The sequence below is a fragment of the Sturnus vulgaris genome, chromosome 3 (assembly GCF_052056855.1).
Source record: "Sturnus vulgaris isolate bStuVul1 chromosome 3, bStuVul1.hap1, whole genome shotgun sequence".
NCBI classification, from domain to species: domain Eukaryota; kingdom Metazoa; phylum Chordata; class Aves; order Passeriformes; family Sturnidae; genus Sturnus; species Sturnus vulgaris.
In genome coordinates, this window is record NC_142245.1 from 105,506,513 (window position 1) to 105,650,691 (window position 144,179).

Below are 144,179 nucleotides of genomic sequence, written 5' to 3' on the forward strand. Positions count from 1 at the left end.
TTTGCCACATGAAGGAAACAGCTGTCCAGTCTCCTAAGGCACGGGTTCTCAGGCTTTGTTTAGAGGGAGAAGTGCACTGGTGGCACCAGCAGAAGTTTCTTCAGGCTGCTCTACTCTTTCCTCAATGTCCCTGCCCTCACCTCAGTCACCTGCAGCAGCCCCAGCTCTGTGTACAGGAGGAATCCAGCTGGCTCCTGCCTATGACTTCCAGAGGCAAGGCAGGTGAGATAGGTTTTGATGGTGGATTTTTTGAGGCTTGGGGGTTTGTGATTGTTTTTCTCTGCACACTATTTTCAAATGCATTGCATATCAGAGGGGTACCACAGTTTGGGGACCCCTGGCCTTGTGCCACATGTTAAGCATACCACTCTCTCCCACACAGGTTCTCAGGGGCCAGGAATGCTTTGATGGTTGGCTCAGACAAGTAGGGGTTCATGCTGAGGACATTTTTATACAACAGTGTCACGTGGCATTGGTTAAACTGGAACAGCTGTGCTCTGGGGTCCAGGATCTATCTAAATCCTAATCCTTATTTTTAAATCACACCTATTTATTCTTTGCTCTATGCCATTTTGAAGTAGGATTTTCTACTTTTAAAAGCACTTAATAGTTTATGGCTTTTTAAAGTTTAGTGATTTAGTGATTGCCCTTCCCTTGTTCCTATTTTAACTTCTCATTAGCACTTAGTTGTGTGTCCATGAGGACGCATACACAATCACATGTACATTTATACATGTGTGTGTGCACAAAGCAGAGTACATTGGTCCAAATCACCTTCTGTTATCATCTCAAAGAATGCTCCAGAAGGCTGCCCATCTGCTTTGCCATGCTAAAGGAGGAGAGTAATGAACTAGAGTCAATTAAAGAAAGCAAACCAAACCAACCAATCAAAAAATTACAACAACAGGATAAGAAAGTGGAAGGGTTTTTAACTGGTCTCTGTGTTCTTTGCACAGACTATTGGCTGAAAGAAATCCCACTGGTTCAGGAACATTTTATACTGTAATCTTCCTGAGCATCCAGCATTGTATTCAGTACATTTGGATCTTTCCTCCTCACCATTAATGGAATGACTTGCAAAGTTTTTAAATTTTTTTAATGCTTATACTTATTATTTTTCAATTTCTTTTTTCTTTTTTTCTTGTTCCCATATTGTTCTTTTGCCTAAACTGCTCATTCCCATCCTTGGTACTGTCCCATACCATGACCAGCATGCAGACAGCAAGTGAATGATCTGTCAGTCCGTGTTTTCCTGAGCTGGACAAACCGAATACCATTAGTTTAATGTTGAAAAAGACTCTGTTCTCCCACATAATGTTTTTTCCTCAGTTCTTTCCCAACATGAGTTAACCCTAGACCATGTAGGTGATGGTAAAAAAAGGGCTCACTAATTCTTTGTACAATGATACCCATGATGCCAACAATTCCCTCTACTTGCTGGAAATATTTGCTGGCTACTACATCCTGTATTGACTTATTTTTTCCGTTCTTCAGCTACATCACACATCATTATTCTAAAATTGACTAATTCACCTATCCTTTTCTTCCCCTTTTATTCTCAGGTTAGAGCAGAAATTCCTTTTGCTATCCCCTTCATGCCTGACCTTGTCATGTTGAAGTTGACCCCAAATGTTACTTGTCAGAATATTAATCTATCCTTCATACTCTAAACTGTCTAGGGTGCCTGAATTCCCAACAGCAAACGTAATTCTGTGTATTTCCTTCTATGTCAGACAGTATTTAGAAAGATGTCTCCAAAATGAGGTATTTTGTCTCTACTCTCTGCCTTGCAGAGCCTGCTGCTCCTTAGCTCATTCCTCACCACTTTACAATTCTTCCACTAATCCCTAGCTTCCTCCTTTTGATCATTCATTTTCTGTGTGGCACTGATAACTTGCTTTAGTGAAGTTCAATTATAAAAGATTGCCTTTGACTGAAAAAATCCTGCCATCAAAAAGCAAGGTATCTGATTAGTCAGGCACAATCTACTTTTGGTGAGTCTATTGTGTGCTATATATCATTATCCTACCTTTTAATTTCTCTATCCATCAGATCCTTTTGTAGGACCCTGCATACTGCTGAGGCTGCACCTTTTCCTCTTTCCTTAGTGAAGACACTGCATTTCATTTTCTGCAGTAAAACTGCTGTCCTCTAACTTGACAAACTTATTTAAAACATCAGGCTTGCAGTTTTATGACTAAACACTACCCTAGAATGCTAAGTAACTATTTAGTTTTTGAGCCTCTACCTCACCTCTTACATATTTAAAAGCTTGGGGTTTGTTTTTTGTTTTGCAGCTATCTTAAATGGAGCAAATTTCACCCTGCACCTTCATTCCACTACTCATTTTCATCAATATACATACTAGTCCTGATGAAGACTCAGATAAGGCATTTATGAAATGCCTAACATAGTTTTTCTTCTTAGCACCCCTGTAGAGTGGCCCTCTTTTTTCTCCTGTTCTCTATTTCAATTACAAGATTATACAGCCTTTTAGATTTGCTTTAGCTTCCTTTATAGGCTCTAATACAACCTGACAAAGTGAGAATTGTGAAAAGTTCTCCTTCTCTCATAGTTTGCCTTCTTTGACATTCAGTGCATTTACACCCTCCAGCTCATTTTTCCAGAACAAAGAAGGGGTCAAATTTTTCTGCCAGCCACATTCTTTGCATCTCACTTGTGAACAAGAGCAAATGTGATAATTGCTCCAGCATGGATGAAGGAGAAAGTCAGGAAGCACAGTGAACAGTTGTGTGACTCAGGAAAACCCAGGCCAACCTGTGCCAAAGTACAGAGGCAGAACCAGCCCTCCTGTAAATAATTCTCTCTTGATACAACAAAATTTCTCTCAAGTGCACACGGAGGATCAGACAAGTGTTGCACTTGCAAGGATTTTCACACAGGAATTTCCCACTTCCCTTAGCACTTCATTTTATTCCCTCCCTGCCGCCTCAACTTCACACATTATCACTAACTAGAAAAGGGAAGCAAAAGTCTTGGAAGCCCCAAAGGAAGTGAATTCACAGCTGGTACAGTCCTGCAATGCAAAACAACCAACTCTGGTATTACGTCTTTTTTACCTGGTCTAAGGGACTGGTGAAGTTGGCATGAAGTTAAAAAGCACTCTTCAACTGTATTTAGTTATGGAAACAAACTCTAAATTCAATCCTTTTGCCTGATCTCAAAACTTTCTGATTACCAGGATTCCTCCAAATGTTTTTGGTTGTTTTTCTTTTTTTTTTTTTAAACATAGCCCCCCATGGTTCCAGTGTAAGCAAATTCAAAACTTAAGTGGCCAGTTTACAGAACAAAAAGTAAATTTCTTGCAGTTCAAAACCTTACAAAAGAAAATAATTGTAAAGCTGCAGTAAGACCCACCCAGACAGACAGCAGTTTCCCTGTTTTGTGAAGGATATTTTCCTCTACTTCTGTGTTGCTCCATCTCCTCCCACCCAAGCCATAGCACCCCAGAGTAATTGATGTTGCACAGCAGAATACTGAGGACAGGCCTGCTCTGTTCTCCTTCCTTGGGGGTACAATCTCCAATTTGTCTTGGAAAGCAGATTTTAATGGAAGGCTTGGGGCTGCCCCCTGACAGTCCCCTCTGCTCTCAAACTCCTGAGGGCAGAAGACAAGGAGTAAGAGGAAGCTCTGTGGAAGATTTGCAACTTTTATCACCATTTGGGGATGGTGCCATTCTAAATAAAGAGAGGTCCCAAAATCAGAACCAGCATGAAATGTTGCAGGGCTCTGACAAAGCCATTTCATTCAATTCTCCACCGGAGCCCATTTGTATCCCACACCAGTGCCTCCAGCAAAAGCAGCTCACTGCAACCAGGACACCCAAGGAAGGCCACAATTTTACCTTCAAATGCTGAACTGAATCTCTGTGGCATTAGCCCCAAAAATCACAGTTCTGTAACCCAATTCCTCAAAGACCTAGGTGGTCTTTAAAACAGCATCTATTTTTTGAAGTATTATACACATCAGTGTTCACAGATAGATTGTGTCAGACACACTCTTGCCAAAATGCCATTTATTGCAGTATACCTTTACATGGCATACAGATAACCCAATGTTGCATCTCCTGTCAGAACTCATATTTCATTTGTACCACTTAAATAACACAGAATGTCATGTTTGTTTCACAAACTGTCAGTTAAGACTACCAAAATATACAGTTTTTTTCCTTTCCCCCTAACAAGGTTGTGAGGTACAACTGAATTTTACTACTTTATCTTCCTGTGCTTTACAAGAACCTTTTCATAGATAGACCTATCAAACATTTCTACATTCCTATACAAAGCAAAGAATTACAGCTGAAATTAACACCATCTGGTCATTGCATTAACCTATAAAAATTCATTCAGTAACAAAAAAAAAAAAACAAAAACAAAACAAACCCAAAACAAACAAAAAAAAAAACCAACTGAAAACAAAACAACCCTAAAAAACCATAATGGTTGTTGCAGCTTTACTTAAAAAAACAGCCAGCTACACATATGCACAAGTTCTCTGTGTGCATAATAAAGAAGAGTTTGGAATCAAGACATTTTGGGGTTTTTTTTCTTGTGTTTGCAGAGAAGGCACCAATTTTAGCTGCATGGCAGCTCAGGAGTGTTTTATACTTCATTTAAATTACACAGGTTTTTAAGTTTGTCTCTTGACGTGCAACATTTGTACCAACTGTTGCAATATTGTCCAATGCACTCGGATCATTCCCTCTGGCTCAACAGTACAAATATTTACATCAGTTGCAAACACTCCTCCACCCACCCCATACCTTCTGCACTGAGTGACGAGGAACTGAAGTGGCAAGAAGCTACCCAAAGGCAGAGCAGAAGTAAGGCTGGTACAGAACACCACACTCGTGTTCGATGGGTTTGAGACACTCTGGACAACTCCAGACCCCCAGTGGGGCCCCAGTGCCTGACATCTGACAGCACACTGAGCACACGCAGCTTCAGGCATCCAGACTTTGCTCAGGAGGTGCTTTTCTGCCCTTGCTAGACTGACATCCCTGGAGTGGCTTCTCTCCAAAGTGCAGGAACAGCTTCCAAGGAGCCGCTCCGGAGTAGCGAGAGTCAAGCACACCAACTGTTGTATCTGTTTAAGGCCACTACACTCAGCCTTCCCCAGGCTCATTTCAGAGGCTTCTCTACTCCTCGGCTGCAGTCATGACGTGGTGCTTCCCACCTCCCACCCTGTGTGCCATGGCACCCTGTGGCACAGAGATAGCCACGGTGGCCAGAGGTGCTACAACACGCCCCGGGTCACCTGGCACTGCACGGGATAAATCACCTGCAGAAGGACAGCCAACCTCGACTTGGCACCTAGGAAAGGGAATGTCTGAGATGAGACTGCTCAGAAAAATCTACTTCTTACCCACACCTTGAAAGAGAGAGAGGGTAGTGGGACAGCGCAACACTATTGGTAAAATTAACTCTCCGCTTAGTTTTGGGGTTTGCATTTTGCTAGCGTATGTATCAACTGCTTATGAGCTGGTTCTGAGTATGGGATAATGCTTCCAAAATATAAGTTATTTTAAACCACGTGACAGTCATTTGTTTACCCTGCCCCTCACACCTCCTTTCAGCAGAGATCAAGTTCAGCTTGGTGTTTCATAGGCATTAAGTGCTCCAAATACAGCTGTCAGAAAGAGCTAGAGGATAGCAGTGTACCAAATGTCTGCCCAGCACAGCCACTTGTTACACTCAAAACACATCTATGAGTTAAATAGGAAGGATCCCTGCTATACAGAATCTGAGCACTGATAATTGGTTATTTTTGCTAGCCCTTTCCCTAAATATCAAGAGTTTTATACACACAGTGCTCCCTTATCTTCTCCCACCGCCTGTCCCAGCAGTCTTTAGATAAACCAAAGTGAGTTTAGGAACTTGCAGTTCCAATTCTGTTTGAAAAAAAAAAAAAAAAAAAAAAGTTGTGCAAGAAAGCAGGGAATGGTTCAATGAATCCAGATCTACTTTGTAGTTACAAAATTTCCAATGGCAAAGTGGTAAGGGCAAATAACCCAATGATCATATGGCTTAAGTTTAATGCAAAGCACACTAGGAGGTCCACGTGCAGGGAGAGAAGAGTCCAAGAAAGATGAAATAAGAAGTGTCCTGAAGATCAGTGTTTATGCATAGAATTCCTCTTGTTTGTGTGGTTTTTGGTATCCTCCGTTAGACTGTTTTGGTTCATCCAGTGAATAGCTGCCTTCATCTTTCTTCTTCATTCTGTACAGCATAAATGCAACTAGAAACACTGCAAACACCAAGCCTACAAGTCCTCCAGCAATAACACCTGGAAGGGGAGAAAAAGACAGATTACTCTAGATGCCATACCAGATAGTGCTACTATAATTTTAAGTTCCAGACTGTTCCTTACCTGTCCCTGGCTTAATGACTTAAATTAATTTGTCCTTCTGTCCCCTCCCAAACCAAGCACCATTACCAAGCACCTGCTCAAATACAGCAGCCAGTCCTAGGGACATGGATCTCCACTGGGCCATGCTGCAAAGCACACAAGGCTATGGTGTTCAACCCTGGTAACTTGACTAAGGCAGCAACAGAGAAATTTTACTGTAATTTTTCAGAGGAGTGAAGGAAGAGGTTTAAATGAATTTGCAGATAAAGCAGCCACTGCTAGCTGCTGTTAGCAGACTAATATTTGCCCCTGTTTGGGTTCTGACAACACAGAATCATCACCCTCCTTTCAGAGGTCTAACATAAAAGGTTGGCTTCCTTGCTCAGAGATGTATTTGCACAGCTGCAGCTTCTGCTGCCTGAAGACTCCTACAAGAATCTGCTTCTAGCAACAAGAGATCCAAAATATCTGGTACCTCCAAGAACTTCTTTTCTATCCATAATTCCCGAGGCTCCTGCTGCTTTGGCATTCCTCTCAGAGTCAGCCAGTACTTCTGAGTTCTGGGTGGGGACAGAATCCTCCTCTTTAGTCAAGATGAAGTCTCCCTGTTGGGACATACAAGGCAGGTTATTCATGTTTCTCATCATGTCTGTTTCTGGAGACTTTCCCCATCTAAAACCCTCCACCAACCATAACCTACTAAACCAATCACTGTTTTTGACAAATTAACACCCATTCCCACCAAACCAACTTACTACATGCTACTAAAGGCATCTCCCTGGGAAGGGTGTCAGAACTGTTAATCCTCACCGGGTCTCCAGAGCCATCTTCAGAAACCTCCTCATGTGTAGGAACAACATCCTTGGGAGCTGTGGCTGCGGGGGTGACAGCGACATCTCCCTCACCATGGACAGTAGAGTGGGGCTCGGGTGTCTCCTTGGTGTCTGGCACAGCAGAGCTGGGCATTTTAGGTTCAAGCTCATGGACCACAGCAGAGGCTTCTGAAGGAGTCACATGAACCATGGAAGGAAAGTGAGCAGTGGGGCTTCTCACTGTTGTTGTGACTACATGGCTTGTTGGCTTCCCATCAGGTGAGCCCAGGATGGATACTTTGTCCTTCACAGCTACAACTGGTTCCTCTGTCACCAGATTACTAGTTGCAGAAGGAGATATTACTTCTTTTTCAGTTCTGCTCTCAGTCCCAGGAAATGGCTGTTCACTGAAATCCACTGCTGCTGCCAGTACTGAGGAATTAGTTGATTCTCCTGGGATTCTCCAGGTGCGAGACTGGTCAGTCAGGGGACCTGCAAAACAAACAAATAAATATCATCCTTGGCCACTTTAAATGCCTGTTAATAGTATCTTCAGGACACTGGTCTAAGGAGGATGCTTAACCTTCACAGTCAATTTTGATAGTAACAGCTGTTAAGTTTGTAATTCCTCATCTTTTTCAGTGGAATAAGGAAGGGACAGACCAATGTGCTATTCAACAATACTTCGTTAGTCATCTGCTTCTCCCCAGGGCAAAAATGTCTGTTTGTGGTGAGGTTGACAAGAGAAATCTGCTTTCAGTACACTGGCTCCTCAGGGTGGTTATCTGAGTCTTTTTCCATAAACACTTTTATTTGATTCAGAGCAGTCACACCTTCAGTCCCTACTATGTTTGGCACTGATTTCAGGGTCTTAATTTCTGCAGAGTTTAATCTAAAACACAAGCCTGTGGCTGGAAAGAAACAGAAGGATAGCATGCTTCAGCTTTCAATAGCTTGCTCTTTTCTCACTAGCATCCCCTCAACTTCAGCACTGAACACCAAGGGTCTCTCTCATGCAGTTTAGCAATCATTTTTATAGACTTTTTCCCCTACCCTAAATCCCCTTTATCACTTATAAAAACCTATGGCCTATGGGAACATGCACATCTGATGACAGACAAAAGTTTGCACTTGATACATGTTGGTAGGCTGTGCTTTACACACCTCAAACATTATCTCCTACCTGCTCATACGGGGCCTTGTTATGATCTCTCTTCCCCATGAGTGAAGAATCACTCCAGTTTCATAACATTCTGCACACAACATCTCACATTAGCAGTCACATGGAGTCTACCTCTGCTTCTGCTCCCTTTCAAGTCTTCTACAGCTCATTTTCTACTGATTGTTAGCATCTCAAGGAATACAAGATTAACAGATTAGACCCTTTCTCTGTTCCCAGCTCTCACATTCTGGGGCAGGGGTGTGTGTGTGGGTTCCTCTCTCTACCCCCCTTTCACTTGGGTGCTTACTGAGATCTCAGTTCCCACATCCTGGATGGATCAAGCACTACCAGCACAAGTGCTAAAAACTCACCTGCACCTGAACCTGAGAACATATCATCTTCATCACCAGATGAATCAAGGTCTTCAGGGGGAAGGTTCAGATTTGTAGTTTGCTTTAAAGAGAAGAGCAAAAAGATGTGTCAGTGATGAGACTGAAGAGATCGGGTTACTTGCACAGAGTCCTCCAGGGATTCCTAGAGGTCACACACTTTTTTTTCAGATTGCATTTTTTCACCTCCTCTCATTCCAGCTCCCCTCCCCAATAGTAGCTCTGGTTAATCTGTTTGGTGTTGGAAAGGTTGGTTGCTGTCTCCCTTCTCTGCACTGCTTACAGTCTGCAGTTGCTCTGAGAAAGAAGAAAGCAAGGAATCCATTCAGTGCTGCGTCCAGGCAATGCTCAGTCCTTACCAGCCTGTGTCACCTGCTGTTTGTGTCTTCTCTACCTACCAGCCACTCCATCTGCAAATCACTGTATTAATTCTAAGGAACAGGAGGGAAGGGGAGGCAAAGTAGTTTGTCTTTTTTCCAACTCAAATACTATTCACATATCTGACACTACAGCACCTGACTGGAAGGAGAATCAAAGTCCCTTTGTATTGAGTGTGGGCACTCAAGCCCAAGAATAAGAGATAGAAGCCAGCCTTCTCTGCTGGAGAATAAGCCCTGAGTTTTCTCCATTTAGACTCCAAGGAGTGCACCAACCAGCACTGAAATTCAGTTGCTGAAACAAGAGGCCAAACCCCTGTTCTGTGGCACTTGCTTGTCAGAGCATACAACACTTAAAGCTATTCAGGATCTCCAAAGATGACAACACTCTTTTAGTGTTTACTAATTTGCTAATTACAGAATGATTACTTCATGCATCTCATTGGCCTGTGCTGTATATACTTACTGCTCCTATCACTACAACATGCCTGACTCTCAGCTCATGACTAGCCTTAGGTTTATTTCTGCAGGGCTACCATTACCTAACCAGTCATTTTTCCCTTCTCACATTTCAAACCAAAGACCTGTAAGTCACTTCTTCCGAATTTCATCTTTTTGACATCCAAATACATTCCCTGTTTTCACAAATTTTGACTTCCATCCCATCCTCAAGTCATCTTTGTCACCCCTTTCCAGCACTGCCATCTGCAAGTTTAGACGTCATATTGAATCATCCAAGCTGTGGGATCCCTATGATCCCAAGAAGTGCAAAGTCTCATTTTATTATGTAAAAAAGGACATATATTCTTGCCAGCTTTGCAGCCAGGCCCACTGTATTTCTCTAACTTGCATTAACCTAGTGTCACTTAAAAAGGAATATAACATTCATCTTCATCCCAGGAAGAAGTTAGCCAGCACCAGTATATACTGTCAAAACAATCTAGCTCCATAGTTGTAACTTCATTACAATGGATGTGTTAACTGGTCCTATCTCCTTCTTATCTTAAGACAGCAGGTTATTCAGTTTTCTCTTCCATCCTTAATATGCTATCCATTCCCCACATTTCCACAGAACTAGTTTCCAAAGTAGTTAACTTAACTAGCCCATTAGATTCCACCTCTCTGAAGAGAAGTAACCAAGTTGCCACCAGCCTATTCATCCCCAAGATCTTACTCCTTCTAGGCAATTATTGTAGTTATATGATTTTTTTTTAAATAACAAGAAACTAGGAACAAAAATCTGTCATATAGACATAAATTTTTAAGCTCTTTTCTTCCCTACTGAAAATAAACCCCCAAAGCACTATTTCTTAAGCTTCTGCAAGCATATTTCTAGAGTGAATTGCCCTTCGATCTCTTGCTTAACTGCAAGTCATGAGGTAATTCTGATTTTTAGATTTGTCCCTGCTTGTTTGCACTGTGCTTTTGCACCCTTCCACAGAAAGTAGGTCAGATAAGTACTTCCAGTGTGTTTTCCTTCTTGTGTGGAAGGGTGGTGACTCACACAGGCTGATCTCACTACATTTCAAATATTAAAGAGTAGGAACTGTTGGTGCATAAAGAATAAAGAAAGAACTGCCAGGCTGCCCAAAGTCGGCTCCCTCGCGTGCCCTTTCCAGCACGTTCAGAAGATAAGTGAGGCCTTAGAAATTGCACAGTTTTTGTTGATAGGAGGTTGGGGACCATTTTTCTCCCTTACTTCTCACACCAGCAGTGGCAAGCACAGCCCTTTGTTCTTTCACCCAGCCTGGCTGAGTGCAAAAGGGGAAGGTGCTGCTAAAGGTGGGCGTTGCATTCTCCTCCCAGTGGGAAGACTTGCTTGAAGCAGCTAGGAGGCAAACTCTGCAGCTTTTTATTGAATCAAGGGACTGCCAATACAGCTTAAGATTGTGTCACCATGCACCTTCAGCTAGGATCAAGGCTACCTTTCTCCCAAATATTCAGGGGTAGCTCATACGGATTTCCAACAACACCTGGGCAGACTGATCATCTGCAGATCTCAACAATCCTCCTGAAAGGATCACAGACTGCCAAGAAATAAAATGGCAACTCTTGATCTTGACTACTGAGCCTGCACCTCTTCCCCTTGAAGGGTTAACCGGTGAGGCTTGTTCAGCTGTGCCACCTTTCCTTTGTCCTTAGGGAGTATGTCCAGCCACCCTACCCTTACACTCCCCTCAACCTGAGCTCTGAGCCTCTTCCCAGGCTGCTGCAAGCTCTGCTTCTCCACAGCCTTTCTTATGTACCCGTTTGATTCCTAGTTTGATTTCTGATCCGAGCAGGGAGAGTGAGGTTCTCCTCGGGGGTCAGATGCCCAGTGCAGCCCAGTCTAAACCAAGGGACACCCAGTGGTGTTCCAGTGCAGAGCTGTCCAGCACCCACCCTCCAAACACCACGGCAGACTCAGACCAGTCCGAGTGCCCTGAGGCTGGCTGCTGCACTTAAGAGAATAACAGAAAACATGAATCAGGATCAGTAGAGCCTGCTTTCTACACTTTTATATGAGAACTTAGGGAAGTTACATGTCCCAAAGGGCCATGTCCCCAGCTGCTCCTCTGGGCATTGTGGCACCTCCCTTTGACCAGGCAGTTTGAGGATTGGGATCTGAGAGGGACTTTCTTTAGCACAAATACTCAAGGGACAGCAAAGGATTATGCTCATGTGGATAGCAGTCAGAATACCCACAAAGTGCTGTAATTTCATGACATCATCCAATTTCATGACACACGACCATTAAGGAACATTTGCCCAATTTATGTAACTATATGGTTATATAAAGGCTACATTTCTTGCTCCATAAATTACAGTTTCAATGGGCATAAAAGATGGCAACTTCCCCACAAAATACAAGTACTGCAGAAAGGCCATGATTCTATAATGATCTGCTGCTGAAGGATTTCAGACACAGCAAAGTTAGAAAACACTGACTCAGGACAGCATTGGAAGGGACTGAACTAATTTGGGTTTGCATCAGGAAGACAGACCGTGCTGTTCAAACAACAAACACCTCATGGTCAAGTCTTTTCCATGACCTTTCATTGAAACTGACTTATACCAATGGGAAAGGATTTGATTAGCCAAGAGGATTAAGGGCACAGAACACTGGGTTATGCTATCATACAAAAGTGCTGAAAATAATTCCGGCTTGAAACAAGCTTACTCTGCCTTTCAGACAGTGGATCCTTTGAAGGATCTCTGATGGTATCTCATGTATTCTAGTCAAAAAACCTTTACATTCTTATCAAGCACCTAAAACATGTTGCTTTTTTACTATTTAACAAGCTTTTATGGCTTTGTTGGGGTTTTTTTAGCAGTTCAGACAACTGGTTGAAAATACTTGTCTAGTCCTTTTGATTTGCTGTCACTGAATTCAGTTGCATGTGAGGGGTAAAATTTTGAACCATATTTTTGATGTGCTTTGAGCAGTTCTCATTAACCAGTGGAAGACCCTCTTCCGCAAGGATCAAAGCAGCCTGGCTGGGGATACCCTGGGGTGACTGTTAGCTTCTGCTCTTGCTGAGCACTTCATTGTTGCAGAACAATAGTTATTCAGTTCTGCTGGGACAACCAGAAAGCTGCTTAGTGGCATCTTCAATTTAATCAACAATGGGCCAGGCTTTCACAACTCATTAGCAATATTATTGGATCCAGAAGGCTGACACAGTCCAGACTTTTTTTCTTTTTTAAAATATCATTTTTAACTATTCTTGAATCTTCATCTTGGTCAGAGTCTCAAAACATGAGTCTTTCTGGTTTATCCCATCAGCTGCTACAGAGCTCCCTCCTATTACAGCAGAGATCTGAAGCACATTCTCATGATGAGGGGGAGATTTGTAGTTGATTAGTTGATCTAACCCTGCCCCAACTAGGAACCACATTTATTTAATTTAATACATGCAAAAGGAAAGAGCTTTTCTCAAATTGCTCTTTGAGGTAAGCAAAACCACTGGCTTTGCCACAAGCTGCTACAAGCCCTTAACTAGATTAAGGATGATTTGTATCCAACTCTTATTAATCCAGTTAGTGATCTGCAGTGTCAAAAACACTTGAAATCCTCCATCATCTAAATAAAGCTGTAAAATTTGCACATTTATTTCTCCTAATAAATCCTTCTTACTCAGCTGAAAAAGAATGAACTGTAATGAGCTCTCCCACCTCAAACACCTCCCTAACCATCCTGCGAGAGTATTATAACTGCATGGGAAGGAAAACCAATGGTTTACTCTTGTTTAAGAGATATACAAGAGCAAGACAAGCATTTGCTCTGTAATTTGGCTACAATAGAGCATCTAGAAGAATACTTTCACAAGAATTTGAACAAATAATTCTTAAATAAACTCAAAACAGAAGGGTTTGTCTTTCACCTTTTCCTGCACACTAAAGAAATGCTATCTGAGGTACAGCAGCCTGAAGAGCTTCTAACCTGCAAGTAATATTGGTATTAGTGTGGGAGGAAGACAAAACCACCCGCTGAAGGAAACTTTGGCTTTGTGAAACCTTGATATTCTGCAGTTAATAGCCCATGCACAATTAACTCCAATCCTAGATGTTCATGGTCGAGAGACATGAACATAAACGGTTAAAGGGGAAAAAAATTAAAAAGAAAACCACCCAACAAACAAAAAAACCCCCAACATATAAAAACCACCAGCAACATCCTCATCTATCCCCTTATTATTACAGACATACAGACTCAGGAATTAAGTTGGCCATGCAGACCTTCTCTTTAAGTCAGCCATAAATTCTAGAATAACAGAAAGAGAGCTGATGCTTTTATATGGCAAGTCAAGAGTAAAGCTTGCATGCAAGCCTGCTACATCAGAACTCGGCAGCAGTGTGGCACCACCTGACCTAAATTCTCTTGCAGTTGTTTCTCCTGCTACTCCACTGCTCAAAAGAAGCCCTGGTGCTCCTTGGTGATCATGTAGGTTAATGAAAGATTTCTCTTCCTAGGGGAGCCAAAGATGCAGACTAACAGCACAGGCCAAAGACAGCTACAAACCACCCCACAAACAGTCCAGGGGCTGGACAGCCTAGATTTAAGCAGTATTTTATCCCTGGCTAGTATTCCAATCAAGGACTGCCTTGATGACAGGGGTGCTGGAACTATGTGATCTTTATGGTCCCTTCCAAACTAAACCCTTCTATGACTCTATAAACTAAGTCACCAGCACTTCTTACTTCCTAGTGCCCTCCATTTCAGATGGTGGTGTTCCCCTACACCCTCAACAACCTTTTGATGTGTATCAACAAACTTCAGCATCCCCACCCTTCCATCCATCAACCTGTGTCACCTGGAGCAAGGCTGGTTAGTGGCTCAGAGGGCTCTCTTTCCAAAGAGGAGCAAGTGGAAAGCAGAGGGTGCTCTTCCACTCAGCAAAGCAAGCACCATTTTAGCACAAAGGGGTAAGCAAGCCAGTTAATCTGGTTGCTTGTCTATCAGATCATTATTAGTGTAAAGAAATATGGAAAATCTTGGTTAATTGCATTACTGGCCTCCTATTTTTGCATGGTGACTTTGGAGAGGAACTATCTTTGAGGGAGAAGTCCTGGTTGTGTCTGAACTCCGTGATCATCACACAGTAGTTTCTTCTTGGCACTCAGCTCTAAAGGCAGCAAAACACCTTCCAGTAGCTGCTCAAAACAGAATGAGAGCTCTTAGGATCTATTCCACTATGGGCAGAACAAAACAGACTGTAGACTGCCCACTGCTCACTAGGCTTTGATCCTCCTTTTCTTCAAGCTGTAGGAGCATACCCTGATCCTTTGCACTGGCCAGGGAAGAGCATCCAGCTACTCCACAGGCAGAGCAGCCAGCGTCCCAATGCTTTCAGAGGCTCCACACTATTGCCCAATCAGCTTTACATTTTCTCCTTAGAGTGACAGGGCAGCTTTTTTAATTAAGTAGGGCAGAAACACAGTAATCAACATGCCAAGAGCAAAAACGAACCAGCCTGTTGCCATCAGGTTGAGTTTCACATTGTACAGCAGGGCCCTTTTAACTCCCACCTCCCACAAGAGCATGTCACTTCATGCTTCCTGGACCATCCCCTGCAAGTCTGTTTGTGCACTCTCATGGTGAACCAGACCAGGGAACTGGCCTTGTTAAACTAAACAAGGTGGGATGGGGGGGGGAGGGAAGCAAAGGGAAAAAAAAAACCAAACCAAAACAACAACAACAAAAACAACAAAACTACCAAACAAAAAACCCACCAAAAAAAACCAAACAAACAAACAAAAAAACCCCCCAAAAATCCCAAAAAAACAAAGAAAGCAAAAAGAGGATAAAATATCATGCAAAGAATTTTCCAGCAGGACCAGTTTCTCAATCCTACCCAGTGCATGAATGCACAAGTGTTTGTGTTGGCACAGGGCAGAGCGTGGCAGCCAAGGCTGCTCAGGCATTCACAGACTCCCAGCCTGCGTTCTGGGATGCTGACACTCACTCCCCAGCCCGCCGTGCATTATGGAAATGCACATCACCAGACTGCAGGCAACACACAAATCACAGGCTGACTCAGAGGCCACACAGGTTCATACAGAAACGAGCAAGGACAGGGGCTGGGGGGAGAGTTCTCTGCAGTGTTTGCTCACGATGGATGTTTGTTCCAAGGTCTGACAGCAGGGCTTCTGAGTCCTCCCAGCCCTCCTGGGAGTAGGCATACACAGTAGCAAAGGCTAGACGGAACAGAAGCAGTTCTGCTTTCATCCTGGGCCACCTGAACTTTACCGGAGGCCCAGTGCAATTGCCGTGTATTCCTGGACAAAGAGTACATTGGACATCCTTCGTCAGAGAGGGCTGGGCGAAGCTGAGTAGCTGTGTCCCAGAGGGCTGTGGATTCCTCAGCACATGGCAGCAGGGACAGCATCCCAGCTGTGCTCGGAGTCCTCTGTGCCAGCTCTGATGCAGGAGAGCTCAGCTGCCTCTCAGCCAGCTCCTCTAGAAGCCTACTCAGTCCCTCAGCAATACAGAGAGGCGAGTTACAGCCTGTGCTCCTGCTTTTCCACCTGGACAATGTATCAAACAATTACTGCACACTGCTTTCACTCACACCAACCTGCTCCCTCCAGCCAAGCAATGCAGCCCAGGCCAAAGACTGAATCTCACCGCAGATCAGCACAGACATGGCACACAACCCTGTATCAGTGACCCTATAGCCACAATGGGGTCCCTTTTGTCTCCCACGTTCAAGGCAGCCCGTGCTTTGAAGATGCAGTCGAATGAGAAAGCTCATTTTCCTGCAGCTAATCTCATGAGAAGCAGCCAGTTCAGTTTTATGTTATAAACCACTTTTCTTTAAAGATCCTTCCCTGCAGCTCTTTAACATACTTGATAGTTCAGGCATTTGTTTCTTGAGCTAGCACAAGCAAGCCACAGCCAATGTATAAGCTCAAAGGGTTGTGCAAAGTAGGTGCAGCTCACTGAGGCCATGCATTCCGGGAAATTAATTTCAATCTACTTAAACTGGCTTGAGAGATGAGCAGCGAGCTGCCTAAGTCAAGAACAGGCAAACCTAGCTTGTCTTAAAACCCTCTGACTGAAAGTCACCAGCACTTCTTACTTCCTAGTGTAGGAAAACCAGCAGAGAAGATTCATTCTTACAGCAACAGCCACTTCATCTGCTTGTTTAGAAAGGAATAGACCAAGAATTGCTTGGTTTCAGCAGTGGCTAGAGGTGAGCCACCAAGCCCTAAAACCTAACAAAGTAAGGCTAAAGAGGGAAGCACACTGCTAAGCAGAAAATCTTTATGAAATGGAAACCTATCCAGCAGAAGACTCCAGCAGCCCAAACCACATTACCCACACATACTGGTGACTACAGCACAGATAAATGTGATCCTCTTGCCAGCAGAAGAAATTAAAAGTGACAGTATCTAAATACCTGCTGCCTCTTCCTCCTGCTGTGGAGTTCAGGTGAGAAAGAGCAACTCACCTCACATAAGGCATCAGCAGCCACAGCCACTTTAAATAAGAGACTGGAGTTTGCAGTGCTGCCTCCAGCACATATAAACACACTGAGATTGTCTTCAGTGTTCTTTGCCAATTATTCCTAACCAACTGACCTGTGGTGGAGGCAAATTCCTTTCCTTGCCCCATCTCTTGACACCCACTCACCCTGTTGAGTGATCAGCACTGAGGATTGTCATTGCAGTTAAACTTGCTACAGACCCAGAGTTTCTGACAAGTGCAACAGTGGGCTGCAGATTGCCTGATGGCTTCTAAACAGCATGTGCAGGCTGGAGAAGCCATCTCCTTTCTACACACACCTCAAAACCACCCAGCTCCCAGTGAAGCAGACCATTGGCATTGGTATTACAGCCCTGAGGCTGGGTTTGAGGGGAGAGCTGCAAGTGCTGAGTGCCCCATTTGTTCTATCTGGGACTGGCTTCTCCCTGTGAGCTCCACATGGCCAGCATGGGGCTGTCAGCCACTTGCCAGGACACCGAGAGGCTCAGCCCTGCACCTGCAAAGGTGTGGCTATAGGAGAGCAAGATGTGGTCGGTGGCATCCCCAGTCTTCGGATTAGGGTGGTGGCACCCTGAGCATCACTGATGCCTCTCAGCAGCACCAGAACACGTGTGCCTCTCGCCTAGGGAAGCTGATTCCTGGAGACAAATGCTGTGCAATTCAGCTGGTGGTACTACCCATTTCAAATGAGCTCCATGCCAGCTTCTATGTGATGAGCAAACTACCACAAGCAGTGCTACAGCTGCACAAGTGCTCTGACCTGAGCAGATGTAGTCCCAAAAGTCAAAAACCACCTCATCACTATGCTACACAGTATTCTGAGGGGGAAAGAATCTGTTCTGCTTCACCTGAGGAAGGGAAGCCAACATGCAGCCAAGGAACAATTGTCAGACAAGAGTAAATGCAACAGCCTTCAGTGTCCAGACTCAGGGATAAGAAAAGACTCAGGCTCTTATGTCAGGAGTTTCCCTCTTTTCCACCCTGAAGTCCAGAATTACCCAATGTGAGATATGCCAAGCAGCCAGGAGACAAAGCTCTAAGATTTCTTGAAGGATCACAGAAGCATTTTCAGTCTATTACTGATACATATATGCTTCTAATTTGAGCAAATTGCTTGCAGTGCTATACTAAATTAGTGAAATCCAAGTTTCAGATAAAAATCTCTAGCGCACCAAACTAAGATCTTGTACTTAGGGCAGGACTTGTGGTTCCTAGCAGCTAGGATGTTGTTTAAACCTCAGCAGAAGGATGAACTTGCAACCCTGGAGTACCAAAGGTCTCAACTAAAGCCATTGGTAAACTTAAGTGAGACTACTTAAACTTACAAATACTTGGCCTTACAACAACAAAAAAGCAGACCAGGTGTTCCAGCGAGTTACACAGAGTTACAGTGGAACTGCCCAGGTAATGTTTTATAAGAGGATATATCCTACAGCAACCGGATATGCACAAGACAACAGAAGTTACCTTCTATTTGCTTACACTTCAGTGACAGAAACACCTGCCAGCTGCAAGGCCTGCTGCTATCAAACTCTGCTTTATCTTCCCAGCTGATCTGCTCACAGTCTAACTTACAGAACTCACATCAGCTTCTTCATATCATGACAACAGCCCAAGACAAGGCCTTCTTGATTGCTTTTGTGAAAATGCCACATTTTCTTCACAGGGCTGCACAATGAAGTCTCCAATGCATATGAAATTATTTTTTGCTAACAATCTGTATTTTCCATACACACATCCTAGACGTGTTCCCTTGGAATGCTGCATTTCACTATAAATCTCACATTCAACTTCTCGGCATCACCACCAGCCCTTTCAACCACAAGCCCCACTGAAGAGCTGATGGACCAGGGGACTGGAAGCACCCAGAAGGAGTTGCCTGGCTTGAACAAGCACCAATGCAGTTTCTCTCTCTCTGTGCACACCAGATGGCAAGACTAGGAACATCCCAAAACCTGATCCCTTGGTGCTGTTCTTTGTCAGTCTGGTACAGAAGACCTTGACTATTTGCAAAGGAGCTACAGAAGCGAAACTTAGGCAGCAAAAGGAGGTCAACAGTTGGTATTCCACAGCATCCTTCTGATTTGGTCACAGGTAAGCTCCAGCCAGTTCTAAGGGACTCTGTTCTTGCACAGCAGGGCTCACAGCACCAGTCTGTTAAGAATGAACTCATGAGTCTCAATCAACAGCCAGTGGCTGGACACAGACCATGCAGGCAGCTTTACATTTTGGGTTTGACCCAATACAAGGTAGTTCCTGTATCTTGGCAGGTCTTACACTAGCACACAGTGGACTCAATGATCCTTGTGGAGCTCCAAGTCAGTATATTCTATGACTCTTGGTTTTCTTTTTATATTTGTTTCTATGGCTCGCCATTGCCAGCTTAGATCTGATGAAATCAAGTCTCTCCCTACAGTATGAGGCATGTTATCATATTTGTTTTATCCACAGGATCTCAGTGTTGACTAAGCCAAGGTGGTTTATAATGCAGAAGTCATCCCTGCTAACAGATGCAGTTACACCACCATGACTAAGTCATTCACTGAAGGACTGAAACTCCTCCACTACATGCAGGAGGCACATCTGAGATCAGGAATACCCTGTCCCCCTATCCTTAGAGAAGAGTCTTCTCAAAGGCACACTTTCAGCATTACTCCCCTCCTTCCACAACAGTCCTAGCAGCTCCTGAAGAAAAGCATCATGCAAGTGTTTTGGGTGCTACTGGTCTCCTTGGAATAAGCAGCACTAGCTCAGATGGTCTTTGGGTACAGGCTGGACCACATTTCACTGAGTTATTCTAAGGTAGAACACAGTTCAGACTGCATGGATTCCCTTGGAGATGTGCTCACAACCACTGGAGCACATAGCCAGGGATCTACCCACAGGAAATGGCACAGATCAAGCTCACAGTGCTTCCTACTCGACACTAATGATCTCTGTGCTCAGGTTTACAAAAGCATTGCTATTCCTGCACATACTACAGAGCTCTAACAACAGTTGCTTACTGACAGCAGTTGCCCCATTCACAGTTAAGTTATGCAACACACACCTCACTGAGATTATGAGAACTGACTGGTGTGCTTCCATGCTGAGTCACAAGGGTGTTGAAGTATCATTTCAGTGATGAAGCACCACATGAAATCCTCCCATCAGAAACAGTCCTAAAAAAACCCTGCTGCTTCAATTGTGCTTCAGTCACCTATTGTTCCACTCATTTAATTAATGGATATCAGGCATTTTTTGACCAAACACCTACTGGATTAACTAACTCTGACCTAGTCACCCAGTCACACAGTTTCTATCACATCTGTACAGCCGAGCCCTGAACAAGGGACTGTTACAAGGGCAAGACAAATCAGAGTTTCCTTTTGATCTCAGCTGTTATCCAAGTCTCACCTGATGCTGTCATTTTTGGGTATACAGCTTGTTCACCTGTCTTCCCCATGGCCTTCTTCCAGAGCAGTCACCAAATCAAGCAAGGAGATTTGAGTGTAGTGGGAGATACTACCATGTTTGTGCACTCTGGATGCTCTCCTGCCTTGTATGGGCAATTGTAAGATTTTAAGATTTCGACACTCCTGTGTTTCGTCTATACTTTGAAGAGACAAGAGACACACACCACTAATGCCACTGCTGATAGACTGACAGGCACCATGACAAGTCAATAAAAAAGTGCTAAAATTGCAAGGCAAGATGAATGTTTTACTACCAAGTTACTCCTAGCACAGCATGTCCCCTAGTTCAAACCAGTTTCTGTCAAGAGGTAGCACCAGCATAGCCAAGATGTGACATAACAACAGATCAAACTTGTGAGAGACTGTTCAAACACCACTAAGTTGAAGATAGTTCATATATATATTAATAAACTTCTGGGTCTTCTCACTGGTTGCCAACTCTAGCCAGCACATTATCTCTCTAAATAAAGCAGAACACAAAATGCTGAAGGACCACTTTATTTGCCAAGTCTAAAAGCACAGGCTGAACCACTGGCATGTACCAGCACCATCACAACAACACTGAATGCTGTCTCAGGTGTGCAGTATTCACCTCATAATCCTCAACTGATGGATTACACAGGACTTCTCACACCACTGTACTTGCTCATCTCTCTGAAGTATCCAAAACAGGTTCTGTTTCCAACAGAAGAGTTGTGATCCTCTACTGTGAACTTTCACTTTCTTTTACTGGATACTGCAGTTTTCTCAACTTCATAATATTCTGGGCCTGCAGCCAGAGACCCACTGGCTACATCATACTAGTAAATTAATTAATATCAGAGAACATCCCCAGGCACTAGAACACAACCAATACCATCATACTATTAGAGTGATTTATGGCATAGTTTTGAGCCTTGCCAACCAGTATGCCCCCAAATAAGCACAGGAAGGTTCTCAGCAAGCAGTCTGGTGAGGGCAGGGGTATATTACAGAATAGGCCAGAAAATTAGATTTCCTACACAATTGACTCTAGCATTTAAGTTGGTCACAAGACACCTTGTGTCTAATGTGCTTCACTGTACCAGGTTTGTGTGGTAAGATTTTGATAGCAGGAGGACTACAGGAGTGGCTTCTCTAACAAGACAGAACTTCCTCCATGCCTGACAGAGACAGTGCCAGCCAGCCAGGACAGACCCACTGCTGGCCAAGGCTGAGACCATCAGGGACAGCAGCAGGGCCTCTGGGATAACACAGTCAAGAAGGGGAAACAAATTATTCCATGGGTGTAATTGCAGCCAGAGAAGAGATGAGTGAGAATATGTGAGAGCAGCAACCCTGCAGACCCCAAGGTCAGTGAAGAAGGAGGGCAGGAGGAGCTCCAGCCACCAGAGCAGAGATCCACCTGCAGCCTGGGGAAGATCCCCCAACAGAGCAGGGAGGCCATGACCCCATAGGAAGCCCATGCTGGAAGAAGCTCCTGGCAGGACCTGCAGCCCTCATTGAGAGAGGAGCCCACAGCAGACCAAGTTTGCTGGCAGGACCTGTGACCTGGGGGGACCCAAGCTGGAACAGCCTGCTCCCGAAGGACTGCACCGCATGGAAGGGATCCAGACTGGAGCAGTTGATTCAGATCTGCAGCCCATGAAAAGGACTCACACTGGAGAAGTTTGTGGAGGCTCTCTCTTGTGTAAGGGACCCCACACTGGAGTAGGGGAAGACTGTGGGGAATCCTCCCCTGAGGAGGAAGGAGCAGCAGAGACAACGTGTGATGAACTGACCACAGTCCCCATTCCCCATCCCCTTAACTCCTGGGGGGAAAAGTTGGAGAATCTGGATTAAAGTTAAGCCAAAAACGGAGGGAAAAACATGGACAAGGTATTTTTAAGATTTGGGTGTACTTCTCATTATCCTGCTCTGAGTTGATTGGTAATGAATTCAATTCATTTCCCCAAGCCAGGCCCGTTTTGCCTGTGATGGTCACTGCTGAGGAATCTCTCCCTGTCCTTATCTCAACCCACAAGTCTTTTGTTATATTTTTCTCTCCCTGCCCAGCTGAGAAGGGCAGTGACAGAACAATTTCAGTGGGCACCTGGTGCCCTGCCAGGGTCAACCCACCATTTATTTACAAGCACCAGTGTAGGAACGTTTGGTGAATCTTTTTAACCCCTTCTGGCTGCAAGCTTAGTGGGGGAGGGCACACTGAGCATTTAGCACGTTTGAGCTACGAGAATAATTACTTCTAATTATTCATAATCGCGTCTTCCAGCTTGTGTAGAAAGAAGCTCACCAGAGTTTCACAGCTCAGTGCAACTACAGATGCAGACTGGGGAACTTTCTGCAGGTTGAACAGACTTCAGAGGGAGCCGGTGCTGCTGCAGGATGAAGCCAGCAGCTTTCTTCTGCAGGCCATGAGTCAGGCGATGTGAGCACTCGATAGCACAGCACTCCTTGCCACTGCCCAGACATGCCAGAGTCAGCCTCTTTTGTTCTGTGCTTTGTTCACTGATGGGAAAGTAGTCACGATCTAGATGATTCCTCCGTTAGGACAGAAAGAGATTTAGAAGTCAAAGCTGTCTAGCTGCAGGCTGTTAGGCAAGTTTCGATGCAAGCCTCACCACCACTTTTGCACTGCATGTAGGTGCCACTCTCTCTGCTAGAGCCAGTGAGGTGGACAAATCTCATTTGTCCATCAAATCTGCTGGTGTGAGAGTCTCTATCACAGTTTCATAAGCAACAGAGCACAGCAAGTGAGTGAAGAACACTGTATATATTAGCATCTGTGTTAGATATGAATTCAAGCACGCTTTGTGGTTCCTCTAGTTTGGGCTTTTATCCATCAGCTTCCTGACTGAAGAAAGCCTGGACTATGTCCCTAAAGAAGATCCCTATTAGCTGGCCAATGGGATAACAGGTACTCTCCTCTGCAGATACTTTTACCAGAGATTGATGTTTTGGTAGATCAACAGGCTGCTCTGAGCTCTTGTGCTTGTGCAGAGCATAGGTATCAAATCTCCCAGATCACCCTGCTAGGGCCAGAGCACACAGCCTCCAAACTCTGCTGTCAGCTGGATAACAAGTAGCATATGACAGGTACAGAAGTGTCTCTCTGTAAATATATACATACCTATATTTCTATTTCTCCACTCTTCTGGTCTCAAAGCATAGAAAAAGGCAGCATGGGATCCTGTTCTGGGACAGGAAAGAGCCAGGTAGTCTCTTCCTACAGCAGTGCAGCTGCCAGCTCTGATCCCCAGAGAATACACAAAGGCTTCCTACCCACCAGCACAGCCACAGCAGCGCCACTGCTAGGACATGGAGCTTCACAAGAGCTCTCATCTGGAACTCGTTAGGTTAATCACCATTGCTCTCTAGAAAGCAGACTGGCTCCACTCACCCCTGCCCACCTCTGGCTTCAATCTACAGTCTGCTCCTCCAGTAATCCCTGTATGCAAGGGGCTGGACCAGAGCTGCTGCCTGGCTCTGACCAGGATGCATACAGCCACCAGCATTAGAAACTCATTAGCAAGAGCTTTCCTGTGTAATAGCACAGGACAATCATGGTCTGCAGTGCTGCCCAGAAAGCATTCAGCATGCTCCCCTTCCAAGTGGAATGGAGTTCAAGTTTCCTTACATTTAAAAGAGGCAGTAAGCTCCTCATCACGTGGCAGAGGCAGACAAAGAGCAATCCCCCATCCCCAGCCATGGTTTGTGTGTGCTCAGGTGATGGAGCCTGGGCACTCTGAGGAGCTGTTGTGTGAACTGGCTGTACTTTGCAGAAGGTTGGCTGACAGGACTGTGTGCCTGGGACTGCCCACAGCCAAAAATCAAGACTGTCAGCCTTTGCTTCTATGACTGGCAATCAAGACATTGACATTACTGCACAGGCAGTGTAGAAAAGCTACCCAGTGGAGTAGGACAACAAAGAGCTCCCATGCAAGGCAGGATATCCATGAGTATTTCAAGCTGGTTGGTAGGCAGTTTCCTATGTTATATCAGCACCCTTGATTTAGTCAGGAGTCGTTCTGCAAGAGCAATCCAGAAGACCTTTCAGTTATTAGAAAAGCCTGAACATCAAGACACAAAACTAGTGGACATTAAAGAGAACCATGTTGCAAAAACATGGACTATGGAGAAGATAGTTCTGCTAGAGAGCAGAGCAGCAAGACACAGAAGTGCAGCAGCAAGAGTTCTTCAACTGATAATACCCCAAGGAGTTTCTAACTAGAAGCCTAGCAGGGAAAGCCATGACTTACAACACCTCCATGACTCAGTTGTTACTGCAGCTCCAGTGACTCAACGGGAAGTTCTATTGCCAATTCCATCCAAATCCCACTAACACACTGGTTCCCATCCAGCAAAGCAAGCCTCACTGGTGAGACTGGTCTCAGCAGCAAGATACAAACATTACATTCGAGCATGGCAAGGTGCCCAAGCTAACAGACTCCATTGGACCCGTGCCGGTTCCACAAGACCCAGAACGCCGACTGCAGCCAAGCACTGCTTGAGAAACACAGAGCTTGGGAAACCACCACATTAGCAGATGTTGCCCCACAAGAGCTGCTTGTAGGAGGTCCAAATGTTATCTCACCTTGAGGTGAGGCTTCACAGAGCAGTAACTTTTCCATTAGCATCTCCACAGCCAACAGTTCACTATCCCAGGTTTCTAGCCAGGCCACACAGGGCTCATTGCTGTGGTACACCAGTAGCCAGCAGAGTAGCAGTTCAAGTGAAGTACATTCATCAGCCCTAACTCAGAGACTTAACACTCAGCATTCCAAAGGAGGCACCACATGCCTTCTGCATTTAAGAGTCTCATCTCAGCTCAGAAGTGAACCTATGAGAAACATCAGAAGTCCTTGCACTGTTGGTGAGAACAACTTCTCCACTGTAAGTTCACTGCCTATATCAAAGTCTAGGGAGTAACAAAAGCTCCTCACGTCTGATCCACAAATAAACAGTGTCTTTAAATATTACAGTGCTCTGATGCTTACTCAACAGTCCACAATCATCCCCCCAAATACAACCACTTATGTTTCTGCTCACTTCAGAATGCTGAGACAGGACCCAGCTATAATCCCTAATTTCTTCCACACCTTTTAGCAGAGCAAGACTACAGTTACACTGGAACAGGAGAGAGCTGCTGTTCTAGCCATTAGCTGATGCTCCCCACTGCTTTGCTAGTTCTCTTGGCAGGAGCAACACCTGTCCAGTCTGTTTGTTTATGGAGAGAGTTACCATAAATTTCCACAGATAGAAAGTCCATCACTGTGAGCTAAATCGCTCTCAGATAAAGGCACCAGAGTAAAGGTGTTTGTGCTACTCTTATAGGCAACTTGAGAGCTAGCCAAAAAAGCCCTGACAAAGCAACTCACCTTGGAGCTGACGTGCAGGGGCTGGTCAGATAATCATGCCTTGGCTCTAATGAGGGCTTAAGCACCCAGCATACACAGACACCTACATTTAGGTGCCTCAGAATCAGCTGAACACTGTCCTGAGGGACTAGTGCCATTTGAATACAGCAAGCCCATCAATCTCCAGCTGTCATGCCGTGCTGTATTAGATGTCTTCTACTCTTTATTATCTCAAAGCTATTAGGATGAAAACACTAACGCTGCAATGCTGAAGCACTGCAATTTTATAATTGGCAGGACCTACTCAGGTAAAGGCCCTATCTTCTCTCTCCTAAGAGCTCCCTCCTCCCTGTATGGAGGGCCTAAAATCCCAGCTCCTCAGACGCCAGAAACAAGTGTGGAATGTCCTTCTCAGGGGTATTAGTATGGTTCTTGGACACAGAAATAATTTCAAAGTTAGGACAAAATGCTGGTATACAGGCCACCTGGAGACATCTGAGTACAGGCAATGCAAAACACATACTTAAAATGGACCGATTTTGCTGCTAAAACAGCAGCCTACATTTCAGGTTTGTGCACTAACTTAATTTTAGAAGGCTTACAGGTTTCTTGCACTTGCTGTAACTTGTCTCAGGTTGTTAAGAGAGGATTGTTTGTTTCCAGAAATTTCAGAGTGCTGCCATTAAAAATGTTACCTCTTCTCACCACTTGAAACTAAGAGAAACCTGGAACAAAGACTACAAAACTGCACCAGAGCCCCCTTACACCATACAAACTCCAGCTCATCTGCCACTGCTCTACTCAGAGCTGACCAGATACAGTAGCCACCATTTCACCAGGAAGTGGCCACCAGCAAGTCAGCGTTCAGATGGAGAAGCTCTGTTTACAGTGCTAGATGAATATTGTGACACTGCTCTGTGCATACTATAGAAGAAAGTGTTGCCTCCTTATCCACTGCCTGCATGCTTAACAAGCAAGCTGGACTACCTAATTTCTTCTAATTAGTTTACGTTCAGATAGGAATGACATCACCCTTGGAAAAAAGTGGCCTGCTCTGCTAAGCTTGTGTCAACCACCAGCGTGCACCTACACCAGACCAAACAATCAGAACTCTCCTTCTCTCACCATATGGGCCGGATTGTCCACTGCCCTCCTGATGCAGGATGTGAATCTTGGCTCAGTTGCCTTCTGGCAGTGTTATACTGTGTAAAAGTTTCCAATTTAGAGAATAAGGTTAAACTGTTAAAATGGTAAGGCGTATCAGCCTTCTTATTTCAAGAAGTCCACGCCCCCATCATAACAACAGAAGGCAATTACTCTCATAAAGAGTGTTTCAAGTAATAAAGTGTCACCTTGAAGGACACCAGGAACCACCCCAATCATTCCTGCAGGTAAGAGTACTCAGGAAGAAAACGACTATTGTTTGGCCACTTTCTTGCTCCTGTATATTATTCCAATGACAATATACATAGGTGAGTCAACTTACACAACAAGAGCCAAGGGCCAAGCCATGTGCCAGCAGCAGTGGCATCCATCCCAATGATCAGACCACCATGAACCCAACACAACCATGGCAATGCCCACAGCCCTGCAGTCTGGCAGATTCAAAGTACTGTGTAAAGTCACTCTGTTTCTGTGTCCAACACAAGAGGTTTTCAGCCACTCAATGCAAGCGGGAAAGGTAGATTAGTCCCTATCACTGACATTTTGACATGGGGGAAAAAAGCCGTGTGATCACCAGAAGGGAAAGAGCCTCAGTGCTGAGTCACCCTGGAGAGCCCCGAGGACTTCTGCTCCTCCGTGTGCTCACCCTTGAAACCCTCTCGATCTGCAGTGCCACCCAGCCCGACTGTCTTGTAGGCACAGGAGAACTCCAGACAAGGATTTGCTTCACGTCCTTATCATTTCTAGTACGGAATATTTATCACAGGGCAATTTTATCCAAATACAGTACAGAGGCTGCAAATTAACTGGAGTTTTCCCACGTCATTAAGCAGAAGCTTACTCAGAAGTTGAGAGCAGAGCCCTCCTCCCATGGAATAGCGCTGCCTACACTCACATGTTTGTAATTTTTAGCCATCTCATAACGACTCACTGCCATGTGGGCTAGGAGGGTCCATGTCCAGAGCTACAGACAAAGTTCACAGACAGAACGGTACAGTAAAACCAGAGGTATTTCGAGCAGCTCAGATCCCACTGTGCACTTTGTTCTGCCACTCCTTATCTGACTGGTGCTGCAGCTCATCCCTAGGCAAGTTTTCAATCAATCATTTCAGATAAAAAAGAACCTGCCAGTTTTACTTCGATGGCCCTGCCTGCTAAAACTACCTCATGCTCCACTTTTTCCTCCTAACTCATCCAAAGGGGAAGACTCCACAACCAGTGCACACTCAGGTGTGGTGGGGGGAACATGGGAAGCAAAGAAGCTCGTCCCTCATCTCAGAAGCAAGGGATGGGACTGGGGCTTTGTGTCCCTCGAGAGGCGGCCACGAGGCCTCCTGCCCCGCACCCTCCGACGGCACACGGGGCTCGACGGCGCCCAGGCTGCCAGCACAGACCTGGAGCAGCGAGCACAGCGCTCCAGGGGCTGCGGAGCCGGGAAAGGCGCTGGCAGGCGGGGCGGGAGCAGGAGCAGGAGCAGAGCCATCATGCCCTGTCCGCGGATGACACCTGGCGGCTGCTGTGCCGCCGGGACCAGGGCCGGGGCTGCCCCGAGAGCTCCTCCGGGACACGGCAGCGGGACGAGCCTCGCCCCGCGGGGTCACCGCGCTCCGGGGAGCGGGGCCGGGTCCGAGCTCCGGCACCGGGGCGGCCGTGAGCCCAGCCGGGCAGCACCGGGACCTCTGTTTCCGCGGGCAGAAAGCGGAGTCCAGGCGTACCCTGCACGGGGCTGGGGCTCTGAGGCACAAAGGCGGCGGGGAGCCGCCGACCCGCGCTCCCCGGAGCACGGCAGGAGCGTCCCCTCTTCGGGAGTCACCGTGACTTCGGCGGCAGCCGAACCACAAAGGGCCACATGCCAGCGCTCTCCAGGACCCGCCGCTCACCGCCGGAGGGACGGCGGGAGCATCCTCCCCCCACCCCCCGGCCCTCCCGGCCACACCGCGGGGTCCCGCGGCCGGCGGGGGGTGCGGGGAGCGCGGCCTGCCCGCCCCGCGGGCCCCGGGGCGGAGCCGCCGGCAGGTCGGGAGCCGCCGCGGCGGGTCTGGTTTGAATTAAGGCAGCCGGGGCAGCCGGGCTGGAGCCCGCCGCCAGCACAAAGGCCACCGCAGCCCTCCACCCCGGGCAGGGCTGGGCACCGCTGCGCTCCCCTGCGGGAACCCATCGAAGCGGGGAGCCGGGCGGTCCCCCCAGCCCGGCCCGGCCCGGCCCAGCCCAGCCTGCCCCGGTGGTCCCAGCCCCGCACCGCACCGGGCCCCGCCGCCCCACGTGCGCCGCGCCCGCCCCGCTCCGCTCAGCTCACCGGGACAGCAGCCTGGAAGCAAAGGGCCACCAGCCACACGGCCACCACGTTTATCATCCTTCCTCCTCGCCGGGCCTCGGGAGCGCGCAGCTTGCCCCTGCTTCCCGCCGTCTCCAACGCCGCTCTTGCTCCGCTCCTCTTAGAATTGTTTGAAGTAGCTGCGGGTTCGCTCCCTTTTTGTGGTTTCTCTTTTTTTTTTTTTTTTCCTTTTAATTTCCCTCCTTTTTCCCCTCCGCACGCAGCCGAACCAGCCTCCCAGCAGCGCTCTGCGATGGCGAGGAGTTGAACTCTGTCTTTTAATGAACCCACTGCAACAACCTTCACCTTACGGCCACCCCCCGGCCGGCCCCGCCTCCGCCCCGCTCCCCTCCCCTCGGCTCGGCTCGGCTCGGCTTAGCCCGGCTCCCCGGCCCGGCCTGGCCCGGCCCTGCCCTGCCCTGCCTTGCCGTGCCCCGCCGCCCGGCCCCGTTTCCTGCCGCCCTACCTGCGCCGGTGCCCCCTCCCCAGCCGCTCTCCCCCGCTCCTCCGCCTCCGCCGCTTCCCTTCCACTGCATTCCCAGATTTCCTCTCTGGCAGAGCCATTGCTCCCGCCGAGCTTCCTTCCCTCTCGCTAAAAATAATAATTCTAAATAATAATAATAAAAATAATAATGATGATACTGTTAGAAGCCCTCCCTTCCCGTTTCACTGTGGGAAAAGCCCGGGCGCGCTCGGCCGTCTCCCCCCGGCGCCGCTCCGGAGAGAGGGGCGGGAGCGCTCCCCGGTGGCCCCGCACCCGGGGCAACCCTCCGAGCTCCCGGTCACCTCCAGAAAATACGTGTTTAGGGAGTGAGGTGTCTTCCCTCCTGCCCGCGGGTCCCCGGGGTCGGCCCCATAGCCTCTGCCTTCGTGCACACGTTTTCCTGCCGCTCGGAACAGGATTTCTGGCAGCGTAAAATGCTGCGAGAGGTTTGTGGCAAAAAATTCCGCTTTGAAAGAAGCGCCCTCCTGCAACTCGTCCTATTTTTTTTTTTCTGGAGTTAAAAGCGACTTCAGTGCTGCTGTGGCTTGGTCTTCGCACGTCCCACCGAGGATGGCAAAAATGAGGCAACAACCATCCAGCGAAAACACAGCGCGGAACGAATTGTATCACCCTTCCACAGGGTCAGGGCTGGAGTTCCTGTTCCAGTCCATTCATTTGTCTTGTTTTATTTTCGCCGCTTGTGCCAGCACATGTTGAAATGTTTGCTATAAACAATGCAGCTGAATGTGTGTGCAAATGTTATTAAAAAAAAAAAAAAAAAAAAAAAGGCAGTTTTTAGGAATTTTTACAGCTGCTGGAAGCTGTAGCAGCACACACACTGGCCACATGGCCATGGGCACAGCATGGCCATGGGGCAGCTGGATGGATGAGGGATGTGGTTAAGGCTGCAGCCATTGGGCCCTGCTGCCCTGGAGCTGCTTGGGAGAGGGGGTAACCAAAAAAGAGCCTTAACTGCTGTTTCTGGGTTGCTCTGGAGGCTCTCAGTGGGTGTTGGTCAATCTGTGCCAGACCCAAGATCCCTTCCCACAGCTGTGGCCTGAAGGCTTTATAGACCTAATTGGATATTCAATGTGGCTAAAACTGTTGAGATTTTATCACGTCTTTAATTAGCTTTCTTTCTCTCTCTCTCTCTCTCTCTCTCTCTCTCTCTTAAATTACTCATGCAGCTCCTACCACCCCACTCCGCCTTTCCCTCACATGAGCTGTGGCCACCATGTTCTTCTTTCTGACGTGTCTTGAACCTGGTGCAACCAGAGCTTTGGACATGAGACTTTTGGGTCAGGACTTGGGTCAGAGGTGCTTGATGCTGGGGCCTGCAGAGCACAAGCTGAAAATGTCACCCAGACTTGGTGGGCAGGTGGTGACATCCATCTGTATGGTCATCACAGGGAATCAGGAAATGCATGCCAGGCACAGCCAGCCTTCTCAGCAGATTTTGGGTCAGTTTGGCCAAGGCTGCATCTGGTGGACCCTGGCAGCACAGAGGAGAGAAGGAACACTTCCACAGCACTCCTTGGAGCAGTGGTGAGGCACTGCTGGGGTTGAGTGCCTCATGGGTTTCATGCCAGCTTGGGCCTGTGTGCGTCTTCGATCAAATGGGGCTGTGGTGCTTCTTGTTGGATTGGCCAGAAAACATTTAGAGCTTGATCAGGATGTTCTGGTCGGGATCTGTGAATGGGGTGAGAGAAGAACAATGCAGCGTTTGGGAGCCAAGCGTTTTCAGTGACATTCCCGTGCCCTCTGCTTGATCATTGAAGCATGTTAAGTATTGTGGTTTCAGTCAAAAGAACTCCATGCTGAAAAGCCAGATGAGACTTGTATGGAGAGGAGTTTCTTGGCAGCCTAGAGCTCAGGGGATCATAGGAGTTGGTTGCCTGTGCCCAGTACAGTGGAGCTGTGGGGATTTCCCAGAATTGGATCAAGGGCTTCCAGCAGTGTAGCCCAATTGAACTCAGTCTCCTTGGGGAAAAGGAGCTGGTTTGAACTGTGTGCTGCCATGGGAAGAGGGGAAACACAGCCACGAGAGGAATCCAGCCCACTGCTTCCGCTGCCACCAGAGGCGAGCAGGAGCAGGGACGGCAGCTGTTGATTTTGGGCAACCACCACCCTTCTGCACTGGGTCCTGGAGCAGAAGCCATCGTCCCCTACCCCTGATGAATGTGAGTATCACACAGCAGCAGGAGCTGCCTGCCTGGCTTTCCAGGTGTCAGACCCACCACAGCAGTGTGTGAGGATGTGCCACTGTCACTCTGTGCCCCTCAGCAGCAGTGCAGCCCACAGAGCAGATGACTCCTGAAACCTGGTGCCATGTGTCCTTAAAGGGTTTATTAATGGACTGTGACCAGGTGGGGTAGGGTTAGAAAAACGGCTAGATTCTGCTCTGAGTTCCTTAACAAGAGCTAGATTGTACTTGTGGCATCAAGCTGTACAGACTCACACATCACATCTCAATGATTTCATCAGCTAGTTTAAGTATGCTACAGCCTGACATCCTGGGATGGAGAAGAGAAATATAGTCCCTAACGCAGAGTGGGAGGTTAGAGTATGTGCAAATATTGAGATTGCTCTAAGTGTCCAGGCTGCCCACCTTCTGGGGTTGACAGCTCACTGCTCACATGTGCTCTTTCTGGTTGGCTCCAGGTAGTATATATAACCATATATAATATATATAGTTATAGTTGGCTTCTGAGGTGATGATTGCCACTTTCTCTTTTGTTGCTTTTGTGACAGAGAAAAAAGTCTGTTTTTTCCCCTATGTGGTAGCTCGGTTGGCTAAAGGGGATTTTTAAGAACAGGAAAGCCACAACTCTTGTGTTTCACTTCTGAGGTATGACGTGTAGGCAAGGCTTTAAGTGAAACCCTGAATTTCTGTGATGATTGCTGAACAGGACAGAGAGGAAGGAGGGTGCCTCTGGACACATGGAGCAGTAACAGGATATTAAATAAATTTAGTTAAATGCATTCAGATTCAGTCTGCCCTAGAAACTTCTCGGAATGAGGCAGGAGATGCACCCAAAAAAAAGGGATCTGGGAAGGGCAAAACACTGTCACTGACAGTCCCTTCTACATCAGGGTTTTTCCCATGGATGGTGCCTCAGAATGGTGAGCTGGCAACAAGAAGCTTTGATCAGTGAGCTAAAACCTGCAGATGGAAGAGGGATTGTTCTGACAGGAGTAGGTTAGGACAGTGTGGCTGGTGGCCTACTTGGAGACTGTGTAGACCAGGAAGATTTTGCAAAGTTTCATTTGCTGCTAGCCTGAGGTTTTCTTCTTCTTCCCCTTTCAAGTTCCTCAGGCCAGTGTCTCTATTATCCGTGGCCCACACCACATTATTCTAACTCCATGCAGTAACAAAGGAACAACCTGCCCACTCATTAAACCAATGCAAGCATTAAGAACGAGTCTGAAGAGGAAGCAAGCTGGACCTTCAGCCTCAGATTACCAAGAGCTTGTCTGCCAGCGTGCAACATTTGGCATCCAGCCATTGTGCTGCTCATCTTCTGGGTCCCTAGACACAGGCCTCCCCTATTTATGAGGCCATTTCTCTTTGTTCATTCTGGTGGCACCAAAGACACTTTTCCTAACTCTTGCATGCCTTGGCAAATCCTGTGCGGTTTGGTTTGGAGGTCCTTTTGCACTGGTGTAGAAATAATTGATTCTGACCCTTTCACATGCAGCTGTGACTTGCAGCAGGATCACCTGAACGCACCCAGTTTGCTTGCACAGTGATATCTGATTTTGCTTGTTCTGTCCGGCCACCTTTGCAGTGAGTCAGACATCTCTGAGTAACTCCATCTGCCTCCTGGCTTTCACTCCCAGGAAGTGAGACCAAAGGAGACTCCCCTGTGGCCCACCCTAAGGTGTGGAATGTGAAGTTAGCCTGAGGCAGAGTCTGCTCTGAGCTCCTTTCTTCTCCCCAGTGTAATGCTCTGATGGAAAGGATGGCCTTGGTTACTTGGACAAGAATAAGCCTTCTTGTAAACAGTCGGAGGTTGGGGTTTTTTTCCACTTAAACAATGCAAAGTGTAATGATCCAAGTGTCAGGGTAGCTGTAGTGTTGGCCTTTTAGTTGCCAACTGAATCAACATGGCTGTCTCTCCCAAGAGTTTGGTGACCTTTTTTCTTTTTCCTCTATCCTCTTTCCCTGTGTTCTGCTAGGGAGAACTTCTGTGTGGACACTGAAAACTGTATATAAATATGTCTGTGCCACTAACCAAATAATTCTTGACCTAATTAAGCAGAGCTTCCTTTGGCAAAAGCTCAGCTGGCAGTGGCATGCCACTTTTGTGATAGTTTTCATAAACAGCTGTAATAAAAGCAGCTGCATTACTTTGATGCTGCATGTGAGGGCCTGGTAGGATCCTGCATGCTCATTACAGAGAGCCTCAGAGCTGGATTTTGGGGGATGGTGCTCGAAAACCTGCAGAGGGGTTTCCCATTAGCCTGAAGTTACACGGGTGCTGCCCACAAGAAAAGACTGACTCGCTCTCTCTTAATGAGGCCTTTTCCTGTAGTACTGGATGCTGCTTTCACTCTTCAACAATTTTGGCCCACCACTTTCACAGCTTGTGGACTAGGCAGGTATTTCTGAAAGCACTCACCTGAATAACCACTTTTTTTGTTGTTCTTTCCCTTGCCCAGGGAGGTGCTCTGCTGCCTTTCTGTGATGCACTTACCCCGTGGTCAGCTCAGGGCAGCTCAGTCAGGGTGACTCATGCTGGCTTGCAGTGCATGATCCCTCGACCTCCGTGACCCCAAATAATTTCAGCACAGAATGGGATTTGCCCTGGCATGAAAATGAGCATGGAGAGAAGGGTATCACGATTCCCAGGAACATACAGGCAGGTGACTGCTGGGAGCTTTGGAGAAAAGGCAAGCAGCAGGGAAGACAGGGCTACCCTGTTTCCACAGCAGTCCCTGCTTGGTACCTGCTGCTTTGCCCTCTGGCAGCTGCCCTGCTCCTCCAGGGGAGGTTTCCATGGATCCTGTGGTCCCCCTGGGGACAGCAGCTTTCTTCAGTGCATTCAGTGGGGAAGTGCTGAGAAGTTTTGCAGATTGCCTGAGTTGCAAACCCTGTGACCATGAGAGAAGACCCTGCACAGCTGCTTGCACCCTGCAAAATAGGAACTGTGATACTTGGTGCCTTTCTAGTACCTCAATAAGTGGTATGGCAATAAAATATGTGTATTTTTAATCCTACAGCTGGCTCTGGCAGTGTCACAGAGACACATTATTTGCCTGGGAGAGATGGAGACTCCAGACTGAATGAGATGCAATCTCTTGTCAAAGGCATCTTGTATTTTCTCTGTATTCCTTTATTGTCCTGATCTGTGATAGAGGTTTATGCTTTATCTTATGATGAGTTATGCCTGGATAACTTGCACAAAACTTGAATAAAAGTTTTCCTTGTGGAATGTGGTCCCTGTTCCTCTCTGACCATACCCGAAATACAACATACCCTTGAAGTCAGCTAGCAGTGTTTGCACAAACTAGAGCTGTACTGCTGATTAAGAAGTTCCAAATGAAGGAGAAAATGGAAGTATTTTAACCAAAATACAGAAGTATTCAGTCCACATGAAACATGTTACCATGTTAAGTTTCAAGAGTGTCACCTTTAAACAGCCAAGTGTCTTGAGTTAGGTGTTTCTGCTACATGGAGAATTTGAGTAAGCACGTCTAACTCCAGGAATTCTGCCAAAGCAGGTTTAATACTCCTACGTATGCAAAAAAGCTGGTCTTGGGAGAAGCAGATGCTGCAGCAGAGCAGTTGTGAGAGCAGGGCTAGGCTGCACCAGAGATTTTAGTTCTATTTCAGTAACAGCTGCTTAGAACAGGCATTTGGGACATTGTAAAAATACTGGGTTTTTTATGTATTCATCTAGCTGAGGTGATCTGGGCCCCAGACTGGCTGAGGGGCTTTGAGGAATGATGGCTCTGGGGTCAGCCACAGGTTTTACCATTTCCTCTTGATACCAGTCGTGACTATGCCGTGAAATTGATACGAGATAATGTACAGGTTTTCTTCCTGATTAACCAAACGGATGCATCTTGCTGCAATTATCATCCTTCATTTAGCATTTCAAGGCCACTTACCCCCTTCCGCAGACATTGAGGGCTCAGTGCAGTCACTCCTGGCCAAACCCTGCAGGCAGTGCAAGGGCACCCAGCCCTGGCTGTCAGAGCACTGATTCACCCACGATCCCACCCATCCTGTCTCACCCCTCACCCTGGCCCTTCTCAGGCATTCATCAGGAGAACTTTCCCCAGCTCCTGGGAGTGGGGATGCCCCTGCCCCAGGTGGGTTGGTGCTACCAAATGCAGCTGCAGGGGTGCTGCAGGTGTGGCACAGGTGTGCTGCAGGGGTGCTGAAGGGGTGGGGCTGAAGCAGAGACCAAGCTGTGCTCCAGTGTCAGCACCTTCCTGGTGGTGAACCACCTCCACAGGAGCATCTGCCCCGGTGGGAGGCAGGCACAGGGCCAGAGGGAGGAGGGCAGGGGCACAGCCGGGCACATACATGGATGAGGAGCTGGAGAGAAGAAGGGGAACAAGGGCTGTAACCCTGCTTGGACAGTGCGAGGTTCCTGCACTGCTGTCTATGGGGAAGAGAAAGCTGTGGGTTTACCATGGGTTTAAGCTTAGTGTGGCATGTGTGCCTGATGCCTGCTCCACTTCGGCAGGGTGAACACAGATATATTTTAACTGCTTCATATTTTATGCTGTTTTGTTTCTTTTGTTTCAGTTTGATTTCTTTTTATGTGACTGTGAAATTAGCTATACTTCACAGGGAGGCCTGGAATGAAGGTTTTGCAATGCATAAAATGTCTTTTTACTATTATTACTATGTTATGTACTTTTTAAAAACACCATTTGGTTTTCAAGGTGCTCCTTCTACCTTCCTCTCCTCTTCTCCCATTATTTGTAATCCAAAGGGTCTTTCTGGTTTATTGCACTGTGGTTACAGTAGTTTTGTGCATGTGTGTGGATGGATGTAGGTACTTGATTTTGTCACCTCTTATCCCATCCCATTCTTCAGTATAAAGTTGTTCTCACTCCCACCCCCAACAAACCCTGTGGGCCTAGTCTGCCTTCTCTTCCCTCCCTTCCCTTCCTCTCCCTTTTAACCATTGATTTATAAAATGTTGCTTTCTGGTACCTGCTAGCTGAAGAGACCCTCTGTGTCTGTTAAGGTGTTCAGTGCCATCTAGGACATTCTGCTGGAATAGAAGGTTTGACTGAGGCAAGGTCCTAGGGAAATGTTTCCTTGCCCTGCCCAAGTGTCCTGGATGCTCTACGTTCCCTCCAATGGCACCAGATCCCTAAGTATGCAACAAGATCTGTTCCCAGTGTATGAGTCTGCCTGGAAGTGTCCACATTTAAACAGAAGTGGTTTAAACTGAGATGGTATTTCCCCCATAGCCTCACTGCATGGCCTTTGTGGGGGTATCCCTTCTCACTGGGGGCCGTGCAGCACTTCACACTTCACAGAAATGTGTGTGTCACCTTGAGCACTCTGATCAGACCTCTGGGCTTTTGGTTCCCTGCACGTGGAAGGGGTGGCACATGGGGTAGGGCTGCATGATAGACACTTTCCCAGCAGGATGTGAACTTGTATGTGAACTGAGATGAATAATCAAACCCTCAGTTCTCATGAGACACATGATGTTGCAAGGAAACAGGAGACATCATGTGAATTTTTGAATACTTGAGATGGTGAGTTTTCATACAAAAAGGCTTTTTAAGAGCCAAATGGCCCAGTTGAAAGAGATCAGTGTATAGCTTGGACCTCTGATAGGGTTGAACTCTGCTCCACTCATCCCATTCCTCCATGCAAGGGATTGGAATTGACTCTGTGGTTTTCACTGAGTTTGCCCATCCTCAGCTCCTCAGCCCAGCTTCAGCCCTCTGATTCTTGTTTATTGAGTAATTGCTCTGATTGTTGTACCAGCCTCTGGATCCAGTTCGCACACAGGGGTGGAGCAAGGAACAGCATCTAGGCAGACTCACCAAACCTGAGCCCAGGCAACGGGGCTGAATCCTGCTCCACACTCCAGCCTGTATGAGCAGATGGCTTCCCAAAACCTCTCTTGAACTGATCCTGTGCAGGGAGGAATGGAAATACTTTCTCATGCTGCATTTTAGCTCTCTTAGAGAAAGGGAGATAAAAATTATACAGGGGAGGAAAGAGAGGTCTTCTTTCCCACTGGAGAACATCTAATTTTTGATCCTCCAGTTTAGACAAGGAATAAGGTGCCTATATTTGGGAGAAGATAATATAGCTGTGAAATGTGCTGTCATCATCTCCCTTACTAGCCAGGCTGGCTAGTGCTTTCTGCCAACACTGGTGTGTTTCTGCCACTACCTGTACGTGTACCCTTGCCATAACACTTCCCTTCTTAGTTTCCATTAGCCCTCAGTAAGCAGTTGTATGTCTTTGGGGGTCTTTACTTTGGGACCTGACACCTGCAGCTGTCAGCCTACCCCCAAGACTGAGGAAAGCCCTTTGACACGAGCAGCAGTGGCCTTGCAGCTTGAGAAGGCACAGCCAACATCACCTGTAAGGAGAGGGATCTCAGCAGGCTCGGCCAATTCCTCCCCAGTCCCCAGCAGTGACATTCCTCGGCAGCAGTCAGGTACTGGGGCAGTTCTGTGCTGCTGTAGGTACGATCTGGATCCAGTCCTCGGAGTGAGTGTTTGTGAAACTGAAGCGTGTGAACCTGTCCTGTGATCAGCAGACAAGCAGGCAGCCTTCCCCACAGCCTCCACCTCCTGAGCGCTGCTGTGCTGGGGAAGGGCTGCCTCGCTCCCTGAGGCTGGGCTGGGAAAAGATCCAGCAGCCAGGCTGAGGAAGGGCTGTGGTGCTGTGTGGCTGCCAGGAAATCTGAACCCTCCAGGCAGGTCTGAAGCTCAAATGAAGCTCATTAGGGCTCAGCTATATAAGGGGTTTCTCCTGTCTGATGGTATTGTATACGAGCTGTACACCTGCAATGTGCCCTGGCTCTTGTTTGCAGATCTGGGGAGTTTAGGCTTGGGTAGGCACTGTGCAAGCAGAAGAGGAAGAGCCAGACAGCCTCCTGTGCCCAGAGTACTGATGCTGGTGAAAAGGTGAACGTTTTATTCCAATGTTGCTTCTTATTAATTAAAAGGAAGAGGGTCTTTAGAATAGGTCTTCCTGCATTTCAGCTGCTTTTTATAAAGCCTCTGGAAAGTCTCCAGTCTGATAATGATGGGGGAATGCTGCTCCCAAGATGTATTTTGCATTAAGTGAGTCTGGGAGAATCGAGGTGGAGACAAGGATCTCAGGTGCAGAACCTACCAACTCCCACTTGCATGCTTTAGGAGTCATGCTCCATCTTGTGCTCTTTGTGATGCAATGAATGGTTCAAGCTGTGCTGAAAGCCCAGCCCAAATTCAGGAGTAGAAAGTAAACCCGCCCAGCTCCTTGCGGTTAGGAAAACGCCTGTGAAGTGAGGGAGGTGGGTTCAAAACCCTGAGGCTGGTAATGGAAACTAATTCAAGCATCTCGTTTGCTGGGCAAGCTCCCTTACCACAGAGCGAGCCTGCAGAGGGAGCAAGCTCCATCCAACAGAGGAAACGCTCGTGCACCACCTCACTGAGGAGCACCAGCAGCTCAGTTAAATCCCTAAGCTTGGTCTTCCCCACCCCTCCCTGCCTCCATGAAGGGTAGTCGCTCCCCCACCCCACAGCCTCTGTGTTCTGACACTTAACGTGTGATGTTGGGATCTGGTTCATTTTCCTGGCTAAAGCAATTACCTCCTTTCCTGCACCAGCTCAGGAAAGCCCATGTCCTGTATCGGATCTGGAGTACTATCAACACTGGATCCTTCCATCCTTTCCAAGTGTGGCTCTCTGTGACAATAGTGCTGGTTTTTAACCCCTTCTGATGTTGGAGTTGGGAAAGCCTGGGCTGCTCTGCTGCACAGGAGAGCAAACACTTTACAGACAATCTCTGATTGTCTCTTCCTGGGTGGCAGGGTCTGCACTTGCCAAGTTCACTCACACCTCCTTAGTCCAACATCAGGAACCAAGCAGACCCAAGAGGGATATATCCCTGACAGGAAGCAAGCTTCCTCATTCCCAAGCCAAGAGGTGCTTGAATCAGCATCCTTTGGGCACAGATAGTGCCTGTGTACCTGAAACCATTTGGGCTGAGTAAAGCACTGCCTGTAGCTCATCACAACATCGGTGTTGCCCACAGATTAATGACTTCAGGTGGTACTGGCAGCTTGGTACGATGTGAACTGCTGTGTTAACAAACCAACAGCCACTCCAGCCCAGCCTGGGCTGCGACAGCTCAGCTCAGACAGCTCATGGTGTTCCCCTTTCCTTCCTCAAGCAGCAGCAGAGAACTGTGTCACCACGAGGGCAGGATCTGCAGCTCTCAGGACAAGTGATGCTCAGGCACCACTCCATGCAGAATTCCGCACCCGAGCGCTGCGGCAGCCCTGACTGCAGGGATAATGTGCTGCTCTGTAGTTTGCCCTGAATATTCCCACCAGGTACAGGACTTACATGCAATCTGCGGTTTCAATGACCAGTTGCTAGATATTAAAATGATTTTGCATTCTCTGAGCTCTACTTCCCCAAATGACACGGTGGGAGTTGTTGTCACCCCACTGTTAACCCACTTTCCAAGTTACTGGAATGCTGAGCATCAAACATTCTTGTGGAGCCCAACCCCACTGCTGTGCTACTATGCCGTGGTGAGCCATAGGCATCTCTTCAAATGCATGTTCCTTAGAGAAGAGAGAACAGTGACTAATTTAGTTTCTGAATTTGTATCAGCACTTTAAAACGTCTAAACAATATGACCCCAAAACTTCAATTTTCTCCGTGCTCTGATGGAAAAGTCAGAGATGGAGGGATAGGCATTATGACTGTTCTAGCCACAGGGGCCCCTTAGGTGAGTTATTTCCCACCAGGCTCATTTCCTGTGCTGTCAGTCCACTTCACTCCACACCTTCAGCTAAAAATGGTGTTTTGAAAAACCTCCTGGGCAGTAATAGAATGAGTGTGGATCCAAGGATGCCACAGAGGGCTAAACAATTTCTTCTCTCATTTGAAAGCTAACCCTCTCAAATGCTCCAGAACTCATGCTGGATCCAGGGATATACGAAGAAACTGTCACCAGGCTGTAGCCTTAACTACTCGTCAGTAAAGACGTATAAAACAGGAAGGTTTAGCTGCTCAAAACTACCCTCTGAAAATGTAATGATCTAATTCAGAATTCTTCAATAATTGCCCAATTCCCATCAGAACAAGTGAGCAAGCACCTTCCCAAAGCTGAGCTCCGCAGACAGCAAGTCCCATAACTGAGAATATGGCTGGTTTCCTACAGGAAAAACGCAAGACCAGATATATTTCACACAGTGTTATTCACACATTTTCATTTTGATTTTTACAGTATATACATGTGAACATTACATTATTCAATACGAGCCACCTGGAGTCAAACCTAATCAAACTGGTCCGTAAACAATCTATATCAAAAAGCAATACTTGAGCAAAAAGTCTAGTGGTTCTACCCAAACCCTAAAATAGTTGAATGGAAATCCAGTGATTTTCATGTTCCTGGATAGAATTTGTGCACAAATGACCTCAGGAGAGCAAGTGGAAGATTATACTCAAGATATTGAAAGCACCAAGGATGACAGTTACAGGACTGTTTAAATTCAACCATGGCATGAGTGCTGCAGGGACAAAGTACAGGGACATGAAGAGTTTCTGCCTGGACATCCCGAAAGCCTGATGTACTGTCTTAGGTGTTGAAGAAAAGACTTCTATGTGGATTATAACACACAGCACAGGTACACAGGGTAAAGATAAAGATAGTCACTGAGGAGAATTGATGCGCCCAAGGAAGTGGCTCAGAAGTCATCCTTTGGGTGACTAGGGGAAAGCTCTGGCTCCAGTGACAGGGCTGGTACCTCTGGGGAGGAATTTTGTGAACTGCCATGCAAAAACTACTTGGCAATTAGAATTGTGCTTACTCAAAATAACGAGGCCTACTACTTCACTTCATGCAGGCACTGGAAGTAGGCCAGAAGAAACTTTCCCATTTGCCTATTAAGGAGTTATCACTACCATTAGAAACGCAGCGCCTCAGATCTCTGCTTCAGTAACAGTTATGTAACCCTGGTATCAACAGTAACATGACAGAATTCCTCATACAAGTTTATACCACTACTATTTTCTTTCTCATGATCACACCCCTACCAAAACAGCCTTTTATTTGATCAATGCTCAAGACGTTGTTTCCAAACTACCACGTTGATCAAAACTTAGGTCAAGCCATCCAAACGAACATTTTACACAAAATACTTACTTCAACAACATACAAAGCACTTTCTTTATCTTTCAGAAACTGAATATACAAAGTAAGCTTTTTCCAAAATATTTCCATAGGCAAAGGATTAAAAAGGATTTTAATTATACACATATGGTCACAATTCTGCCTTAAAAAGATCATTGGGAAATGTACATAAGGCCGCTTGTATATGTACATCATCTTTATGTTACTGTTACAATGTCATATGTCCAGAGAAAAAAATCGACAGTATCATACATATTTGCTTTACGCTGCGAGAAGGCTATTCAAAAATACAGTACTCTTCTGTACAAAAAATTCATGCCACATTTATTAAGATGGAAGAAGCATTGGTTTCTGCAATAACCAAGTATTTCAGTCCACTTCTTACTATGCTTATTTATCCTGATTTAAAATTTGAACAGATTGATTTCCCAAAGTGTCCATATGAACAGATTCAACAGCTATGTTATAAACAAAACATAATGTTTCTCACAATAGATAAAAAGAAAGCCAGTTCATATTTTTGAAACCATATAAAGATAGAATTTTAAAAAAATCACTCTTGATTTGCTGAAATAAATTTACATTATACAACACTATATGCCAGGGGGAAAGGAGGGAATGGGGATATGAATATACACTAAAATGCAAATTTTTGTCCCAAAAAGGAGTAAAACAAATTACATTTACAGCATGAAGGTTTACAAATGTACATCTGTACAACCAAGGTAAGCATCACTACTAAATTAGCAAGGCTTTGTAATAAACATCGAAACGAGAGATTTGTTTTCAAACTGTAAACTTACACCTATTAACTACACGTATACAATGCATATATTTATAGGAAGCAAAAAGCTATCTGAATATTTAATCAATCATGCTTAAATGTTGAGCTATCGAGTTTACTTTTCAGTGGCCCCTTCTCTTTATCATTACCTATTTTTCGCATCTACAGTGAGAAAGCAAAATAAATGCTCAACACTTTCAAATCCTTACAATTCTATATGCAAAATAAAAAAATACATATCTCTACTCTTCCTGCGTTGTAAAACTGACTGTAAAGTTAATACAGGGTTCAATCCTTTTCCAACAGAGTACTTTGCTGAATGGAAGTACCCACCATCATTTTAATCCCTCTACCTTGTACAACAATTAAATATATAAGTATATACAGCACTTTATTTTTAATACATCGCTAGAGAAAACCTTAGGGCATGATTTAAAAAAACCTGTATCCACAGCAAGTGCCAAAAACTTGTCTTTTAAAGTTTCCATCATTTTGTTCTTCCCTACTTTAATTTGCTGTGCCCTGTTTGTTATTTGGATAGGATGTTGTGAACCACCAAAATACAACTTAACTTTTCAACATGTTAAATAATGTTTATGCAGTTGATCAATTTTAATCTGGTATAAAAGACTTCACACAAAAGGGAAAAATAAGGATTAATTCTATATACAACTCTATAAACCTGTTGTGCTATGATGCTGGGTAGACCTACCAGATTGCAAGCCAGTGTATTAAAAGAATACTGTACTTTTTCCCTTTAAAAACTATTTCAGTGACTTTACAAGGTAAAAATTTACAAAATATGTGACAGCTATTTTGATACAATTACATCATATACAGGCATTCTGTGCTTTGCCAGCCATCCAATCTGATAGGTCTCCGGATCAGGGCTGGAAATATTTTTCTTATTTTTTTAACAATTCACTCCCCAAAAATATACACAAGAATAAAAATTTTACAAATGGATGAACAAAGTCAATAAATAGATTTAAAAAAATCAGAACATTTAGAGTTAAGTTGTAGGTTTTGATAATTCACAATTTAATTTTTCTTCCATTTCTCTTTGTCTTTTACAGCATCCCATTTGGTGGTCCACCAATTGGCCCCAGATCAGCACTGTTCTTCAGGTAATACTTTTCCAGCTTGGCCAGAATGTGTTTGCCATAGGTGTATTTACGCAGAGTTGTGATGTGGGGTCGAATCTGTAATAAGAAACATGTTTGTTTTTTTTTAACATCCACACTTTTAAGCAGAGGTGACTACACTTTGAAAAAATTATGCAAAAAGATGCCAGAAGCCAGTATTACAAAATGCTGGAAGTTTCTGGAAAGATGTAAAACTAGTGATTTTGACTCATCAAACAACTGATATTCCTGTTGCAGGAAAAGGGAGGCAGTACTTTGTGGAAGAGCCCTGTTGGTGACTGGGAGAAGTAGAGCTTCTGCAGGAATATCCTGGGCCCTGTGTTAAATAGCCTCGGGCCATTATGGCAACAGCACATTTCCCCATGTCTGGATATTCTTAAGTAGAAGTGTGCCTGTATGCTAGGAAGTATGGCAATCTCTTTTGGGGGAACTGCAGAGTGGATTTATACCCACAACCAGGAAATAAAAAGAGAAACCCATAATTTTTCAGTTATATTAGTAGTGATGACAGATACTACACTTTGCTGTTTAAAGTATTTTCACATAAAAAGCTGGCACAAAGGCAGGAGATGAAACCCAACTATTGAAACTTTCCTTTTTTAGCTCAGTGCTCAGAAAATGGAATGTTTTCTGCTTTACCAAGCTCTGCTGAGTGTCACAGCTATAGATGAAGTTCTAGATGACAGAAGCGTTGAGTTTTACATCTGCAGCGAAAGGTGCTCTGGCAGAGCAGCTCACACAGACATGTTTTGGAATCACTCCAAGAATGCACACACGTACCTTGTGCATTATGATCTTCCTCTGGGCGGGCTCGGCCATGTCAATCATCTTCTGCACGACGTAGTTGGCGTACTGGTCCTTCATCATGGTGTATAAGGCACTGTGAGGGCCGTCGTTCTGGCAGCACACCTCGTCGATCAGCAGCGCTCGCTCGGCGCGCGACGCGTGAGTCACGCACTTTTCTACCACGTTGCTGAAAAACAAGGCAGCTCTGATGGGACTGGAGGTGTAATGTTCTTTCAGGTAACCATTATCAATTTGTCTGGAAGTTTATAAGTTCTTCAGGGTTCTTAATGCCAGTAAACAGCATATTGCAAACCATCAATTCCTCATTTCCAAATCTCCAGTCTAATAACTGAGGAAGTCACAGGATTATATATCCCTATTATTTCACCCATGTGAAAAGGTTATGTTCTGATTATTTTGTAGGAGAGACTTCTCCACTGAACCTACATAGGTATACTGGACTTCAGGCTACAGATGTGTTCTAGCACATCTATTTTGGTTGTTGACACAACAGAGAATGTCAGATATGAAGATTTTGAATAAATGCACTTTTCAGGAGCATGACTACATCAGTGATTCCATCAAATATTATTTTGTAGACCTTCCAGTTGATTTCAGAAGCTGGGAAGGCCATCAAAGCTTGTAACACAGCAAAATGATCCCAGTCCTAAATTTGTGCTTTGGAATTTAAGCAAGTTAGAGGGTTATGAAGCATTCCGTTCAGGCAAAGAAAAATAAAATTCAAATAAACTAGTTTGCTAGCAACTTTTAAAACTAATGCCCCCATAATGTCAGTGCATTTCTACTTCATTTTGATGACTAGTCTCACTAAATCACCTAGAATGAATTTGGAGGTGCATTTTTCCTTCACAGAAGGCACATAATCCGTATTTTAGTAATAAGCATGAAAGGAGGAGTTTTAGGTTCAAATACAGAACAGTTCATGCCTCCTACAGCAGTCTTTCAGACTTCTAAGGCAGAAAATCTTTGTCAGACTGAACTATCACTTTTTAGAGCTAGCCTTGTTATACTTGCAAATTGCTAGGCTGGATTGAGGGTCAGCAAGTCCCAGCTTACTGTCATCAGCACATCACTCAAATTCCAGCAGAACTTTTCACCTGGCTCTGGGCATCTTCACATGAAAACTTGGAACCTGGTCCCTGCACTTGCACAAAGTGAACAAAAGCTATCCCATAAACCCTCATAACCTCCTTTGTTTTGCTACAGAACATTTACCTCTTCCCTTCCCCAAACCTAGTATAAAATATCACTATCATTCATCTCTATAAAAATATGGAATTTCAGGAGGTAAGATAAACAAGAAAAAAAATTGTACCCCTTTTATAACACAAGAAAAAAATCCAGTATTACAACTTTACAAGCTTTATGAATCTTTAGGATATGAAAGTTGTGCAATACCTGGCAAATTTGTGCTGACTCAGAGCTAGAACTTTTCCTCTTATTTCTGAAACAATTTTGCTTTTGTCTTCAGGACGACCATGCTCCAGTACATGTTGAATAACGTAATTTCCATATTGATCCTGAAAATAAGATTACTTCAATTTTCTTCTGTGTTCATACTAAGTAGTAAATACAGACCCTTTTGTACATGAGCATGAAGTATGAAATGACTATTTGCATGGATATAAGGAAAATAGAACATTGGCAACATTACAGAAGCAAAGTGATGCAAGAAATACTTTATCAAGAATTACTTAATGGACCACAAATTTTACATGAAAAATGTAAATAATCTGCAAAACCAGTGCTTTGCTAGAGTATCTTTTATCCTCTTAATGAAAGAAGTCCTCAAATTTAAAATCATACTTTAACAGCTGTTATATTCCCCTGAACACCAAGCTACAATCAAAAGTGTAAGAAAAAGGCTTTTTATATCTTCTTTGCCTCCCAACTTCCAAATTCATTTTCATTAAAACTATGGAAGGAAAGAAAAACAAAAAATCAATGTCTACAAAACTAAAAAGAGGCAAATGCATTTAAACTAGGATACAGGAGTAAATTATGGTAACAACAAAAACATCTAACGTGCATAAAAAAATGAGCATACATGTACTAACCTGCACTAGCTGTTCTGTGTGCTGATGCAGTTCCTCTAAGATTGGCAAAGTCTGCTCAGCAGTGCAGTGCTCCAGAATACGCTGAATTACTCTACAACCATATGGATGAGTTGAAAGCACAAATACCTTGAAAACAGGATTGCAAACTGAAGTTAAACCAACTGAAGCTCACACCTATTACAATATTGCTGCATTCAAAATGGAACTGAAGTTAAACCAACTACTATTAAAAAAAGTTTTGCCTGCCATGACCAGAATTCCATTTCCAGCAAAGATAAGAAAAAGATGAAAAAGCAGGTTTTTGTGTATCAAGGACTCCAGAAAACGTACAACTAAGAACCCAAGTGTTCCTTACAATGTTTCTAGCCTACATAGCTGGAAGTATGACCCTTAGTTAAACACTGTTCAACTTCTCAGCTTTCCTTTTTACTTTATTTTCAAATTTTAAGACTTTGACACTTATAAAAAGGAATTCAGTAACAGTGGCTGACTTTCACCAATTTCATGTTCTAGCATATACAATAAGCTCCCAGTTTCAGATACAAAGTTTGTGAATAACTACTCAAAACATACAGCCAACTCTTGCTTATCCCTTCTGCTTGCTTCTCCTGAAGCTACATTTGTGATTTGGGGATTAATTCCAAAAATTTCAGTGTTGATCAGGACTGAACATAGAATTTTGTATGATTAGGCATCAACTCAGATGAGAAGGAGAAAATGGTAAGTAATATCAAATAAGTGTGCCATTTTTCATTTGCCATTTCAGGTTAGCTACTATTTTCTATATATAATTACTTGGTGCTTAGGATGAATGTTCAGTAAATAAAAAAAGTCACGCTTGAGTCAAGGGGCTCTATTTACAGATTAAAAAATGCATTTCATGTACCTCATACACACTTTTTGGTGTAAAAACACTGAACTCTAGAAGCTCTGGTATGCAATTTAGTACTATGGATAACAATAATTCAGGTACTGCTGCTGTGTAAAATGAGAAAGATATTGTAGATTTTATTAGGAAATACATTTGGCCAACCATTAAAGTAAAATTTAGTTATATAGCCAAGTTAGTAAGATTTTTACAATTCTTCTCAAGACCATAAAAGTATACGCTTTTCTCAGAGGATTAAAATGTTATTTAGCTGCAGCACATACACTAGCCTGCAGCACAGTATCAATCTTACAGTAATAATGTTTTTTGGAAACAAAACAAAAACTCCAATCTGAAGTAAACAAATACCACACCCCCTTCACTCCACACTAGTCCATATGTAGGGAACAGACTAGTGAATTTCATCACTGCAGTTCCTTAAGGACTGACATTCATTGGGAAACACTGAGAGACACACGTGCAACACAAGCAACAGGAGAAAATGCAATTTTTAATGAAAAATATATACTAGAGAGCACACATATTATTATATCAAAAATGGCCCTGCCAAGAGTTGTGAAGGAAATGTGAAATGGTGATATCACAAAACATAAACACAAAGCCTGGGCACGCAAAGTCTCTTGTATGTATTTATATTATATAGATATTTATTATTATTTATAATACATCCAAATATGTCTTTCTAGAGCCTCCTCTCCAACAAATTCATTTTTTTTACAGCATATTAACTGTCTCTCCAACAGCTTTTCCTTGTCATCATCCCCTTTTTCATTCTACTCAAAATAAGCTGAGTGCAAAGTGGCAAACACTATCTTGTACATGCAAATAATGGACAAAGACCTGCAAATCTTTTTCTATGAAACCTAAGCAATCTGTAAAGGGGAAATGAGCCACTGACACTACCTGTCCTTTGAATGCATCAATGATGAACTGGAGCGACTGAGGCTGAACACACTCAATGCATTTTTGTACGACGTGGTTTCCATTTTGATCCTTCACGCACTTCAGAACATGGCCATCCAGCTCTTTCACCATTTCATTCTGGAAAAACAAAGATTATCCTTGTCTTTATGATGGCATTCCCCCCTGTCTTAAATAGGGAAAAATTTCATTTCATCCTGACTCCAACCCTCATATTCACTGGTGTTAACCATACACCTCAGTACTTTCATTTAAACAACCGTTTTAGTCCCTGTGATTTTTCATGATGAAGGGAATAATCAACAATTTAATCAAATAAAAAGAGGGATACAATAAAAATAAATAAATAAAATTTAAAAAGCGTTGCTCTAACTTACAATTACCTGCTGGTCAGGTGAGATTGACTCAAGTGCTTTCTGGATGACACGACAGCCATACATCTGGAGGGCCAGTGGCAGAACATGACCACGGATGCGTGTTGCTAGGGCTAACTTTTGATCCAGGCTTCCAAACTAAAAGAAAATAAATATGCTATTAGCAAATGAAGATATATTGCAGCATGCTGGAATTTACATGCCAGAGTAAGCATTTTCAAGATATTTGTAATATATCTTGGCTGTAATATTTGAATAATTTTTCACTTTGTATTTTGGTGGGGATATTTACCAGAAGCTTTTCTTTTCTAAATGCAACATTTTGTAATATTCCACATCCAGTTCACATACCTGCTATCAAATGCATGACCTTGAAAGACAACAGAAGAAATCAATATAGTTTATATTTGTCTGTCTGTAGGAATATTTAAGTGCAATAAACCATTTTTTCAAATAAATTATAGCGGCAAAATGATCACAGGTCACTATTATGTATGAATCCAAATCAGATTTTCTATCTCAAAACTTATACAGTGTATCTCACATCTTGTAAGAAAGGCCACAGAAGTGACCACATGGACAATCAGCTGGTGGCACAGCAATATTCCTGCAGCATTGCTGAGAATTGTCAAACTCCACACCTGTAGTCAGCTCTGAAGAAAGCTTGACCAACAACTTCATCTGCCTACCTACACAGTAAACTGAGGTCCTCTATTACATGTAAGGCCATGTGCACTTTTTTTCTTGAGAAGTGTCCTGCAGAATTAAGATGAAAACATCCAACTAACAACATATAACTGTGTATTCATCCAACTTAACATTACAGAAAAAATAGCAAATTATGACCCTTAAGCAAAATCAAGATCTTATATACCATATGTCAGTGACACTTGACAGAAAGTATTTTGTTTGGTTAATTAAAAAGGTGAGCACATTGTTTTATAGATTATTAAAAATTACATTCTTCTTTACAGCAAGTATTTTATTTCTTACTAGACATTTTCCAGCATCACTCTCTTCCCACCAGTTTGATATAGCCTTGATTTAAAGTACACTATACTAGATACCTTTCCTACATGTAACTTTTCCCAGGACACAGGTATTTTTTCTTCTCTCTGCAGCCAGATCTTGTAATTCTTTGATAAAGTCTTTTTTTTTTTTTTTAACTACAGTTTTTAAGAGAGAACAAATCTGTTTTAAATACTAGTTGTAGTAATATTGGATGTATCTTATGATAGATACCCCTTACTCAAAATTCTTCTGCCTCAATACATTTTATGGGAGTTTCCTCATACATAGCACCAGATGAAGTCCACACAACTGTTTGAGCACAAGGGCATTTTCCAGACCCATTCTGTACCATGATGCAGTAACCACTAAAAAGCATCTTTCGAATATTTATGCTCCCTTTCATCTGTTGAAAGTCTCTCTAAGTTATGCTCAGAGGTTTGTGAAGCCTCAATGTGCAGCCTGTGCATTCACTAGTGTTTACCAACATATGCACCACCAGCGTAAGGAGAAACACATCCATTATGGCAAAAAACACTGGATACAGAACAGAAAATACCTATGCAGAGTTACACACTTGAGTTCTGTGGAAGTCGTGCAGAATTCTGCTATGGTGTTACAGAAAAGACCAGTTAAATTTAACCAGATTTACAGCACTTCATTTGCATGTCCATCCATACACTCAGTGCTATGCTTACCTCAAAGAACTTCTGTATTACATAGTTTCCAAACACATCAGTCATCAACTGATAGGCTGCTTGCAGGATCTCATTAAATACCATCTGGCGCTCAGCTGGAGTAGCTCGCTCCAGCTTTTGCTGTATAAATCTAAGGGCAGAAAAAGGTACATTATGCTTTGCATTAACAACAGGAAAACCTCTCAAACACTGTTTCAATGAGACACCTCAATATTCGAAAGAAAGCAGTCAACATTTATAAAATTTATTAAAATGAAAGTAGTGCCTTTGCATATAAAAGGATACATTTTAGTAAAATTAAGACTTGAAAACTTTCATTTGAAAAGCATTAAAGATGAAAAGAATAACAGTAACTAAGTACCTGATGATGTACTAACAAAAAAGAGTTTTACATTCCAGATGCCACATATTTTGTTTTCTTAATCAACGCCTTTTTGATACCTTAATACTTGAGTTTACAAGTCTAGTTATGAGCTATTTCTACACTAAGAACTTCTATAGGCAGCTAAATCAATACTACTTTTATAATGAAATTTCTTAGAGAAGGTCAGCCTAAGAACGTGTGCTCCAATTAAGATGCTTTGAATTAAGATGACAAACATCTCATTCAAAAGTTTGATGTTCGTAAAACAATATCAAAGCAGTAAAATATTATTAACTATTCCTATAATAATTACCTAGAACCATGCTGGTCTTGGGAAAATTCAACAATGTGTCCAACAAGGTCCCTTAGTTGAAGATTGGGGAAACGATTGTTTCTGAAATCTTCCAGCAATCGGCTGCGTCCAGAAGGCATAATGTCAGACCTGCTGTAGCGGAGGCGCGAGGGAGGGAAGAGCTGGCTGGTGGAGCTAAAGAGACTGGAGGTGCTCGCCGCACTGCGATACTTGGCTTCGGCGCCGGGGGCTGCAGAAATATAGCGACCACTACCATTTGTCAGTCCTCCTACAAGGAAGCAGCTCTGTCAGTAACAGCCGTGAGGAAAATAAGCAACAGCAAAAACAGCAAGTGAAACTAAAACTACGGATACACCCTGGAGCCAAAGAAAACAACGGTGTTGTCTTGTTATTTTTATTTACCTCATTTATGGCTGGAGGAGTTAGATAGCTTTATCTTGCAATAAATAAAACCATTCTCCTCCTCATTTTTATTTTATCTGAAGGGCACCAGGAAAAGAAATGTCATTAGAAGAATATATCAAGGCAGGTAAAGTGAGCACCCACTCAGCCTTAGAGAAACTTTAGAACTGGGTGGGCCTTAAGCTTAGTGGGCAGATTTCCACTTCACGAGTCATACTGGCTTACACCCTTGTTAGTAGTCTTGAAGTTAGCCAATTGTGTCAAAATAGACCATGAAATCTGAACTACCCTTCAGTCCCTACTGAGATACCTTTTCAGCTTACAGCATGTTAAGGGCATTTTTGGAGAGGCACATGTAGGCCTCTTGTCAAGCTGTACCTGTCCTGCAGGTTACTTGATGACTTCAGCATCCCAAGCTTTCAATCTGGTACCTCTTTTCAGCACTAAGTATTTCAAACCAGGTAACTAAGAATGCTCTACTTAATTACCAATCAACCACAGATATATCAAACTGAAGCTCCTTTTATTAACATGAAGTCCTTTCCTTGCTGCACAAACACTCAAATCGTTTTCACTTCATCCTTCCTTTACTTTCTAAGAATTGAATTGCCTTACTGTGTCTAGGTCATACTCCTGTTTGCTAGTGATTCCACCTACAGCTCCTGTCACTCTACAGCCCTGTGCATTTCTCCTCATACCCTGCTCTCTGAGCAGTTCGTGTCACTCTGAACTCCTTCAGCAGGCCTCTCCCCTCCACTTTACAACAGGCAGCAATTATCATAAAAAGCATCCACAGCATCTTTCCCACCTGCTGTAAGATTTTTTTGAGGGATATTCTTACTATACTACAAGCAGAAATACTCAAAGACAATTCCCGCATAGAAACCCCAATTCTACTACTAAAACCAAACTAAGGAAAGAAAAAACTAAACACTCCCTAAAAGTATTGACTATGAATTGGAAAAGGAAAGCATTTTGTCTCCCTATCTAGGAAGTGACATTGTAATTAAAGCCCCTTCAAAGTCAACAGAATAAATATCTACATTTGAATTTAAAACAAATTGCAGTATGTGCTGTTTGAATGGTGCTCTATCACAAACTTCATTAAAAAAACCAAAAACAAACAAACAAACAAAAAAACCCCAAAAAACAAACCCAGCTGACTGTGCCCCAGCCAAGCCTTCTTTTGGTTCCAAATATTTATAAGGCCAGGCAACAACAGTGTTACCAGTGTTACAGTGGACTGGCAGTGTATTAATGGTAAAGTTATTTTTCCCAAAAGGTCAAATTCTAGAGTACCAGAATCTCAGATGTTAGTGCTCTGCAAGACACATCAAGCATCACATTTATTGCAGTGTATAGTATTATGCCCTAAAATAGAAATAATTAGTATTTATTTTAAAATTAGTCTTCAAAATTCTGTGATAAACATCAATAAATACTTTATGCCCCACAATACCTTTTAAAAACACTGGGTTTTCTTTTAAATGAAAGCCTCTTAATTCTCTAGAGCCAGGAAAATCAAAGTTTTGTAACTATCATTTTTAGTTTCCATTGACAAACACTATGGTACTAACAAAGAAAAGGAAAAAAAAACCCAACATTCTGCAGGTGAAGCAGTGTGCAGAATGATGCTCTGACATAATTTCTCCTATAGGAATGGACTTCTAAAGAACAAAAACAGTTATGCAGCTGAAATGATGGTATTTGTCATCTGGACTATGTAAATACAGCAGTGCAATCCTGGCTTCCCTGTACATGCTGTGCAGTAACACTATTTAGTATCACGAGAGGGCACCAGAGCCCATCTGAAAGGAAATTACAGGCTACTTTCCTGTTGCAACATCTCTGTTACTCCACTGATCACATGCTCAATTCTGTGCCAGAAACTAATAGGGCAGTTTTGATCACATGCTCACAGTCAACAGACACAGTCATAGAATTGCACATGTGAATCAGGAATTGTTTCAGCTTGGTTTTTTTTTTAACTAAGCCTTCATCTCTATAAATTAAATGCAACAATTCATCCAGCAACTAAAAGAGAAATTAAGAAACTTGGTAGCTTTTAACGAATATGCTATATATGTGTAATATACATTTCCTGCTCAGAATTATTATGTCTTTTTTCAGTCTAATTTGGGAACTATCACTTTTTAAGACTTGTAAGACAACTATGCTGCAACTGGGAGGCTCCTGTCTAGCCTGTGAGTCTATTTCAGACAATCACGTTAAGCAGGACAATAATACAGGAAGGCTGTATTAAGTAAGCACATCCATTGTGCCTAGAAGAACCTGTGGTACTCAGAACCTTGTAATACACTGGATACTATTATAAAAAAAAGTAATTTAATTAGTAATTAGCTTTTCTTTTCACATAACCTTTAATTACAGCAACATTATGGCTCAGTGGTTTGAAAAACAGTAAAACTCCCAAAATAAAGGCATACTGTCTTTAGGTACTTATTACATGCAGACATAATTGTGAATACAATGGCCTAATTTCTTCACCAAACTAGGAAAGTAACAGTCGATGTCTTTTAAGTTATTTGGGGAACATACCCTACTGAATAAAGCACTGAAAAATTAAAATACTTATTAGATATCAGTATAGGCACACAATTCCAAACTCTTGGTGAATTAAGTGTTCATTTTTCAGATAATCAATTAGCTATCACTTCTGATCTCATAAAACAAGGATTTCCAAAGCACTGAGTAGTATTAAGTTGTTTTACAGTTAATTGAACCTAAACCCCCGTGGCTAATCCATAGGGAGGAAAAGATAGAGAGATATAAAGGGGCTACAGATCACCTAAATCAGAGCCTAGGTTTCAAGGACACAAAGCATGTTAAATTATTAACTCCTTAACATATTTAGTGTTAAGGAGAACATGAAAAAAACATTAAAAATTAGATCCAGACACATTTATTTTGACAACATTAGTCTGTTAGTACTTATCAAAGTATTTTTTCAATTATTTCTAATAAAGATAGAAAACATATCTACTGCAGTTATTCATTTACATGTTTCAGCAGTATTTTCAAGTAACACACAGACATGTATATAAATGCTTTAAACTTAGTTTTTATGAAGTATCTATTTGTTTATCTGTAAAAATCTCATCCTAAGCTAAACGCCTCATCTATATATGGAAAATAGAATTACAGATATCTCTGCATATTTTAGGAATCAATGGACATGTTTATTATGACTGGTTTACTGTAGCCCTACAGAGGAGGGGACACAGCTGAGGCAATGCAAAGCTCGCCATAGCCTTTACTCTTACTCAGAATGACCATCTCTGACAGTGAAACATCAATCCCAACTGCTAACAAGCTTGGCTCACAACACACAGGAAATAATTACGTCCAAAAGCCCAAATTTTAGAAATTCTGCTCTACACCAAAACTCTACTCTTAAAATGCTGCAATATACCATCAAACAGGGTAAGGACTACCAATCTAAAAGGATTTTTCATGACAACAGAAAAACACTTCCTCTTGCAGCTCCTTGTATTTGGGAGTGAAAGGGTAGTTCAAATTCATGACCTTACTGCTCCAACTGATTACAGTAAAGAAGCAGTTACAGACAACTCACAAATCCCTTCAAATACAGGAAAACTGACACTAGCACAAAGTCATTAGCACATTCCTATTTTAGGATGTTGGATAAAAGTTGGTGAGAAAAGATAAAAACAGTAAAATATCACAAATTTCTTGTAAAAGGGAAATTGTTCTTTTAAGCTACAAATTGCAGCAGTGTCTGACAAAGGGGTTATAAAACCATGCACCCTTTCCCAGTGTTGTGCTCTAGATTCTCTGAAAGCGGAGCAACCGAGTTTGAGGCCCATTTTAAAACAAGAGTTAAACTTAGCTGAACCTGTTGGTACAAGCAGGCAGGACAAGTTTGGAAGGTGGAGGGAGAGCTGCATTTGACAGGCATTATCAGAATACCAATGGAAACTGCATGCAGACATGAACTTACAATGTTGTTCTACTCTGAAAAGTGACTACATGGTATCCAAACCCTTCTTCCAATACACTCCCTGTTTGATTTCAGTTATAACTTCTCACTTGGTGAGAAAGCTTTGATTTTTTTACTTTCATTTTTCGTATGTGAGAACAAGACATGCTTCCAAGAGTAGTTGATGAACACACCAAAATAAATATAACAAGACAGATAATTAACTGCAGAAATAGTCTTAAACTCTGAGATGGTGCACTTAGAATGCATCTGTGCAAAAATATGGCACAGGGCAGAAAGGTTGAAAAAAAATTACTGCATTTTTCTGCATTTTTTGTGAAAGCAAATATCCAAAAGACTTCCATTTCCAAATTTCAGGCTGATTTTGCAATATATCAAAAAGTTTATCAGTAATCAAGGTCCACTTCACTTGCAGGATGAAGAGGACAGACAGAAGCCAACAAGGTTGTGTCAATTTTCAGAGTACAACTGTATATTCTGGCAGTTACACACTTATCTAGTATATGATTTTAACAAGCTGTTAGGCTTAGTTCACACTGCCAAACAGTTCAAAATGGGTCAAAGTCAGTATTTAGCAATTTCCGTGGATAGAGGCAATCCTCTATACTGATCACAGCCTATTTTCTCAGAACTGAAAAAAAAGTCTTTTAACATTTATCAAATATGAAACAAACAAAACTTTGAATGCTTTAAATTTTAGATAATGCCTTCCAAAATTTGGTTTAAGTATAGTTTTCAGAAATATGAAAACTATGGTGAGAGTACTTTGAAAAGAAAGAAAGAAAAAGATTTCCATGATAACCCCATTGTCAGATGTTCAGAACTTTCTCAAAAGCCTCCATTTGGGCTGAAACTTTCCATGCTTGGTCTCAGCCCAAAGGTGCACTTTGTAGACCTGAAAAAGGAAAAAAGGTAAGTAAAAAAAAATAAAACGTGCTGAAACATCCCCTTGCCCAGTTTTATTTCGGGTATTCAGCACTTAAACTTGAAGGGGATACTGTACTGCAAATGTAATGTATTTTAATTATTTAACCTTGTTATACAAATGACTCACACATTTCTCACTTAAGGTGTATTCTGGTAGGCATTTAAATTTTTTTTTCCTGTTTTATTTATATTTTTTTTCCTGCACTAAGAAGTATAGGGAATTATGCTGCCTATTGCAAGCATGGAACTGGAGCAGCTGGCAACTCAATCTTGAATTACATCCAGTTTCACTGTATGATTTTAGCATCCAAATTAATAGACTGCAAATATTTGCAGCAGAAAAGAAAAACTGTATTAGGTAACCTCAGGTTAGAGGCATTATCTTCTAAATATATTGTATACTGTAGTGGGGTTTCTTTAGATCCTTTATTTTTATGTTATTTTAATTTATTTTTTTTAAAGAAAGGTTGAGCTCCCATGTCATCTTATTGGCCAAAAAAACATTTGAGAAATTATTTTCAGCATTGCTTAAAAAATACATCCAATAATAGAGAGCCACCACTAACAATGCCTTCACTATTTCTTTGACAAATGCTTTTCTTTTGTCTCCTTCCATCAGCCTGGTGATAAACTGCTGTCTTCCTGGCAAAGCATCTGGGCCATGAAGTTGACTGATTCAAAAATCACCTTGCAATACATTTTACATTGAGAGAGAGCACTGCTCACTTTACTTTATCACGGCAAGGGGCATTAATGAAAGTCACTTCACTGTTAAACACATCATCTAAAATGTCCTTAAAGAGGTAACAAAGTGGAGGAGAAACAAAAATAATGCACCTTTGCTTGTCATACTGTGGAAACATAATAGAAAAAGGACCAATAATTCTTACTGGGCTCTCTATTGGGCTTCTGCAAGGGAAGAAAAATCAGTTGTTGGCCCGATACTGCCAAAAGCTGAGTGCCTTCCACTGTCAAATCAATGAGCATCTGAACGTGCTCTTCACCTTTCAGGAATGGCCCCTCTTCATTACAAAACTGTTTAACAGCAAAGGTAATGTGACATCTCTTATGCAACATATATTTTACACATAGAAATACATACACACATACAAACAAAAAGTGTTTTTTTGGTTTTTTGTTTTTGTTTTTTTTTACCTAAATGCAAACTGGATGAGGATCCATGTGATGAAAGTGATGGCGGTGGCGTAAGTGAATGTCCTGGCGTTTGGCTTGGCAGAGGCATGCCTATTGGACTTGGAGAGGAGGAAAATCCCAGACTATTGTAAAATGGCTGCCCTATGGGTGCTAGGCTGCTACTAGATCTTTTGTACAAGTCAGAGCTAGTAGATAGAGAATCTCTCCTTGTGGCACTACTACTTGAAGAACTGCCAACTGAAGAAGAAATAAAAAGACCCTAATTACAAAGTGTCAACTGAATAAAACCTATCCCCAACTACAGCTGGGCAACAACAGATGCGATCACAATAATTACAGCAATCGTTATGACAAAGACAATTACTGTGATAACCACACATGCTTTTAAGTAAATCTAAGTGGGTATAAACATACCACTGGCAAGTAATTTCACCAACAACCATGTCTTTCAACATTTCACACTAGACTTCTCACAGTAACATTGCAGTACTCTGTTTTAAATGCCTGACTTCAGGCTTTGGGACAAATACGGAATTCATAAGATTAGATTACACTGTCACTTTATAGAATAAATGATTCTAAAAATATCGCCACTAAATTATTTGATAATTTTTTTTTCCACCATAAATTATCAGTCAGACAGTGACACTCATTTCAGGAAAAAGTCTAGAGGAAATTAGTTGTTTAAGGATTCACAAAATAATTTATATTGATGTTCAGCAGTTAATGAACTTCCTCATTTGTGAACCCCTCACCTGTAGGAAAAAAATGACTACTTTAAATTCCCTATGAGAATTATGACTCTCAAAGAAGTGTTTTGAAAAGATACTATAAAAAGGGAATAGGTCAAGAAAGAAGATGAGAAGCACAGCAGAGATAGGAAAATTAGGTGAGAAATTAAAAACGTGCTTTTACTGCTATCAGTGTTTCTGCAAGTCAAATTAGACTAGAGGCTTTGGATAACAGTGTGTTAGTGAAGGACTGGTTATCCTGCACCGCATCGTTGAGCAGGGCGATGAGCAGTCTAGGACAAATTAGGAGAACAATAAAAAGTTTTTAGAAATGTTAAATTCTAGTACCAGCTGCATACTAGTGAAGAGTGCCCGTTTTGAATACTTAACATTATTATACTCATGAACCAAACCAAGATTATGGATATTTTAATAACAAATATCTTTCTTAAACTGAATTTGGAAAATTGATTATTATTACTGACTACTTCAACTTAAAAAGGTTAGAATTTTTACTTCCATTAGCTTTATCCTTTTCAAGTACCTTCCTATTAAAGTTGGCAGCATGGCACAATATAAAGGTCGCCTGAAACTTCCCATTTTAAGACACTAATTTGTTTTCTCATAACATTAACAACTTGGATAATATTTTTCATGGGAGGAACTTGCTTGGACAAATTTTTTAATAGAACTTCTGTATAAACACTGCCATTTCAGAAATACTGGCAAAGAAAAGTGCTTTATCCTTACCAAAATAATCTAGCTACCTCTTTGAGAGGTTGATGCTTTCATATACTCAGACCAAATATGCCAGCAACAGGCGACCTTTATTTTCACACTCTTAGACTGAACTAAAAAAAATCTTTGTAAAATCACAGTTCATCCAAGTTCAGCACAGATCTGCTACAGATTCATAGCTGAAAACTTAAACTCCTGGCCATACACAGCACATCTGAGATGGTTGATTAAGGTTGTGCCTGCAACTGAACTTCACTGTGCCATGTCAAAAACAGACTTTGAAACTGCTGTCCAAGATTCCACCTTGTGTTGGAAAGGCCCATGAGGCAATGCAGAAAGGAAGTTTTCTATTTCAAGTGCAGGGGAGACAAAAGCCAAACACAAGAAGTAGACTAGGGAGGCAGGGAAAGAGAAAAAAGGAAACCAGAAGGAGGAAGAGAGAAGGGTAAGACAAAGGAGCCAACAGAGAGACTGCAAGAAAATCTGGCAAGCACTTTCAGTGGGACTGAGGATGAGAAGAAAGCAGATCTGAAGAAAAGTTAGGCTGTAGAAGGTGTATGTGACTGTGGGGCAAAAAGACTCGAATAGTAAGCTGATGATAAGAACATCACACAGTACAAGTAGAAACAGAAACATACTTAGGAGGGGGAGGAAGCAGGAGATAAATGCTGCCTGGAAACTGGGAAGGAAGACATACTAGAGGAGAAACCAGAAGGAAAAGATACTGAACTAACTAGGCAAGGAGACTGAGAATAAGAAACCAGAAGAGCAAATTAAGGCAACAGTTAAAAGAAATTTCAAGCTTTGATATTAGCTCTACAAGCTCTGGCTCAGTGAACCATATAAATGTTAATACAACGCTACACGATGGATTGTTATTTTTCCATCTTTCAGGGTTTCTTACTCAGCTAAATTACTGCAGCTTAACAAGTTACCACAAACCAGCTGAGCTGCATTTTCACACACATAAGCAAAGCTCCCAAAACCCAGAGAAGATAATTTGCATTAGCTTACTTCTCTTCCCCCCTCTCTAAGCTAATCCAATTCCTTTACAGTTGTTACAAGCCAGAAGGTGGCATCTGGAAAGTTGCCATAGTTGATCTAATTCTTGGCTACCTGTTAAACTGCAGTAACTTATCATCATGTACCTAAACCTTTAAAATTGAGTATGAATAACTTTATTATAAAAGAACAGAGACTGTAAGTACATAGTCATTTATATGGTATGTTTGCCGCTTTCAGTTGTTACTTTGTTCAGTCATTCAAGCTAGAACATGCTCACCTTTGCATTTTTTCCAGCTATTTTGCCCCCTGCAAAAACTGAAAACATAAGGGCAAAATGTGTTTTGCCATCTATCAGTCTTCATGGCTATATTTTAACTGAAATTCAATCTTTTCGACACACTGATGGGTGTTATAAAGAAGCTGAAACCTTGGCACATAAAATCAAACTTTTTTTCAATTTGCCTCAATATGCATGAATATCATTTAAGTGCTCATCTGTGTAATTCAATTCATATACATGTACAGGTCAGAACTCTAAAAAAATAAATAAATAACCAGGAAGAATTTTTTAAGTGGCTGTTAGGGCAAGTACAGTTTCTACTTGGCAGAAGGGCACTTTCAATGTACTTTTATTCTAATAATGCTACTAAAAAATATTTCAGGTTTAGATAGCACCTTTCATCAGCACTTCTCAAACTGCAAAAGCATAGGGTGGCTCCTGCTTCCCTGTGCAAACTAGCATGCTAATTAAATCACCTTGGATACTGCTGCAAGATTTCAGCATGTGCTGTCTGTGCTGAGGGCTTTGGACAAAGCACTGGAACTGACCTTTGCTACAAGAAAATGGCTTAATCTCCTGTGCTAGAAAAACCAATGCTGATTTTCTTAAATAGATACACAACTAAAATTTGTGTTCTATGGAAGTTCTTCAGATAATGCAGGATAAAACTTTTATGACTTAAATCTATTCTATCTAGAGACCTTAAATAGTTGTACTGTATTAAATATATATATATTTATTATCACTATCTACTACTGTAATGAAACTGTCTCTAGAGTGAAACACAGCTGCCAAGGATTCACTGAAACCTTAAAAAGAGCTCAGGACAAGTTACATTACAGAATATCCACTTGGATAGCACAATTTTGTAACTAAAATTTACTTGCTGTGGCATTAAGGAAAATTAAGAAAACCTACACTACTGGGCTGCCTCAATTTTCTTTTTTTTTTATTTGAACACGGGATATTTTGAGTCTCCTCTTTAAAATCAAATACTGGACAGGATCAGTGTAAAAACCTGATTTTGAACTTTCTAACATAAGTTTTGTTAAAGTAAATAATTTTTCTGATTATTTTATAAAAAACAACACTGAGAAAAACTCTGTGTTGGTATTCAGTATATTTGATGCCACTACTCACACTTAGGTACCAAATAACAACTACCATGGTTAACACTGAAGGGTGTGCTTTTCCTTCTGTTTTTTCTCCCCCATATATTAAGCCAATTCCTAATAATTTTTAAAAATTACTTTCTTTAGTGCTAATTTCCCTAATTTTGAAAAGAATACTGTTAGAGAATACAAGTCCACCAATTTCTAACCATCTGCAAGATACACAAGATTAATCATGCTCCCCTGATTTCATTAAAATAATATTAGTAATAAGAAGCAATTCAGTGCTGTAAACTAAGAGATTAATAGCAAAAGGAAATATTCTTTTAAAAAAATGTTTCTCTTGCCTTACTAAACTGAACCTGAAATATAAGAAAACCTACCTTGCATGTTTAAAAACTGAATATGAAATTTCTGCTTTAGAGCAGAAACATGATAGAATGATTATTATTTTTTTTTAAATACAAACAGGCTGGTAATATTTAGGAGTATCTGTTGAAATAATTAAAGGCCCCAGACGTGCACAGAACTGTTTAGGCTTAACTATATCTAAGATTAAACCTGCTAGAGTTAACAAGGACTATTCTTGGGTATTAAGTATTTTTGTTTTATAAATATTTTAAAAATGTTATGGAAACAAGCACTCCAATATTAGATCAAATTTAGAAAGTCTTATGCTGTTTAATTTGTTCCAAAAAAAAAAGGATTTTTTCTGATGTGATAATTAAAACAGTGTATAATGTCACTACCATCATTTTTACTTTATCCACAGAATGAAGACTTCCTCGAAAACAACAGCAGCTTACTGAAAAACTTCTGGGGCAGAGTAGAGTGATTAGTATGGAAAAGTATTTTGGAGATACCTGTGACTACAGGATATTATTCAAAAATGCACCTTGTATACAGAAACTCAAGTGAATTTAAAAAACTTTTTATATTCCCCTATAATTTGTTTTAAAGTTGAATAGCCTATTTTTGCATTTTTTTTAGAAATGTATGTATATATATGATGCCTGACACAGATACACATTTTTGCTTAGCACAAAAGTCTCACAGAATGTCCTCACTATATTAACAACCTACCTGATGAGCCAAATCCACCAAGTGCAGAGCCGATAGCTGCTCCTAAAGAGCTGCTACTTCCAAAGCCAAGAGATGTGCTTCCTGGTTGGCCAGGACCATGTGAAAAAAGGGAACTGCTCTGGGAGTTATTGGTCAAAGAGTTACTGCCATAAAATGAATTGGATTGTAGGCTACTATTTGTTTGCTGTTGCTGTTGCTGTGGCTGGGCACCAAGTGGCCGAAATAGACCGTTCGTGGCTCCCGCGAGATTGTTTGCTGTTCCTCCAGCTGAAGCAGCTGCAGCTGTAAAACACATGTTTTCAATCATAATTACTCTCTCAAACATTTCTGACTGAAAATGGATTATTCAGAACTAAATTGTATTTTCTTGAAGCCCTCTTAAAACAAGCAGAAATTCACATACTCAAGGACTAAGAGACTTAATACTATTACACAATTACTCAAGGAAAAAAGGTGAAGAGAACACATGTTTTAGGCTAATCAAGGCTGCAGAACTGTTAATGTAATTGAGGAAAATTTCAGTGTAAACATATAACACATTACTGTTTACTGAACTTTTTATATCCAAAGTTCCAGTAGCAGAGTTGCAGCTAAGAGTAATTCAAAAACATCTTCAGCTACTGTCAGAAGTGAGTTCTGCATAGAGAAAGAAGCCGATAGATTAATTTAAAATCTTATTTTCTGAACAGATTAAGTTAATTAATCCAGGGTTAATACTCTGGATTTTAATTCACCAAATGCAATAAATGGTTCAGTAAAGTAATACTAGATCTGACAACTGGTAAAAAAAGAAAGAAATTAGAGACTTTTGATATAACTAATTCTCCTCTTTCGCTTTCCATTCTATACATAGCTTTCTCCTTGCCACATTTTTCAGGAAATAAGTTTCATGAGAAAAGCATGGCAAGGCTCCAGAGCAGTCCATCTTCTGCCAGGCCGAAGCAATGAAATGATGCTTCCTAGAGGACACCATTTAGGGGACTGATGAGAAGTGCATGTTATAATGCATGGGGAGAGAAAGGAGAAAATGTTCCTATCTGACAAGTAACATTTGCAGAAACATGCCTGTGAATGTATGGGAAGAGGACTGTAAATTCCAATTAAAAATGGAAAACCCCATCTGTGATAAAGAACAGTCTCAGAAAACAGGAGACAGAATAATAAAGCAAGCAGGCACAGTATATCCTTCACAACTAGAAAACTTCACAGATGCATAGAAAACAATTATGTCAAATACTAATCAACATTAACGTTAAGCTTCAGTAGAGAAGTGAAAGAAACCTCTGTGCAGGATTAAATACTTACCTGCTTGTGCCGCTGCAGAACTGATTAGAACAGGAGTTGAGGCCACCAATCTGACTGGTGCACCAAGGCCAGTTCTTGCTCCAGGGCCTACTACTAAGGCACCAGTCTGATCGTAATAGGCAGTGGGAGCCAGTACTTGGTAGCCTACACAACACAGGAGACAAGGATTAGTGGTACAGAGAGTCCCATACAGTCAGCATTTTCTCTCTCCTTGAAATATTCTAAACACAAACTACAAACCAGCATTTCTGCCATAGTCTTTGAACATCAACTGGACCTCAAAGAAAAAGCAGTAAACATCATAAAACACTGGGACAAAATTAGATCTAGAAAGGCTTCAAGTAATTTTCTACAACTAAAACAACTTCTGAAATTAGTTGTCTGAAGTTGAACTTATTGTCAAGGTTAAAGTTTCTAACATCACAGTGAGAAGGTACAGGTACAACACAACTGGCAGTACTAGGATCATTATAAAATCCATTTCTTTCAGCAGTTTAAAATACTCTACATTTCTCTTGTACTCCTTTGTACATGGAGAAGCTATTGAGATATTCACCATTAAAGGGCTGAGCTAAATGCAAGTCTGGAAATTCCACACATTACCTAGTCACACTTAAAAGCCCATCTGCAAAAAACACATTAGGAAAGGAATGGTGTGTGTGCAGGAATACCTTGGGACCAGTCAGTTTCACAGGAATAAAAGATTGTTATCCAAGCATAGTACTTCATTCAGTTCATAGTGAAGAATTGGAATTGATGAAGAAAAGGAGGAGGAGTTGAAAAAGGAGAAAAGTAAGCAGTAGGAAGGAATTCAGGATATAATATATGAATGAAGAAAAGCAAAAGACAAAAAGCCAAGCAAAAAAACCCTTTATTTAGAACAAGAGCAAGAGAATTTATTTTAAAGCTCTTGACATTTTATAGTGAAGTAGATGAATTGGAACAAGAATCCCTAAAAAATGGAAGAGAAGCTACGATAATTTAAGAAAGGGTGCTGATATTTAAAATACAATTATTTCTAATTGTTAGATTGACTATTCTTACGAAGCAGTAAAACAAAACCCAATGGAATTTCAATATTCCTCCCATGTTCAGATATATACTAACACTATTAAGAAAAAAGACAAGATTGCAAAAGTCACACATCTATTTTTGTACACGTAAGAACAAAAATTTTGCGTTCTATTTTAAGTCAGTTGTTCCCATCAGTTGCCTTGTATGTTCAGAACTAGGTCTAACAGGGTTCTCTCTGAAATAACTGGACCTCTGATTTAAGGTAAGTACCACAATCACCAGCCTTCCAAGTCATATTTTCTCCTCCTCAATTTCTAAAACATCTCTGTAATCTCTTCTGCCTAGATACACTCCAAAAAAAGAGCTGGAAACATTATCTGCCTTCTGGCCTGGTAGTTACAGTGCTCTGCAGAAAAGCTGGTTTCACGGGTCCAAATTCTCACACACTAAGAAAATACAAAGATATGAAGGAAAATCGGGTAGCACTGAACAGGACAGGAGCAATGAAAATCCAGATCTTTAGGTTCATTTCACAGTTCTGGAGGTATTCACCTCCATTATACTTACGAAAAATCACCACTGCTATCATTCTAAACCTGTTTGTTCTCACTGCTGATTTTGCACTCCAGGCACATCTACCTTCTCTTTCCCACCAACAGCACAAGAAGACAGTTGTCCTCCACATAATTTGTCTGAAAATCTAGCTAGTTAAAACAAACCAAAGCAGGTTCTTACACTTGAACTAGTTAGGAAACCTTTGCTAGAGGTGCCACTGCCTCTTCCACCAACAAAAATGTGCTCTGCTCTACCCCTTCACCACTAAGAAAGGTTGCTACATTCCCAAGGCAGGGAAAGGTGACGAACTGTTGTCTGTTTTACTGTAGTTCTGTACATAACACAAAAGATTAGATTACTGACACAGTAGGAAAGCTCGTTATAATAACACACGTTCCTGTACCCATTAGTGATGTTTAATTACTAGTATCTACATGATTTCTGCTTTTACTCATAGCAGGTTCAACCGATAATACCATGTTGGTTCTACTGCTTGCTCCTGCTGTATCATATAAAAACACTTTTTCAGAATTCAGAATTGGCTAATGCTTACCAGTATTAATTCTGCCCACCTACCCTCTTCAAATGCACAAACTCATGGATAATACTGTAACTGTTCAAGTAGAACTGCATAAAACCCCCACTCATTTCATGTTTACACTCTTCTGCTCATCTAAAACTAATACATAACTTTTTATATTACTTATAAACCATGATGTAAACAAACCTATTTTCCAGTGCAAAATACTTGGAGGAGGGCACGGGAGATAACTTATACTTTGCATAAATTAGATTAATTAAATTAATTAATAATTAAATTAATACTAATGCAGTTTTATACATTAATATTAGATTTTCTAAAATAATTTACTTGTATGACTGCTAAATCAAAAAAAGCAAGCAACTTGACCTTGCTATTTACATTACAAGATACCCAAGATACTTCCCTGACATTATCCAAACCTGTGATCCACCCTTAGACAGTACATTTAAAATAAGTAATGTTAAGCTAGGTCAATAGCATCCAGATACTGTCACAGAAGGTTCAAGCTGTGCATGAGAACTAATGGATTCATCCCAGTTTCCAATTTCTGAAATACATTCTGAACCAAAACAGGCCTCAGCTTTCTACTTAAATCTACTACAACAAAGTAACATAGGACTCTGTGAAATTGCTAAAACCTTGCTAAGTGCATCTACAGCCTCAAAGGCATAAAATTTTTTTCTTTCATGTCAAAAATAAAATTTCAGAGGGACCATCTAAGATCACATTAAATAACTGAAGAACAGCCCTCACAGCAAAACGTAGATCTTCTCCTTTCCACTATTCCACAAATTGTGCCTCATTCCTGAAAGGTGAGCACAAATCTAGAAACTATACCCACCTTCTCTCTTATCAGAGAGAAGGTGGGGACTTGGCAGATCTCCTAATTCCCTCTCTTCCTGTTCCAGTTTTTATTACATTCCATCACATCATCATCTCTCTCTGTGGCTGTGCAATTTCCCCTCAAAATTAACAACTATCAAAGCTCTCTTCAGTGCCTTCATGTTCAAGTTCACAGTGGTGTTCCCATGCAGTCAGAAAACTAAAACATACTGTTCCCTAATCAGTTCCTAATCACACCTTTTATTTTAGAGTTCAATTGCTCTATCTACACTTACTGTCTCCATATCAGCAGGGAATGTGAAAGTAAACAATCTAGTTTATCAATACGGTGTCTTGCTGAAATGATTTCTAAATGTCTCCAAAAACCACTCTGAAAAACTTTCTGATTCTTATCACATAAACCTTGAATATACCTAAGAACGTAAGGAAATGAAATCTGTTGTCTTGGCTTATGCAGCTCATCCTCAGTATTGCACTTATCCATCCAGTAATGCAACTTCCCTCAGTGATGACATCCAAATGTATGCCAGTGTGCCACTTCTCTCTACACAATTTAACAGATGTGATGCTCCTTACTGCCAACTCAATTATCTGTCCCTTTTAAAAATGCCACCCTCTCCTCTCCCCAACTCTCTTTCTCCAAAATCTGAATCCCTATAACCTTTTGCTTGTTGTGACAAAGACATGCTCAGCCTTATCTTTGCACATTCTCTCACAAATCAAATTCAGAACTTACTATCCAGCCCATCCAGTAACCCATTTATGCTTTCTCTAACCACTGTAACTTTGCCTGTATTGTATATCCGCCAAAATGAAGTTTGGCTTCCATTTCATACTACCCACTGCAATGTCACACTTCAAATTCCTCTAGGTAATAAAACAAAAAAATGCTATGCCAGTGGATAGAGATTATTAATTTTAATGCTTTATATATGGGCGTTTTTTTCCAGACTACTCACTTCACATGTCCACCTGCAAGCCAGACGCACCATGCCAGCTTTACTGTGTGAGCTCCATAAAACTAAGTTTTTTAAAACTAAGTATCTGACCTAGTCAGTGGAGCCTCTGGGGGCACTTGATAGACTTGCTGTTAAAGACATCTGTTTTAGGGTAAGCTGAGCAGCTCTACAGTCTCTTTACAGCAACTACACAAGGGAGATCTCCACTGAGCACAGTCACTCCTTAGACCACTGAAGTCTCAAGTAGACTCCTGACTTTGGATGATTAAGCCAAGCCCAGAAGTTGCCCGTGATGAGTACTGGCTTTATTCATAAGCAGAACGTATACTGATTTCCCTATGAAATTAGGAATACCCTCTGACACTCTCTTGCACATATATTCAGACAGAAACACTCTGTTTTATAAGAATCTTTGTTATTGAATGACTTGCTCAGTTAGGATAGGAAGAATTTAAAATGGAATTGCATAACTGTGATGCAAAATGCATTTCACATATACTGGTTTTAAAAAAGAACCCAAACTTTTACCTTTTATCAGCCTTTCATTACCCAGAGGGGCCTACAGGAAGGCTGCTCTTTTACAAGAGCATGAAGTGACAGCACAAGAGGGAATGGCTTTCAACTGAAAGAGTGTAGCTTTGCATTGTATATTAGGAACAAATTCTTTACTGAGAGGGTGGTGAGGCACTGGAACAGGCTGCCCAGAGAAGCTCTTGCCACCTCCCCCCTGGAGGTGTTCAAGACCAGGGTGGATGGGCTCTGAGAAACCTGGTCTAGTGCAATGTTCCCTGTCCATGGCAAGGGGTTAGAACAAGATGATCTGTAAGGCGATTTCTAAGCCAAACCATTTTATAATCCTATGATTTTCTGAAAGGAGACTTGACAGCAACATTATGTGAAAAGTAACCTGGATTTCAAGCACTTTCTCTCTGCATGTAGAATGACATACATATCTTAAGCAACACAGGAATACACCTTCCTGAACAGTTAACAAAGAAACATCTGAAATATCAAATTTCAAAATAAAGCCATCAAATAGTTGGGATAACATGAATTTCATCCAATATGAAGGCTATGACAAGGAGAAAACAGCTCAAATAATTTCAGGACAGCAGCATGGACAAGCTGAACAACATCCTCCCACTTGCTAGCTCACAGTGAAGCCAAACTACAAATACTGCAAAGAGTACTTAAAAGCTTGAAACTCAATTCAGACCTTCACTTTGTCTTGTAAAACATCTTAGTCCATTGAAACATGATTTCCACACTTCTTAATCTTGTTTATTACATTACATGTGTTGCTCAGTGGTTGCTGTCTGGGATTCACTGAATCGTATTTTGGTATCTAGGTATAATTTAGTCATCTTGACTCAATTTTATAGTAAGGTAATAGAAAAAGGCATCTCTGGAGCCAAACTCACGTTATCCTAAATCAGGAAACTAAAACAGAGGCGGACAAATCAAGAGTAAGTTGAACAAATCAAGTTCCTATTTCCCTTTGCTTGCTATAAATGGAGCCCAAGTATCGCTCTCAAACACAGACACCAAACCCAGTAACAAGATTCCACATATAAAGAAAGGCATGCATTCATTTCCTCATCCTAAATTCTTCTTACTCTAAAAAGAGGAATCACCAGCATTCCCTATGACTCACTACAAACCCATCTGATGATGGCTGAAAAAATAAATGTCTTTCTTTATATTTTGAGCCCTATTCCCTGGAATAGTGTGGTTGGTAAGGCTGAAGTCAGTTGCACACAATTCCTATTATAGAACAGTCTGAAATATATTCACAAGAATAAAGCTCTTCTCTGGCCATCCAGGCTTGCAGCATCAGATGGGCTATAACAAGAACCTACAATGGAAACTGAATAAAAAGGCTCCTGCCCTCACAGAAAATCTTTTGAGGCTTGTGGAAGGGGAAAATAAGCCTTCAAGCACCTTCTTCAAAGGAGAGGCTCTTGCACTACTGAGGTTATGTATTTGACCACTCAGTATTACTTTCAGTCATCCACCTGGAGAGGGGGCATCTATGGGTTTTAAGAGCTAGTTGTAAGACAGCTAATACTCCAGATCCAAAGTAAGAACTAATACACAACTATAAGCAAATGCACATCACAACCCCTCTCAAAAAACCCCGAAGTTACAGCTAAGCTTTTGAGGCTTGTACAAAGATGCCTATAACATCTCTCACATGCCTCATTGTTTGAAGGCCTTATCCATTGCTTTGGTGAGCTGCAGAAACACCACTTGGAAGATGCCAGGAAAGCACTTGGCTGATTCCTCAGTTTAGGAGAAAGACATTAAAAGCTGAATATAACTACTGCATGAGAAGAAATAGAAATTGCAGTTATAAATAAAAACAGACAAGAAAAACACAATAGCTAGTCAGCTCTGCAGCTAGAATCTAAAATGTGCTCATGGTAGGTGAAATACACAGTGTAGCCCCAGAGCATGCAGCATACAGACTGCAGGGCATCTCACTGTGGTGTTGACCAAGGAGAGAACTTGTACAGGTCAGAAGAATGCATCAACATTATCTAACATAACTATGTAAAAGCCTTAACTTTCATACTAAAGATTGGCCAAGTATACTGAAATTGCTCTTGTTCAGGTAACTGTACCAAACACTTAGAAGTGATGTCGAACTTCAAGCTAATCACTCCCCAACACATGAACCATTCCTCAGGAAGACAGAAGCCATGCACACTGAAAGAAACTGAGGCTCCAACCTGTGGAGTGCTTCCAAGCATTTTGTGATTTTCAGATATGCTCAAGCAGTAACTTTATCTTAAATTTATTAATTTGGGATTCTGAATTTTAGATGTCATTATGCCCCAAATAAAAGCTATTCTAGCAACACTTAATACCTCCTGTTGCAGAGGAACAATAGAACACACGACTCCTTAAGACAGCATGTAGTTGCTTCATTATGTATGAAATTATCTTGCAAAAATCTATGATATTCTTTGTGCATACATTTGTAACAACAAATACAGAGAAAATGCTCCAAATAACAAATGCTACAGGAATTTATTGCGCTCTAAAAATATTGTGCCAGTATTTTAAACCAACTGAATAACATAAAAACGATAGAACTCAATTCTAAGCATCTTATCACAAACGTAACAGGACTTTGTTAATCTGTTACCTAATAACACCAATATTGTTACTTTCAGTCAGACTCTTAATCCACTGATAACATACATACCTGGCATGCCTGTAGCAAGACCCTGACCAAAAGCCAAAGCTGGATTTGCTGCTGCAGCTGCTGCAAGTGACTCTGCCTGCTGCCCTTGCTGCCCCTGGTTGGGAGTGAGCGGGCGCTGAGTTGCTCCAGCTCGCAGGACCTGCAAAAGGCCAACACAACACCCCTTCCTTAATAGGTAAGGAAGCCAATCTATTATGTGTTAATAAGGGTCTAAAACAATTGCTTTAAGTATTTGATGCCTCTCAGCCCTGATTTTCATTTTGGGAATACTGCATCTTGTCGGTTTCAAGAATATACACATATAAAGAATAAAAGGTAGATACCATTTTTGCTGACAAACGTGACCATAAAATATCTGTCATGCTCTGGACAGTAGGGCTGAGGTATGTTCCATCAATGGTAATGAGTATAAAGGAAGGAAGAAAATCTCTAAGAGATTATCTCTAAGATAAAATTTATCTTAGAGATAAAATTTATGATCTACATTATTTATTAACTGAACACCTGACTTTCAAATGTGTTGATAAACACATTTGTTTACATTACTTCCAGGCAATTGAATGATGTAAATTTCAGCACTTGTATTAACTTGTCTAAATAATTAACACTCCACTGCCAACAGTGCTGTAAATAATGCACCCGCTATGTTTTAAACATTCACATAACACTCCATCACCATGCAACGCAGGCGTATTTTATTATGCTCTGACAGCAAATCTCGGGAATCTGATTGAAAAGCAATCTAAATTGTTGTAACTACTCTACTTCTGTTGGTTAAAGTCAACTTTTTCAAGTCCAAAATAAGGGAGAAACACAATTCACAATATATTCCTACAAAGAATTGCTTATGTTATTTGCATAAATCGATATTAATTTTAGAAAGAAAACAAAAAGACACTGCAGAGGCAATACATATTCAGTTACCAATGCAGGCCACTGATAAAAACAGTGATGAAACCCCTGGAATTACATGGTATCTTAGACTTCTTATATTACATTTCTAAGAATGACCTTGAAATTAACCATACTGTTGGTAAAAAATTTGAAATGCCTACATTCATTCAAATATAAATTTATTTTAAAATTTGGGGTTTTCCTTTGTCAAAATTGCCATTCATTTATACTGAAAGCTCATACAATAGTTTAAAAATGTACTAAAGTAACAATAGAAAATTAGCATTTTTTTAAAAAAGTACTTAAATGGAATTTTCAACAAGTTCTTGTAACACTTGCTTTACCAAGGCAAAAACATTATATGGTGACACTGTAATACAATAATGTAACAGAAAAATAAGCTGGGCAATCCTTCAATCCTTCCTTCCTGTGAAGCAACAAAATTACTGGCAACACCTTTATTTCCCTACTTTTTCCCCTACCTTTTGAAGGGCCAGAAAAATGTGTAACATTCAATCTTCCAGCTAACTTACGAAAACACACATCAATTTTTTCCCAAGCTTAAAAGAAACAATATCCTCCTAAGATTGCCAGAGTGAATCTTTTCATCCCATTATGTCAGTTTTCCAGATTAAACTTTACAATAATTTACTACACAGGAAGCATTACCTACACACATAATAGCACAGCCACCTGAAGAAAGGAACCGTTTTTAATAAAAGCCTATTTCCTTAAGAAATGAGGCTGTAAAATAACTTTAACATGGTGTGAGACAGTGACAATCAGTAAGGAAATTGAGAGTTTTTAACATTCATTTATTATACAATAAAATGCAACATCTGAATTATGTAAAATTTTCTAGCAGCTGACCCTTACACACTGGAATGTTAAAGAAAGGCACTCTGCTTTTGATGCTGAACATACCGGTTGCTGTCCCTGCTGTGCCTGGGAAGCTGCTTGCTGATTTGCTGTGGTATTTGCTGCTGCAGCTTGCTGCTGGAATAAATTGGCTGGATACACCCCCCACGGAACACCATAATACTGAGGTGGAACCACAGCAGGACCTAAAACCAGAAAGCAGGATTATTCCATCTAGTGCAGCTGCCTAAAATACTGTTTGTAGCATCCCTCACTGAACCATCTTCTCAGTTTCAGATGAGAAATTGGTATTAAAAAGAAAGAATTCCCATATTAGCTAAAATGACACATGAATACAAATGTGTTAATTTAAAAAATTCACACCAAGTCATATCTTCTCCATAAAAAAAAAAATGAATACCCTTTTGAGACTCAGATGACAAGGAAAAACCTTCAAGCATTTAGAATGTTCTGTGTACCAAAGAACACTCAAAATCAGTTTTCATGTTTGGAAGAAAAGATCATTTCAAAATATCACAAAATAAACAAAAAATTATCCTCCTGATAGTGATGTACTGAGACTTTGATGATCTATGATTCCTCCTTTCTGTATGATGCCCTTGCTTATAAACACAGCTACTGCCTGTGCCTCTTCTGCATATACATGATGCTCTTCAAAGAGGGCACACTTAACTCTTCCAGTCTATTGATGAAGAGCCTGTAGAAGAATAATCTCTCTGTATCATGGCATTGTACATATAAACCATTATGTATACATGTCTTTTAGCTTTTTCTACTGCCTTCGCTGTGAAACACCATATGGAAAAAAAAGAGTTATTTTTTTAAATATTATGCTCAAATCTGAGCACTAGCTGGGACTTGAATACTCAGTCATGCTGTTTCACAGTGCTATCTCTAACTTTTTAAGAGATTTTCCTGGGTTTCTCTGTTGTATAGGCCTTTTAGCATGCTAGAGACCAACTTTTTTCTCATGCTCACTGGGAATGAGAAAAGAGGGAATTAGAAAATTAATGCACTGAGTAAAAACATACGAGGAAAGGTTAGCTGTCTCATCTTTTGAAAATAATACATACTGTCAATGTTAGATGCACCCTATTAAGGTTAAACACTTTTAGAACAGAAAAAAAAGCCCTAATTTTTGTACATGAAAGTCCAGTGGCAAGAGAAACTTGGAACCCATATATAACAAACTGAAATACTTTCTCTTTTAGTACAGATTTTCAAAATGGCAGTATTCATTTTCCTACAAGTCTCTCCTTCCTAGAATTACATTTGCAGAGAATAAACAGGACCGATTTCCCTTTTTTTCACTTTTCATTCTGTGGAATTATAAAGACAGATATTTTCCAGTGTTCAGTTACCTGCTAGGGTAGCTGCTGCAGCTAATCCAGCTGCAGTGTATGGGTCAGTCCCTGGAGGAGCAGCACTGATAATATATGGGTTTGGTACAAAAGCAGCTGGGGCCAAGCCTGCGGAGAATACGCCTGCTGCAGTAACAAACAAGAGTTTCATTACAGCCAACATTCTCAGCAAGCATCATCATATTCACACCACCCAAATCACACAGCCTATCTGTTAAAATCAGAACTGCTTGTACTTTGGAAGCTCTTAAGAGCAGGTACATAATTACAGAAATCAACACTTCTGTGTCTTCTCATCACTCCTTTCTTACTAATCCCAAGGCCTAACAGCTTTGTTTTGTGGGATCTACAGGCTCCCAGGAGATTTACCTCATATGGGTCTATCCATTCTTCAACAGAAGGGACTGTTCAAAGTGGAATTTATTTTGCCCAACTTTAACTATCTGAAACTAAACTAGTCTTGCAAGGAAATCTGTAGCAGGCAAGTCATCTAGTGTCTGAAGTGAATCAGCCAGATGAAATGAACCATCCGCTAGAGACAAAAATCTCTCTTCACTGACAATTAAGATTTAACCAGATGGCTTAAGTCAGGTACCTAGCTTTTAAACAACCAGTTATGAGATGCTAATCTTACTTCCCAAGAATCCTAATTTGATATAGGAATTGTAATGGAAGGAGACAACTGCAGAAACTCCAGCAAACAAAGCACTGCTACCCAGAGTTTCCCCTGTCAGTCAGGTCACGTACTTTATCCAACACTGAGTCAGCAACTGCTGCAGCAAGTAAAGCACATCAATCTACGTCCCTCCTTCCAAATATTTCCTGATAAATTTCTATTAATATGCACAGGAGAAGGGGCTGCATTTTAAAGAGGAAAATTTCAGTCAGTGCTCAGCACTTCATACAAAGTAGAGGCTTCTCCAAAGTTTAGAAGTCAAAGACAGGACCTGTGGACTCTCACAAACATCTTAATCTGCTATCCTTCCAGCTCTCAGCCTGTATTTGTCAGCTACATAACAGTAAAGAGCTGTCACTTTTCAATCCCAGTTACAGGCTGCTGATCCCTGTCTGAGCAGACCTCCCAACCTACCTAAACAAGCTGGTGGGAAAACTTATTTGCCACAGAGCATGGACACAAGTCACTGGAGATGCTCCCTACTTCTGCCTGCCTGAGAATCCTTTTTTTCCTCACAGAGGAAAGACATTTGTGCACACACCTCAACAGCCCAGTGCAACTGGAGAGGGTGGAAATCTTTAAACCATGACTATCTCCCTTCCTTAAACAAGAAATTGCTTCCATGTATGTTCCAACCTCCCTCCCCTAAACACCAACAGCTTCCTCACAGTGGAAGATAAAACTGTTGTCACTGACAGAAAGGCTTCTTGTCGAGTTGCAGCACACAAATAACTTCATGTAATTAACTAACTCACTGAAGTAAAAGTACTGAAAAGATGCCTGCTAAAGAACTAGCTCTATCACAAGGGTACCTGCAAGAATAAAGAGCTGTTTAAATGGTGCAAAACTTAGTCAATGCAACAGTATGATTTCAAATACTCTACAACTCTTTAACTGGATTACTAAATGCAACAGTATGATTTCAAATACTCTACAACTCTTTAACTGGATTACTAAATGCAACAGTATGATTTCAAATACTCTACAACTCTTTAACTGGATTACTAAAAACACTAAACTGCAATAGAATCTTAGAATTGCATATTGGTTTTTAGTATATAAAGCTAGTGTTTCAATGACTGCTTATAGCAGTAAGCATTTTAAACTTTTACTCCCATCAACATTTAACTACTATGCTACAGAAGCAAATACAAGTTTTATTTCTTTGTATACAATTGTCCAAAGGGGAAAATTTACAACAGAAAACCTCCACTAAGGACAGCACAGTCACAGGCAGTCATTCTGAGTTTTCATGAGAACTACTGCAATGGGCCAAGTGATCAGTATCTATTTGAATGAGAAGACTGAGTAAACTGAAAGGATTCTGTTAGACCAACACATCCACTTTTGCAAGGGACACTTGCTATATTGTACAGAAACCTCACCTATGTGTGGCTGCTGAGCTGCAGCCAGTGCATATTGCTGCTGCTGAGCTGCTGTCAACTGCTGAACAGTCAGAGCATTAGTCCTCTGGAAAAGCTATTGGGGGAACAAAAAAAAAAGAGATGCATTTCAGTTTTCAAAAGTCAGAGCTATAATATACTTGAATTTGCTTATGAAAAAAAAAAGTTAAACCAAGCTTCTGTAATAGCAAGTTACTAAACTAGAAAATTATGCAACAATATTCTTCTAGATTAATTATACAGTTATTTGTCCTTGACTAAGAAAAAATAAGTTTCAATGCAGTGCATGTTGAAATGACTGATTATTAAGAGGATAATCAACTTAAAGGATAATTTTGCCACAGCCCATTACTAACCTGCTGCTGAGAATTGTAGTCAAAAAGTCCTACAGTAGCTCCTGAAGAGTCCATTTGTACCTGATTGCCAGGATAGTCAAACTGTAGAGAATCAAGACCAACTTGTTCCATGGCATCTAGATTCTGATTTTCTGGATTTGAAAATTCTTCTACCAGAGGCTTGTGGGCTGTAGGATTGGGAAGTGGACCCAATCCTTCTGTGGTGCTGGGATTGGGGCCCAGGCGTTCAGCTACTTCTGTTGGGGAGGCTTGTCGACTTCCAGGGGTACGACTGTTCAGGAGAAATTTAAGACAGACTCTTCAATCTTAAATAAAGCTGTCCAGGGGCAGAGTACAGTATTTCTACTTTTAAAGCAGCTCTGAACTCAAGAGACTTTACAAAGGAAAGCGACAGACTAATTTTAACATTTTCAACCAGCATGCACTGATGGCTCAAGATAAAGGATGCGTTTAAAGCATAATTTTGTTTTTTTAAGTTTAAGACTGACTGTAGAGCCCCTCAAATCACTTGTGAGAAAAACAAACTGATTTGTGAGGCTGTTTTGAGTGAATTGTGGTCACCTGTGAATTTTGGCATGTCTCTCTATTGTATTTTGGTAGTGACGTGAAATGTACTGAAGAGAAACTTAAAAGAAGAAATGGCTAAGGGTATTTCATGCCAAAGAACAGAATCACACAGCAAAATTTCAATTGGAAAAGACAAACATACATTATAGTAACCATTTCTGACATCTGAAAAGCAAGCAATAATTTTTACCTTGAATAAAATGAACCACTTCATCTAGCATGTGACTTATACATTTCATTTCCTACACAGCTCAGTTAACAGACTATACTACACTGATGATTGGTGGGAAAAAGTGTTCCTAATATAATCCTGAATAAAATATACAATAACATAGACACAGTATTATATATAAAAGCTGAATTACTCTCTCATCCGACTGGTCGCATTAATCACATTCCCACTGACTACAGGGGACTTTTAGTACACCTATAAACACCTACGGGCAAACAGATGAAGTGAGGTGTCAACAGAGTAACATCCTGAAGAGATTACCTAACACTATTTGGTTAGATTTAGGATACTTTGTTTTGGAGTGGTACCACACCCTCTGTGGGAAGCCATATTGTTTAGACTATCAATTTTTACTGGCAAAAATCTAAGTTAACTACTAGCAAAGAGCTGTGTGAGAAAATCTATGATCCTCTAGCATTATTGTGTTGGCAGAACTTTATGATTATATATTGTTTTTCAGGAAATGTAAAACTTCTAGTTAAGTTTGCTTTACTTGTGAAAACTGAGCTCAAATACCAAATGCTATCTTGCAGGAAGAACCTATGTTTATTTCAGCAGTACAGTACCAGACCAGTTTGTTGTACTGCTAATTCTAGGTCAGAGATCCAGCCTCAGTACTACCTGTTCTGCTTCCTCTTCAGGGCTCCAAAGCCAAAGTATCTGCTCCTCACTGAAGTACATGACTAGTGAGAAGAAATCTACTAGTACTTCTGTAATAGCTGATAAATACACTTAAGTCTGTACAGCTAGAAATCAACCTTTTAGGGAGTTAATGGTATGATTTATTAATCTGGACAAAATATGTCAAAGAAAGAAGGAGTTTATTGACTAGAGGTTTTTCTAATGTTACAAGCAACCTCATGATGACTGTATATAACATGCTGGTTTACCATCTAAGTATCCTAGCAAGCAACCATGTCTTGCTCAACACTTGAGTTTAAAGCCATTTATTATTCCCTGTTTTTCCCAAGTGAAATACAGCATCAACAAAGTGAAGAACAAAAGGAAAAAAGGCAGTTATTTTAGTACATACTTAGTTTAAAAACACTACAAGTACAATAAAAATACAAGGAGGAGGACAGGATGAAGTTTCTTTGTTAATACTATGGTTGGCTAATACAGGTTGCTGTTCTGGTGCTGTTCTGTTGCTATAGTTAAAGTTGTGTCAATACTTCAATTATAAACCTCTGTTTGGAGGGCTCTATACCACCACTTTATATGGCCCGTTTCATTTAGATGGCCTTAATTTTTTTTTTTTTGAGAGGTTTACTGGCTTTGGATGCTTTTTTGCATTTGTGTATTTCTTAATAACTTCTCTCTTTAAATTATACAGAAGGTACTTTACAAACACCTATTTCAAAATTGAAATAGATACTGGTAAAGAAAAGCAGGACATAAGTTATTCTGTATTTGTGATAGGTAACAATGAAGGTAACTTTGTTTATTGTGCTTATTGCAGAAGGCATCCCAAAGGAGCCAATGTGAGCTCTCTGGTATGCTTGGTATTGTATTATTTTCAATGATATGTCTTGAAAAACAGACTTGAAGAATCCCTCCTTAGCCTCAGGTAAATACATTTTTTAAAGGGTAGGAAATACTTACGTATGGCACTCAAACATGCATTTTAATATACTTGAATGAACTAATGAAACCACAACTATCTGGTCATGTTCATCACATTAACATAAATTTATGAGCAGCACTCTAGTTTTCTATCTTTTTAATTCTTCTGTATGACACTTACAAATACATTGCAGTCATTCAAGAAAGAAGGATCAGCCCTTAAAAAAATACCCAATTTAATATGCAGTTTAGTACTAGAAAAAAAACCCAGACTGGTTGTGCTGTCATATAAGAAAGAGTTCACTGTTCAAAAGCTTGAGCTTGGTCCAATCTATTTTTCCCTACAAAAACAACCAAATCACAACACCATTCCATAGGTGACGTTTAATTGTATGAATAGGAAAATACATTGTTCCACCTTAGTCAAAGACGTGGCTTCTCTAAAGACTTATGGGGAAATGATTAGTTGTGTTAGTGGTAATCACTAGCAAAATCAGAAGGAAAGTTAAAATTCTGTAGGACTTAACTCTCTACAGGAACACTCAGATGCAAAAGAGCATTAAAAAGAAGCAGAGAGAGAAAGAAATTTAGTTTGACATTAAAAGAGTTAAAGCTTTCATCCCTCTTTAATTCACCACATTCAGAAGGTACCCATTTACTCTTAATAGTTACTGTGTTAAGATGAATTTGTCTCATGAGAAGTGACACACACATTAATGACATCCTAAGAAACATGTGGCACGGTGGGAAAGGGAGGACTTGAGAGGGAAGAATCAGTCTGCAGCTTGGTAATGTTTAAAGCTGACACACAAACCAGAACTGTAAAAATGCCCTTAAGAGACATGCTTGTCTTCTTGAGAAACAGTTAAAAGCTTACTTAAAATCTTTGCAATCGGCATCCATTCCATTTGGCAAACCTCTGCCATTTATTTTAGTAACATCCTCATCATCTCCTTGTTTAAGATCTCTGTTTTTGTCCTCCTCAAATGGAGAAGCTTTGCCTTTCTGATCTCCTTTCTCAGGTCCATCTGTTTCAGCATCTCTAGTGCCCTGAGGAAAAAGAATCTGTTTGATTCTGAATATTGAACAGAACACAATAGGAGCACCACAAGGTGACCTAATTCTACACTACAGTGCACGTAAACAATACAAACAGTTTGTTGTCAATGAAATTGCATTTGGTGGGTAACTTGGTCATCAAGTTTCAACCACATGCAATTAATAACTGCCAAAATGTGAAAAGGAATGCCTTTATAATGGATTTATAATGGAAGAGCTAACTCAACCTTAACTATAGCGGTGCTGTTAAAGCAGTAATACTTTGAATTAGATAAAAGTTTATTTTATACAATTAAAACATCCAGTTACAAAACAAATCCGCATGAAAACATAGAACAGGAAGATCTAGAATAAGGCTCATCACACATTTTAAATTAAGCTACTTGCAGTCTTTTTCCTGCCTTTAAATACAGTTTTTAGAAAGCAATTTAAGACAGCTATTTAGTTAAGATTCCCAAACCACTTCCCTCTTCTGCCCCTCCAACCAAGGAAGACAGACAAATAGCAAACTACACACTTCCTTCTAAAGAAAAGAGTTAAAAAATAAAAACAGACAGAGAGAATAGAAAATATAATCGTGTAACAAAGACCATAGCAGGTAGCCAGGCAAGCTTAACACACTGCATTACTTACAAAAGCTCCTTTCCTAAACCGGGAATCCAATTTATCAGCTGGAGAGGAACTTAACACATATTCTACCATGCTCACTCCAAGGCCACCACTTTCTGATCGTGGAGACAATACAGCATTTACTTCACTGTTTCCATGAAAACCCTGTCCAGGCTTTCTCTGTACCATAATAGGCTGGGACATAGAATGGTCTGTTAAAAACAAATAAATAAAACGATAGTATTTTCAAAAATACACTTGTAATGTTTTTGCATTTCATTACAACAGCAATATTATAACAAAAAATAAATTAAATTAAAAATTCCAAATCACAGTTTCTAAAAGTCTTATAGAAACACAATCACGATGCAGTATGCATTTTCACAACTAAAATGAAAGGAAAATAAAATTTAATATAGAGTTTAAAATTTGCTTTGAAATAACATTCAGTAATCATGACTGTTTTTTCAGTACATATACAACAATCACTTACGAGGAGTTCCCCATGCAGTCTCTCTCCACTCGTCACCAAGGAATATCCCTTTTTGTCCATCTTTTGCTGAATCATCAGGTTCCCAAAACTTTTTGGCAGGTAAAAGCTGTTAAAATGAAGATGATGGTTTTACTTAAATATGCTTATAGATGGGCAAAAATAGCAATACTATTAAAGAGGATATGCAAGTAATTAGTTTTACATCATGGAATCATAGAATGGTTTGTGTTGGAAGGGATCTTAAAGATCATCTAATTCCAGTTCCCTGCCATGGGCAGGACTGCCACTTACTAGAGCAGATTACTCAGGGCCTCATCCAACCTGGTCTTGAACACTTCCATGGATATACAGCCACAACTTCTCTGTACAACCTGTTCCAGTGCTTCACCACCCACACAGTAAAGAATTTCTTCCTTATAGCTAATCAAAAATCTCTCCTCTTTTAATTTAAAAACCACTTCCACTCATTCTACCACCATCTGCCCTTGTAAAAATTTGCTCTGCCTCTTTTTTGTAAGCCCCCTTCAAACACTGTAAGGTTGCAATGAGTTTTCTTTTCCAGGCTGAACCACCCCAGCTCTCTCAGCCTGTCTCCATGGCACCAGCAGACGTGTTCCAACCCTTTCTGATCACTGTGCCCTCCCCTCTGGACCCACTCTAACAAGTCCACATCTTTCCTATGCTGAGGACTGATACAAAACTCAGCTTTCACTAATGCAATGCACATTGCTGAGGAAATCTTAACCCTTGAAATCTACTTTCCATTACTGAAGCTAATGCTGTAAAAAGGAGTTGCTAAAAGGACCCAAACAAGATTGAGATTCTGAAGTGATAAGGAAGAAATACAGAATATAGAAGCAGCTGTGAAAAAAGAAAATCAAATTAATCCCTGTATTAAATCAAGACAATCTTCTCAGAAGCTTTAACTAACAGGGCTTTCCTGCCAAAGACTCAAAAGCTTGGCTGTTAACTAATACTGTGATAACCAGAGAGAGCAGCAGTTCATTTGTGAAGTTCTCTTCACTTGGAAATGCATCATGTCCCAAATTTTAGAAAGTGACTAACACACATGGTAGCAAGTCAGTTCCCTTAGACCATAGGGCTGTTAAAAATCTGTGACATTCATATGTGAAGTTGCACATACCAACATTGTTATTTAGATGTATGGCTTTTCATTCCTACTTGTAAAACAGAAAGTGTCATGTTAGATCAGTATCATTTCTTGTACAGTCTTCAAGGACTGAAAGACTTAGTGTGACATGACAGAAGCACCACACAAACAAGAATTCCTCAAATACTAGCATCCTTTTTGCTTTGATTTTACAGCTTTATTCCTGTACCTTCTCCCATCAGTAAAAATACAACTGCCAAACTCTATATGTCATATTTTCTCTACACATAACTAAAAAACTGTATTCTCAGACAGAATAGGTACTTTACAAGGTACATCAACAGAAACTAAAGTGAAAACAACTTGTAAAATGTAGGGAAGAAGAAAGCTGCGCAATCCATCAGATCCATCAGATTCTGCAAAATGTAATGCTGTATTTAGAATTCTAAGTTTTGTGAAATTAGAAAAAAACAAATGTAATCTGATGAAGCTGCTTGCAATAAATGAGTACATTCTGGAAATTTGCTTCTTCTAAAACTTAAGTGACTAAAAAACCCCTTATGAACTTCATAGCTGGTTAGTATGAGCCTTGATGAAACTACTAACAGGAGTCAGTATAAAAGACAGATATTTCTTAGTATGACACTGAAAGCACTTGTGCAAACAGCCTCAAGACGAGGTGGCTAAGATTGCCACTTGCAGGCCCCAGTATTAACACTGCAACAGAGATGACAAGAGCTCCTCTGGACAAACTTAAGGATTGTTGCTTTTCTGTGCTGCCCAGAGCTCTCATCAGAAATGATGGGGTTTGACTAGTTAACCTCAAATCCCTGGCTTCCTTACAGAAATTCATTAACAGAGAAGGATTCAGGTGGGAGGATGACAAAAACAAAAGCTCAACAGAACATACAGGAGAATGTTATGTTTGCAAGAGGTGCTGTGCTGCTGTTTGTGATCTGCCCTGACTGAGATGCCCGCTCTAAAACGCATTGCAGAATCACCACCAGGTGTCAACCAAATATACTCTGCGAGCAGCAGGATATGAAGGATATGATCTAACCCCAGACTTAAGGGATGATGTTAGCCATCCAAAGGCAAGGAAAAAGACTAATGGAGTCCTACAATTGCATTTCAACTAAAAGCAGAAGATTACAAAATCCAGATCTGCCTATGCACACCATTTTTAGCTTTCTATTTGTAACAGGTTTGCAACACCACTTAATTTTCATTTTATAGGAGAGTGGTAGAACAGAAAGCAAGCATTTAATGTTATCTACAAAATCCTGGTTTTAAGAATCACATTTTACTTTAAATGTTGTCTAATTTCAAGTATGTGTCCAGCTGACGGCTTTGAAATACCTAAGTGAAGGTGTGTTCACCTAACACAACCATGTCAGAATAAAACAGATCTAGTAATATCTTGGGTGTCATAAAATGAGAATTACCTGAAATATGCTTACCTTAAAATTAGTAAATTCCACTATCAGACAGGTGTGTTCAGACAACTCAGTGTTAGGAAAAATAAGCAAATTTAGAGCAGAACACACTGTAATACCGGTTTTGACAACAAAACTCAATCATATTATTTGTATGAGAGGGAAAACTGGCAGCTTTCCCTAGTAGAAAGAAGCATTAATCCTCACTGCAAAAGTATAAGTTGTTTCAGGGGAGATTTTGCTGGTGTTGTTGCTCGTGAGAGTTTTTTAAGGTTTGTTCTGGATTTTTGAGGTTTGCCTTTTTTTTTTTTTTTTAAACGACTTACTCTCAAATTCCAAACAGATAAATTCAACTGCTTTTTGTCTTCATGTACTTCGGTACACAAAGAATATAAAGTATCTTTAACACAAAACAATGCATCATCCATACTGAGAGGCTAAATTTAAACTACTGAAGATTAAACAGATTTACTGAAATGATTTCCATAAAGTTTCTACACAAGAAAGTCTCTCAAATAAATAAATAAATGCAATTTTACAAAGCTAACAATATTTCAACTCCCTGAGAGCCACTGATTTAGGTTTATTATTTAGACATATGGATATGACATACACTATGCTCTTTTTAAATTAATGTATTAACTCTTGGATTGTCAAATAAGCAGCCCTATCAGTTGCCAAATCTTTTAATTGTGGAATTAAAATAAAAAGTACTTTTCAGAAAAACAAAACACATATTCCTCTTTGGCAGACAGGAAAAACAATGTGCTTGATCAGTTCTACCGAAAGACTTCATCTAGAAGTCATCTCAAATCAATACAGATACTTCAAGTCATTGTGCTTTACTCTTTGATAGCATGTGTTTTCCTCAACATTCTCCGCATTTAGAGCGGTAAGACACAAACTTTACAAAGATACATCCAATTATAAGTAAAAACAGTGGAGAAAGTTGTCGTATTTCTTACTAAACTCTCCCAAATGTACACAAAGTGTGTCCTTTTCAGTATCAGCACTGATCCCTGTTAGGTATCTGCCAGATGAACAAAGCCCTTCACTACACACAAATGATAACAACCAGTTATGCTAACACTGCCTCCTAGCCAGCTCTCTGATAGGAAACTGCACAGTCTCCATTACTGTCTCTTGAATTAAAATTTTTTAAATTATTTTTTAAAATTTAAGATCACAAGTTATTCCTACAGAGCTCAATGAACACCTCAGCTGAATTTCTCTGAATGAAGTTTTGACACTAGAAATGAATACTCTGTTCCTAAAATCAACTCTGTGTGTTTTCAGCCTGCAAGTTAAATCAGCACACATCATCAAAAGGAGATTTAGTTTTCTGTTCTGTTTGGCAGTAAGTTTTGTGTGGTTGTAGTGGGTCACACTAAAGACCCTGCAGCCCACTCTGATATAGCAGAGGCCAAGAGCGAAACAGCACCATGTGTTCTTATTTCTTCAGAACACTGGCGTGACCTCACGGGTCACCACAGATTTTGGGAGCTGGAGCCAGAAGCATCATCGGTGTATAACCACTGTAACAATTTAACCAAGCTAAAATTTTGAGACATTTAGAGAAAGATGTCTGCAACACAGACTTAATAGCGTCCTAATGCAAGTATTGATACCCAGTTGTGAAGAAAAGTATCAGTAAGGATTAGAATTATGAAAAAGAAATTAATTTCAGTTCAGAGAAAAATTTTGGCAGACAGAGAAAATGAGGAACATGATTTCCCAATAGCTAGAAACAGTCCACTTGACATGACCTCTCTTTCATACCTTTCAAAGCATATGGAGCCTCTACCAATTCTAGCTTACTTTATAAGGATGTTTCCCTTGATATTCTAGAAGGCTATAATCAAGAAGAAAATGCAAACAAGCATGGAATGTATCCCAGAACTACTTTATTGCTGTGCAATACATCAAGAAAGTTACTGAGTAAGTCAACCTAGCTATGCGAACCTGTATTACCTCAAGGGACCTGGAAGACACCATTGAAACAAAAGACAAAATAACCTGGTAGGGCAGGGTCACAATATAGTATCAATTTCTGATGCTACTCGATCAAAACTGAGTCTTTGTGTGGGGGTTTTTAAAAACATGTCTAAAAATCCACATGAAAACAAACCAACAGAATCCTAATCATGCAGAAATACATCCCTCTGTCTGAGATAACCTAAAATGGAGATTGGTATGAACTGTCATATATACTGTAATTTAATTCCCAGGCATTTGTGCCATCCTTAACTTTCACTGCTTTCAATCTTTTTAGAGTACTTTGTGGGTGTCAAAAGACCAAATATCATCATGCCTTTTAACCATCCACTCTATCACAGATACTTCACTAACACTTTCACTTTTCAAAGGGAGTTTTAAGAGCTGGAAGGGAAGCAGTGTGGCTACTCAGGTTTCTAAAGAACAGGGCTTAATCTATTATTGTTTTTCTCAAATCGGAGATGATTCATAGACAACCCTGGATGAAGCAAAAAGTGCAAGTGACTGCTTGAATGCTTCATTAAAATAAAATAATCAAGTAGGAATGGCCATGTGGCAGCTTAGAAACATTCAGCAACTAGAACACAGCATGTATTTTTCATCAGTAAGTTATGGTTTCCATAGACTCCGACCACCATTTTAACAAAGTTAGGCTGCAATATTGACACTGGTTCAACTATCAGCTGAATTAGGCAAATACCCAGCAAGACAAAAGGATCCACATTTGAAATCTTAGTTCAACGTGAATTTCCCCACCAGGTCCTGTCAGGGCAAATAACCCTAATATTGTCAATTACCTTCCAAACAGTTCAGGGAACTGCTTTTGAAGGAGCCAAGTCATCCTTCATGTTCTTAAAACTCCTTCTCCCAACCTTAAAGTACACTGACTTAAAAAAACCCAAACAAATCAAATCAGTCAAAAGAAACAGTCCTTCTTCCCTCCAGCTAAATTACATAACAGCACTCTTCAGCCTAGTTAAAATCTTTTAAGGAGTAATTACCAGTGAAAAATAGTAAAATTACCACACACTTCTGCTGGGCATGCCAGTTCACTTTTATTGTAGCCAAATGTTTTTTTCAAATCCCAGGCTCCTTGGCTTCTCAGGAGCAGCAAGCAATTGGTCCACTAGCTTAGATACAGGGAGACAAGACATACCTCCTTTCATAGAATTGTACATTCTTACAAAAAATTTCCCTTTCACTTCCCTAGAACTATCACTCATCTAACAAGAATGGCACAGACACACAGAACCAGTCAATAACAATCCCAACATTCTTTTAACGTATTTAGTTTCTCTTCACCTTAGACAGAAGTAATCAACTTGTTCTTAAAAGCAGCTCTTTGCTTCATATTGCATTATTTAGACTTCTTAAACTATATCAACATTTCCAAATCAACTGGATTTTCAGCACTCAAAAATTACCTCTCCCATTCCCCGAGATTCTAGGGCAAGAGCTTGAAACTCATGATTCATCTCATCCACAGATCGAACCTGTAGAGGGAAAACCAGAAGAAAAATCCATTAGTCACATATCTTTTCAAAAGTAAGAGTCTTCAATACTCCAGAAGATTTCTGAATACTGGAAGCACACAAAAAATGTGCTTCCCAATTTAGTCTGAACATGAGTCTAGAGCTCATGAACAGATATAGCTAGTAACCAATTTAAAGTACCCTGCTAATAAAATAATGTGCAAGAAATTCCAAGAGACTTACACAGTTTAATCTCCACATATCTGTACAGATATTGGTCACTATAGAAACAGTAGCCAGTATTACATTTGCAATAAATGTGAGAAAAAAAGAGGTGAAATTGAAGATTTGGGCATATAAAACCCTTTGGAAAGGAGAGGAACTGTTGCACACTGCGTTACTGAGTACACATGGCAGCAAACAAAGAAAAGCTCTCAAGGCAGGTCTCAAAACCTACTAGCAATGTGTTACTTGTAAAATATAGTAACTGCATAAATATAGTAAATATCTTACTGCATTATCACAATTCCTCATGTCTTCTTCCAGGAAATAGCATTTTTCCTTCCCTGCAGGTTTTGGTTGTTTTGTTTGTTGTAAATATGAAAGGTGTTTTACTAAACTAAGAGTTGCTGCTACAACAAACCACCTCCTTTTTCCATGGCACAGACAGTGCTGGGCTCATTCTTTTCTGAAAAAATGGTTTTCATAAGGACTTCTCAAAGCCAGGATAAGCTTAGAAAAACAGATTAAAAAAGGAAATTCAGAGTTGTTTCTTTCCCTTCCCTTCTCTCCCAATAGTGACATGCAGCAGGTAAACTTATTCAAGTTCAAAGTAAAATTAGTTTCTCTCCCAACACCAGTCTCTCTTTAGGAGTTACTTTCACCAGTAAATCCATCTGTTTACACCAGCCAATAATTCCAAATGAAGTGACTCCACACAGCTGATAACACATAACTAACACTTTTCAATAGATCCTCAAATACTAGGCAAAGAAACAATCTGGTCCTTTCAACATTCTGGCACAAACAACCCTGTCTTAGCACTGCAAAAGTGGCCAATAGATGCTCCAATCTCGAAATTCTGCTCCCAAACTATTGTTATTGCCTCAATCATTCTAAGCCATTAACTTTTGAGGTTGAGTGTTTCTGTGCTTTTGACAAAGAAATTTCACAGCTCAAAGAAATATTCTCTCAAGAAGAACAATATTTTACTTCAGATGGAGTCTGAAATCACTTCCCAATTTCATTGAGATAGTGAAGAGCAAATTTAGTTTCAGACTGAATTATGGGGTAGGCACATCAGCACACTGGCCTTATTCCAGTAATGCTGACACTTAAGTTAATTAAGCTGATTTTATTCTTTTAAAAACTGAAAGCAGATTGTAACATATCCTTTAAAAAGCTAAAAACATTTTTCTTATAATTAATATTAAAAAAAAAAGATTAATACATTATGCAAAAACTTTATTAGCTTCAAGGGATAATCAAATACTTTTGCATGCACATAGAAAATATAATGGTAGAAGAGCAATTATTTAAAAAGAAAAATCAGAAACTTAAACTTTGAAGACTTCTGAATGTGAATATTACAATTTCTGAAAACAATGTCTTGTACAGATTGCTGAGAGAGCAGATTATCTTACCCAGGCCTGTTCATGCTGAGGTCATGTACTTTAGTTTCGATTGCAAAACAATATTAATTTAGGTACTTCTGTCTCAATATGTAGTCTTGATCTAATGATCTCTAAACAAATTTGCACGTAAAGCTTATACCATGAGCCAAACTATATTTACCATAAACACTACCCAAACTGCTGTTAGATAACAAAGCCAAGCTTGGAAGAGGCATAATTTTTTCGATTGTGGTGGTTTTTGGGTGGGTTGCTTGGTTTTTTGTTTTAGCCTTCAGCTTGGTGGCAATTTTATTTGTTTGCATTTTTTTTTTTTGGTGTTGCAGGACCTAATAAAAAAAGCTTATTTTTCACAATTCAGTGAAGTCCAAAACCATGGCCACCCCTCCTTCCATGTCTCTAAAAAAGACAAACCACGAATCAGACTAAGAGCACAGCTAGCTCCTTTTTTCTTCTAAGCAGTTCAGAGAACATTATAAGAAACTGAAGTTTTATACAACTGTAAATACATTTTAGAACAATGAACATTAATTTTGCTCACTGGCCTCTTTTCTAAAAAATTTAAGTTAGCATTATGTATTGCTACCAGCAGCAAGAGAAAAAATGCAGTCCTTTTTTCCATCAAAAACAACATCCCACAAGATCCTGCTCAGTATCATAAATTTGTGTTTCACAGATCATTTGCAAACTGGAGAAAACACAGGCAGCATCAGTATCTCCATGTCTTTATTCAACACTAACCCAGCCCTATCATAACAGTAACAGAAGAAAACGTCCAGAATGACACCTGGCTGGACCTCCTATGTATAAAGATATGCCCTTTCCCCAAAGGAGAAACTTTGATTGGGATTATCTGCATTAGCAAGGCTTTTTATTTTCTCTAATTCAATACCAGCATTAATTTAATTCATAGGTTCCAGAAATAAACACTAATACTTTTTAAAATACAAATTCAGAACATTAAAACCCCCTTTTTCTATTTTTATTCATATCCTGCCATACAGAATAATTCATAAGTCAAAAAGTGGCCTTTGGAACATAGCACTCAACATATACAGGTTTTTTTTCTGGTTTTGTTTGATTACATCACTGCTTCATCCCTGCAATTGCTCAAGGCCAGGCTGGACAGGGCTCTGAGCAACCTGGTCTAATGGAAGGTGTCCCTGCTCATGGCAGGGGGTTGGACAATGGTTGCAAACTTCTAATACACAGCAGATCATTCCACAGGGCCCCCAAATTATGCACAAACAGATATTACACACTGAGCTGTCTTTAGGTAAGACAGTTCCTCACATACTGCTGTTAAGTAGGTAGAATGTCTTAAGCATTTGTGATTTCTTCCCCCTTAACACATCAACAGAAAATTCTCATCTTCTTCCCCTTCTACAGGCTCTAGATACAACATGCGAGCATGTTTTAGTCCATTTTTCACTGCAGCATTAGGAATGAGATTTTAACACAAAATTCCTGTTTAAAAACAAAATTATGTTTCAGAAGACGTTCTTCCTAAAGTTTACACTTCCTCTCTCTCCTTAAAATTTAAAATAAGTTTTTATAAATCTAGAGGCCTACACAAAACCCATTCCTTTACTCTAATAAGACTCTGTAGAGGACAGTCCTGCCACCCTTCACCCAACAGCTTTTACCACTCCCCTGAATGAACTTGGTAATCATGGAGGTAACTGTTTGATTCAGAAGGTTGTTTCATTCCTTTTCCATGCATGAGAATTTCACCAGATCACCCAGCTGAACTGGGTAAAACACAACAGAGAGGAGACCCCTACATTTGACTTGGAGAGCAACAAGGAGAGGCTGGTGTGGAGCAGGGTGGGAGAGGAGTATCCACTCAGCGCTGGCTAAAGGGAACTCAACTGGTAACATGAAACCTTGTCCTCAGGCAGAATTCCAGAGGCAGACTCTTGACTGGACATCGTCTAGGATTACCACAAGAAACACTGCTTACAGTAATACCCATTTCTGGAATACAGGCATCCAAATATTACAACGACTACTCTCTCAAATAACCCTGAATCTTGCCAGAAATAAGCTTGTAACCATTTTTCTTACAAAAGCAAAGAACAGCCCCTTCTTTGAAAAAATGTCTATGGAATAAACAAAAAATACAGTATCAAAGAGAAAGATATGACTCTATTTTATACACAAGAAGTGGTTAAATCAAATGACTAGAAAGTAGGAAACCCACTTATACTGCATTAAGAAATACCAAATCCCAGTCCTTCCCCTCTCAGGTGAATACTCTAACCACTGAGACGAAGAAGACATATTTTGCAGTTGAAACTGTGTCCTAGGCCAGAAATTCAACACAAAACACCTGGTAATTACAGCACTGAGACTGGAAATAAAGGGAAGCTGCTATTTACACTGCAAATGCTTCTGTTTTTTCTTAATTTTACTGAATGACTTCAATGGAAAATACCCTTCCAGCAGTTTTCTACAGGGGTGGCTCTTCTGTAGCATTTATCTTATGTAAGATATATGCTTATGGCAGAGAGTTAACATTATGAGCAACTTAAATTATTCTGAAAACCCAATACATTGCAATTCTGCCAGTCCTCCATAAAGTTAAACACTGTATTGTAAAGCCATGTCAGATACTTGACAAGACATTTTAAAAACTCCTAAAAAGACAACCCACCAATAACCTTACAGATAGGTGGCCAACTTGAAATTACTAAATAAAAATACTTTAAAATATAAATATTAGACAGAAATCTAGAACAGATTAATAACAAAGGACAAGAAAGGAAAACTATACAACCAGCCTAAACTGCACATCTCCAAACCTGTTATGCCATACTGCAGTAAAGGGCTGTATATAGAGACTTCTACTCTATAAAATTTTTGCCAAAATTACTTTTAAGACCCTTACTTTGGTTTAGAGGCCAACCCACAGTGCATCCAGATAAAAAAAGCTGTTGAGCAGCTGAACAGGCAACTACTAGAAGCACAACTGAACTGTTTTGTACACTAAATACCAACTACTTTCTCTAACATTAAAAGAAAACAAAACATTTGTTTGATTAAATGCTTTGGAGTAGATGCACCTTCTCATACCTCTTTGAAGCATCAGAGAATCACAAGTTCACTTAGTACCAAACTGGTTAATGAAAGTTGCTGCTCCCAATTCAAAGTCAAAGATGTTGTGTTTTGATAAGAGGCAAGGTTTTCTGAGGGCCACATGGAACAGTGATACAACTGAAAATTTCAACAATACTCCAAAATGCCCAGGCTCCTTAAGCAGTCCAAATAAAGAAGGTGTTAGGCATTTCTGACAAAAGACTTAGGCAATCAACTTTAAGTTCTAGTAAGTATTTCTATGGTTACAATCTCAAAAGTACATCTTCCTCCAGAGCAAGCATTTAACAATTTTCACTGTGTTAAAATAGTGTTTTAAAACCAACTAAAACTTTTGCAGGAATTGCAATACTTTTGGCTTCTCAACTCATTCTCAGACTGAGTAGTACTATACTTCTGCACTCTGTGACCCCTAGTACATCCAAATATTCTAACAAAGCCAAATCTCTCAATTTAGTTGGCTTGACTCAGCAACCACTCCGGACCTTAACGCTCTTGTGCTTTATTTCCTTGTGAGCTTTGTATTGTAGTTTGAGAAGCAATCCTAGCAGCACTGAGAATGTTGACAATGACAGAAAAGAGCAGATTTTGAGGTGGGGTTTCTGCAGCACATTAAAGGGGCAGGGGAATACACTCAGCAAAAGCAGAGTCCAGTCTGCTGAAAAAGCCAACTCACATGCTTTGCTTGTTTTCAATAGGAATATCAATAACCTCAAAGCCTGCACAGAGGAGAAATGAATTCTTTACGGTTTTATCAACAGCATGTATAAATATGCATATATGTTATATATAATGTCAAAGTATGCTGGGTAGTATCTCACAAGTCATCATCAAGTTCGGAAAATACTGATATACTTGCACAGTCTTCTGCCAACAGATGAAACAGAGAAATGATTTGTATATCATCATTATCCACAAAGAAATGCACAGGAAAATGATGGACATCTTACCCCTTTGTTTCAGAACTACATGATGGCTCATTGGCCTAAAAAGCAGCTATGGACTCTAAGAAATTGCTCCCCCTAAAAGTGAACTCTTCCATCACGTAAGAAACTTGCCTCTTCATTGCAAAGGCTTTCATGATTCTCTTTCCAACCCAGCCAGTTCAAGCTTCGCCCTAAGACTGGCAGAACTGTTTGTGCAAGTTTTCCTAAACTACTGTCAAATGTCCTCAAGCTCAGGATTTTAATCAGTACAGCCAAATACTGGCAGAGCTACCAGGCTCACATAAATTAATGCGTTTGTACTGAAACCAGATTTCGTAACTATTTATAACAGTTACACTGTCTGCATCATTTGAAAAGCTGAAGTGATATATTCCTACATAAATAGGGCATACAGTTTACACTAAATAACCTTAGCAGGTTTCTCAGTTTCTTAATTGTGTAAGAAGTTATCCATTCAAAAGAGTTTCTAAGAAATGTACACCACAGCAGGAGGGGTAATAGAAGTTGGCAAAACAAAAATCTAGGAATGTGATAAAAAGTATGCAATATAATTTTACAAAATAGAAGAAAAAGCCCACAAAAACTTGTCCAGTGAGAGCTTCTGTAAACAGGAAATTATTTTAAAAATTTAATTAGAACAATTGATTAAAATAATATTTCCCATACACTTTTTAACTTATTATTTAAATGAACTACAAGAAAAAGTAATTCTTAAAAATAGGGGCTGACTGGTCCCTTTTACTGCTCAGAAATCAAACAGAAGAACTATTTTTCATGCAAGAAATTTTTTTTATACAGGTTTAAATCTTCAATACTAAATAGTTTAGGTACAAATCCCATGTAGTTTGATGAGACTCTTGACCTTCCTCCACTTCACACATTATTTTGCAACTCTCACTCCAATGTTCCTTCATAAATACACCAGAAACAAAAGGCACTAAATATATTCAGAAATTTGAAAACAAAGCTATGGAATGAAATATGAGTTGCAGTTTCAGTCTAAACATGCTTAATTTAATTGGTGCTTACTTATATGCATATAACTAAATTCTCTTTTTCCTTAATTTTAAATATCTACACTTCTTGTTAAGCTGGTTAGTCAGCATCACCTTTCTGGCAGCAAGTGTTACAAGTGGTGTAACAGAAGTTTAGAGGAATTCAAGAGCCAAATTTCTAACCATCAGTATCCTGTTCTACACAGAAAGGCTCTGTCAGTGAGCAATAACTATACAGCTACTCCTATAGAGAAGCGTGACATTAATTAGATGTGCTGCTGGTTTGAGATGTCAGTCCTCATTACTTCATCATTTGTTCTCATTCAAAAAATTTATTTAGTAAATTAAAAAACTTGAGAAAATCTTCGAGTGCTTTCTAAGCAATATACTATTAAAAAAGGCTTACAACCTTGCCTTTTCTGAAGATGAAAACTGTATAAACCCTAAACATCTACACACGAGCAGGAATTAGGGACAACTTATTTCACTGTATTTTGTAATGATTAATGAAACATAACTTTCATTCTAATAGAATTTTCTTAAATGTGTTAACAAGAATTGGAGCACTGGAATCCACAGGCCTTGAATCAAGTAAAAATTCCCATAAATTCCTTTTCTACATTGTAATCAATACTGTTTTTGCTGATGCATTTTCTTTAGAAATCTCAACTATCTTCACTTTTCTGTTTATTACCAAGGAATCTGAAACAGAACCTCTCCCCTATACAGATGTCTGTAAAACAAAACAAAACAAAAACCCCAGACTGTAAGTTTCTGTTTGACAAATTATGGCGTTTTAACACCATCTTAAAAACAATGGGATCCTAAGGAATCCCATGGAACATAACTCCTTTATAAACAATATCATGTAGATTAAGAAAATTATTTCATATGTATGTACATACACGTGGACCCCACGCATATTGGGAGTGGAGCTGAGGGAATTCCAGAAGTCACTGTAACAGAATTTCCAGGAAACAGTTTTATTTTGTGTTATTGCAGAGTTGATATCACAAACATTCCTCCCACCGCCAGCAACTGATACAAATCAGTATCCCCTTCTCAGAGCATTTACTTTCATTTTGTTTACTCCAGAATATGGAAGACGCATTTACTAAACAAAATATTAATTTCTCAAGTATTTAGTTTTCAGTAACACTACATGGAAAAAACTGAAGTTCTCCCAGTAATTCTCCTGCTCAGAAGTTTTGAGCATCATGAATTCTCCTCTCTCGTGATCCAGGTACCATTTAAACAAACTGTTGGACTTTCAGTTTTGCTTTTTTTCCCCCCCGTCCTGAGCAGGCAAGAAGAAACTAGGGAATACCAACACAGTCTGATCTAAGAGTGGGTGCTACAACCAGAGATGAAACTACCTAGTTCTTAGGCAATGAAGTGAACAGCTGATAGTACAAAAAAAAAACCCCAAACAAACAAAAAAGTCAGAATTTTTAGACCTCTTATGACTCCCCATTCCACTACAAATAACTAGCTTTTGCAAAGAAACGTTCTGACACAATGCACAACTTCTCTGTATCCCCAGTGAAAATAACACTGAAAAAACCCAAGGTTTAAAATATACGTCAGTCTGCTTCAAAATCCACCTTGAATTTTTTTGAGTTTTTAAACTCTGCATAACCTCAAGGAGAATCAGGGAATGGCAAGACATTTCTTTTAGTGTATTTTTTTAGTTCCTCCATTGCTACAGGGAAGCATATGTGTTTTCTACTTATCTGTCTACAGCAGGTGAACGGACATTTAAAGAAATTGCTGTTATCAATTATTTCAGCTGTTTTCTAAGGGTGCTCTCTTTAGACAACATGTATTAAAATTACCCATAGATTTCTACAATTGCCTAAAAGCTGAAAAAAACAGCCAACTCTTAAAAAGAACAACTGCTACTGCTGCTACTACTACTACTACTACTAGACTACTTTTAACTCAGTTAGCCTCACTTCTAATTCACTAAGAATTGCAGCATAGCTTTGGACATTAATATCTCATTAAATGTTGTCTAGCATAGTCCTTTAAAGGAAGTAAAAGTCTAAAATAACACCAAAGACTTTATACAATGACAGTAAACAAAAGAATAAATTGAAGTTGGATATTTAGAATTAAAATTGAAGTGACAAAAGCTTTTTAACAAAAATTACTTCAAAGATTGGTATTGATACAACTGTGGTACACAACGGCTTTAAAGCCAAATACTTGAACTTTTTCATTTAAGAAGCCAAAAATTTAAGAGCAGTTATATGCAAAAGCCACTATCAGTACACAACAGGCATGGTATGTAGGGCAGGCAAAACAAGTTACATTTGAATTATCATCTAAAAAAAATCAGATGGTGGTTTTATGAGCAAAATCTCTGGTTAGATGTCTAAATTCCATGTTATTCACCCTCACACAAAATAAAGTATTTCCTAATATCATTTACCCAACTACATGCTTCCCTTCACTATTTATCCACTTTGCTTTTCCCTTCGTCTTTACACTGAAGAGAAAAAAAGCTTTCACATAACTCCTCATAAAGACACACAAGGGCCTTCTTCACCCTGACTTTAATGTAATTGGTTCAGAAAGCTAAATGCAGCTCCTCTGTGCAGTACAGCAGTGTCATATTTTCAAAACCACCAATTTTAAATCACATTTAAAAAAAGGCAAACAGCATTCTAAACCCGCAGATAAGAGCTTAGATTAAGCAAAAGAACTAACACTAACCCATCTTTTTATTTTCTTGACACCATGAATAATGTAAGGAAATTAATAATAATGTATCAAGAAATTTGCTTCAAATGCAGAATGCTTAAATGCCTATATACAGTTATTTTTAGCCAAGTTTACCAGCTCCCACAACCTGGATGCCATGCAAAACTCTCCTAGAATGCCTAAAGCAAGTTTTAACTTTAGGACAAATCTCCACATCCACAAAATAACCATGTTTAGAACAAGGCCTCACTCACAATCTCACCTAGAACCTGGAGCACATGGGAATGAATGCAGGAAAACTCCAGCTGGCTCCATACACCACCAGCTCAGGTCTCGGGTTCCTACTCTGGTGCTCCAAGGCTGCTCCCAGCTCACACTCCCTCTGGAAGCAGCACTACTGTTCAGGTTTATGCTGCTGCCAGCAATTCCTCACAGACCTGAATGGATTGTGTGCAAAGCCACTGCTGCACAAGCACACACCATAGTTTTATCTATATGTAAATCCAAGATAATGCACAGTTGACCACATGCTATTTGTTTGCTGTAATATCAAACCAGGCTCTCCCTATGCTAATTACTGAATAAGCACTAAAGTATGAAGGACTCTGTTTCAAAAACTTCTAAGGGAAAGACATATTACAAAGAACAACAAGAAACCAAATTGCTAAAGTGAGAATAAAGCAGTCATTCACATGAAGACGTTCAACAATGATTGCCAGGCTTTTTGAGACATCAAAGCAGGTGGAAATATAAAGGAATATGTTGGACAGCACAAGGACACTGGTGAAGATATTTAATAAAGACATGACTAATACAAAGTCCACATGCAGGATGTAGCAGTGACACCACATGAGATAATATGCACTGGGGGTGGAACTGTTCAAGTTCCTCACTGGCCAAAACCAACACCTGCAGCTCAAAATACTGGTGAAAAGGTCAGAAACTATGCAGACACACACAGAAACAGCAAATGTGATTGGAAGGAGTGATTAAAAAAAAACCAAAACAGTCTCTAAAGAACAGAAGTCACACAGAACAAACTTGTTTGCACAGTCAGGTGACTGAAATTACTCTCCTTTTCCCTGCCCTGATGACAGTTCCCATTAAGCTGCCTATTCCATGTACTACATGCTGGAAAACAGTAAAAATACAAACCAAGTATCTGCAAAATTCCATGCTGTAATTTTCTTCTATCTAGGGAAGTGCTTTAAAGAGTGTCACTGAAAATTTCTCAATGCTTTTCTTTCAGTCCAGTTACATGAAACCACATTGCAATACATCACAAAATACTCCTTTTTCAGCTACATCAAATCAAAGAGAGGGGAAAGACAGACACATTTCCTCTTTCCAGCTATGTCTGCTATCAGAACTGAGAGTCACAAGCAGGCAGTAAGGTGATATCTCACTAAGCAAGCTGCAAGACATTTCATTTTTTTTAACAAAAGAAAAGGCTCCACCTTACAGTTCACTCCAAAAACTCACAGTATTTGCCCCATCTCATACAGCACTACTATGACAGAAAAATCTCACCAGCAACTTATTACACAAGATATTTTAACAGGGAACAGATTTTCCAAAACAGGAATCAAATGTCCTCCCCCTCAGCTCTCCTCTAGGCGCAATGGAAAATCCTGTCAGTCTAAGATTTCCTCTTCTAGTTTGTGAAGCTTGAAAAGTTTTAGTTATTTGCAAGTTTGAGAAGCTGCCTAAATCATACATTCAACAACCATAATCAGGGTGTCTAGTTTGGTGGAGCTGAAGGCTCCTGGAACAAACTGATGACAATGACAAACTCAAAATTAAACCAGAGCAAACCCAAGCACAGAAAGATAACACTTACAAAAAAGTTGTTAGAGAACTGGTTGCTTGCAGAAACAGAAATAAATGATTTTCAGAACAGATTCAGAGGGATGTTAACTTTACAGGGAGGACAACCCCATCAATCAGCCAAGATAAAACTTGAGCTGCTACAATGAAAAACTTGCAATTAAAGTATTAATGTGTTGTATAGGTGATTAACACTTGAGAAAGTCTTTTAAAAACTCCGTTTATGAAAATAATTTGAAATCACTTTAAAATAGTTATATTTCACAACTACACTTTTAAGCTGAACTAAAATTTGCAAACAAAGATAGAAAATAAAAAAAATGGACTGCAAGCATATTTCTAGGGAGAGTTTTAAGTAAAATCTATAAAAGGAAAAACTAATGATTGAGGAAATGCAATTCCCACTGTAAGGTCAGGAAAGAGATTATGTTGTTTTCAATTTGAATGAAGAGATTATGTTCATTGTTTCAAGGGACGGCTACATGACTGCGAGGTCTCATATGGGAAAATGATTTCCCAATTTCTATTGCACAAACATATTAGTCTATCTTATTTGAAACAACAAACAAAATCATCTTATTAAAACCAAGGCAGACTTTTTGCTACGAATTGTCTATTTCATCCTGTTAAGCATTTGCACATTTCGCTAGTTCAATAGCATCTATACATTTTCTTATGACTATATTAGTTCTAATAGACCTCACAGAAGTCAGGATGGCTACTTGCAAAAACTGAAACCAGCAGCTTCTCCTCCAGACCACAAAAGTGCCAAAAAGCTCTTGAACTCAGTAAGACTCTTCCCTTTGTTCTCTCCTCTTCCCCTCCAAGGAAGGGTTTTTCTTTGTTACAGCAGCTACTCACAAAACTTTGAGATGTTTGTCAATTCTAACACAAACGAGTTGCAGCAACTGCAGCTCAAATGAAACTTTGTGTAAAAACACAATTTATGTTCTTTTGTTTATAGCACCACTACCCTTTGGATTTTTGGAGAAGGCTGCTACAGCCAAAGCTTTTCTTTGTCAGTCTTGCTTATCAATTCTTGCTTCTTCAAAAGCAAGAAGCAAAAGACACCCAGGTCATGTTAAAATTCACAACCCTAAATATTTAGATTAAACTAATGAACTGTTTAACTATCTTTGCCACGAGGGAGAGAAGTAGATGGAGCTGAACTCAGAAAAGAGAAGACAAGTAACCTGGGCAGTACCACACTGCTGTAGCTGTTTGCTTCAGCATATGGGAAGAGCATCTACAAGTAGTCTCGACGTCCTAGAAAATATATTCTGACTTTACAAAAAACTTCTTCTCTGTAACACCAAATATTACATATTGATTGATGATCACTAAGCCTTTCTATCCTAGACAATTCTTAATTTCTGAAATGATGTGAATTAATGACAAAGAGATCACTAACCTATCTGCAGCCTCATGGGGAAGTGAACAAAAGGATGATGCCACAGCACACAGCAGTCTTCCTCAAATGCTCTGCCACCAGAGACTGAAATTCTTTTTTGGTGTTGAGGGAAAGAAAAAAATGTCAAAACCTCAAGTGAAATAGTTTTCATACATAGTTCATTATCCTTTATAACTCTTTTCACTATTAAATATTTTAAGAAATATTAATGAGAGTCAGGGATGATTATCTCTAGATTAAGGAGTTTATACTTAACCTTGTCAGTGTCTGGATGGTCACTACTGTTTTAATGTGGAAGGTGACAATTGTGATATGCTGACTCAAATTAACGGTGCTGGTTTTGGCACTGAGGAGTTGTGCATGCACTACTATCAGCTGAGTGTCCAAAGATTTTTGGCTATCACCTCTCATGCAAAGCATGCTCCTCTAGCTTCTGCCCTCTTCTATGCTGCAAATGATTGTTTAGAGACTCCCACTCCGCCTGCAAAGTAGTTCAAGTCTCTGAAGTATTGGCCATTAGTAAATGTTGTCCACCACTTCAACTTTTATTGCTGCAGCTGGAGCAGATGTAGAAGAACACGACAGACTGAGAACATTAACAAATTGTGTGTTTCTGTGCTCTTATGTGTTCTGTAAGAAGATAATGTTAGTTCTGAGCCAGTAGTTGGTTAATCTGGACACCAGTGTGTCAAACGTACACTTAGCAAAAGGAATTTTCCATTTCAACCAAGTGTTGAATCCAATTCCATGTGGTGCATTTGAATTTCCTACTCTTAAATGTGTGTACTACCTGGAGTTCTTCCACTAGTCTTGATAATTTCGAAATTACGGTACACTAAGCCTCAGAACTACATGGATCTCCAGGATAATCCACTTGATCTTTCCCTGGGCTATCAAAGGCCTCCAATGCTACCGTGAATTAACATATAATAGAATATTTCAGCTGGAAGGAATCATCTGATCCAACTACTTCATCACTTCAAGGCTGACCAAAAGTTAAAGCATCTTATTAATGGCATGAACTGCCTTCCAACTATTGACACTTCATTAATAATTCCCACAGTTCATTCCTCAATAACCTCTTATCAGGGACACTGACAAGCAATTCTTCAGTCTTTAACCACAAATTAAAAAATTAAATACCCTACTAGACAAATAATTATCTTCTCTAAAGACACTGTCTTGCTTATGGTTCAGTTCTTCTGAAGATATTTCAGATGGCTTTCAAAAGACCAAGATAATGTTTCACTCGTCTTCCTAGGAATTCATTTCTTGAAATTAATGAAGTATATTTATCAAGTTATTCTCTCACTGAGATTCTTCAGCACTTCAACTAATTCGAAGATTCTTCACTACTCCAGCCAAGCCGATCTGTTTGTCTTATTGCTCTCAACAACCCTTTCAACTCGCTCGTATGTATCACCCAGTGTCAGTTAAAGAGTATCAGCTATCTTCTGGTACGAAAGCAGATACAAGGTTTTTCCATATTCTGTATTTACTTGAAATCACCAGTTAAGGCCAGGTTGGATGGGGCTTTGAGCAACCTGATCTAGGGGAATGTGTCCCTGCCCATGGCAAGGTGGGGGCTCGGAACTGGATGATCTTTAAGGTCCTTTCCAACCCAAACCATTCAGTGATTCTTTGAACACCAGACATTACAAGATGTTTATCTACTATATTTGCTTCTATTAGTTGTCTTTCCATTTTTTCTTTAGATGCATTAAAATATTATATTTTTAATATATGAACCTACACAGTCTGTGTAATAAAATGCAGAACATAATCTCAGCTAAACTCCTGTTTGCATAAATACATTATTTTAGAAAATCCATTTCTTTAGTACATCTAACCATACAGTTTTCTGTTCTTAAAAAACCCCAAAAAACAACAAGAACAACAAACAACCTCTCCTAAAAGACTGAACTCCCCCCAAAAAAACCAAAAACCCAAAGCACCTTCAACAAAGCAGTAACCTCTATCTAAATCCTAAAGAACACTGGTACCCAGAACTCAAACCAAAGAACTGAAAGAGAGCACCGTTACCTGTGCAACTCCCAAGAGCGAGAAAAAACTCATCATTGTCATTCTCAAGAAGTGCATACAAATGGACAAATAAAATATTGTAGCATTTTAGATTTACAAAACTGCTTTATGGCTTCTGTACAAGTAATAAAGAATGTGATACAGCATGAAGCAGGATGTCAGGTAAAAGGTTTTCTATTTTGCTATGAAGGTTAATATAAGAGGAAGAAAATAGTAAAAGGGAAAGCCAGAAACAAAATGCCAAAATAAATTAAAGAATGAGAAAGAACAGGTCAAGAAAAAGACGAAGACACAACAGGCATTCCTGCTTGTAAGGTCACCAAATTTTGTTTATTTACATTTGATCCTATACTTACTACTTTCTTTGAGTACAGTCCCTATATCCTTGGGCTTGGGAAGGTGCAATAAGTTCCTTGTGGACCAAAACTGCGTCGCACTACCAGAATCCTGGGTGAGAAAGCAATTCCCACCTTCAAATCCAAACAAAAGTTTTTTAAAAACTTGGGAAGCTGTATCAAACATTTGAGGGCAAAAGGCTTTAAACTGGATTTTTTTTGTCTTCTAGGTTACTATATGCAAAAGGAGAGTTACATTTTAATCTACAGTTCATTCTACTTCTATTTCACCTGAATATAACATTCTTATCTCTAAGTGTAACAACTAAGACTCAGTAATAAATGCATATTACTTCTCATAAACCCTACCAGGAGCGAGTGCCTTTTCAAACTGAACCAATTGCTTTGCATAAATTCAAAACTAATTATTTTATCATATTCTGATAAAAAATAGGCACTCAGAGAAATATTATATGCTTATGCAAGTTAAACAAATAGTTCCAACTGAACATTCCAAAATGATTTAATGCAGTTTCATCTATAACTGCTTTAACAAAATTAATGGCAAGTTTTAGGTTGCATTATTACAGTCTTGAAAAAATCAGCTTTATTCACATATATTGTTCCTCAAGATGTGGATTTGACACATAACACAGCAACTGTTCCAATGTAAAGCAAATCACTGACTACTGTATGACCTCTATGAACCATCTCCTGTGGGGGAGCAGTGTTTGCCAGACTCACAGCTGCCCTCCAGCCTGCTGCTGGAAGAAATTCCATCTGTGGCATGGAGAATATCCCCTGAGGGGTACCTGGATACTGGAAGCACCTGACACCACAGTTACAGGGACCGTATGAGGAGTGTTTCCACCTGAACTGGGCCCTGATGTAAGTGCAGCTACTGCTCCAGCTGGGCCAACCCCACTGGCTTCTGGACCAATGTTCACATGCACCATGCCTCTGATCTCCATCCACGCCTAGCAGGAAACAAGAAATGCTCACTCCACATAGAAAGCTTAAAAGAAAAACTCTCGATAACATAAAAGGCTCTCCTACATATCTTTAAATATATAGCTTTTATAATTAAGACTGGGAAAAAAAAACAACTAAGTCCAAGCAATACAAGAACAATATTTATAGGGAAATATGTTTACTGATTTAAACTTTAAATCTTAAATGCCACTGCCAAACTAGGACTCCAAAGGGAAAAAAAAGCACCACAAAGGTTTTTACAAAACAATATATTAAAATGGTAGAGCTCCATACATTATAAATGCTTGCCCACATATTTCCTTGCTAAAAAAAAATCAAAATACAATTTTCAATCACAAAGGCAGCAGTTTCTTTTACATTATTACTCAGCATGATGTGTAAAACCACTAATTCTGTTATACTGCTATGTCTGATTCTATAATTAGTAGGCTCTGTAACAAAGTAGCACAGAAAACTAACTTGTCTATCTGAACTACATCTCTCTTACACCCCAGACTCAGTTGTTCTTTCAAATGTGTTAAGCCACATAACATTCTAACACTGTAATTCACATTAACGTCTCTAACCCACACAGCAGTACATGTGGGGGTCTCCACAAAATAAAGATTTCAGATTAAAATTAAACTAATCAGCTCACTTCTGAAACATTTTAGACTTGGCTCAAAACAATTATAAATGACAACAGCAAAACACTGGTACAGAAAACATCCTCTCAGGAAAAAACACCTGTCCCTGCCTGAACACCCACACTTAATGATCTCCAGACATTCCTAATCTACCATAACTGATCTATTATCAGCCTTTTAGTATGTGAATGGAAATAAATAAAACCCAAAATACCACCTACAATCTAAAATAAGTACTTTTTAAGGGAGAAAAAAATATTCAAGTCCAACAAATGTCTTATTTTTCATGCTAAAGGAAAGTGGTAAGTCCAATTAAAATCTAACATATGTGGATAGATATTAAACCAGACTACAACACTTAGATCTCAAATATAGACAAAATAAACCAGTCTTTTAATGTCTCTACACAATTCTACCTTATTTACTGAGTCTTACAGACTACCAAATGTCACACCTTTAAGGAAAAATATAATATATAGACAGTTATATGTTAGGAGTATTTTTTTATAATCTTGAACAATCTTGGTTTTGTGAGTAACGCAAGATCTAAAGCTATTTTGTCTTATCTGTACTGTTGCAGTAGACATTTGCTTATTGTCAAAACACTGTAGTAACATGAGTTCTGCAGCTTCTTCAGACTACATGATTAACTGATCACTGCACCATGACATGGTACCACGTACCACTGTACCAACTAAAATTGAAACAATATATACCACAGAGGAGACAAACAGAAGATATTTGAAAAATATGAGTAAAGCCAGACTCCTTATTTTTAGATCAACTATACAAAGTCATTTCCAGAAAGTCTAGGTTTGTATTTAATCAATACACACACGTGCAGAGTTACAGAACTTAATGCAGCTTTTAAAAACTCACTTCCTCTTTGAGGAGATTTATGATCTAATTCTACATGAAACTTTGTATCAGCCATGCAAAATGACTATATGACTAGTTCAATCCATCACCCAAAACTCTTCCTAAAAAAACATGGATGAAATCTAAGAGCAAAGATATGAACATATAGGTCTGACATGACTCCACTTACGTTCATTAGGATTTACATACTGGAAGCATTATATGGAAAGACAGACAAGCAGACCTATTACCTGTAACTGAGACTTTTGCCAATACCTTAATGAAGCAAATTAAGAATAATCACAACTACAAAACATACACCAGATGACTTCGTCCAAAGTACACAAATATTTGTTGTCAAAAAATAAGCCTGCCTAGAAAGGCTGTGATGTGTTTTTAGCACAGCCCGCAGAGGACAGATCACATCACCACTCGAGTTTAGCACTAATGGATGCTTATACAGACAACTGGCAAAAAAAGTCAAATGTGGATTATTACTGAGATGCTTTTGCTATGGAGCTTTGCATTTCCTTCTTAACTCCTAAGATGGTTGTCATAACCTCCTCAGATGTATTTCTTCTACATACCTACAACTGCTCTTAAGTAATCATGTTTAGAAAAAGTATCTGTTAAGCAATCATAAAATATAATCTTTAGAGATAAGTAGTCTTTATTTGCAAGCTAAACATTGTAAACATTTCACGTATCAACTCTTCTATTCAAGCCTACTATTCTAAAAGCCACAGCAGGTACTCTGAGTGAGATCCCAACTAAATCTTGCTGTGAAGTTTCAGCATGCAAGCCATTCCATAAGTTTTATACAACTTGTTTGGAATTACACTGGGGCAGCTAGAACCAAATCCTTTACATGTTTTGATGCAATTTAAAATGTTTTTCCACTATATGACTGTGAAGTGCTTCCAACTTCATTACTAGCAGCACTACACAATTGGTATTATTTATTACAGGAACTTTTAAAGGAAATATTTCTTTCCTCATTGCCAAGACAAAGGCCTGGGCACTGGCTTATGTAGAATAAGCAAGACAACACTTATGTTATGGGTGAGGAAACCCCAATTAAATGAGGCAAACATTTTCACCTAAATTACTTGAAGAGAAAGAAGACTGATAACTCTCTTACGTACCTACACTTTTGAGACGCACAATGAAAAGCATTTATACGTCGTGTCTACTGTCTTAAGTTGTTTCCTCTGTAGAGTTTCTATCAAACTTTTAAAAAAGAAAATAAAATTATTAATGCTCATTTTACAGGAGATTCTCAACATGGAATTTAACATTCAAGAGAATTTACGATTCTTTTTAGTGCAATAGACAGTTAATTTTCATATAATTCCACGTTTAAAAATTTTGGGATTTTGGAAACCACTGTGCAACGAAAAAGGTGAAATTATCAAGGACAGTGCTTCCACACATGCTGATTATTCAGTGCACACTCAACTATCACTAAATCAAGGAGAGGGGGCAATATCTAAAAGTGAATTAGAAAGTGCTGTTTAAAAAACAGATCTAATTCACAGGGTTCAGCAAGCTGATGTTCTGTTAACACACTTGCCCTAAACATCTGCAACATCGGGCCCACTGAGAACATTGCAGAGAAATACCCAAGGAAAACAGCTACATAAAGCCTTCAGAGTACTCCACAACCCAGTGTAAGATTGAATATAAACTGTCATAACAGTTTAAGAAGCACCTTCTCATAAAAAGACAGGCAAACCCAGCTCTTTCAGCCAACTGCTTGCACTATTAGCTCAATCACGACACCAGGTACAATGACAATTGCCTCAGTGCTGTGCCAACATCCCTAACACAGAAGAAGAAGATTCAGTACTACACAGTGATACTACAGAAAAAAAATAAAACCAAACCATTCTTATTAATGTAGAAAAATAGTATTCAAATTACATGGACTTTCCTATGTGCAACATCCACATAACAAACTGCAGAATGTGCATTATCAAGCAGTTTCTCATATGCATTTGCCTACTAACCATTCTCCTGGGCCAAATTCCAAATTTTCAACTCTGAACACTTCAAAAAACCGTCAGGTGATTTGGTGTCATTTCCACACATATAACCCAAACTACACCACCACTAAATTAGCATTTCCCCTTTTATTCGAGTTTCCTTCTCCCACTTCCCTAGCATATTTATATTCTCGTTGACACAGAGTTGTTGAGCAAAGTAGGCAACATTTCCCTCAGCTTCTCGGCAAAACTGCGAGTGTTGTTAACATCTGGTTTTAAACCTAGACATGACTAAATATAACAAAAAACTATGCTTTATGTGTAAAAATGGTAACATGGCATAGTAATTATATTTCGAATACATTCATATCCCACATACCTGAAGAGCTACACCATCAGCTCACTGAAACTATGAAGGCCTGATCTCTCAGTGGAGATGGAACAAAGAGAAAGTAAAATAAACTTCATTTTTGTTAACATGTAGCATATAAATGAATATTAGACGAATTAAGAGTTTTACCGATTCTCATTGCTCATACACACCTAACTGCTCAGAAAAAAGCATCCCGAAATCAGGTGGTAAGAACCTCTTTATCACACCTCAAACACGCTGCATATTTTGGTATTAAGCCATCTTGCTACAAACTGTAAACCAGAAGAATATGAACCCTCCCAAAAATATTAATTTTCTCTCAAGGAAATAGCAGTCTGGCCTTAGGAAATACACGAAAGAAAACAATGCCAAAACAAAAATCTTTGCACAATAACTGCCCTGGAGATGAACCCCAAACTATTCGCTCTATGCACGATCCACTCAGGACAGGAGGCATTTTCCTCAACTTTTTGTTATTGTGGTCTGCACAGGCACGTTTGAAGCAGAATCAAACCCTATCGCTTCATTGTGTGCTACCAGCTACCAAAGGCATTTGGCCTTCTCGCTGCACGCTCAGGAAGCGGTTATTATCTTTAAGAGCACTAAAAAAATAACACAAGTTTTTCGTACGATCGAACAAAGCCCGTGTGATCCGAGCCACGCAATGGCCCGTGGGGTCCGAGCGCCGCCCCCGTCTCCGCTTCCCCCGAGCCGGAGCCCATTGTAGCCCCAGCGCTGCGTCCGCCCCCGCCTGCCCCGGGCCCCCGACGCTTTCCCGGGCACCAACCCGGCCCCGCACACCCCGGCGGGCCGGCGTCGGCTCCCCCCGAGCCCCTCCGAGCGCACAATGCCGCCCCTCCCTCTCTCGCTCCCCCGGCGCCGCCGCCCCTCACGGCGCTCACTCCGTCCCCACCTCGGCGCCGCTCCCGGGCGGACACAAAGGCGGCGAGGCCGCCGCGCAGGCCCCGCGCCGCCCGGTGACCTGCCACAACATGGCCCCCTCCTCCTCCTCCTCCTCCTCCTCCCTCCTCCTCCTCCCCTCCCTCGGCGCGCAGCCGAGCCCGCAGACAAAAGGGGGCTGGAGGAAGGGGGGCCCGCCCGCCCGCTCCTCCCGCCCGCGGCCTTCCCAGCGCGGCGCCGGCCCCCCGGGGGTACTCACGGGCTGGCTGGCGGCGATGGAGCCGGAGCGGCCGCTGGGACACGCCTGCCCGCCCGCCGGCCCCTTCCTCCTCCTCCTCCTCCTCCTCCTGCCGCTCCCGCTGGGCGCCGCTCCTTCCTGCCTCCCCTCCCGCCCGCCTGGGGCTCACAACAACATGGCGCGGAGGGACAGGGACAGCGAGAGCGCGGCTGAACCTCCCCGGCCGCTCCCCCCGGCCGCCGCCGCCGCCGCTCGGCCCCGCCGCCCCTGCCCGCCCCGGCCTCGCCGCGCCTGCGCGCCCCGGCCCGGCTCGCGGGGAGGCGGAGGGAGGAGGCGGCGGCCCCCGGCCCCTTCCGCCGCGCATGCGCCGCCCGCCGCCCCTGAGCCCGGGCACCGCGGGAGGGGAATGTCCCTGTCCGTGTCCTTCCCGCCGCAGGGCAGGGCCGGTGCTTGGCTCTGTGTGTTTGTGCTCACTTTCACTTACTGTGTCCAGGTCTGGGCTCCTCAGACCTGAGCTCGAGAGTTACTGGAGAGAGTCCAGTGGAGGCCACAAAGATGATGTGAGGTCAAGAGCATCTGCCTTATGAGAAGACACTGTGGGAGCTGGGCCTGTTCAGTCAAGAGAAAACAGAGAGGGGATATCATTAATGCCTATAAGTATGATAAAGGGAAGAGGATCATAGAATTTGCTGAGTTGGAAGGGACCCATCAGGATCAAGAAGTCCAACTCCTGGCCCTGCACAGGACATCCCAAGAGTCACACCATATGTCTTAAAATGTTGTCCAAGCTCTTCTTGAATGCTCTTAGGCTCGGTGCTGTGACCACTGTCGTGGGTCAGCCTGTTCCAGTCTCCAACCAACCTCTGGGTGAAAGACCTTTTCCTGATACTAACGTAAACATCCCCTGACACAGCTTCAAGCCACTCCCTTGGATCCTGTCACTGTCACCAGAGAGCAGAGATTCCTACTTGCCCCTCCTTTTCCCCTCATGAAGATGTTGAAGACTGAAATGAGGTCTCCCCTCAGTCTCCTCCAGCCTGAAGTGCCTGGCTGGTGCCAGATTTTTAAGGGATGATGACAGGAGCATCATCCTCCCAGTGACAGAAGCAGTGGCAATGAACTAAAACACAAGAAGTTCCACCTCAACATGAGGAAGAACTTTACATTGAGCGTGGTAGAGCACTGGAAAAGGCTGTCCAGGGAGCTCATGGAATCTTCATCTCCAGAGACATTCAAAACTCACCTAGACACATTTCTGTGACAGGAGCAGGGCACGACTGGGGCAGGGCAGGGGCCAGACTAAATGATTTCTAGAGGTTTTAGGCCTTTCAGGAAATGTGGCAGTAGGAGGTGGCACCCACCTGAGGGCCTGGGAGACGAAGGAGAGGCGAGGCCTGTTTTGAGGGGTCCCCTGTGGTCCCTGGTGACTCCTGAGGTCCCCACACCCAGCACCACCCGTGGAATGTGCTGTTTGTATATGTGTGTTACACCAAACAAAAATGCATCTCGGCAGTTATTAATTTATGAGTGCTAACAGTTATTGTGTGGTGATTTTGGGCAAAGAGCCAATTATTCCCTTCCCTTGAGAGACTTGAAGATGGGATCACTGGTACAGGAGGGTGGTGCTGTTGATAAAAACAGTTCTGTTGTTGGTAGGAATTGCCAGCACTGCGTCTTGATAACCTCACTCAATATGACCATAAATTCTGCATATTCAACAGCCCCTAAAAATTAGAGGGATCTCTGCATGTCAGCGACATTTTAAAACACGCATTTCACAAGAAAATCCCCTATTTTGCCTTTTTACCCATTCTTTAAGAGCCTGGTTAGAGCTTGCTCCATTGCAGGAAACAGTGACAGATGCCATCTGCAGCTCAAACCTTCAGACAAAACCTGGCTCTCGGTCCTGTGGGCACTGCACAGTCGCTGCTGCCGACCCCTTGATGTGTGGGCAGGGAGGAGTCAGGCCCTGCCTGTCGCAGTGACTCCAGGCGAGCTGGGCTGCAGGAATAGCACCTGTACTGGTGCTACTGCTGGCGCAGCAGTTGTGTGGATGAGATGTCTGTGACTACCAACTGTGTTCTTAAAAATAGAGATGTCTCAAAGGAGAAAATCCTCACTGTTTTCGGTATTTATAGACATGGCAAAGAACGTAAAAGTTCCCAGCTCCTGATAAAGATAGAAACATTTCTGCAAGAAATGAAAATGATTTCTTGAGCCTAATACTAGTTAGCTAAATACTTAGATGTCTGCAGCCTGCTGCCATTCACATGGCTAATCTCTGTGATCCCCAGTGTCCCGTCCCACTGCCACCTGGGGCTGTCTCCAGGGAGGCTGCAGGGCTGAAAAGCCAATTCCTGTGCTTACGGGTGAGGGAAGGCCTCGAAGTCACAGCCTCCAAACCAGCCCTTCCCTTCATGCAGACCAGCTGGGACTGAAGGAAACCCTGTTATGCTCTTGGCATCCTGAACACTTACAGCAGCTGGTCTACATTACACCAGCTTTCCAGCTCTGACCCTTCTGGGGACCCTGTTTGTCTTCAATAATTCTAATCAAATGTTTGTCTAAAGCATCAAATTTTCACAAAGAACTGAACATGCATTTGATAAGCATAAGCTTGCATGATTTCCACATCAGGGTATTTCTCAGTGTGCTTTTTCTCAGAAAGACCCAACCTGATCATGAAGCAGAAAAATGTTTAAGTGCAATCAGTTTGGGATTTGGTCTGATAAAAGCAATTATATGATTATTTTCTTAAGTATGTTTCTGCAAAAGAGAATAAAACACCACCACATTATCTCACAATCTAATAATGGCACTAAAGTTTTTGACTCATGCTAAAATAGTTCAAGAAATGCCTTTTTCTCTTACCCTTGTTCTGAGTGGAAGCTTTAAAAACACTTAATGTTTTAGATAGTTTTACTTGATATCAGTCCATTACAAAATGTATTTCCTAGCTGTTCCTCTTTTTAAGGATGTGTTAACAGCTGACTGGGCTCTGCTTACACTCCAGATGTTTCAGATAAACTCCTTTAACACAGTTATACTTTGTTTTTTTCTGTGAATAAGTATCCTTAATGAAAAATATTAAATAAATACACAGTCTACGGTTTAAGACAATAGCCAAGGATAGGGAAAGCCTGGATGCCTTTGCCTTCCTCCACAGTCTTCCTCTGACACCTTGGGTAAGGCACTTAACTGAGGAGCACTCACAGAAACTGAAAACTGCAGCCTTAACCACCCCTGCTCAGCTAGTGCCTAATCATGAAGAGGTCTACATTCTCTAAAGCCACAAACTTCAGGACCTAAAACTCTGGACATAAACAGAATTTATCCTGTGCTATGATATTCACGTCCCCCAGCAGTTTTGACAAACAGTGCTGTTGGAACTATCAGGGTACAAATAATTAACCTGTATTAATTAAAACTAAGGTATTCCTCCATGAAAATGAAACAACTAGGTGTGGTAGACACTCTCAAACCACCTCCACAAGAAATGAAGATCCCTCCAAAAGCTTGCACTCTTTCAAAACAAAGAGTATGTGACATCCTTCACTCCCAGGATGGGGAAGCACCCAGATTTGATTCCTTTGCTCAAGATTTACAGGCATGACTTCCTTGGAGGGAGTCCCCAAAATCAGCAGCCTACTTTGGCTGCCCTCTGCTGCAGCTGGGCTGTTCTGCAGGGAAGAAGTCAATATCTTCGTCTCAGATCTCCTGCTTAATGGCTTTGCTGGCCTTGCAGTCAGAGAAGCATAGAGCTTTTTGGGTTAGAAGGGATTTGATGACCCTCTAGTCCAAACCCAAATCTAACTATCCCCCATCCAATCCCCAGTCTAGCTGTCATTCTACAGCTTAAGAGGGGCAGTCATGTATGTGTGAACCTCTGAGTTCTCTGAAACAACAGTACAGTTAACTACCTACACCTTCACTGAGGAACAGCCCTGCAGCTAGGGAGCCATTGGAGCTATCTGTCCAAGTTCCAGAGCAAGGCTTTGGAATGGTGGTTCATGTGGTTAGCACGTCCCTTGTGAGCTACATCTTGGTGAAATATGCTGATCTGGATGTACTTTCATGTATTTGCAGGAGCAGATCCTATCCTGAAATTAACTCTGCCACATCACCCTGCATACCAAATCTAGGTACCCCAATGCACAGGGTTCTGCATTCCGTTTTGTCAAGAGACTTAAAATTAATTAATAAAATCAATTAATCTGAAATGCTACATTCAGTAGACATGCTGCTAGGTGCATGCTGTAGGAATTAGTTTGTATTTCATGTTTTAGGCTGGCAGTGACCATAATACATAGGAGGGTTTACTGCAGTAAGAGCTCTGTCCCAGTGAGCCAAGCCTCCCCCTTGGCTAATCTTTTCCCAGAGCCTCAGAGAAACAGGTTTAGGAGCTGCAGACTCTTTCCACAGCAGGACTTTCCCATTCATGCATCATTTTGCCCCACCACTGCTTCACAAGCACAGCCTTTTCTTGCCACAGCCATTCATGTGCTAAGTTAGGGCTGATCTGTTCTACTGCTTTTGACCACTAACCTGTTCATTAACTCAGTCTCTGCAGCTTCTTCTTGTACTGATACTGTTGTCTGAATTCTCTCAATCTTCACAGCCTGTCTGAACCCTCTCTTCTGATATGGAAACATTTGGCCCACATTATGCAACTGCATTCATTGTCCAGTTATAATGTTTAAAACTACACGTTTTAAGCTTCTTCTCCCACACGTGGGAAGAACTCAGAAGAGTTACTTATCCTTCAAACTTCCCATTTAACACAAAAACTGGTACAAAAAGGCCTTTCCCTAGTATTATGCTCATGAATCCATTTGACAACAGCCAGCCTCTCAGTATGCTAAAAAGACCAGTCTGCTCTATTCCTCAAAATTGTGGTATTATTTCCATTTGTTTCCCCCTGCCTGTATGTGCATCTGTAAATTTCTTCAAGGAAAACTCTGGGTTTTTTATGGACTAGATAGCAACTGGATAACATACTGAGCTAGTGCACATGAGTTTAGCACCAATAGAAAATTCAGAATTGTATTATAGTAAATTTTATCACTAATCCCATTTTTGAATGACTCATTACTATACTACTGTTCTAAAATGCTGACTTGCCATGCAGTTCCATACATGATCATTGTTCCTGTAGACATTACCAGTAAGATAATAATTCTGTAAGAACAAGAGCAAGATGTTTAAAGGAAATGCATGAGAGGAGGTGTCAGTGAGTGGAGTGCACAGCCCTGCAGCACAGATCATCATGAACTTGTCCCAAGAAAGAAATGTCCCTCTTGGAAATGCTTTGCTAAGTAAGTCTATGCTATAATGGTGGAGGAGGTGTCAGCCGAAGACTTGTTTCTCTTGCAGGATGGCTTTGGTCCCCGAGTCATTCATCCCCTCATAATTGGCTGAGGTCCCAACAAACTCCATAAACAATCTCAGAGTCACAGCCGCCAGAGACTGCCATTGTAAGGCAACAAGAGTCACTAATGGCATCACCTCTCTCATACATGAATGAAACTGAATAGCTGTAGAGAGCAAAGCCAGACATAACACCAGCTGATTATTATATTAACATTCATTTTGTCAACAGAATGGCATCAATGCTTATCTTTAAAAAAAAAGCCTGCAAGTCTTAATAGAAGTATATTTTTTTTCCAGTAGAGAATTAGGTTCTGGGAACTCTCCATGATAGAGGCAGGCTGTGGCTCTTAGAGCTGAAGATTGCATATGATACTCAGTATGAAGAAGGAAACCTCAGAGTTAGGCATCAAATTAATTGTCATTCATTTAATATATTAAGCAGTAATAAGTAAACATTCTAATTTCAAAAGGGGAAAAAGGTTCAAAGAAATATCTGAGGCAATAGAAGCAAGCACAAGAACTCTGAGTAATAGGGATAATTTTTTTTTTCACACTTAGGATGACATAATTCAGAACAAGGAAGAGTGGGAAGAATGCTTTTTTTTCCCTCTCGTAGGGAAATATATTATAAGAGCCCTAAGAGCATATCCAAGGTTTGACTTTTTTGCATAAAGTTTCACCAACTAACTTGCATGAACTAGAACTTATCTGAATTTTCAAAAATGAGAAGCGTTAGTGCAAAGGATAAACTAGAAGAAAGATCTGCAACAGTACTTTGACTTACATAATTTCATGTCTTAGGTTCATTAACACCCTTCTACCTCTTGCCATATCAAATACTGATCCTCCCCATTGCCAAAGGTTCTTCTGAACCAGCAGCCTTGACACCAAGTGGACTTTGCTTAGGGTAACATTTGGACTTCTGCAGTCATCTCTGCTCTTCTGGTGTAATCACTAGGCTATAATTTTTTCTTCTATCTTAACTGCACCTGAAGCTCACCAGCATTTCCTGTTCTTGTACATGTCAGGGGGGCCCAACCACAAACAACAAGATGACTGGACATGTCATTTAAATACCAAAATGGAGCACAGCTGTATTAGCTCAGACCTTTGTTCTGACTCATCATTATAGCATGAAGACATGCTATAGACCCACTGGCCCCCATTTCCATGCAGAGAACCCAAACCTCCTTCTGTGCCAGCATGCCTTCAGAGCAGCAAGGCACAGCACAGTGAGTGTAGAATACCAGACACAGACTGAGGAAGGGAAATTCCATCTTGCTTCCTGAGCATAAACAAAGTGGTTGAGCACTGCAATACTGAATAGTAGGTGCCAACGTTATACACATATTACATAAATAATGATAGCGTATTCATACCTCTGTGGGCTTACCTTTAATTATATCTGCAGGTTTTACAGACTTCTAAAGTACTTCTCTTGTTTCTGATGCATCCTTCTTCCTAGGCAGTTAGTCAAACACAGAACGAAACAAGAAATTAATTGAGCTGAAACAATGCGTTTTCAAAGATTGCAAAATTCAAGTTCTTTTTGTGAGCCAGCTATGCCTCTCTTGCAGTACAGGACCCTTGTCTTCAGCTAATCTGTTATCAGGACCCAACAGCCGTTTGTGCATCTGCACCCCCAGTGCTGGGGTGGGGACCCAAGGGTGAGCCAGCATCTGGAGCAGAAAATGGAAAAGGCAGGGTGAGAGGGAGGAGAATTGCTTTGTTTTCCTGTGGGACCTGCTGGGGGAGGAACCCACCACCCAGCCAGCTATACCTTTGCTGTCTCTGTGACACTGGGAGCAAAGAGCTTTGCAAGTGGGAAGCAGAGATTAGCTCCTCAAATGGGAATAATCAATTCCCATTTCCCTGGCACAGGAAAAGTAGGCACGAGACCACACCCTGCAGCCTGTGGCTTGCTTTGCCTACTGGCTCGAGCTGGCTCCAGACAGAAATCCAGTTAGGCTGGAAAACTTCTTCCTTCGTAATACATCCTATTAGTGGATTGCAAATCAGAAAGTTTATATGTGTAAATAGGAATGCCTTTCCACTAATTTTGGCTAAGGTCTAAGAATTAGAGGACATCATCTGTAGATGCATCCAATTTTCATTCAGGAGAACAATACTGCTTAAGAGTGATTCCTGTACATCCATGTTACATCATGCTGGCTGCATCACTGACAAGGGTGATTAAGGAGCTATGATCTCTAGACCAGGAAGAGTCCTCCAAACCTTTTAGCACAGTTCTTTTCTTCATACAATCTCAAGTGAAAGTGAAAACCTGGTTCCCATCTCCCACGCATACTTCCCCTGGAAGGCCAAGAAAAGATGATTAATCCATTTCATCCTTCCTTTTATTTATATCTATTTTTAGCTTTAACCAAAGCATATAAATGGGAGGAATTAGTCTCAATACATCACTCTCTTCCCAAGATCAATAGTTTTTCTCTTGCACAAGATGAAGCATTAGCTGGAAAATGCATGTTTGTTGCAACTTCTTAAAGCACCAGGCAGAGATGTTAAAGAGTGTCATAACTCATGTGACTTTTCCAGGCAAACATTGGTTTTTACTTTATATTAGACAGAGTCTAAGTGATGCTATAGTTAAACAGCATTAAAATTACCCCCTTGACCTAGCCTTGTGGGAAGCTAGGCAGTAACTGGTATGGAGACTGGCTGAGCCCCCTTGACCCTGGCTAAGCTTATCCCAGGAGATCAACTTCACAGGGCTGGAAGCATGGATGGCCCAGAGCCCATCACTCAGCTTATAGCCACTCCACAAAGAAAATGTTTTGGGCATGTAGGGGCAAACCTTGCTCTCATGCTGGCCCTGACTGCAAGCTGAAGCACATCCCACCCCTGCGTGGGGGGAGAGCAGTGGCAGGGTGATCTCTCTCACACGTGTTGACAGCAGCAGTGCCAGGCAGGGATAAACCACCCAGCCCCACCCTGTGCTCCCGACTGTGGCCCAGGGAAAGCAAACAGGCGGAGGCAACTCACAAAACTTTCACCAGCTGCTGCAAGAAACTTTACCCTATTTTCCTTCCTGGCCGCTGTTCTCCGTGTGCTTTTCCTAGTCCCCTAGCAGTAGGGCAGGTCCACTGCTGTGCCACACTACCAAAGCTGGTGCTTCCCTCATTTTTGTGGTTAAGGAGAAAAGAGGCAGGTGGGCAAACAGCCTTTTGGTCCTCAGGGTTATTGGGAAGATGTTGTGGCAGCAGTGGGGCAAGCTGGGGAAGGGAGCTGCCTTCTGTGAGCTCTAAATGTCACTTCTGGTCCAGAGTTTCATTCAAAAATAGGGATCAGTTTTTGTGAAGTTTTTAAGGAATTCATTTAGTAACCTGCAGTTACTATATCCCCTTTTCCCCAGAGGAAAACTGGAATTATTTGGGTCAATGTTATTATGATGTTTCTGACAAGAGTTGTGCAGAGGAAACTATTTTACTGTAGAATGCTACCTAACAGAGTGAATACAGATTTACAGGTTAAGCTCTAAGCATGTGTTGTAAAAGTTTATTTTAAAAATAATAAAATTACCTTATGTTATTGAAGGTATTATTGTGCATCTACTCAGAAATGTAGGAATACATTTCAGTGATTAAATAGAATTTTGGCATGTTTAAGTTGTATTTTTAATCTTTTTTGGTAGAAAGTTTTCATGAAAATGTTTATTTGTATTCTGGTAATGACAGCATTCATTTGATAATGATTCTGCAAAGCAGACTTTGTATAGGACAAGATAATCTAATCTTGAATTAAACTTAATAAATAAATGAAAACTTAATTCCAACATTTAAAAGGAGTTCTTAAGAGTACGAACAAAGGCAAATAAATTATTAAGGCTAAGTTAGGGTATTTCTAGGAAAAGAAAACAGGACAGATTGTGTGTATATGTGTATATATATATATATATACACAGACACACACATTGTATACATGTATAGCTATAAACCCAGGAAGTACAGAATGAAGGAAGACATTTGCATAATTTCCCTCAGCTGCTGAAAGAAAAAGTATCAATAGCACTTGATAGATTAACTTGACCTGTGTAAGCAGCAGTGGGATCAGTACTTTTCCCAACTTGTAATTATTTCTTTTCAGCTGTTTTTTTGTGATTCTCATTTCATCAATGTTTCATCTTACTCCATCAGTATCTTCCAGAGCAGCTAGTATATTAGAATCATAAAGGTTGGACCTCCAAGACCATCAAGTCCAACCTTTGACCAAATATCACCAAGCCAACTAAACCCTAGCACAAAATGCCACAAACAGTTGTTTCTTAAACAACACCAGGGATGGTGACTCCACCACTTCCCTCTGCATCTCGTTCTAATGCTTAACCACCTTTTCAAAAAAAGGGTGAAAAAATTCTTCCTGATATCCAACAGGAACCTTCCTTGTTGCAGCTTGAGGCCATTTCCTCTCATCCTCAACACTCTTTATTATTTTTCTCAGTGGTGGCTAGATTGAGTTCTAGCTGAGCTTTTACCTTTCTGATTTTCTCTCTGTATCACCCAATAATGTCCTTGTATTTTTCCTGAGATGCCTGCCCTTTCTTCCAAAGGTCATACACTCTCTTTTTCTTTTTTCTCTGAGTTTCAGCAAAACCTCCCTATTCAGTCAGGCTGGTTTTCTTTCCCAGTGACTCATCTTTTGGCACATAGGGACAACCTGCTCCTGAGCCTTTGAGATTTCCTTCTACTTGGATCCCATTGTTTTTAAGGGGTGCAGTATGGCACTATCAGCTTCCTCTTGAACACAGTAAGATAGCTAAACAAAATATTCAGTGTCTAATTGGAAATGGGGGCGCCAAATACATTTTAATAAAGAATATCTATAAAACAAAAGCAAGTCTTTCAAAGTTTAATAGTTGCAGAACCAGAATATGCTGAGTACTTGCTGAGCAGGAACAGGGAGGCTCAAGCTCAGCTGCAGGCTGTCTGCAGACCCAGACAGGGAGCACTGACTCAGCTCATGGTAAATTATTTGGTTTAAGATTCACTCTTAACCCCCCAACTTCAGATCCGCTATTGTAACATGATAGAGAGAGGCAGATACTCCAAATATAAACAAGCTCAGTTTTAGTGATGATTCTTGTTGTGAAGCCTAGGGCTGTCCTTCATCCTCAGAAATGTCAATCCCACCATCCTACTCCCAGTAGCCCAAGATGTGTTTTTGTTTTGTTAGCTGCAGCTCACATTGGCATTTTTAAAATCCCAGCCAGAGCTCTGTTGCACAAGGAGCCCTGTTTTTCATGCTGGGGCACTGCTTCCTTGGGGACAACCACTGCTGGCTCCTGGGCACAACATGAAAGAAGCTGGTGGGTGCAGACCATCTCCAGTGGGGTGGAGGCTCAAAGCTGCATTCTTTCAAGGCTCAGATGTGAGAAGAGCCAGGATGCAGAGGGGATGTAGAGCCTTAGAGTCAAACACGAGCCACCAGTTTCCCAGGCAGGTACCTCTCAGTGAGTCCTCTTTCCTTTGTTTGTTTTCACACAGGACATCGGGCTGTGTTGTTGTTTCTCTGCCCTGATTTTTCTTCTGGGCTCGAAATGTATTTCAGAGATGTATTTCCTGGCCTTTATTTCATCTCTGTTTTCAGTCAGGCATCTCTGCTTATATGGCAAGCACAAGCATCAAGATCTACCTGCAACTGCAGTTCAAATCTTGCATTTTGGACATGAAAGTATTCAAGTTGAATTTGTGGGTTTCCATGTTCTTAAGTAGAGAAGGCCATCAAACCCACATCTTATGTCCTGGATGAATTCTCTAACATTTAGTACCTCTCATACAACTTGATGTTTGTTATTTAGTGTGTTTATTAAATAATAATAAAAAAAAATTAAAAATCTTGATCTCTGCACAATTTTATAAGTATTGTATTGGTGTCTACCTCCAAAGAAAGTTATGGGCAATGGTTTTGGCCTCTACACCCTCAGATTACAGGTTATTTTTAATCCCATCCAGAGATTTGTAACTTTTCCAAGCATGGGACAGGGAAACTAAGCCCATAACTATGTTCCAAATATCAGTCTTGAGACCTAAAATTGCATATTGCTAAATATTTGTCCACATGTTTTGCCTAGTTTTTACCACTGACATTGACCTTTTCTTTAAATGAGTTTTCTCTAGTCCTCATAGTTACTCTTGAGATAAAAACAGCCATAAGGACAGTAAGGAGAGTTTTCACTCACAACTCGAATAAAGTTTATTTGTGCTATCTTAATGTTGAAGAAGTAATACTTACAGTAGGCTTTCTTTACAGCCAGGAATGCAAAACACCAAACCCAAATACAGACTGAGCCATGTCGCATTATTGCTCGGGACCAGTAGATGGCAACCATCCATTGCAGTGTCAAAGTGAGAATTGTTCAGGTAGGGGATTTATTAGGTTACAGCTTGGGCAGCAAAGCTCTGCTACTCCACACGAGGAGAAAACAGAACTTGTATTTTTTACTCCTCCTTATGCCTCTCCCTTTTGGAAGGGAGCAGTGAGTTGCCCTTTTACATACTCAGTTTTGACAAATTAGAATTGTAACGATTCATTTGACTAAAATATCTTCTGGCTGCTCCTTACTGCTAATATCAGTCAAAAAAGAGCAAGACAATGGAAAAAAATCCAAAGCAATCAGACTGCTTTAGCTTCTACAGGAATAGCCTCAAGTTCTTATCATTATTAATTAGATTCCTTATTACATTAGGTGGAAGCACTTAGAACTGAGTAACAATGAATCTGGGATCGGAAATAGACTTCCCTCTAGGAATTGACTGAGGCTATTGACATACCAGTTAATTAATTCTGGTTATATGAGGGGCCTTACAGAAATTTTTTTGACATGATCAAGTTTGAAGAAATTCTAATTTTTTTTTCCTACAACATTAGATTAAAAGTTACTCATTTCTAGGAGCAAGAACAGTAAAGGTTTGAAAAAATCCCCTGCAAGAACCTTGCATTTACACTTCAGAAGTTCCTTCATTAAAACAGAAGAATTAGAGAAACATATCTATAGCCTTACTGGAAGATACTTAACTACGTGTAGTCATATGAAATTTTCCTTTAGCGTTGGTTTAACTATATTTCATGCCTTTGTTTTCAATAAGGATTGGTATACATAATACACATGTTGATGCACACGAAAGTAGAGTGTCCGTAGTGCTGGAAAAAAACCAGACCTTTGGACCCCTGAAGGATTCCAGCCTCACCTTACAGTGTCATTTGCAATTTAAAGAAGAATACACTACAAATAGTTCAACCAGACAAGAAGAGCACTGTCACTTAGTAAAAGCAAACCAAAATACTCTGCATTACTGAGATGCCTCCCTCCAAGTTCTCAACCACTTTGCAAACCATTAACTTGAAATGTGTTAATTTGCATCCTTGCAGTACAAGGTGTATGTTTACTCACACCTTTGCTGGGAAAGCTTAAAAAACTTGCTTGGCAGATAAGTTTTCGCTTTTGTTACAGCTAACCCTTGATCAGCTGTGAACTTCTATAAGGGCCTTTGAAATTAGGAGAAAATCAGCTGGCATCCATTTCCTAGTGAATATTAGAGGGGTGATAGTAGGAGTAACTTCTGAAATCCTTTATGAAACCCATCAAACTTTTCTCATTATTTCCTTAATTTAATAATAACATTTATACTCTAAACCCCTCTCCTTTTTAATGAAATTTTAGGGTTTTTTTCTTCTTTAGAGAACTTAAAGTCCTTCAACCTGATGATAAAATTTGAGCGACTTAATTTGCCTTACATGAGAAATTATGCGACCTGTATATTTTATTTTTCTTATGGACCCACGAGTTTTGTTAAGGGTCCAAGAGTTACTCTGGACTCTTCTTGCAGAGAACTGCAAGGCTAGTTAGATTTTTTTTTTCTTCAAAAAGGCAAAGAAAGAGAAGTCTAAATGATTTAGAAGACATTTTTAGAGAAACAGTAGAAATACTGTTCTATTTATAGTCACCCTTTTTTAGCTCAAATGTTTGAGAAGTACAAGATAGTTTTAACGATTCAAGGTCTGTAGTTGCCATGAAGGACAGAGAAAGGTCTCACTTGTAATACTTACCACAACAGAAGTTTGCAAGAGACCTCCAAGGACAGTAACTCTCCAGTAAAATTTCATGTTCAGAGGAATCCGTGTGGAAGTTCCCTTCTGCTCAATACTTCATGCATATCACAGGTCACAAAATACAGCCTCATGCACTGTAATAGTCATAATTATAGCAGAACCTGACTCAAGGTCTGGAATTTTATGTGTTAGATGTCTAAGGAAGGGTCAGGGGTATCTTAAAAACTTGTGCTGTGTTTCTGTCGTGTGTGCATTGAAATGTGTGTTCGATCAGCTGTGACAAAGTGCTCTGAAGATTGTGGTCTGGTATGTGTGTGTACACCTTAAGTACACTGGTAAAAAGGCCTTGGAAAAATGTAACTGTAGCCTTTTCATGCTTCACCTCCTGCACTTCCTAAAATTAGAAAAAGCCCATATTGCCCCCTTCTACTGTGCAGAAAAAAAAGTCTCTGGACGGTTTTTAGCAAAACATTTTTGGTTTTTGATCAAGACACTGGAAATGTTCCTTGTTGAGCAAAGCCTTAGCATGTCGGCCAGCAGACTTGTTTGTTTGATCATGCTACGTTGAAGAATGAAAATATGATTGAGCACTGAAGCGAGTGCTTGAACATTGACTTTTAAGCAAAGAATAAAGTGCAGATTTGCATGGGGACTTTGCTTACCTGATTATTATTTCAGATGCTGTTTGAAGTATGATTTAAAGGGGAGATAACCAGGATCACAGTCCAGTAATATGCTAAGTGATTTTGAGGTGGTGCTGGATACTATCCATTATCATTGCTTGCAATGAGATTCAGGGATAATCAAACTTGGTGTAATAAATTATCAAGATGAAAGAATGTGAAATGCAGAAGATAAGTTTGTGATTCTCAACAGTTCAGTGTGACTTTTGTAATTATTAACTAAACCTTAAAGCCTGAGATAGTCCTTGTTCAAATGCCTTAATCCTTTTTCAGATTCTCTCCTTAGAACATCTCCTGACATTTCCACAATGAGGGAAAGGAAGACAACAGATCCACTCCATTCAACAGATCCACCTCATTCATCCACGGATCTGAGTGAAGGGAAGGAGAAGTTAAGACTGAAACAAGAGGTCGGTCTGATTAGCGGCGTGTCATTAATTGCAGGAACCATGATAGGCTCGGGGATCTTTATGTCCCCCGAGTGGGTACTCCATCTCATGGGGAACCCTGCCAGCAGCCTGCTCATCTGGGCAGCATGTGGTCTCCTGGCCGTGTTTGGAGCCTTGTCGTACGCCGAGCTTGGAACAATAATTAAAGAGTCTGGAGGAGAGTATATTTACATTTTGAGGATTTTTGGTTCTTTTCCTGCTTTCCTTTTTGCCTACACTTCTGTGATCCTGGTGAGACCAGCTGGTTTGGCAGCTGTCTGTCTGAGCTTTGCTGAGTACGCCATTGCGCCGTTCTACCCAGGATGCTCATCTCCACAGGTAGCCATCAAATGTACAGCTGCTGCCTGCATCCTGATTTTAACTATCGTCAACTGTCTCAACGTGAGGCTGGCAACATCTGTCATGAACGTCTTTACAGCTGCCAAACTCTTGGCTTTGTTTGTGATCGTGGTGGGTGGGTTGGTGCTGCTTGCCAAGGGACAAACTCAGAGTTTCCAGAATGGTTTTCAAGGCACAACTGCAGGTATTGGGACAGTTGGAGTGGCGTTTTACCAGGGACTCTGGTCCTATGATGGATGGAACAACCTAAATTATGTAACTGAGGAACTGAAGAAGCCTGAGGTAGGTGAGTGAGTGAGTGAGTGAGTGAGTGAGTGAGTGAGTGAGTGAGTGAGTGAGTGAGTGAGGTTTTACTTACTTAATCCTGCTGCTAATATGTTTGATTCTATCTTGATTGTGTTAAGAGTGGTAATCAAGTGATTTACACTGAGGGTGGTGAGACACTGACACAAGAGACCTTGTGGATGCTCCATACCCAGAAGTGTTCAAAGCCAGCTTGTGTGGGGTTTTGAGCAACCTGGTGTAGTGGAAGGAACCCCTGCTCATTGCATGGGGGTTAGAACTACATAATCTTTAAGATCCCTTCCAATCCAAACCATCGTGTGTCCTATGAAAGTCCTAAAATAACCCACTGGCTGGAAAGAATTTATTAGGTAGCACTTGTATGCTTTGCAGATGAAGTTTTGTATTAGTGTTTAGAGGATCTCACTGTAGACACCTAGATTTATTCAGAAAAGCACATACTACTAAAATCCATAAAGGACTCTTAACATCATGTATTTCCTTAAAGATTTGATCCATAATCTATGCTTTAGAAAACTACTTTATCTCTCCTTGTTGCATCAAGGGCAACTTCAGAGCAAGCCAAGCTTCATTGGAAAGGGAATCTAACTCTGTGAATGATCCCTATCTTTAAACATCTCTATTTTGGCATTGTGCAGTCCACACTATAGGCACTGAAGTAGCTCATCTGCATCTCACATCAGCCTTCTCTGTGCCATATTACCCCTTTTCCCAGATCAAACACTGCAGCAGTGAACAACTCTTATTTTGCAAGAGTTGTATGAGTGCAGAATTTATAGAGTGTGCTCTCTACCAGCACACAAGATTCTACAGATTAAATGAAAATACACAGTTAAATATTAACCTAAATGACAGCAAAGATCCCAGGGCTATTCTCTCCCACATGATCATGAGCACTGATATTCAGGCCCTTCCAGAGTGGAGGCACCACCATTAGGAATTGCTGTATCTTGCCCTATGTTGAGAATGGGGAATGCAGAAATTTATATTTCAGGTTCTTAGACACATACAGTTGCTATTTCTCAGTATTTTCAGTTGCATAAGACACTGTTGATTTTATTGAGTCTTAAAATGATCCTGTGGTGTTCTAAGACACAATCCTGCCACTAAGAAAAAAAGAAATGTTTCCTTCCTAGAGCAAATTCCCTTTGAGATTTTGAGATCAACTCCCTGTTTTGATTTAAACTGCGGAGTAGTTAAATGTGATGCAACACACACTGGAACTTTGTCCATGGCAGTGAGATGCTTATGGGAAGATGCAGCACACCAGGAGACATAACACACTAATAACAAATAAATAAATTAATATTAAAAAATCAATAAATATGTAAAAGGCATCCTGGGCAGCTAGAAACCAAAATCTCTTGAATAAGATTTGGTGTGTTCTTTTTGTTTTATTTATTTTGTTTGGTTGGCTGTGGGGTTTTTTAGACTAACTTTGGAACTGTACAAGACTGGTGTGAAAACTGCTATGTGAATCTGGATCTACGTCTTGTTCTGAGGAAAAGCTTAGGGAGTGGAAGAATTTGAATGAGAGACGTGGGTGGTGGCAAAAACAAAACAAACAGAAAAAGCACAGTGCAGGCATAAATGTGCTGCATCTAACCCTACTGTCATCCCTTTTCCAGGTGACCCTTCCCAGAGCTGTGATGATTGCCATTCCTTTGGTTACGTGCCTGTATTTGCTGGTAAACGTGAGCTACTTGGCAGCCATGACTCCCTCTGAGCTGCTGTCTTCAGGAGCTGTGGCTGTCACCTGGGGGTGAGCTCTGCCTGGGGCAACATGGGCAATGCAGCCCTGAGAAACACTGCTTCTCTGCCGAGTTTCAGGAGATTTGGATGTTATTCTGAGAGGGAATGGCAGCACTGCATTGGTCAGGGCAGGAGGACCTGTCACGCCATGTTACAGAGAAGAAGAGGTGACAAAGATGCTCAGAGGGCTGAAGCACACTGCTCTCCAGGAGAGCTGAGACTGTTCAGCCAGGGGGAGAGAAAGTTCCAGGGAGACCTTATAGCACCTTCCAGTGCCTAAAGGGGCTACAAGAGAGCTGGAAAGGAAGTTTTTATTTTTGTAGAAGTAGGACAAGCAGGAATTGCTTCAAATTGAAAGAGAGTAGGTTTAGCTTAGACATAAGGAAGAAATTCTTTACTGTGAGGGTGGTGAGCAATGGCACAGGTTGCTGTGCATGCCCCATCCCTGGAAAGGTCAGGTTGGAGGGAGCTTTGGGCAACCTGGTCTAGTGGAAGTTGTCTCTGCCCATGGCAGGGGCTTGGAAGAGGATGATCTTCAAGGTCTGTTCAAAACTGTTCTATGATTCTATAATTCTGTGGTTCTATGAGGCCAAGGCTGACCAGCTCCATCTGGCCATGGTCTCCAAGGTGCATCTAGGCTGCCAAGATGGCACATTCCTTACTCCCCATTCCCTTTGTTTACACTAGAAACCTGTAGCTCCTCCCAGCTCATGTTTTATCTCATGGAAATTGTCCATAAAGAAGAGGTGAAGGTCACACCAGAAGCATCTGCCCACAAGCACTGGGAATGGAGTGAGGATACATATCCAGACTTGGGGACTGAGAAATGACCCATTTTTTAGATATTTCCAGGGAAATGGAGAGGGCAATGTGCTGTCCTGCTAATGCAGAAGCAGTAGGTTGGGAGTGAGACAGGAGTCAAGTGGGTGAATCCTGTCCACTTGGCACCTGGAATTTAGAGCAGACCAGAGTCTATTGTCTCAGTTTCTCCATCTGTGAGGAAATGGAAAACAGCATTGATCTCAACCTTTGACAGGTGTTACACACAGGTTGGGTAGCCTTTGGTAACTGTAACTTCAATTGGCTTGTTTTTCCAGAGCTGCCCAGAAACAATTTCTTGCTTTCATCAACCTCAAATATTCTGTGAGATTAAACAGTTTCTGTGCAAGACAAGGAATTTAGGAAGAGAAGGAAGGGACCATCATTAGAGGCATAGACACCATCAGTGATCTTCCACCAGAACATCCAGGCTTAGTCTAAATATTTCCAAAGACACAGAATCCCTGATAGCCCTAAATGAGTTGTCTGGCAGGAATGATGACACGGTGCATCCACAGTTTATAAACTGTTCATCCTCTTCCTAAAAATTCACAGCAGCTTTGCTGCTGTGAGCATTTCACAAGATCTTCCATTTGAAGATCTGACTGAGCTCTTGCTGGATGTGTTTTCTAATAGCCTTTCACGTCACTATGAGCTTTTTGAGTAGAAGCTTTTAAAGGTCTAGTGCTTTTTTTGAGCATGTCACAAAGCCTCACTAAACTGCACTGTCATGAACCTTCCCTGCACTTCCTTTCCCATCATTCCTAATTAACAAGTTATTCGTGAGCTTCCTCCTTTGTAACACATCTCATTTTCCTGCCTGATTAACCTTTTCACCCAAGAGTGCAATTCAGGAAGAAATATTGAACTAGTGACAGGAAAGCTGAGCACTCAAGTGCTGGGGAACAGGTAGAGAGCCAGTCTGAGGAGGGGGTGAGGGTTGTGGCTCACAAGCAAGAGATGTAGCTATTCAGGCCATTAAGAAAGAATGGGAGGAGTATAAAGAAGCCAGAGGAGGACTTGTCACATTTAAATACGTTTATTCCCTATACAAGAGGAAAGCCGCCAGAAACTCTTCCCAGCATTTCTTTGATGACAGTGATTTAACAGCAACCACAGGTTTCAGTTTGCTTGTAAATAAAGTGGTTCAAAAAGCATTTGACTTTTGGACTTTTGCCAGTTAGATAAACAGAGTGTTTGTGTATGTGTTAATTACCCCAAACACCAGCATTTATTACTCAATTAATACTCTTAATGCTGCTTCATTCCAGAAGACAATCTTCACTTTTAGGTGAGAAAATTATCATTCCTTCCAGATGTTTACCTTGAACTCTGTAACTCTTCTGTTACTTCTTCTTTTAAGGAGAAAGTGAACCAGAAATGTCTGAACTTGTTGTAGAACCAAACATCTGGAATTCAAACCATTGCTTTGGCTTAAGTCTGGTTCACAGAAGAGCAGTAATAGGTGCATGTGGGATAAAAGGGCTAAAATTCTATGCATATTCAGGAAGAGGTTGTAATGCAGAATATTTCTTCCAATGTGATGGGAACAAGTTTTCTGTGATTTCCAAGCTAATATTATTGGTTGTGATAGCAGTATCTTCAGGTGTTTTGCCACAGCATCAGTATACAAAAAAAGTGGTTTTGCCTGTTGTGACAGCTCTGTACACCATTGCAGTGTGGACAAAATATATATAGCAGGAAGAAAAAGTGGCAGACAAGACAAACTTACTAAATATTATGGGAATTGCAAGAAGACTTTAAATCATTAGAAAGACTTCAGAAAAAAATTCAGTATATAACAAATAATGGAGGGATGAACCCAGTCTGGTTTTACAGTGAGTATTCAATACAACTACAAACTGCATCTCATTCTGTGAACTCTTTCCCACCTCAGGGACAAAGTCCTGGGCAGCTGGGCATGGCTCATGTCCCTGTCGGTGGCCCTGTCTACGTTTGGTTCATCCAACGGCACGTTCTTCAGCGGGGGCCGCGTGTGCTACATTGCTGCCAGGGAGGGACATATGGTAAGCACAAAGAAAGGGGTCTGGCTTGCTTTGAGCAACTTCATCTTCTTGTGACACTACAGCAGAGGGGAAAGCACTGCGTGTGTTCAACTGGCAGAGTGATAGCTCTTCTTGTTCCTTGCTCAAAGACTTTAATCCCCATCTCTTTCAGGTGTAAGGTATATGTGTTCTCTGGGCTTTCTTCTTTCGTCAGGTACTTTCAAAAAGATACATATTCACATCTAGCCTGGCTTTTAAGAAGAGCTTTGGAATGAACCACTCAAATATTACTGCATTGGTGCTCCAGACACAGGCTGTGGGGTGACCTAGTCAATACACCTGCCAGGGAAGGGGAACCTGGCCATGCTTGTGTGTAGTAAGGCACCTTTGCTCGCCCTGGGAAGGTAGCCCAGCACCAGCCAGCTGCCTTTGCATATTATACTGACTACACAAGTTGGTCTCAGGGGTGTTCCAGCTTTCTCATGGGTAGTCCAGCTTAGATGCAGCATAGGATATCTCTGCTCTTCAAGCTTCATAGCAATTACAAGGTGATACCAAGCCTTATATCTCTCCTAGCTTGGGTTTGGTTTTGTTAGGTGGGCCAAATCTGGTAACCCAGTGGAGGTCAGGCTGCTGCAGTTCCCTCCTCTCTGGTCCAACCAGTAAATTCAGCATGTATTCCCAGTAGCCACACACCCCCAAACACAGGTATGAAATATATTTATGTACACACATAAATACATGTATAACTGTATATCTACATACAGAGACATCAGGGAACGCAGAGCTGCACATGCAGACATACCTGGGGCTCACACAAACGCCAGCACTAACAACACCAAGCGCCTTTCATTCCCCCTCTGGCTGATCAGGGGTCTATTAGTGAGAAATACATACAGAAACATATGTACAGTGTGGGTCCCTCCAGCAGCTGGGCTCACATACTCAGCCCCTGGATCCCAGTCTCTCCAGTTGCTGGTACCTGGGCATACAAGCCCCTAAGGTTGCTGCCACATCCCAGCTGCTGATGCAGACCCCCTCACTCACAGCTACCACCACACACACTTAACCACACTGCTCCACAAAGAGGAGAAAAAAGGCTGAGCTGCATTTGTCCTCTGTTTTCAGCAGGCCTCTTGTGTTCTTCCTGAATCTCTGCTTTTTTTGGTTCTTCTCACCCACAACATCTATCATTTCTGTCCTCAGGTGTGAAAGCACTGAAATAGGTTTCACAGAGAGGTTGTGGATGCCCAATCCCTGGAAGTTTGAGGCCAGGCTTGATGGAGCTCTGAGCAGCCTGGTCTAGTGAAAGGTGTCCCTGCCTACAGGAGGGACGTTGGAACTAGGTGAACTTCAAGGTCCCTTCCAACCCAAATCATTCATTGAATCTATGATTCCACATCAGCTCTGCTCCTGGTTCGTAGCAGGGAATCTTTTATACATGTGAATGACCAGGTTGATGGAGATGACTGGGCTGGTGGTTGCTGGTTTTGGTGGTTTCTGGTTTCTGTGGTTAGTGGTTCCTCAACTTCTCTCTCTCAGGACAGTGCCAGCTCTATCATGGCAAGCTCTGTGCTAAGTGCACAGATGGTCTCATTCTGATCATACCAGACTATAAGCTAAATGCTTATGCCATTTCTCAGACACTCATCTCTAGCAAAAGTCCTTGCATGATATTTTGTATGGGAATTAAAAATAAAATAAAATAAAATAAAATAAAATAAAATAAAATAAATTTTAAAGTAGCCTTTATCATTAAACTTTCCCAATGAAACAAACAATAAGGAGGCTACTAATCCTGACACAAATCCTAATTTAATTTGTATTTACATAAATGTTTCAGGAGTAGTCCTTGGCTCATTTTCCAATCATCCCAAGAGAAGTCAAGTCCCAGAGAGACAAGACAGAAGAGTGGGTCCATGGCAAAAGGTCCCAATGGTGGCCAGGAATGCTCTAATTTGACTCATTCTATCACATCAGTAGTTTGAAAACCTCATTTTGCCTGCTCAAACGGAGCATATTTGATATGAAACCAGTGAGACACAATAAAAATACCCTTGAAGGAGTTTTCTGTATTTACACTCCTCGGAGTTGGTCTGGTTTTATATGATGCTTATTTGCTGATTATGAGTGGCTCTGGCTGCAGGCAGAGCTCCCACCAGCAGCTGAGAAGGATGAGTAAGGACCTCTGAGTGAGCCCATGATATGATGATGCAATGTTTTGCTTTGTTTTTCAGCCAGACATTCTGTCCATGGCTCACGTGCGATGCCTCACGCCCTCCCCTGCTCTGCTGTTTACCTCTGCAATGTCTTTAATAATGATAATATCAGGAAACTTCACCAGTATCGTGAACTTTTTCAGGTATGTGTGTGTAGGGTTTCTGTTTGTATTCCCTGTGCTCCTGGGTTTTACATTGTTTATAAGTATTTTCTTGCATTATCTTTTTGAGCCTGGGTTATTATTTTCTAACCAATACTGGGGAGAGAAGGAGGGAAGAAAAAAAAGAAAGAGATTGGGAACCAGCACCTTTGCAAACCATAAATGCTCCTGTCACTAGAGACTTAACTGAATATGATTCATCCCCATTGAAACAGTAATGTTCAGATAATTCTAAAGTTCTCGTTGTTTGTGCTAGAAAGGAAATTAATGGAAGAAATACTAAATTTATATCAATATTCGCCTTTTTAATTGGAGATGTGAACATCTGGGATCTTCAAGGCAGGGCTGACATTCCTGGATGATCTCACCCCAAGTTTAATACTAATGTTTTTTCTTTTCTTTGAGTTTTATGGCATGGTTTTTCTATGGAATGACTATTTCTGGGCTCCTGTATTTAAAAATCAAGAAACCAGAACTGCCAAGATCTTACAAGGTAAACTAATAACATAAAACCCTCAAATATTTTCCTGTACTGTTCAAATGACTAAGAGAACATTTAGAGAAAAGAGTGAGCACTGATGGCTTACAGATTTAATGTGGTTGTCCTTCCTTTTTTAATTTCAACTCTTGTGTCAGCAAAGCCAACAAGGGGTAAAATAATGTGAATATACAGGCATAAGTCAAGGCTGAATTCTCTGTCTTGATAAGCTAATAATGCCCTGACTCCTCATTATGAAAATATATCTACCATATCCACTTTTTTTCCTAAAAGATTTAAGTGGTAAACGAAGGATGATTCTGATCAACATTGTAATCACCTGTTTATGGTTGCAGACTTTGGGCAAACTCCTTGGAGGATAGCCCAGGTGTAAGAACGTTGCAGAAGAAAAAATAACTTAGGTGGAGTGCCCCAAATTCTTTGTGATGACATGAAGAGAGGTTCGTTCCCCACAAAACAGATAAAAAGAAGGAAATCAGGAGTTATGTTCTTCCCCTGATGCCATGAGTGATCTGATCTGCAGTGCTTCCCCAGTGACTGAGGATTATTAATGAATGCACAAGCCACCCTCCTTTGAGGAAAGGTGGCTTCAAATTGAAATTTAAATGCTTTCTGACCAGGCTTACAGAAATTCCTCTGAGATTGCCTGTCCACCTGTCTGTCAACACATGGATAGAACTTTTTGTGCAAGGGTGCTAAGGTACAGTTGATTGAATGCAATAGCTCTGTGTTTTGTCTACAGCTTGGCTTTTAGATGCAAGGTTGTAGGGAGAGCAAGAACAGACCTGCCACTAAACCCAGGAGTTTGAATCTTCGGGTCTATGAAGGCAGGAAAGGCCAGGGGTTAAGGTGTGATATGGTGGTGCAGCTCTTGGAGGAATGTTCAACCTTGGAGTGGGGGTAGGCTAGGAAACAGGATGTCTAGATTAATTGGTATTTCTAGGTAATACCTCCGGTTGCAGAAAGGTTTCATCTAAAAAGCCTTCTGCAGAAGTTCCAGGATTGTCCAGACACACAGAGGGCCAGAATTACATGACTCCTCATTCTGATGTTTTGCTTTCACAGGTCCCAATTATCATCCCCATAATTGTGCTGATGGCAGCTGTGTACCTGGTGTTAGCTCCCATCATTGATCAGCCTCAAATAGAGATCCTCTACATCGTCCTGTTCATTTTCAGTGGCATCATTTTTTATTTCCCACTGGTTCGCTTTAAGTACCACCCTCGCTTCTTACAGACAGTCACTTTACACCTCCAGTTGTTGCTGGAAGTTGCTCCAACTACCAAGGATGTAAACTGAGATAACATCCTCCCTTCACATGGCTGCCTGCACATCATGGTTTATCCCAGCACCTTGGTTTTCTAGACTCAGAAAATTCTTCTGTAAAGAGCAATGAGTAAAATGCGAGTGACACCAAGTGTCCAGGTGAGATGGACTACAGCTATGACTTACCATGGTCCCTAAAATTCTGGGAATATGTTTTCCTCCTTTTCAGCTTTCCCTTGGCATTACATATAGATTCCAAAGGACTGTGTGCTTTTGTATTTTTCATAACAAAAAGGGCTGTTTCTCAGGATTTTCTCTCATATTTCAAGATAAAAGGCAGCAAAAGATAGACAATGAAATATTATTCCTGTACCAGGCTGGGTCCCATAGCTGTTCCTGGCAATGCCTTTAATTACTTACACCTAGTTCTGCCCACTGTGACTGCAGAACTTCTCAAATCAATAAAGCAAGGGCTCACCTTGCATGGCCACAAGAAATAAACCCTTCTTCACTCAGGTATTCATTCTGGGAAAATTATGCTTCTTCCAGTTCCAGGTGCACAGCCACAACAGTCCTTTCTCTGTCTCAGAAATCATCCCACATCTCCCACAGAAAACCCTCTGACATGAGACAAGAAGTGCTTTTAAGCTCTGTCAGTTTACTGAGTTGAGAATACACTTGTCATCTGGGATCCATCCATTCACAATGAGGACACAAGCAGCATCACTCAAATACCAGCATTCACCCATGTGCTTCCTGTGATCCCCTTGAAGACAACTTATTTTTTGACAAAGTGAGGGGAAAAAAACACAACCAAAAAACCCTAAATCATATGTGCCAGCATGATCCTCTAACTAGGAATTAAAGAACCCACATACTGGGCCACATCAGGAGAAGTGTAAGCACATACTGGGCTACATTAGGAGAAGTGTGGTCAGCAGAGCAAGGAAACAGTCTGTCTCTTTGGACTCAACACCTGAAATCATGCATCCAGTGTTGGGCCCTGCTGTTCAAGGTGGAGTTGTGAAGACCACCTGGGCCCTTCTTTGTAATGGCAACTCAGAGCTACAGTCACAAGGTGTGGCTTGAGATGTAGTGCAGCCTTGGAGCAGTGTGCAGAAAGTGTGGTGAGATTTCAGTTCTTTTACATTTTCTACCACAGCCATTTTCACCAATTTCTATGATTCTAAAGGCACAGCACTAAAGTCACAGTCTGTACTCACACCCACACCTAACACACTGAAGTCACTGTTGTTTGCCATTATCCTGAGGTGTAACTGTTTTTCTCCTGCTCTAGGGGAAGAGAGGTATTATAAGCTGTTTTCTTCACATTTTTCCAGATGGTTCCAAGATGATACCTGTCCTGTTATAGACTAGAAAGGTCTAGGAGTTAGTTCCTAAAATGCCTTGTTAAAGTACTGGAAGTTAACTTTCTGTCAGCATTCTTCTATAGAACCTGCTACAATCCTGCTACCGTTTACCTAACCTGCTACTATCCTAGAACAGGTCACTTGATCCTCCAGGCTCTTCCAGCCCATCTCAGAGCTGTCTATCTGATTCTGACTACAATCTCTTTCTGCAATGTCACCCCTTCTGTTCCTCTGAGTGATAATACAGCAGCTACAGGGATGCATCCACAGTCTGTTTTTCCAGGTGTTAGGTATGATAATGGCTAGGCCAGACACCACTCATCCAAATCCTTAGCTTAAACAGTGTTTAGGAGGATTTCCTTCCACTGATTTTTACTGGAGTTGCCAACAAAGGCCAATGAGGGAACAATTTTTTCCTCTTGAATCCCTTGACAACATAAAATTCTTGGGATGTGTCTCTTAAAGGAGAGGATGTTCTTAAAAGGACTGATGAGGTTAGGAGCTCTAGGTTACCTTCCCCCCACTGCCCCAGGCTTTTCATCTGATGTCAGGGAAACCTCTTAAAGGAGCTGCATCTCAACTACTTACCAAAACAACAGAATAATAATTTCTCTGATTATAATTTTTTTGAAACAATCTTTTTTCTACCTACTTTTGAAGCCTATCACACAGGACTGTGCTCTAATAAAGAACATGAAAAAACTTAGCACTTTGAATAAATAGCCTTTATATGTTATTGCTTTGTGTATGGATATAGGGGAACTGGAAAGCTGCAATTATACTTTGCACCAATCTCATTTTCTATAGATATTATTGTAACAAGATGTTCTTTCTCATTTATGTTGCCTAGGATTTGCAGGTGTTTTTAATGCCAAAACAAGATGCTGAAAGCTCAGAGAATCGCAAGATAATTACAATAAAATGGGCATTACAATGAAGTGAGTTAATGTGTCTGTTTTCCATCCAAGAAAAACAATTCCATAGAAATTTTACTGCATGATCATAAACAATCAGCATCAGGCTTATCTCTCCTTGGTCAGAAGGTTTAACAACATGCGTGGGTGTTTGTATGTGCGTACACTCATTTTTCAAAATGATTGCTTATCTATTCAACCCCAGGATATGTAAATTGGAATCTCTTTTTCCTTCACGAGACATTTACAATACAAGTGCCAGGAAGAGGCAACACATTTATTCCTGCAGCACAGTGACAATGTGACAGTGGACAGAGCTCTGTACCTGCAGCTTGTACAGGTTATACTACAAGATCTTATTGGTCCTGTCTGTTTCCAAAGCTCCAGATCCCTGTGACCTGTGCTTAGACCCTTTCTTCAAGAGCTCAGAGGAAAAATGGACTATTACCATTGACCTCAAGATAATTGTAAGATCTCTACTTCATCTCAAGACGCTGAGTATAATTGAGTCCCATCCTTCAGCTGGCAACCTGCAACAACCAGTTGGGAGTTTTACCTTGGTGCACAAAGCTGAATGTATTCTGGGCTTTTTCCTGACTTCCTCAGAAGCATCAGAGATGGACTAGTCCTGGGGACAGTAAAGGCCAGTCCAGTGTGTGAGAGAGCACAGAAAATCCTCCTTTGGTGATTTTCTAGTCAGGCATGATCATATGCCCAAGTTCAAGTGATTGGCATAATTTGTGACAAATTTCCGATTGGGTGGGACAGAGCAGAATTGACTTTAATTTTCCTCTGTTCAAGAAACACAGTTTTCCCACTTAGACTGACTGGGTTTATCTGAACAGTTCTCAGCCAGTGCAGAGGGTTTGGTGCTTAGTCTCTTCTGCTCTTTGCTGGGACATAGGGAATAAAAAATACCTCACTGGACTCTCTCAGCAGTGTTAACTTGCTCTCCAGGTCATCACACTTAGGGGATCTTCTCTCTTCAGAGATGAAATAAATAGAGTCAGCTCTGGGAATCACAGACCATTCCAGTGTGGGTTGGAACTGACCTTTGGAGGTCTCTTGTCCAACTTCCTTCTTGAAGCAGGACTATTATCACGTAAAGTAGTTTACCTGTGCCTCTGTCTCTTCATGTTGTGGAAAACCCTGAGGATGGAGAGCCCACCATCTCTCTGCACCACTCTCTGGATAAAGAAATTTTGCTGAAGTTGAATCTAAACATCTCAAGCTGTAGCTTGTGGCTGTTGCCCTTCCCTGTCTCATCCTCTACTGCCAAAGTAGTTGGTTCCAGCCTTTTTGTAACTCTTTTCATGGAGCTGTAGGTTGCTGTTATGTTGCCTTTTTTTTCTTTTTGCCAGACTCAATAAGCCAAATTCAAGAACCTTCTTCATGTAGGCAAAGTGCTCTGATCTCTGTCTTGGGAGCTCTTTGCTGAACTCTCCCCAGTTCCTCTGCTTTCCTTTTGAACTGAGAAGGGGTCAGAAAATTGAATGCAACCTTCCCAGTGTGCCTTCATAGGTGTCAAGTCCACAGAGATGCTGGCATCCCTTGGTCTGCTTAGGTACCTTTCCTAATGCAGGCCACTACGTGTAACCCTTTCAGTCAGTCACTTCTGAGAGTTTCAGCTCACTTAGTTGAAGGCAACAGAAAACCCTTACTTTGTACAGCTGGTGCTCTTATTAGAAACTTTGTCTAGGCTGTGATAAATCCAGCATCAGGATGACTCAGTCTAGCAGTGCAGGGGGATCTACATCTTGCACTTTACCATTTATTGATTAGTTAGTTGGGTGCTGTCAAGGTCTTTGTGTATGTGACTCATTCCTCATGAAGAAGTGCTTTTGCTAAAAAAAGGATGCACACCCACGGTCATACAATAAACGGGTGGTTTTAAGTTTGTGAACTAGCAGTGAGATTAATGGCTGGTGAAAAAGCCCATCTGTTTATAGAATCAAGCTACCATGTCATGTTTGTCCTCAGAGACAGTGAACCCTATGGCTTGAGTATCTGGCAGATAAACGATCATGTTTTCCTTCTAAAGTTTGGTCATCAGTTGTTATTGTTTAATTTCATGGACTATGGCCTGATTTTCATGCAGTGACTTGAAAGGCAACAGGGGAGCTGAGAGCAGGGAAAATGAGAAGTAGCTTAAAAGAGAATTACTGTACATGCAAGTCTTGACTTGTTTGTCTGAATTACCTATGTAAAATCCAGACATGGACAATACCCAAACAGCAAAGACGTGTGCCCAGAATTTTTGAAATGACAGAATAATAATTATTTTTTTTGCTAAACAGTAATTGATTTCCTTTTTGTTTGTACATTCTGGGTCTGTTCTTCACAATCTGTTTCTCCCACAGCATAACTGTGTCATTAACAAAGTAGAGAAACAGTTCAGCCTTTCTTCATTGCTCAGTTTGTGGTTGCCAAACATCATCAACAGTTCATGATTCCTTTGAAGACATGGCACCAGGATGCACACAGATTTCCAGCAGAAGGTACAGGCCCTGGCACAAGGAGCAGCACCAGTTCTTGAATGAGGAATCCAGAGCTGTCCCCAGGACCTCCAAGAGTATTGGATCTGCTGTCCTCCTCCCTTTGCTGTGGCTTTACTCCAAGGCTCTGAGTGCTGAGTTTTCCACTCACATCCCACCCTGTTTAGAATTGGGTTAATGAGACTTCAGCCTGTCTCAGCTGTTGTGAATCTTAGTTCATTCATATTTGTAAATAAAAGGAAATAATCTCATCTCACAGGAAGATCAAATGATGCCAATAGTCTTCTTTCTTCCTAGGCCAAGCAGTCCTCTTAGCTATACTTTTACAATCTATATTAAGTGTGCAGAGGCTGCAGAAAATATGGGGGGTTTCATTCTGGCTGAAGGGCCACTCTGGTAGGTTGTACCAGCTGAGCTGCCCTTTTGGTGTCCCTGGATGGCTCCCAGTCCACTGGGGCCATATGGGCACTCTGCAGGCAGGAGCCATGCCTCATGCACAGCAACAAAGTACAGAGAGCATGGATGTATTTGAGCACACACAGGTGATGCTGCAAACTATCCCAAGTATCAGGGACCCTAGGATCCCCAAAACCTGCAGAGACCTGTGCCCCCTGGAGCCAGACAAAAAGCTTGGACCAGATCCTGCTGCAGGTTCCTACCAGGATTCTCATGTACCAGGCACAAGCGTGACCATGGGTAAAGAAGCATATGGTGACTTTTCATCCCCTTGGAGCTGCCTGGACTCCAGGCCACTGTGGAAGCAGAAATGGTCCTTAAAAATCCCTTGCAGTCTTTCTCAGCTTCCCAAAGGGTCCTCTCACCCCATGTCCCCTAGGATCAAGATTTCCTGCTCCTCCTGCCCTGAGGGCTGTGCTGCCCAGCAAACCTCTGCCTGTTTTTCCACTCTCATTTAGTTTACTTTGTGCTAAAAGTAGCATTCCTCAGATTTACAATGCAAAATACCCCTCAGGCAGCACCAAAATACTTTACTCAGGAGACCTGAATATGGGCAAAGGACAGGATTGGGGGATTTGGAATAGACATTGGCCCAGATGGGAATGATGGGGAAGGTATGGCACAGCTATGGGCTGAAAACTCATCTTAACATTTGATTCCTTAAAATCACAGAATCATTTAGGTAAGAAAAGACCTCTAAGATCATCGAGTCCAGCTGTTAACCGAGCATGGCCAAGCCACTGCTAAACCATTTCCTTAAGCACCACATCTACACTTCTAAAAAATCCCTCCAGGGATGATGATTCCACCACATCCCTCGGCAACCTGTTTCAATGCTTGATAACCCTTTCAGTGAAGAAATATTTCCTAGTATCTGATCTAAACCTTCCTGGAGCAACTTGAGGCCATTTCCTTTCATCCTGTTGCTTGTTACTTGAAAGAAGAAATTCACACCTCATTACAACTCCTCTTAGGTAATCCTAGAGCGCAGTAAGGTCTCCCCTAAGCTCAGACAAGTTCCCATGTCTGCTGTGCCCAAACAAGTGAGAGGGTCCTGGGGGCTGAGGGGCAGGGAGGTGATGTCACAGGGGACTGCGGGGCTGGCAGTGGCAGTGGCAGGGGCAGTGGTAGTGGCAGGGGCAGGGGCAGCAGCAGTGGCAGTGGCAGTGGCAGTGGCAGTCAGGTGATGAAGAGCTCGGCAGCATCAGCCTCTCCCATCCCTGCGGCTGGTCAGGACAAAGAGCTGAGAGCGAGGTCGGTTGTGGCCAGGGAGTTGTTTCACTGTGCTGCAATGGACAGCTGCATGCAGTCCCTGCCCACCCAGAGCCACTGACAACAGAAAAGCTCCTTTTGGGGCAGAAGAGGGAGATCAAACAGCTCTGGTGGAGTCAGACGGATGCCAGCTCTGGAGCAAAGGAGAGGGCAGTCCTGGGCCTGGAAGTGAAATGATGAAAGGGAACAAGTCCTGCCCTCTGCAGTAGTGGCCTCCTGGTTCCTGTGTCCATCGGTCCCTGTGTCTGTACCCCAGGCATCCACAATGCAGCACCCACCAGAGCCACCTGCTGAACAGCACTGGGGATGCTTCTCAAGCTGCAGCAACTGCCCTGGGACAGGAGATTCTCCCAAGGGCCATGGCTTTTTTTCTTGAAGCAGCAGTGGTTAGAAAGGAAGGCAGCTTTCAGGCTGAAATCAGGATGAGTCCATGTGCAGTCAGGCAAATATAAGAAAACTGAATTATTCATCACTGTATTCAAAACATCCATCACCCTGCCATTTTGGAAATCCAGATGTAATGCTTTTGTGCTGGAGTTGGGTACCCCCAGAGGTACTTCTGTAGTGCATTTTAAAAACCTGACTCTTTGTCTTGTCTTGAGATCAAAGCTGGTTGGGAAGCAGAAGCCGCCTCCTGCTGGCAGGCAGGACCTTGCCCTGATGAGCTCAGGGCTTGCTGGAAACCCACAGAGTAAAACCCAAGGCTCAAGTTGTGTAACTGAGCACAAAGTGAATTTAGCTTTTTCATTATCCAGAGTGAGTGCAAACAGATAAACACGGAGGATAATGGGGAAGGGTTAATTACATACATTTTTTTCTGCAGATGGAGTTTGGGTGGAAGAATGTTATCATTTATTTGAGATGTATTGGTTCCTAATATAAAGAAGTTGTAGCTGTGAGCTAGGACCTGCATTTTGCTGTACATATACAGAAGCCCCCTCAAAAATTAAACCACTTGCCAGAGACCATCTCAGCATAACTCTGCTACACAGTGCATGAATTGTGCAGAAGATACAGATTCATGTTTTCAGTAGGTGCTGTTTACACCCTGGAACCCCAATTACTGTGAAGTACAATGGGCTTTGCAAAGTGTGACCCCTGGAATTGCTTTGTGGGGTAGTGCTTCCTTCAGGAGTGTTTTCTCAGATGAGGTGGGACTGGCAAACAAACGCAGTTTTTCTTTTCCAGCATTCCCTCAGGTAGGACAGCAGGGGGTGTACAATCCTCCCGGGGCAGAAGAAAAACTGAGCTCAGTCCACCAGCTGGGCTTGTCCACAAGAATGTATCTCCTTCCCCTGCATCCCCTGTAGGGAATACCTGGATGCATGTTCACATGTCAGCAGCCACAGAGATGTTTTCTATGGCTTTAAGCAGACATGGAGATATCTAGCCTGTACCATAAATCTTGCAAAGGAAAGAATACATGTAAAGCACTATACCTGCTCTAGCTGGTGAGAGGTTATAGAAAATAAAGTTCAGAAGGGGGCAAAAACTTTGGCTGATGGCTCTGACAAGGTCCCAGGCAGATGTAGTCAGTCACATGGCATTAGCAATAGCTAATTAATTTCTAAAAGCACTTTGAATATTAGCAGGTTGCTTCAACAATTGCCTCTTTGTTACTACTCAGAGAAGCAATTGCCTCAGAGTTATTTTAGGTTCCATTATCTGGTTTTTCTCAAGCCAATGTTCTGGGGCCCATGTTGCCCCTGAGATGCTGACCATCCTTCCCGAGGGAGGATCCACACTGTCCAGAACACTATCTTAGCATTTCGTGGGGGTGGCTTTGGCTTAGACTGGCTGAGGGGTGTGCAGCCACCAGTAAAGCAAGAAAACCAACCTGCTATAAAACCTGCATCATTAAGCACAAAGCCTTAAAATCACCCCCATCCCCCACCTGTCCCAGAAGTGCCATGGAGTGGCATGGAAGTGTCTGGAGGCAGACGTGGCCAAACTGCCCCTCACTTCCTGCTGAGGTTCTCCCAAAGCCCAGTGCAAGACACACAGGTCTCTCTGAACTCCTTCCCCCAGGACAATTTCACCCCTGATCACGTCCCAGACTTTAGTCTATGAAAACACAGCCAGATCTACCTCTTGTCTCTCACAGGCTGGCTGGGTCATGGGGAGCTTTCAAACAGTCTGACGCATATCCAGTGAAGATGGACAACAAATGGGATCCAGATGTGTCCTCCAGCACAAAGCCTTGCTTTTGGAAGGAATTTTTCCAGACCTTTCCCCAGATTTTGCTCTTGGGGTTTCTTTCATATCATGTACAGCCACCTGGCTTCCCTCCAGCTGCCAGTCATCAGCATTTCCAGAGGTGAAGGCATGGTCAAAATTTTGCCTCCTCCTTTCCATTGCCACAATCTGCTGCCTGTCCATCCCCTACACCCAGGGAGTGGAGCACTCTGAGCTGTCCTGAACACCCCACACCACTTCAGAAAGCCAACCACATCCTGGGATGCATCCAAAGCTGAATGGACAGCAGGCCAGGGAGGGGATTCTGCCCCTTTGCCCCATTCTGGTGAGACCTCACCCACACTCCTGCATCCAGCTCTGGGGTCTCCAGCATAGCAAGGCCATCAACCTGTTGGAGTGAGGCCAGAAGAAGCCACAAAAGTAATCAGAGGGCTCAAACCCCTCTCCAGGCTGAGAGAGTTGGGGTTGTTCAGCTTGGGGAAGAGAAGGTTCCAGGGAGACCTTATAGCAACCTCCAGTACCTAAAGGATAAAGGAAGATGAGGACACACTTTTTAGTAGGGGCTTGTTGCAATGGAATAACGGGCAATGGTTTTAAACTGAAAGAGGATCAACTCAGCTATAAGGAAGAAAGCTTTTACAATAAGGTGTTGAGAAGCACTGGCATGGGCTGCCCAGAGATCTGGTGGGTGCCCTGTCCCTGGAAACATTCAAGGTCAAGCTGAGCAGCAACATTTGCTCTGAGCAACCTGACCTAGTTGAAGGCCCCTGCTCATGGCAGGTGGGTTGGACTAGATGGCTTCTAAAGGCTCCTTCCAGTCCAAACTGCTCTGATTCTGATTCTGATTCTGATTCTTCCTTGGGAGTCCACAGCACACCCTCTGCATTTCGTGAAGCAAACAGGGCTCTGAGTCCTGCTGTATTGCCATGAAATGAAGCTTAAAGCCCACAGAGAGCAGACAGTGGAGCCAAGAATGGAGCCTGGGCTCCTTAAAGCCTCCCTGCACCAGAAATGATGATGAAACATTTATTGATTGCAATGAAGCATTGCTGAACTGAGAGAGCTAAGGCAGGCGTCCATATGGCTCAGTGTTTCAAATCCTTTGCCTCGATATTTTTCCAGTTACAAAAATGTATGTATTTTTTCTCACAGGCAGACATTTGGCAGCAGAGTTAAGTGAACTCTAAGGGCTGTTATAACTTAGACCCATCTTTGGGAGCCCAGTGATGCATGAGAAAGAGTTCTTTCTTTACAAACTCCTAAAAGCACATATGACTACTGCATACTGCTTTTCCATTGAGACTTACAGACAACTTCCAGCAGGATCACGGGTTAGGTTGTGGGCAGCCTAACATCAGTGCTGTGTCATCTTGTCTGTTTATTTGATGAATTCTGATTTTCATATTTAATGCAGTAGAGAAATTCAACAGAGAATTCACTTGGGGGAAGGAAATATGTCTGGGACTGTGAGGTTGAGGAATTTAAAACAAATTCTCTTTCAATAACAGCAACCCATTAAGAGCCTCTTGATTATCTATTTGAATATTTCAATTAAAAATGCTAGTTTAAAAAGTAAATAAAATATGCTTCAGTTCTGCAAATTAAATTTATCCTCAGTTAAAGTCCATTGAGAGATACCCCCAGGGTGAATTTTCCCTACATCTCATTTCTGCCCTGGGGTGTTTTCATAGCAGTCTGAGTCATCCAAAGCTCCCAAGCTGAATTAATTTCTGAATCTCACAGTTGATATCCCACAGCCAAACCACGTCTGTGATTCAGAAAAGCGCTGATTAATCTGGGGCAGGAGGAAGTCAGGCACTGTGCTTGCCCCTGCTCGTTTGTCCCTGCCCTCTTCCCCAGCCTGCTGCACCCAGCCTGGCTCTCTGCAGGTCCCACAGGATGCTGGCACGGGGGGAAGGCAGACACTGGGCAGACTGGATGGGAACCCTCACACAGCAGTGTTGTGAGGGTCTGGCCCCATCCCTTCCCCATCCAGCAGCAGCTGCATTTGGAGCACATCTCCAGAGGCAGCAGCCAGGACTTCTGCTGCAGCAACATCAGGCCAGCACTCCCTTGATCCCGCTACGGATTCCCATCTGCTCCATCCTTTCCTGGGGTTTGGCTCCAGCCTCTCCAGCCTGTCCTGGCCCTGCACAGAAGGTTCTCCCACAGCTTGTTGCTCCTGTCTGCTGGAGCAGCACTGACCTGGGTTAGGAGGATGAGGAGGAAGAGACCCTTCCTCACAGGTGGGACACTCACACCAGAGCCTCATATGGTGACAAGTGACAGTCCATAGCTAGCAAGCTCTGCCACGGGATTTCTCCATCTTCTGCAAGTTAATGAGGTGCTGAGGAGCTGCATGCACCAGCAGTGATGCCTCAGGCATCTGGAATTTTCAGCATTTTTGACTCTTCTGTTTTTCCTGTGAACATTCAGCTGTTTTAACATTCAGCTGTTTTTAGGCACGAGGCAGAGGCACTGCCCCCAGACAAGGAACAGAAATACTGAGGAGACATGACAGGGTCCTTCGTGAGCTCACATTCCCAATCCCCAGATCCTCCTGTACTTTCAGCTGGGCTTGTTTCAAATGCAGTGAGAGGTGCAAACCCAGCTGTGCCAGGGCTCTGCAGCCACTGAGAGGGTCTGTGGCTGGGCCCTCAGGCAGGGTGGCTCCTCTGCTGCAGTTTGGTAGATGGGCAGATGGTGCCATCAGGATGATTAACAGCACCGAAGCCAGTTTGCCAAGAGCCTATTGATTCTCCAGAAGGGTGACAAATCTTCTCCTTATGTACCAACACTTAGACTGAAGTAATCTGCTTACAGCAGGAGGGAAGTCAGCTTTCAGCATTATTTAGGGAGGGCTGGGTTGCATCCAGACACACACCAATATGATCTTTCCTAAGTGCTCTTACACATTGGCTTAATAATTAATTAGAGATAAATAACATTTATGTTTTACTCTAATTTGTAGCTGAGATAAGGCAGCAGACTAAGTGCCAGGACCAGATCCTGCATTGGGTGGATGGTTTCCCAATGAGTCAAAGTGAGTAAAGATTGTCCCAGGGCTCTTCCTTTCCCCAGGATTCT

At 41.4% G+C, this 144,179-nt stretch overlaps 3 protein-coding genes across 12 annotated transcripts; 1 reads left to right on the forward strand and 2 right to left on the reverse strand.

The window, feature by feature from the left end:
• Positions 1-4,021: 4,021 nt before the first annotated feature.
• SDC1 (syndecan 1) lies at positions 4,022-30,150 on the reverse strand. Of its 2 annotated transcripts, XM_088162457.1 has the most exons (6): positions 30,131-30,150; positions 29,327-29,592; positions 8,715-8,796; positions 7,180-7,673; positions 6,845-6,974; positions 4,022-6,306 (listed from the first exon to the last, which is right to left on the reverse strand). In XM_088162457.1, the coding sequence occupies exons 2-6, from the start codon at positions 29,381-29,383 to the stop codon at positions 6,140-6,142; spliced, it is 930 nt and encodes a 309-aa protein (XP_088018583.1). In that variant the 5' UTR covers positions 29,384-29,592; positions 30,131-30,150; the 3' UTR covers positions 4,022-6,139. The 2 variants fall into 2 exon arrangements, with proteins under 2 accessions (XP_088018583.1, XP_014750422.1); XM_014894936.2 differs by lacking the exon at positions 30,131-30,150 and having other exon boundaries at positions 29,327-29,667.
• An 11,073-nt stretch (positions 30,151-41,223) lies between these two features.
• On the reverse strand, positions 41,224-115,380 carry PUM2 (pumilio RNA binding family member 2). 9 transcript variants are annotated; one of them, XM_014894925.2, is made up of 22 exons: positions 115,220-115,380; positions 108,941-109,065; positions 87,445-87,513; positions 81,479-81,584; positions 81,010-81,197; positions 80,195-80,367; positions 76,956-77,226; positions 76,582-76,675; positions 74,521-74,646; positions 73,205-73,344; positions 71,387-71,525; positions 64,261-64,404; positions 62,956-63,237; positions 58,007-58,243; positions 51,541-51,808; positions 50,864-50,993; positions 49,161-49,295; positions 48,766-48,903; positions 46,974-47,099; positions 46,315-46,436; positions 44,890-45,082; positions 41,224-44,166 (listed from the first exon to the last, which is right to left on the reverse strand). In XM_014894925.2, exons 3-22 carry the CDS (start codon positions 87,493-87,495, stop codon positions 44,035-44,037), a joined length of 3,195 nt encoding a protein of 1,064 aa, XP_014750411.1. In that variant the 5' UTR covers positions 87,496-87,513; positions 108,941-109,065; positions 115,220-115,380; the 3' UTR covers positions 41,224-44,034. The 9 variants fall into 9 exon arrangements, with proteins under 9 accessions (XP_014750411.1, XP_014750410.1, XP_014750412.2 ...); XM_014894924.2 differs by lacking the exons at positions 108,941-109,065; positions 115,220-115,380 and adding an exon at positions 108,478-108,668; XM_014894926.2 differs by lacking the exons at positions 108,941-109,065; positions 115,220-115,380 and adding an exon at positions 108,232-108,312.
• Positions 115,381-122,884: 7,504 nt separating this feature from the next.
• LOC106865080 (b(0,+)-type amino acid transporter 1-like) lies at positions 122,885-137,424 on the forward strand. Its single transcript, XM_014894935.2, has 7 exons — positions 122,885-123,646; positions 125,296-125,429; positions 128,136-128,265; positions 130,482-130,606; positions 131,030-131,117; positions 132,189-132,548; positions 137,034-137,424. The coding sequence occupies exons 1-6, from the start codon at positions 122,885-122,887 to the stop codon at positions 132,420-132,422; spliced, it is 1,473 nt and encodes a 490-aa protein (XP_014750421.2). The 3' UTR covers positions 132,423-132,548; positions 137,034-137,424.
• Positions 137,425-144,179: the final 6,755 nt, after the last annotated feature.

Excerpts from the sequence above, each read along its gene's own strand:
- LOC106865080 (XM_014894935.2), top strand. The coding sequence starts at position 122,885 with ATGAGGGAAAGGAAGACAACAGATCCACTCCATTCAACAGATCCACCT. Across the intron at positions 125,430-128,135 it reads GCTGTGGCTGTCACCTGGGG|GGACAAAGTCCTGGGCAGCT; the intron begins GTGAGCTCTGCC and ends TTCCCACCTCAG. Across the intron at positions 131,118-132,188 it reads AACTGCCAAGATCTTACAAG|GTCCCAATTATCATCCCCAT; the intron begins GTAAACTAATAA and ends TTGCTTTCACAG.
- SDC1 (XM_088162457.1), bottom strand. The coding sequence starts at position 29,383 with ATGATAAACGTGGTGGCCGTGTGGCTGGTGGCCCTTTGCTTCCAGGCT. Across the intron at positions 8,797-29,326 it reads GCTTCCAGGCTGCTGTCCCG|CAAACTACAAATCTGAACCT; the intron begins GTGAGCTGAGCG and ends TTCTCTTTAAAG. Across the intron at positions 6,307-6,844 it reads TAGAAAAGAAGTTCTTGGAG|GTGTTATTGCTGGAGGACTT; the intron begins GTACCAGATATT and ends CTCCCCTTCCAG.
- PUM2 (XM_014894926.2), bottom strand. The coding sequence starts at position 108,312 with ATGTTGTGGCAGGTCACCGGGCGGCGCGGGGCCTGCGCGGCGGCCTCG. Across the intron at positions 81,198-81,478 it reads GACTGCATGGGGAACTCCTC|ACCATTCTATGTCCCAGCCT; the intron begins GTAAGTGATTGT and ends TGTTTTTAACAG. Across the intron at positions 44,167-44,889 it reads GGAAGATCATAATGCACAAG|ATTCGACCCCACATCACAAC; the intron begins GTACGTGTGTGC and ends TTCTTATTACAG.